The following is a 107,469-nucleotide window of genomic DNA, read 5'->3' as shown; positions in this document are numbered from 1 at the left end:
AAAAGAGTCGATCATCCTCACAGGTCCTAGACATGGGAGACACGGCCCGGCACACGAGGCCCCATGGGGAAGCACCAGGGGGTCGGGAGGCAGAATACAGGGGCGACAGGAAGACTGAGGCCAGAGCCTTTACTGGGGTTTCCACAGCAAAGGCAAGGCCAGCAGTTTAAAGAGCTTAAGGGCACAGGGCTTGTCCCTGGTTGCCTGGCGCCTGGCTCTGGGATGATGAAGGCAGAGGGAGGACGAAAGGGCCTGGGCTGCTCAGTCTGCACACCAAAGGCCTGTTAGCAGCAGGGCCCTTCCTTCTCTCTAAGAATTGGCTGGCCCTGGGAGGACAGTCTCTCCAGCCAGAAAGAGTTTTTTTGTTTTCGTTTTTGGAGTTTTTAGAAAAGATGTCTAAACATTATAATATACAGGTAATGTATGTGCACACACACACACACACACACACACACACACACAGACGCAAACACACACACACAATACACACACTGCAATGGCAACACCTGGAGCTAATGGAGCAATTCCCTCCAAATGCTGGAGGAAAATCATTTCCAACCTAGAATTCCACATGTAGCCACATCATCAACGGCATCAGTGGACAGAAGGTTGTCAGACATGCACGTTCTCAAACATTTCTCTCCCACACACTCTTTCTCAGTGCGCCAAACTCAGGGGGTAGACAAGAACAAGACGACAAGGGCTACAGGGACACCAGTGCCAACAGACAGGAGACACAAAGGAGACCCCGGGAGGAGGGTTCAGCCTGACCAGCTCCCAGGCTTGAGGGCAGCCAGCCTGGAACGGCAAAGTGTGACTTAGAGACAGAGGTGTGCAGTCTCTGGTTCCCATCCCAGCCCTGTCAGGTGCACGACTGCAGACCCCTGTTTCCCAGGAGTCGCTAACAACCTTGCCCACTGGCTTTCCCAGAAATGAACTGTCAGGGAAGCCGAGGCCAGGCCGTGACCCAGAAACTCCGTCCAGCTTCCTTCTCCTGGGAGCCTTGGCCTAGAGAAAGGGCAAGCGGTTGCCCTTTCCTTACTCACCACTTGGTTTTCTATGCATCACCTTTCTTGTGCATTTCTACAAAGCGAGACTTCCCTGTCACTCCATCTAAACTCACAACCCTCCCACTGCCTGTCATGCTAGACTCTGGGGCTAGAACACTGAAGAAATCCGCAAAGATGCCATTTCCTCCTTGACACCGATAACAAAGGCAAGAGAGGTGCAAGTGTGTTTGCGGAAGTTATTCATTCAGTGAACTGACATGTGAGTGCCGAGGATGGGCCAGGCACTTCCAGATGCTGGCTTGAGCCCTGTTCTTGGGGCACGCTCCTTTGAGCGGAGAAGACCAAAGTGAACACCTCTAGAATCTGGAACGTTCAGTAGCGATAGGTGCTTGGAAGGAAGGCAGAGCTAAGGCGGAGAGCAGGACCAGGTAGCAGTGGCAGTGGCAGCTGCTGTTCCATATGTGCTGGATGGAGAGGGTTTCTCAGTGGCCAAGGCCATTTGAGTAATTGATTCTGATTTCCTTTGCAGCATGATATATTATCCTCCTTTGTAAATTTGTCCTTGGAACTAGATAGCGCACATTCTCTGTAGTGTACACAGTTTGACACATAGTTTTAGCCAGCTTGTTTCCTTCTCTTGGTTTTGCCCCAAGAAAAAGACTGTGTCATACTTCTGCCCATTTCTTCTTCACCTACTTCCAGCAAATTGTGCTTTCTCTAATAAATGCTGCCCGGTTCATAAAGATTCATTACAGTTACCTCTTTATGGCAAAGTGGTCTCCTTATTGACATAAAATTATACTTTTTTGATACCATTTAATGTTCTTTGAGTTCTGCTTTGCCAGACACCATTACTACTTTTTTCATTAATTTACATTTATTCACCCAAACTGAAAGAGGTTGCTGAGAGCAGATGGGTCTCTGAAGAGTTCAGACAGTTGTTCAATTAACTGGCACTTCTGAGGGACAAACCAGTGACCCTTTTCTTGGAATGGCAGGGCCATAGGGCATAAGTCAGTAGCTGGTTCACAGGAAATCATCCCCATTTTCGAAATAAGTGATTATCTGGAAGGAAACATTCTGGAACCAAGTCTAGCAAACTCAGATGCGAGGAGCAACAGCGGTCTGAACAGTGGCGGTGAGCAGTTCTCCATCTACGTTGTTGTTACTGTGAGAAAGCCAAAATGTCTAAAGCTGTGGGGTAACAACAAGTGAAAAGCTGAACAAACCGAAAAATCAACAGCTTTTCTTAGACCTATAAGAAAAGCTCACTTCCACTGCCCTGGAAGTTGGAGAGACAGACAGGTGGATACAGAGAATCACGACTGGGCAGAAACATCCGTGGGAACCACTGCTGGAGGGGAGACCTGAACTGTAATTGACGAATTGCTGGAGGCTAGGTATGGACAAATTTCAGAGCGAAAAACTTCAGGGGTGGCCACTGATGGGGTGAGCACACTTTTGTGAGTTTTACCTCCAGGAGCTTGACCAGGTTCTCACAGTAAATATCAGAGAATAACTTCCTCATGCTTCTGGCAGGGGGAGGGAAAAGGAACCATTTTGAAATCATTACCTCCAACTTCTCAGAAACCCTGGAAGCAAGGAAGGAGCAGAGTGAAATGTTTTCAGTGTTGAGAGAGACTCTGCACCGACCTAGAATTCTGTACTCCCGGAAGTTATCCTTCAAGAGTGATGGAGAATAAAGACTTTCTCAGACAAATAAATATTGAGAAAATGTGTTGCCAGTAGACCTGCATTGCAGGAAATGGTAAAAGAAGTCCTTTAAAGAGAAGGACAATGACATAGGGTAGAAACTTGGATATATGTAAGGAAAGGAGAGCATCAGAGAGGGAATAAATGAAAGTAAAAGAAAAACGTTTATTTTTCTTATTCCTGATTGATCTAACAGCTAACATTTTCTTCAAAATAATAATAGCAACAATCTATTTGATTATGTAGCCTAATATACAGGTGAAATGAATGACAGCAATGGCGCAGGGATGAGAGGGAAGCATTAAGATTATTGTGTTATTATAAGGTACTCACACTACCTGGGAAGTGGTACAGTGTTATTTGGAAGTGGGCTTGGATTAGTTGTAAATGTATATGGCAAACTCTAGGGCATCTGCTAAAAAAGGTATTAAAAAAGAAGTATAGCTGATATGCTGAGAAAGGAGAGAAAATAGAATCATATGAAATGCTCAATTAAAACCACAAAAGGAAGAAAAGGAGCAGAAAACAAAAATAGAAACAAAAGCAAAAATTAGAAAACAGCACCAAATATCATTAAATGTCAATAGTTTAAGTACACCAATTAAAAGACAGAGATTGGCTGGGCATGGTGGCTCAGGCCTGTAATCCCAGCACTTTGGGAGGCCAAGGTGGGTGCATCACCTGAGGTCAGGAGTTCAAGAGCAGCCTGGCCAACATGGGGAAACCCCGTCTCTACTAAAAATACAAAAATTAGCCAGGCATGGTGGCAGGCACCTGTAATCCCAGCTACTTGGGACGCTGAGGCAGGAGAATCACTTGAACACGGGAGGCAGAGGTTGCAGTGAGTGAAGATTGCGCCATTGCACTCCAGCCTGGGTGACAGAGTGAGACTCCGTCTCAAAAAATAAATAAATAAATAAATAAAATAATAAAAGACAGAGATTGTCAGAGGAAGTCACAAAACATGACCCAATTATATGTTGTCTACAGGAAACCCATTTGACATGTAGACACCTGTAGATTAAAGGTAAGTGGATGGAGAAAGATATATCATGCTAACAGATAATCAAAAGAAAGCAAGCAGCAGCTATATTAATTTCAGACAGAGCAGACTTCAAAGCAAGGAAAGTTATCATGGATAAAAAAGGGCATTACAGGCTGGGAGCGGTGGTTCACGCCTGTAATCCCAACCCTTTGGGAGGCCGAGGAGGGTGGATCACCTGAGGTCGGGAGTTTGAGACCAGCCTGACCAATATGGAGAAACCCCGTCTCTACTAAAAATACAAAAAATTAGCCGAGCGTGGTGGTGGGTGACTGTAGTCCCAGCTACTCAGGAGGCTGAGGCAGGAGAATTGCTTGAACCCGGGAGGTGGAGGTTGCAGTGAGCCGAGATCGTGCCATTGCACTCCACCCTGGGCAACATCTCAAAAAAAAAAAAAAAAAAAAAAGGCATTACATAACAATAAAGGGGTCAATTCTCCAAGAATACACAACAATCCTCAATATGTAAGTGCCTAACAACAAAGTGTTCAAATACATGAGGCAAAAACTGGTAGAACGACAAGGAGAAATTGATGAGTCCATTGACAAAGTTAGAGACTTCAATACCCCTCTGTCAGAAATTAACAGATCCAGCAGGCAGAAAATCAGGAAGGACATAGTTGAACTCACCAACACCATCAATCAACCTAATATAATTGACATCTATAGAATACTTTATCCAACAGCAGCAGAGTACATGTTCTTCTCAAGCTCCCGTGGGACATTCACCGAGATGGACCACATTCTGGGCCATAAAGCACACCTTAACAAATGTAAAAGAATAAAATCACACAGTGTTTTCTCTCAGACCACATTGGAATTAAACAAGAAATGAATAACAGAAAGATAACTGGAAGTCCCCAAATACTTGAAGATTAAACAACATGTGTCTGAATAACACATGGGTAAAAGAAGAAATCTCAAGAGAAATTTATAAGTATTTTGAACTAAATGAAAATGAAAACACAGCTTACTAAAATGTGTGGGATGCTGTGAATGCAGTGCTTAGAGGGAAATTTATAGCATTGACTGCATATATTAGAAAAGAAGAAAGATCTAAAATGAATAATCTAAGCTTCCACCTTAGGAAACTAGAAAAAGAAGAGCAAATTAAATTCAAAGTAAGCAGAAGAAAAGGAATAATAAAAATTATGGCAGGCCAGGCACTGTGGCTCATGCCTGTAATCTCAGTGCTTTGGGAGGCTGAGGCAGAAGGATTGCTTGAGCTCAGGAGTTTGAGACCAGCCTGGGCAACATAGTGAGACCCTATCTCTACAGAAAATAAAAATAAAATAAAATTTAAAGTAAAAATTATAGCAGAAATCAATAAAATTAAAAACAGTAAATTAATAGAGAAAATCAATGAAATCAAAAGCTGGTTCTTTGAAAAGAATAATACAATTTGTATGGCTCTCGCTAACTAGGAAAAAAATAGAGAACACAAATTATTAGTATCAGAAATGAAAGAGAGAACATCACTGTGGATCCCATGGACATTAACAGGATAATAAAGAAATCCTATGAACAACTCTATGCCCACAAATTTGGAATCTACATAAAATGAATCCATTCCTTGAAAGACACAATCTGCCAAAACTCACACAAGAAGAAATAAACAATCTGAATAGGCCTATATCTTTTTTTTTTTTTTTTTTTTTTTTTTGAGACAGAGTCCCACTCTGTTGGCCAGACTGAAGTGCAGTGGTGCAATCTCCTCTCACGGCAGCCTCTGATTCCCAGGTTCAAGTGATTCTCTTGCCTCAGCCTCCTGAGTAGCTGGAATTGAAGATGCCCACCACCACAGCTGGCTAATTTTTTTTGTATTTTTAGTAGAGATGGGGTTTCGCCATGTTGGCCAGGCTGGTCTTGAACTCCTGACCTCAGATGATCTGCCCACTTTGGCCTCCCAAAGTGCTGGGATGACAGGCATGAGCCACTGCGCCCAGCCTGAATAGGCCTATACCTATTAAAGAAATTGAATCAATAATTAATAACCTTCCAAAAAAGAAAGCACCAGGCCCAGATGGGTTCATTGTTGAATTCTACCAAACATTTAAGGAAGAAATTACAGTCATGTGGCACATCAGAGCCTTCCACTCAATGACAGACCACATATATGATGGGGATTACAATGCTTAGGATATGTTTAGATACACAAATACTTACCATTGTGTCACAATTGCCAACAAAATTAGTACATGAACATGCTGTACAGGTTTGTAGACTGGGAGCAATAAGCTAATCCATATAGGCTACAATTTAAGTTTGTATAAGTACACTCTGTGATGTTCACACAATAATGAAATTGCCTAATGATGCATTTCCTGGAACATATCCCCATCATTAAGTGATGCATAACTGTATACCAGCTCTTTATGATCTCTTTCAGAAGAAGCTGAGAGAATACTTCCTAATGCATTCTATGAGGCTAGCATCACCTTGATGTCAAAACCAGAAGACATACCAAGAAAACTATAGACCAATATCCCTAATGAACATAGATGCAAAAATCTTCAACAAAGGATTAACAAATAGAATTCAACAATGTATACAGAGAATTATGACTATGACCAAGTAGGATTTATCCCAAGTAGGCAAGGCTGGCTCAACATTCAAAAATCAATTAAAGAGGCCGGGCGCGGTGGCTCACGCCTGTCATCCCAGCACTTTGGGAGGCCAAGGCGGGTGGATCACCTGAGGTCAGGAGTTTGAGACCAGCCTGACCAACCTGGTGAACCTCTACTAAAAATACAAAAATTAGCTGGCTGTGGTGGTGGGTGCCTGTAATCCCAACTACTCGGGAGGCCAAGGCAGGAGAATTGCGGAGGTTGCAGTGAGCCGAGATCACGCCATTGCACTCCAGCCTGGGCAATAAGAGCGAAACTCTGTCTCAAAAAAAAAAAAAAAAAAGAAAAGAAAAAAGAAAGAAAGAAAAATTTGTCCAAGCGTAGTGGTGTGCTCCTATAATCCCACCTACTCGGGAGGCTGAGGCAGAAGAATCGCTTGAACCTTGGAGGCAGAGGTTGCAGTGAGACGAGACTGCGCCATTGCACTCCAATCTGGGCGACAGAGTGAGACTCTGTCTCAAATCAAACAAACAAACAAAAAACAAACAAACAAGAAAATTGGGTCGAAAATCTTTAGAGAAACCTCCCCAAAGAAGATAGACAGATGGCAAATAAGCATATCAGACGATGCTCCATATCATACATTATCAGGGAAATGCAAATTAAAGCAACAATGAGACGCCAGTACACACCTACTAGAATGGCCAAAATCCAGAACACTGATAACACCAAATGCTGGTGAGGATGTGGAGCAATGGAAACTCATTCCTTGCTGGTGGGAGAGCAAAATGGTATAGCCACCCTAAAAGACAGTTTGGTGGTTTCTTATAAAACTAAACATACACTTGCCAGATGATCCAGCAATCACACTCCTTGGTATTTACCCAAAGGAGTTGATAAGTTATGTCCACACAAAAACCTGCACATGGATGTTTATAGCAGCTTTATTCATAATTGCTCAAACTTGGGAGTAATCAAGATGCCTTTCAGTAGGTGAATGGATAAATAAACGGTGGTATATCCAGTTGATGGAATATCATTCAGTGCTAAAAAGAAATGAGCTCTCAAGCCATGAAAAAACATTGAAAGAAGCTTAAATGCATATTACAAAGTGAAAGAAGGCAATCTGAAGAGGCTACAGACTGTAGGATTTCAACTCTATGACATTCTGGAAAAGATAAAACTATGGAAACAGGGAGAATATGGGAATTCTCTGTACCTTCCTCTCAATTTTGCTGTGAACCTAATAGTGCTCTAAAATATAAAGTCTTTAAAAAGAAATCTGGCCTTCCCTCTCCCTCACCCTGCAGGGGCAGGTCCTGTTGCCTGCCTGTCCCAGGATCCAGGCTCAGCTGGTTTCTGGCTGGGTTTGACCATAGGAGACCCGAGCCGGAGACTAGAGGGAAGAAGAAGTGGGGGGAGCAGCTCGGCGGCAGCTGCAGCTCCTACCAAAAGGCCCCTGTGGTTCTAGGCCTTCTCTCTGTGGCCCCCCAACCTCGGGTGGGCTGTGCTGATCCCCTATCAACCTCCAAGTAGTCCTGGGTACCCTTTCCCTGGTATTTAGTGCCCTAAGTCGAAGTGGTTTCTGTTTTCCTGGGGCGACTCTAAACTGATGAAATAGTCACTTGGAGACTGATATGATTTGGATATGTGTCCCCACCCAAATCTCATGTTGAATTGTAATCCCCACTGTTGGAGGTGGGGCCAAGTGGGAGGTGATTGGTTCACGGGGGTGGGTTTCTCATGAATGATTTAGCACCATCCTCTTGGTGCTATCCCCACAATAGTGAGTGAATTCTCACCAGATCTGGTTGTTTAAGAGTGTGTGGCACCCTGGAGCCCCAGCTACTCAGGAGGCTGAGGCAGGAGAATCACTTGAACCCGGGAGGCATAGGTTGCAGTGAGCCGAGATAGCACCATCCACTGCACTCCAGCCTGGGCAACAGAGTGAAACTCCGTCTCAAAAAGAAAAAAAAAAAAAAGTAACCCCGACAATGTAAAATTAAAGTGTAGCTGATGCAAAATGGTCAAAGATAACTTTACTAGTGAAAGCTAATGGAACAAGAGATTTAAATGTATTATTTAAACATACAAAGAACTAAAGATAACAGTGGATGGTGTTACATACATGGTCATATATCAGGTGTGGGGGTCCCCAATACCACCTGCAGGAACACCCAGGCCTGCTGGAGTTAACTCTTGCTACACAGAAAGAGGAGAGAAATGTGTCCCATCCAGCAACAAAAACCTATCCTTCCATGTTTTGTGTATAGGTTGACGCTAAAACCTGAAAAGCAAAAACAAAAATTCACATTAGAAAGTCTATGTAAATATTTTCAGTGCCAGGTCAAGAAGAGGAATGCTAGGATTATATTTCTTTCTTATACGTCTAATTCGATAGTCCCTGAGTCATTTGAAAAGAGAACTTTCCTAGCACCCAGGTCCCAATGATTCTCTTCTTACCATGAATTAGGAAAATTATGATCTATTTTACTTTACTTCTGGCTTTTTTCTTTTTTCTTTATTTTATTTTTATTTTTTGAAATGGAGCCTCGCTCTATCACCCAGGCTGGAGTGCAGTGGTGCAATCTCGGCTCACTGCAACCTCCACCTCCCAGGTTCAAGCAATTCTTGTGCCTCAGCCTCTTGAGTAGCTGGGATCACAGGTGTGCACCACCACACCCAGCTAATTTTTATATTTTTAGTAGGGACATGTTGGTTTCGCCATGTTGGCCAGGCTGGTCTTGAACTCCTGGCCTCAAGTGATCTGCCCACCTCGGACCCCCAAAGTGCTGGGATTACAGACTTGAGCCACTGTGCCCGGCCTGCTTCTTGTTTTGATCATAACTTTCTTTTTTTTTTTTTTTTTTTTGAGATGGAGTCTCACTCTGTCGCCCAGGCTGGAGTGCAGTGGCGCTATCTCGGCTCACTGCAACCTCCGCCTCCCGGGTTCACGCCATTCTCCTGCCTCAGCCCCCGAGTAGCTGGGACTACAGGCACCCGCCACCACGCCCGGCTAAATGTTTGTATTTTTTAGTAGAGATGGGATTTCACTGCGTTAGCCAGGATGGTCTCGATCTCCTGAACTCGTGATCCGCCCGCCTTGGCCTCCCAAAGTACTGGGATTACAGGCGTGAGCCACGGCTCCTTGCGGATCATAACTTTCTTGTATAGTTCTTTCCTTCTGGTATTTTTAATTGCTTTTCCTTATTTTCTTGTACTATTTGCCATCATCGTATCCAACTTCAGACTCCCAATCACACCATCTAATATGTTGAATTCACATATACACAATTTTTTTTTTTTTTTTTTTTGAGACGGAGTCTCACTCTGTCGCCCAGGCTGGAGTGCAGTGGCGCAAGCTCGGCTCACCGCAACCTCTGCCTCCCAGGTTCAAGCGATTCTCCTGCCTCAGCCTCCTGAGTAGCTGGGATTACAGGCACCCGCCACCATGCCCGGCTAATTTTTGTATTCTTAGTAGAGACGGGGTTTCGCCACGTTGGCCAGGCTGGTCTCGAGCTCCTGACTTCAGGTGATCCACCCGCCTCAGTCTCCCAAAGTGCTGGGATTACAGGCGTGAGCCACCACACCCGGCTATACATATATATTTAATTCTTGGAGTCCTCTCTCCCAGAGCCTACCATTCTCCTACTCCAACCTGGACTGATTGCCAACCAGGCTTTCTGCCCAGTTGGCATCCCTGGTATTTCCCATCACAGCTCTCCTGGATTAGATCCATTGTCTTATGGATCCCACATTTTCCTTTTTCTTGGCTTGCACCCTTGATTTGCTGCAGAGCATCCCCAAGTAGCTTCCTAAGAAAGTACATTTCAGAGGCAAATTTTCTTAGCTCTTGTGTATCTAAAAACATTTTTATTCCATTATCACACATAATGGATATTTTGGATGGTGTACTTCTATGTGGAAAATCATTTTCCCTTGGAATTTGGAAAGCATTGCCCTATTATCTTTTTCTTTTCTTGTTGTCCTGTGATCTTTTATCATTCAGTGTTGTTATGAACTCTGGTGCTACTCTGATTCCTGTTCCTTTTTCTTTATTTCATTTTTCCATAATTCTTGTTAGTTGCTTGCCAGACTTCCTAGATCACTCCTCAAAGTCCTCATATTTTCTCTCATATCTTTGTCTCTATTGTTTTGTTCTATTTTCTGGGAGACTTCTTCAGTTTTATTTTCCAATATTTCTATTGAAATTTGAATTTCAATAATTCCTTCTTGTTCTCTGATTGCTCTTTTTACATAATATTCTGTTCTTGTTTTATGAATACAGCATTTTCTTTTAGTTCTGTAGATATGTTAATTAAATTAAATTTTTTGATACATTCCCTGAATTTTCTTGAATTCCAAGTTTATATTTTTTCTACAGGTTTATCTTGACTCTTTTTCCTGTTGAAGGCTTTCATCAAATTTCTGATAATATTTACTGACTGGTTTATATTTAATAAGGAAGGACTGGATAAGTATTGTGGATTTAATCTGCTGTTGGGCAAATAGGTCTGTTTTCCTGCTGTGACTCTTCTCTGTGTAGGACAGGGAGGTGACGAACAGAGTATCCCCTAGATGCCGGAATGAGGAAACAATTGTTCAGGGGTTGTCAGCATCCATGCTGGAAGCCTTAGCTCTCCACCGACATTTCAATCAATTTCTTTACAGAACTGTCAGGTGTTTTCCCTGTAGGTCTGTGCCAGCTCCCAGCTCAGCTGTCTGGTGGGGAGAGGAGGTTCCAACTGGTACAGTCATTCTGTACTGGTGCCTTCAATTAATCCCCATGTGTTCAGTCCTATTTAATTCTATCGTTTTCTACCACATGCCTACTGATTCTGATTGTCTGGTGTTATATCTAGCAAACTCACTCCCACTTCTTCTGTGGCTCCCTTGTCAAATATTCTCACCTGGATTTTTACTGCCTATTTTATTCATCAATCAATTCCCATATGCTTTCTATAAAGTTGTTGTCCTTTGATGATAACCTCTCATCCTCACCACATTCTCTTCACTCTGGTGGGTTTATTCCTTTCCTTTTTTTTTTTTTTTCAGACGGAGTCTTGCTCTGTCACCCAGGCTGGAGTGCAATGGCACGATCTCGGCTCACTGCAACCTCTGCCTCCTGGGTTCAAGCGATTCTCCTGCCTCGGCCTCCCAAGTAGCTGGGATTACAGGTGCGTGCCACCAGGCCTGGCTAATTGTTTGTATTTTTAGCAGAGGCAGGGTTTCACCATGTTGGCCAAGCTGGTCTCGAACTCCTGACCTCAAGCAATTCACCCTCCTTGGCTTCCCAAAGTGCTGGGATTACAGGCATGAGCCACCACACCCTGCCTCCTTTCTGTTTCTTGACATTCTTCTTTTAGTGCACTTCTATGAGTAAAGAAGGAAAACTGTGTGTGTGTGTGTGTGTCTGTGTCTGTGTGTCTGTGTGTGTGTCTGTGTGTCTGTGTATGTGACTGTGTGTGTGTGTCTGTGTGTCTGGGTGTGTGTGTGTTCATGCACATCTGTGCCTGCTCATGGTGTCTTATATCAGAATTTATTCATTTCTTATCTATTTTCTAACAAATATGGTTAAGGCTATTAATTTTTCTAGGTGACCTCTGTAGCCTTATCTCCTAGGTTTTAATATGTAGGGCTCTCAATGTTGGTCATTTCTTTTGTTTTTAGAGACAGGGGCTTGCTCTTTCTCCCAGGCTGGAGTGCAGTGGCATGATCCCACCTCAGCCTGTTGAGTAGCTAGGACTACAGGTGCGCACGTGCCCAGCTAATTTATTTCATTTTTGGGAAAAACGGGGTCTCACTTTGTTGCCCAGGCTGATCTCGAACTCCTGGGCTCAAGCGATCCTCCTGCCTTGGCCTCCCAAAGTGCTGGGATTACAGGCATGAGCCAGCGCCCCTGGCCTGGATTAGCTCTTCTGAAATATATATATTCTCTATCAGTTTAAGAGATTTTTAGACAAATGGAGTAAAAGTTTGTGTTGTTTGTCATATTGATAAAATCCTTCTGGTTGTGGGCTTTCTGTCAATTACCATCTATACTAGATTTTCCTGGTTTTTATCTTCTACAGTCCTGTTTTTAAGAGGACCTTAAACTATTACAGTCCCATTTTTTAAATTACTGATTTTTAATTCTAATAGTAAATAATTTTGATTATAGTATATTTTTCTTTTTTTTCTTTTTTTTGAGATGGAGTCTTGCTCTGTTACCCGGGCTGGAGTGCAGTGGCACGATCTCGGCTCACTGCAAGCTCCGCCTCCTGGGTTCACCCCATTCTCCTGCCTCATCCTCCCAAGTAGCTGGGACTACAGGCGCCCACCACCACACCCGGCTAATTTTTTGTATTTTTAGTAGAGACGGGGTTTCACCTTGTTAGCCAGAATGGTCTCGATCTCCTGACCTCGTGATCTGCCCGCCTCGGCCTCTCAAAGTGCTGGGATTACAGACGTGAGCCACCATGCCCAGCCGATTATAGTATATTTTTCTACTTTTCAATGGCAAGTGTGAAACTGTATAACTTAAGTTCCTTCTATTCAACCTAAGGAATTTAGCAAGATTCTCTTCATTATTTTTTAATATTTCAAAAACTTCTTGAGTTCTAGTCTTGTACATTATTCTTTCCAATCTAGATTTAAGTTGTTATAGCCCATGAAACTTCTTGACTTTTGATTGAGCAAAGAATTTCCAGAGTTATTGATGAAGAATTAACATTTCTATAATGTTAATGCTTCCCCTCCAGGAATACGGTAGCGTCTGTTTTTGTTTTTGTTTTCTTCAGGTCTTCTTTTAGATTTTTCAGTAAAGTTTTATAGCTTTTTGATGCAGGTTTTGACATTTCTTATTAAGTTTATTCCCAGCTGTTTTATAATTTTTGTAGTGAGAGTGAGTTGAATCTTTTTTCCCTCATTACATTTTCCAGCTTTTTATTACTGGTCGTGTTTACATGCCTGCATCCTAACACCGGGGAACTGACTTGAAATGGGCCTTTCTCCCCGCAGAGACGCACCAAGAATGAGGTTTAAAAGAGAATGGAAGAAGGATGTATGTGGGGCTTTTTATTTTTGTTTTTTAATTGACACATATTTAGGGAGTACAATTTGATATTTCAATATATATTTATGTTGCACAATGGTCCAAGCAGGGTAGTTAATATATCCATCAGCTCATGCATGTACCATTTCTTTGTTGTGGGAACTTTCAAAAGTCTCTCTTCTAGGTATTTTGTAACATACAATATATTGCTGTCAACCATAGTCACCCTGCTGTGCAATAGAACAACATAATTTTTTTTTTTGAGACAGAATCTCGCTGTGTCACCCAGGCTGGAGTGCAGTGGTGTGATCTCAGCTCACCAGGTTGCTCTGCCTCCTGGGTTCGAGCGATTCTCCTGCCTCAGCCTCCCAAGCAGCTGGGACTATAGGCACCCGCCGCCATGCCCAGCTAATTTTTGTATTTTTAGTAGAAATGGGGTTTCACCATGTTGGCCAGGCTGCACTCAAGCTCCTGACCTCAAGTGAGTCACCCACCTCAGTCTCCCAAAGTGCTGGGATTACAAGCGTGAGCCACTGCACCTGGTCAAAACACCAGAATTTATTCATCTTATCTAATAATAACTTTGTACCTGTTGACCAACCTCTGCCCATCCTCCTCTCCCCGATCCTCTCCCCAGTCTCTGGTAACTACTGTTCTACTCTCTGCTTCTATGATATCAACTCTTTTTTGTTTTTGAGATTCCACATATGACTGAGATCATGTGGTATTTGTCTTTCTGTTTCTGGTTTATTTCCCTTAACTTTATGTCCTCCAGGTTCATTCATGTTGTCTTAAGTGACAGGATTTCATTCTTTTTTATGGCCGAATATTATTCCATTGCATATATGTACCACATTTTCTTTATCCATTCACCTGTTGGTGGACACCTAAGTTGATTCTGTATCTGGCTATTGTGAATAGTCATTCAATAAAAATGGGAGTGCAGATAACTCTTCCACATACTGATTTCATTTCCTTTGGATATATACCGGTAGTAGGATTGCTGGTAGTTCTATTTTCAATTTATTGAGAAACCTCCATACTGTTCTCCATAGTTGACTATACTAACTTACTACCCCACCAACAGTATGAAAGTATTCCCTTTTCTCCACATCTTTGCCAACTTGTCTTCTTTTGTCTTTTTGATTAAAGCCATTCTAACTGAATTGAAGGGGTATCTCATTGGGCTTTTGATTTGAATTTCCCTGATGATGAGTGATGTTGAACTTTTTTTCCCCTCCCTCCCTCCCTCCCTTCCTTCTCTTTCTTTTTTCGAGACAGGGTCTCACTCTGTCACCCAGGCCAAAGTGCAATGGCACGATCCTGGCTCATTGCAGCCTCAAACTCCTGGGCTCAAGTGATCCTCCCACCCCAGCCTCCCAAGAAGCTGAGATGACAAGTGTGCACAACCATGCCTGGCTAATTTTTTGTTTTTTTAGAGACAGTGGTCTTGCCATGTTAACCAGGCTGGCCTTGAACTCCTGGACTCAAGTGATCTTCCCACCTCGGCCTACCAAAGTGCTGGGATTACAGGTGTGAGCCAAGGTGCCTGGCGAGATTTTTCCCATATACCTGTTGGTCATTTAAATGTTTTCTTTTGAGAAATGTCTATTCAGGTTTTTTGCCCTCTCCTAACCTTTTATTTTATCTATCTATCTATCTGTCTGTCTGTCTGTCTGTCTATCTATCTATCTATCTATCTATCTATCCATCCATCCATCCATCCATCCATCCATCCATCTATTTCGAGATGGAGTCTCGCTCTGTCACCCAGGCTGTAGTGCAATGGCACGATCTCGGCTTACTGCAACCTCCACCTCCCAGGTTCAAGCGATTCTCCTGCCTCAGCCTCCAGAGTAGCTGGGACTACAGGTGCGTGCCACCACGCCCGGCTAATTTTTTTTTGTATTTTTAGTAGAGATGGGGTTTCACCATTTTAGCCAGGATCATCTCAATCCCCTGATCTCGTGATCCGCCTGCCTCGGCCTCCCAAAGTGCTGAGATTACAGGCGTGAGCCGTCGTGCCTGGTCACCTTTTTTTTTTTTTTTTTTTTTTTAAAGACAGGGTCTTGCTTTGTTGCCCAGGCTAGAGTGCAATGTGCAATCATAGCTCACTGCAGCCTCAAACTCCTGGGCTCAAGTGATCCTTCCACCTCAGCTTTCCAGGGAGCTGGGACTACAGGTGTGTGCCACCACGTCTGTCTAATTTTTAAATTTTTTTTGTAAAGACGGGGTCTTGCTTCTTGCTATGTTGCCCAGGCTTGTCTTGAACTCCAGTTCTCTGATTTTTAAAAAAAATCATAAGTAGATGTTGAATTTTATCAAATGCTTTTTCTGCATCTATTGAAATAATTATGTAGTGTTTTTCCCCTTAAGTTTGTTAAGGTTGGGTTTCTAATTTTAAACCATATTTGCATTCTTAGGATAAAACTCAACTCGGTTGTGATAGATCATATACTGCAGGATTCAGTTTATTTGTCTAGAATTTTAAAACTTATTTCCACATCTTGTGTCATACTTTTCTTGGCTCATCATAGTAGATATATTAGTCTAGTAAAATAAGTTTGGAGACATTTATTTCTTTTCTGTGTATGATTGGAATTGCCTACTCATTAAAGATTTGGTAGAAGTCATCCATAAAGCCCTCTTGGTCTGTTTCTCTCTCTCTCTCTCTCTCTCTCTCTGTGTGCGTGTGTGTCTGTGTGTGTCTGCGTGTCTGTGTCTGTGTGTAGGAGGATGGGTAGCTTTTTAAATACATAGTCAATTTCATTGTGGTTACAGGGATTTTCTGTTTCTAAAGTCGGTTTTGGTAAGCTGTACTTTCCTAGGAATGTATTCCTTTTGCTTATGTTTTCAAATTTACTGACACACAGTGCATAATAAAACCTTTTCATGAGTAACATAATTTACTTTTCTCTTTTCTCTTTATATCCAGCTTGTTAGAGGGTTGGCTTTTGTTTTTCAGCTTTTCAAAGAAGCAGGTTTAAAATTTTCTCAATCCTCTCCATCATTTGTTTCTATTTCATTAAGTTTTATTCATCCTTATTTTTCTTTCTTCTACTTTTGCAGGCTTACTCTGTCATTTCTTTATGGCTTCTTGAATTGGATGTTCAGCGTGATGACTTTTGGACTGCTTTAGCCGCATCTCTATACTTCAGCATCGCACACCCAATGGCTTACTCAACATCTCCACTTTCACACCACTGGGCACCCCAAGCTTAATACAGCCAAAGCAGAACTCTTGATCTGCACCTCTGAAAATGTACTTTTCCTGTAGTTCTCCCCACTATGGTGAAAAGCACCCTTATTTCCCCAGTTGCTCAGGCCCCAATCTCAGGAATCATCCTTGTTTCTTCCCTTGCTCTATGCCCTACATCCAATCCTTTTGTTCAGTTCTGAAAACATATCTTGAATCTCACAACTTCTCAGAGCTGCACTGCTGCCACCCTAGTTAAAGCTACCATCAACTCTTTCTCCTAGACTGTTCCAGGGCCTTGCAACTAGCCTTGTGCTGTAGTTTTGTTTCATCACGTCCAGTTCTCCACTCTACACCTGCAACATAGATCAGACAGCTCCTGGCTCAAAATCCTCTGAGGGCTTCTCATCTTAGAATAAACTCTCGGTTCTGGCCGGGTGCGGTGGCTTACGCCTGTAGTCCCAGCACTTTGGGAGTCCGAGGCGGGCGGATCACTTGAACTCAGGAGTTTGAGACCAGCCTGGGCAACATGGTGAACTCCCATCTCTATCAAAAATACAAAAACTTAGCCAGGCGTGGTGGTTCGCATCTGTGGTCCCAGCTACTTAGGACGCTGAGGAGGGAGGATCGCTTGAGCTCAGGGTGGACGTTGCAGTGAGCCAAGATTGCGCCACTGCACTGCAGCCTGGGTGACAGAATGAGACCCCATCCCCACCCCCCCCAAAAAAGAATGAACTCCCAGTTCTCATAGTGGCCCCAGCTGCCTTTCCAATCACATTCCCTACCACTCTCCAGCAACACTGACTTCCTCGTTAGTCCCCAACATGCCAGGCATAGTCTCTCCTCATGTCCTTTGAACTTGCCTGGAATGTTCTTTCCCCAGATATTCATATGAGGGAGTAAAATGAGGGTGAAAACCAGCAGATATCTAAATAGCACCCCCTTCACTTAGTTTATCTTTCTCAAAGCCCTTATCACTATGTGAAATGATATATTATACTTATTTGTATGCTAGTATGAATCTTCCCGGCAAGAATGTTAGTTTGCTGTCTGTTCAGTACCGTGCATCCAGAGCCTGGAAGAGTGCCTGGCACATAGCAGGTAGTCAATAAATGAATGGGGGCAAGCAGCCAAATCAGAATCAGGTTTTCTTGCTAAGCATAGAACTAACAGAAGGATCATTGAATGGATTGGATAATGACTGGCATCAGGGTAAGGTCCCCTTAACAAACACTCCTGTCCTGAACACCTGGTTAGCTAACAGTTTTCTCATACTCTTATTTTCCCAAAACACAATTGCTGGATCTCAGCTCCAAATCAACTCTTCTAGGAAAGTGAAAAATTGCTGGATCTCAGCTCCCAAATCATATCTTCCAGGCAGAGCTAACATTGCCCCTTATTCACACCTCCACCAAACCATCTGATCCAACAGTGACAGGTGTCACGAGGCCTTGGCATGCACTCTCTTCCCCCGCCAGAGTTCTGCGAAAGCCAGGGTTGCGATTTGTTGTCAGTTTATTCCCCGCCTCTATGAGAGTGTGAGCACTGGGCAGGCTCGGATGAAATAATGCATTGAGTAGGCCTCTGAAACCAAGGCCCCTCAGCTGGGGCAACGTCAGGCTCCAGGGTGGGCAACTTTGCTGCTTCTGCCGAAGATAGTGATATTGAGAAAATGTGGGTGCAATGAAACGCTTATTGCAGCGCACTCGGTGCATCTGTGGACAGAGGGTCAATCGCCCCTCAGAGCAGCGCAAACAGGCGTCCCAAGCCTAGGCCTTCACTTGCCCCAGCATCCGCAAGGGTCCATTAATCCTTAACATTCAAATTCCGCCCACTAAACCAGTCCCTCCGCGCCCAAGCCGCCTCTTTTCCCCAAACGACGGCCGAAAGCAGCCAATCAACAGCTGGAGGGGTCCGCCCCCTTTTCCCTGGCCGAAATGGACAGGAAATCTCGCCAATTGACGGCATCGCCGCTGAGACTCCCCCCTCCCCCGTCCTCCCCGTCCCAGCCCGGCCATCACAGCCAATGACGGGCGGGCTCGCAGCGGCGCCGAGGGCGGGGCGCGGGCGCGCAGGTGCAGCAGCGCGCGGGCCGGCCAAGAGGGCGGGGCGCGACGTCGGCCGTGCGGGGTCCCGGCGTCGGCGGCGCGCGCGCTCCCTCCTCTCGGAGAGAGGGCTGTGGTAAAAGCCGTCCGGAAAATGGCCGCCGCCGCCGCCGCCGCGCCGAGCGGAGGAGGAGGAGGAGGCGAGGAGGAGAGACTGTGAGTGGGACCGCCGTGGCCGCGGGCGGGGACCCTTGCCGGGGGGCGGGGGTCAGGGGCGGGACGTGGCGCGGGAGGGGCCCGCGGGGTCGGACGACACGGCTGGCGGATGGCGTCCCTCCTCTCTACCCTCCCCCTCCCGCCGCCGCCGGTGGCGACTCTCCCCTCGGCCCGTCACCCCTGCTCGCGGGTGACCGTCCTCGGCGCGGCCTCCCTGGAGCCGCCTTCGCCTGACGCCCCTCTTCCTCCCGCCCTCGACGCGCATCCCGGCCCCCGGCCCCGCGGGCGCCCCTGTCGCCGGGGCTTCGCCTGTCGGGGCTGCGCGCGCTCCTGCCCTTCTCGGGGCTTTGGGCCGCGGCGCCGTCGCGCGCCCGCGGCCCCGGCCTCTCCCTGGATCGCGCTCTCCCCCTCCCTCCCTCGCGCGCCCCCTCTCCCGTTACTCGGCCCCCCCACCGGCGCGCGTGCGCACTTCGCCTCCCGTCGGGAGAGTGCGCCACAAGGGCTCCTGAGCTCTCACCCCCATCTCTGGGCTTTGCCTCCCCCTCCTTCTCGCCCATTCCATGAATTTCTGCCCCCCGCTACCCCCCCGCGAGCGAGTAGGTCCACCGGCTCCTTTCCCCATCTAGCAGGAACAAGTAGGTGGGGATTATTATCCACAAAAGGGACTAGACATTGTGTTCTGGGTCCCACAACTCATCATAAAGAGGTGGTTATAGTTCCCATCAGGAGCCGTGGGTAGGGGACTGTGCGTCCAGCAGCACCCGAGGCTCTTCGGCGCCAGAGGCTCTAAGGTGCGAGCGTGTCCCCAGGGTGCTCAGAGGTTCTTTGGAGTGCTGTGGCCTCGGAATGTGAGCACCCTCCCATCCTACCCTCCCCTTCGCCGGCGATCTTCCAGTTACATAAGTGGAGTGGGACATAGTAGGTAACGGGCTCTCATCGCCCTGGAGCGCTCGGGATCACCGGTACCAGATGGGGCAAGTTCATCGCGACGCTGTGGCTCCTGTTAATTGTGCCTGAAAGGTTATCCTCTGTTCAGTTTGGTCATGACCGAATCACCCAAACTGAAACTCAGATGACTTTTATATGGCAGTGGCAATGTTTCTGTGGTTTTGCACTAAAGACTTAAGGTCATTATGAAGAGTGTAAAAGGATTGCTGTCGCAGGGGAGACCGTTTATGACATTGCTAAGTATGGACCCCGAGGGGGAAAAAGCTCATTCTGGAATTGCTCTGTGGCGGTTGCTTCTGTTGCGAGTGTGTTCGGGTGTGGGTTGGTCACAGCAGAAATGGGCTCCACCACAAAATTGATATTCCTGACTCATGGTCAGGCAGATGTGTGCTTCTGGTTATTTTTCCAGGAACAGGAATGGGCTCTGCCGAGCCTTTCACACGTTGTGTCTCTGCTGTGCGGGATCAGTACCCCAGACTGTGAGATAACAGGATCGAATTCAGGGGTTGGTTGGTGATCCAGGAACCATACCTACTTGGATGTGATACTGAGTGGCCTAGACGTTGTAGGACTCTCATAAGTTTTAGACATTTTGTTATACTGTAAAAATGAAGCATATACGGCCTCAGTAGTAACATTGCACTAATAGGTAATTATTACTCTAGAGAATTTTGGGTTCCATGGCTGGAATGTTCATCAGTATCTCAGCAATTTCAGTTAATAACCAGATTAAGCTGACCTCTTGAGTCTTTTGAAATCTGCTGGGTCCCTATAATAAGACAGGGTCTGGATTTTTTAATCTTTTGGGAATTTCCACCAAGGATTTAGGGAAATAGGCTTTTATGGGCTTTTCAGGATTTCTATTTCAAATCCCAATGAGGAAGTCTAGGAAACACTTGCTTTTATTTTCTTGCCTGAATATGTCAGAACCTTAAATCACCCAATCAATCTAGAAGTACTACAGTTGATTAAAGTAAGTCACCACAGGTCACCCATTCGTGGCAGGTCAGCTAGGTGGCTGATCACTGGAATACAGTCATATCCCCAGGCATACACACGAGCCTCACTTGACGATCCCAAAGTTTGTACATCTGAGCTTGAGACGTGACAAGTTGAGGTCTCTGCTTTGTTCTTCATAGTTGGCAGTTTGTCTCCTCGGGTGCCCCTCCGGTTAGCTGTTTATCATACGTCTAGCCCTATCAACAGTGCAGGCAGCTTCCAGAGTATAGTTTTCTCTGCAAAGTGCCTGGTGGAGGGGTACCTCCTTTTCCATTGTCCTAATGGCTCCACTGGGCTTCCATACCAGCCCTTTCCAGTGTCTTAACAGCTCAAAGAAACCCATCTGTGGCTTTCTTGTTAGCACTGGCCTATCACACCTTCCTATTGCCTGTTAACTAAAATTTTGCCTGGAATGCTTTAAGCTTAGAGTACTGGGTCTTTGTTTCACCCGATTGATAGGAGAGTGTCATGCAGTCAGCCGAACTCCGACTTCTGTGCTGTTTAAATCCTTAGGTAGGTCTGGGGCAAGGCACAAACCACTGTGTATTCAAAGGGTTATGGTGCTTGCATTCTGTGTGTATATGTTTGTAATTTCCAACCAGAGTCGTTTCCCGTGCCTGCCCTGCCTCTGTGCAATCTAGTCTAGTAGGGTAGGGAGGCAAGCTGTGGAGTTTGAAAAAAAAAAAAAAAAGCTAGATGAGTTTAATAGGCTGTTACCCCCTCCAGAACATTCCTCCCATGTGGAGATGAAACGAGAAGTTCATTTCTTTAACCTAAAATAAAGAACAACAGAGATAAAATTGTTAGTTCCTTATTGGAGCCTGGTTTCCATTGCTAATGTACCTGCTTGGGACTCTGCATGATAAATGACGTGTCCTGGAACCTGAAATCTTTTATAAAGGTTAATATCAGCAGAAATCTTTTAATTAGCTAAGAGCAGCTTGTTCTCAAGCTGCCCGAGTTATCTTGGAGGAGAGAATCACAGGAAATGTTTGATATTTCTAGTAACCAGTGTTTTCAGTGCGTGGGGTAAAGCACACTCCTAGACTGGCCAGTCCCAAAGAGTGTGGCAGGACACCTGCTTGTTTTCCCTGCCCTCTGCTATGGTGACATCCTTGCAGACCAGTCTTGCGTGGCTGGCAGACGCAATCTTTTTTTCTTGGGTAGAGCATTATCACCGCTGCGATGGAAGGACCTTGTCCTCGGTGCCTCCATACCAGCCCTTTCCAGTGAAACTACTGCTGTCCCGGCAAGCCCCTGTGCGTGTGCATCATTCCGGGTAGGACAAGATGTGAACAGGTCCCTCTTCTTTGGGCTTAAGTAGAAGTTGTGCTCTTCTGCTTTTACCTGTGTGCTCTTCTGCTTTTACCTGTTCTCTTCTGCCTTTCTCTTGCAAGAAACCTGTCGAAAGCTTGCTTTGCATGCCATTGCTTAAATACTTTGATGGTATGTATGGTATGTGGGATAACTGAGTGGGAGCCGGAATTGGGGGGTGGGCAGGGCATCCCCACCCCCACCCCCACATCAAAGGGGGAATGACCATTTCGTTAGAGAATAAAGCCTGAGTCTTATAACTTCTTCAAGCACATGTATGCTGGGTCTCCTGGCGTGTGAATGTGTTCCCGCTGTGCTGTGTGGCTGTTTTGCAGTTACTGTAGACACTGTAGTCTGGGCTCTCATTATTGCCTCTGAAGTTGACAGGACCAAGCCTTAGTAAGGATGCACTTGTCTTCCTAGCCCAAGAGCTAGGGGTGTTTTATATATATATTAACTTTCTTTTTTAGATTTCATAAACTGCTCTCATTTTCTCTTTTCTTTCTTTCTTTTTTTTTTTTTTTTTTTGAGACAGTCTCACTCTGTCACCCATGCTGGAGTGCAGTGGCACGATCTCAGCTCACTGCAACCTCTGCCTCCCGGGCTCAAGCAGTTCTCTGCCTCAGCCTCCCAAGTAGCTGGGATTACAGGCACCTGCCACCACGCCTGGCTAATTTTTGTATTTTTTTTTTTTTTTTTTTTTTTTTTTAGTCGAGACGGGGTTTCACCATCTTGGCCACGCTGGTCTTGAACTCCTGACCTCGTGATCCACCCGCTTCAGCCTCCCAAAGTGCAGGGATTACAGGCGTGAGCCACCGCACCCAGCCTCTGGCTCTTTTCTTTTTGACATGAAATCTTAAGTTAATTATCTTAAACTTTAAGAACTAGAAGGATTCTTAGTCCAGCACCATCAGTTTACAAACAAAAAAAACTTGTGTCCCTGAGAAGTTGTGACTTTTCCAGGGCCTCCTAGCCAGGATACCAGTTTGGTTTTTATTATATAGCTAGCCGAGTAATACTATTAACTTGACTTCTGGGATTTCAAAGTATTCTATGACTTGACTGTTTAAGGGAATTATGAGGCCTCACTGAACCTCAAAAGATAATTTTAGGTACCATCCTGGTAGCTGTAGAGCAGCAACAGACCAGTAAAAGACTTGGTTGGTGTTGCCCTTCTTCTGGGTTTGATTACATGAGTAATTGTGTGAATAGTCTCTAAGTTGTATGCTCTGAGCTTTCGTTTTTAGCTTATAAAAGTGCTACTCTTGGGCCAGCATAGTATCAGAAATTAGCTAATTCATATGGGGCAGTTTAGGCTTTAACTAGGAAATGATGGTTATCTTAATGACAAAAAAGGTACTGACAAAAGTCCTTTTTTGAACATGTGTTCAAAAGAAAAAGAGAAACTATCAAACTAATAACTGAGTTTGTTGAACATCGAGATTGACTGATCTGAGAGGCTTAAAACTGATTGCCCTGAAATAGACTTGCATGTTTTGGATGATGGCTTTGGGTCTCCCAGAGCACTTGGTTTCCCTTGGTGCTGATTTTTTCTCTCAGGATTAAAGCCCCTTTATGTGATGTTGTTACAGCAGCTTATTGCAACTTCATTCAGCTGCTTGAAAAAGAAGGGAGACTGCCTCTAGGTTCCATGTGTTCTTTCAGGGATGGTATTTTGATGTTGCGTATTCTCTTGAACATGTATTCTTCCCTGAGAATTTCTGTGTGCCGTGGTAGAAGAAATACTTGCCAGAAATCGCCACTCATGGTATGCTTTTGTAGTGTCGAAGTGTCCCCTAGAGGTGACAAGGCTTGTGATAGTGTTGATTCTAACAAGCATGAATCTTTCCTTTATTTTAGCACTGTGTGTTACGTGCCAGTAATTTGCAGCTTATCCTTTGTTTCTAGCTAGGTAAGCTGGGAAATAGCCTAGTACTTTGTCTATGTGTTTATCTTCAAAATGTCCCAAATAGCCCTGGGAAAAAGGTCGTGCAGCTCAATGGGGGCTTTCAACTTACAATTTTCTTTGTTTTAGGCTCCATAAAAATACAGACTCACCAGTTCCTGCTTTGATGTGACATGTGACTCCCCAGAATACACCTTGCTTCTGTAGACCAGCTCCAACAGGATTCCATGGTAGCTGGGATGTTAGGGCTCAGGTAAGTAACCTTCCTTTTTTTTTTTTTAGTATATGTCCTGGTTTGGCCATCTGTTTTTTTTTTTTTTAAAAAAAAAAAAAAAAGGAAAAGAGGAAAAAAATATACTACTCTTGGACAGTATAAAAGTACCCCAAAGACTAAAGACATAACTGTGCCAAACTGTGCCATATAATAAAAAAAAGTCACTTCCCTGAGCCCTGAAAGGTCAGTGTGTGTAGGGTTACTTGGTCGCCACAGCGTGATCTGGGGGCGGGCGTCAGATTAGAGCCGGAACTGGTGATCTGCAACTTCAGTTCACCTTGAAGCAGGTCAGCTGAGCTGAGAGCGCTTGCACTGAGCCCTTTTGCGCTGCTGCTGTTGCCTTAGCGGTCTTCAGCATGTGTTTGCTTTGGTTTGGGGTAAATGGCTTAGTGGTCAACATTAGTGAGCAGTGGTAATGCATTTTCAGATATGGGAACTGGTATGTGGTTGGTTCCCTAGAAGGACACCCTCCTGAAAGCTGTCTCAGAACACCGGGGGCCATGGCTAATGTCATGTGCTTGCTACACTCCTCCCATGGTAACTAAAGAGAGTACCCAGATATACATCTGGTTCTTGGGACTCTAGAGGAGGATGAGTACTTTGTAAAAACCTGGGGGCCCCAGTCATTCTAGGTCTGACACTCAGGTGCTGTATCAGCTGCAGTTTGAACTACTTGGCACCATTGTGTGGACTTTAGTTTTGTAAAAATGAATGGTTCCTTAATTTCTCAACCTTCAGGCTCAACATCTCAAGCTGTTTGTTGTTGTTGTTGTTGTTGTTGTTTTGTTTTGTCTTTTTGATTAGTGGTCACTCCGCATTTGATGTTTTGACATGTGGATTTCAGAACTTCTGTGTGGTAAAGCAGAATGTTCCAATTGAATTTTCCCATTTTTTTTCCCCTAAGCAAAAATGTGAGTTTTCACTTATGCGGCCATTGTGATTCCGACTGAGACCCTAAGTCGTTCTTTGTTGTCTCTCTAGTGGTTTCTGACACCTCAGTGTGAAGCTGTTGTAGACATCCATAAGAAATAGCCTGCTTAGGGATTATGTGAGGGCAAGGTTTGGCTGAAGGAGAATAGAAGGTGTGGAAGGAAGCGGAAGACCAGAAGAGCATCACACTGCCTCAAGTCCCAAATTTGATTCTGCTCCTGATCCTGTGACTCAAATTGTCATTCTCTTTTACTGCTGTGGGGTGTGCTCTGGGCCCAGCTGACAGGACATTCTTTGTACTCCACGTATTTATGCTGGTGGGAGTTGTATGGCTAGTGCTTTGTGCTTTGTCTCAGAAATTGTGTGGACTAAATGTAATATGGGCAGTGAATGGGTTTCTTCTGGAAGATGTTAGGCCTGGAGGGTGGTTTGGGTTTTTACGAGTCTTTTTCTCAGATTACAGATTACGAATGGATGTTATAAAACAGGCAGTGTTGACACCATACAGTTTCTCCTAAGAAATGTACAGAGAGTTCAACCTGAGGAAGCTAATTGAAAATAAACTTTTAAAAAGAAATGTAGAAAGAGGAAATTTAAAAAGTATCTTATGAATGGGAAAGATGTAGCCATTTGAGCTTCAAAGAACTTTTGAGGGAATTCTCAAAGGACAGTACCCGTCTTTAGTAGATAAATGCTTGATATCTATTTTTCTTCTTTTACTTTTTAAAGAATTACTAAAATAATACATGGATTTATAGAAAAATCAAACCACTTAAAAATTGATCAGGTGGCTGGGCAAGGTGGCTCATGCCTGTAATCACAGCGCTTTGGGAGGCCTAGGCGGGTGGATCACCTGAAGTCAGGAGTTCGAGACCAGCCTGGCTAACACGGCGAAACCCCATCTCTATTAAAAATACAAAAATTAGCTGGCCATGGTGGCTTGAGCGTGTAGTCCCAGCTACTCGGAAGGCTGAGGCAGGAGAATCACTTGAACCTGGGAGGCGGAGGTTGCAGTGAGCCAAGATCACACCACTGAACTCCTGCCTGGGTGACAGAGTGAGACTCGGTCTCAAAAAAAAAAAAAAAAAAAAGTATCAGGTAAAAAAATGAAAGCTCCCCGCTTAATCTCTGCTCCCACTACCCAGAATAACTGCTGTTAATAGCTTAATGTAGATCCTTCTAAGTCTTCTAAGACTAAACTGTGTACTTTTTGTGTTGTAATTAACAGGAGGGTTTTTGTTTTGTTTTGTTTTTTCTTTTTTTGAGATGGAGTCTTGCTCTGTCATCCAGGCTGGAGTACAGTGGCACAATCTTGGCTCACTGCAACCTCCACCTCCTGGGTTCAAGTGATTCTCCTGCCTCAGCCTCCTGAGTAGCTGGGATTACAGGCGCCTGCCACCACACCCAGCTAATTTTTGTATTTTTAGTAGAGATGGGTTTCACCATGTTGGCCAGGCTGGTGTCGAACTCCTGACCTCAGGCGATCCACCTGCCTTGGCCTCCCAAAGTGCTGGGATTACAGGCGTGAGCCACCGTGCCTGGCCTCAGGATGGTGTTATATATACATATTCTGCATTTTTCCATCTCATATATTCATCTCTGCCTCATTTCTTTTAAATAGCAGTGTAGTCCAGGGCTGACTTACCGTCATGCATTTCGTTGTCTCTCTATGTTATTAAAAATGCTACAGGATTGAAATTCCTCATGTGCCAGTCATTTTGAAGAATGGCTGCCTAGACTTGGAATTTCTGGTGGATACCACCACATCACTGTCCAAAATGGCTATCCCAGTTCCCACAACAGTCTGAGAAAGTGCCATTTTCCCATATCGTCCCAGAATTGGATATACATCTTTTAAATTGGTGCCGCTTGGATTATTACTGAGGCTAAACCTCAATAATCATTGTCATAGCTCTTAATGTATTAAAGATGTTAACTCTTTGTCATGCAGATATTTTCCTGTTTTGTCTTACGTCTTGATTCTTGTCTTTCTGATATATAAAATTTATGTTATGATTTATTCTTTTGCTTTCATACTTAGGAAATCCTTTTTTACTCTTTTTTTTTTTTTTTTTTTTTTTTTTGAGACGGAGTCTCGCTCTGTCGCCCAGGTTGGAGTGCAATGGCGTGATCTTGGCTCACTGCAAGCTCCATCTCCCGGGTTCATTCCATTCTCCTGCCTCAGCCTCCCGAGTAGCTGGGACTACAGGCGCCCGCCACCACGCCTGGCTAATTTTTTTGTATTTGTGAGACAGGGTTTCACCATGTTAGCCAGGCTGGTCTCGATCTCCTGACCTTGTGATCCGCCCGTCTCTGCCTCCCAAAGTGCTGGGATTACAGGCGTGAGCCACCGCGCCCCGCCAGGAAATCCTTTCCTACTCTTAACAACAGATCAATAGTCATCTATATTTTCTTCCTAAAAAACCTGATGATGTATTATATTCATACATACGTATTTAATACATACAAAAGGGCCAGATGCGGTGGCTCATGCCTGTAATCCCAGCACTTTGGGAGGCTGAGGCGGGTGGATCACCTGAGGTCAAGAGTTCAAGACCAGCCTGGCCAAGATGGTGAAATCCCGTCTCTACTAAAAATACAAAAATTAGCCAGGCGTGGTGGCGGGCACCTGTAATCTCAACTACTGGGGTGACTGAGGCAGGAGAATCGCTTGAACCCAGGAGGCAGAAGTTTCGGTGAGCCAAGATCACGCCACTGCACTCCTGCCTGGGCGATAGAGTGAGGCTCTGTCTCAAAAATAAAAAATAAAAATAATAATTTTATAGTTAAGTTGCCCTGTGTTTTTCCTGTGATTAAAAAAAAAAATACCTGTTTTGTATTTAACTTTGGGGTGGGATAAGGTATAGCCCACTTAGTCAGTTGTGTCTAAGCCACTTGATGAACCAGTCAATCCAGTCTTCACCTTTAACAAATGCTGATTTCTTCAAGTGAGCAAAATATCTCTTAAACTTTTTCCTATTTTCTCTATAAAGTTGCTTTTTTCTGAATTTTTTCTTTATGAGGCTTGATGGGCAGCCCTATCAGCAGACAATCATTCATTCACCCAACAAATATTTGAGTATCTGCTTCAAGCCAGGGGCAGTGCTAAGCCCTGGAAGTGGTATCTTCTCCTTATCCGGGAGTGGGGCTACAGTGTTCATTCCAGAAGACTCAAGAAAATAGCAGATCATCACAAAAGTAGGTTTTACATAAATGAGGAGGAATCCACAGGGTTGTGTATATGTGTGTGTATTTTAAATTCTGACATAAGTTGGAGCTTTAGGGTAGACTGTGACATAAGAGTAGTTTGTTTTCCAACTCATGTAATTGCCGGCTGATTTTTGTCTTGAATTATGATAATGGTAACTTCTGTTGAAACAATTCTGTATTCATCTTAGCTTGGTTGGGATGCAATAAAAGTTTTGTACTGGTAAAAATGATAATTTTCTTCCATGATGATTTTGAAGCTTTTCTGTAACACCTGATAAAAATAGAGGGGCCAGGCATGGTGGCTCATGCCTGTAGTCCCAGCTACTCGGGAGGATGAGGTGAGAGGATCCCATGAGCCCAGGAGTTTTAGGCTACAGTGAGCCATCATCACACCACTGTACTCCTGTACTCTAGCCTGGGCAGCCTCGTTCTTTAGAGTAAGACACTGTCTCTTTAAAAAAAAAAAAAAAGAAAAAAGAAAAAAAGAAAAGGCTTTTAGTGAATATATTTTTAGGGTAGCAAGTGTAATTTTTATAAATTGCATTATTTGAATCTAATAAATACCCTCAAAGCTGAAGTCGAATTCTGATTTTGATTGAAAATATTTTTTACTTAAAGGAAGAGGGATAGAATAAATGACACGATTAAGGAAAAGACTTCTTGTATAAGGCCGGGGTTTTTTAAATGATTTTTTGAATAGTTAGATGGACAATACGGAATTAAAAAGGTGGTGTAAAAAGTTATACGGGGCTGGGCACAGTGACTCACGCCTGCAATCCCAGTACTTTGGGAGGCCGAGGTGGGTGGATCACCTGAGGTCAGGAGTTCGAGACCAGCCTAGCCAACATGACGAAACATCATTTCTACTAAAAATACAAAAATTAGCTGGGCTTGGTGGTATGCACCTGTAATCCAGCTACTCGGGAGGCTGAGGCAGAAGAATCGTTTGAACCCAGGAGGCAGAGGTTGCAGTGAGCCAAGATCGTGCCATTGCACTCCAGCCTGGGCGACAGAGTGAGACTCCATCTCAGAAAAATAATAATAGAAAAAAGTTATATGGGGCTGGGCATGGTGGCTCATGCCTGTAATCCCAGCAGTTTGGGAGGCTGAGGCAGCTTGATCACTTGAGGTCAGGAATTCGAGACTAGCCTGGCCAACATGGTGAAACTCCGTCTCCACTAAAAATACAAAAATTAGCCAAGCGTGGTGGTGCGTGCCTGTAGTCCCAGCTACTTGGGAAGCTGAGGCAGGAGAATCGCCTGAACCTGGGAGGCAGAGGTTGCAGTGAGCCAAGATCATGCCGTTGCACTCCAGCCTGGACGACAAGAGCGGAACTCCGTCTCAAAAAAAAAAAAAAAAGAGTTATATTGTAAAGTATCTCTGCTACCCTGCCCCAAACATTCATTTCTTTCCCTGGAGGCAGCCACTATTACCTGTTTCTTTAAAAAAAAAAAAAAATTGTGGCCGGGCACGGTGGCTCACGCCTGTAATCCTAGCACTTTGGGAGGTGGAGGTGGGTGGATCATGAGGTCAAGAGATCGAGACCATCTTGGCCAACATGGTAAAACCCCATCTCTACTAAAAATACAAAAAATTAGCCGGGCATGGTGGCGGGCACCTGTAGTCCCAGCTACTCGGGAGGCTGAGGCAGGAGAATCGCTTGAACCTGGGAGGCAGAGGTTGCAGTGAACTGAGATCACGCCGCTGCACTCCAGCCTGGCAACAGAATGAGACTCCATCTCAAAAAAAAAAGCGTGTGTGTACCCGTGTGTTAAATTTTTATTATAAAATATATATAACAGGCTGGGCGTGGTGGCTCACGCCTGTAATCCCAGCACTTTGGGAGGCCGAGGCAGGCTGATCACGAGGTCAGGAGATCGAGACCATCCTGGCGAGCACGGTGAAACCTCGTCTTTACTAAAAATACAAAAAATTAGCCGGGCATGGTGGCGGGCGCCTGTAGTCCCAGCTACTCTGAGAGCCTGAGGCAGGAGAATGGCGTGAACCCAGGAGGCGGAGCTTGCAGTGAGCCGAGATCGCGTCACTGCACTCCAGCCTGGGCGACAGACCGAGACTCCGTCTCAAAAAATATATATCGATATATATAACAATTTACAGTTTTAATCATCTTAACTGTACAGTTCAGTGGCACTGAGTACATTCACATTGTTGTACAGCCATTACTACCATCCATCTCTACAACCTTTCGTCTTGCAAAACTGAAATTTCATACCTATTAAACACTAACTCCCACTTCTCCCCTTTCCCCCACCCCACCCTCTGGCAACTACTATTCTACTCTTTGTCTCTATTGGACATATTTTTGTGTGTTTAGGTTTGTGTATATATTTTACATGTGTGTATAAATACACAAGGGTATGTGGGCGTTGTGTTTTTACACATACTATAAAATATTGTGCACATTTGTTTATTTTAATGTATCCTGTAGATTATTTAGAATCGGTTCATACAGAGCCGTATCATTCCTTTTAAGGGTTGGGTTTAAATAGTCTGTTATGGATGTACCACAATTTATTTAACCAGTTTTTAAATTTTTTACTTATTTTTTTTAATGTTTTTTTAGAGACAGGATCCCACTCCATCACCCAGACTGGAGTGCAACAGCATGATCATAGCTTACTGCAGCCTTGAACTCCGGGGCTGATGTGATCCTCCCACCTCAGGCTCTCTTGTAGCTGGGACTACAGGGATGTGCCGCCATGCCTGGCTAAATTTTTTATTTTTATTTTTATTTTTATTTTTGGTAGACACGGGGTTTCACTGTGTTGCCCAGGCTGGTCTTGAACTCCTTGGGCTTGAGTAATCCTCCTGCCTTGGCCTCCCAAAGTGCCGAGATTACAACCATGAGCCATGGAGCCCGACAAGAGTAGCCTTTTATTTGCAGACCATTAGAGAAAAAGTTGCGTGTAAGTAGATAAGCATACGAATTTATCACTGCAATACTGTTTGTAGAGATCACAGAGCTGTTAGGCTAGGAAGAAGTTTTTAGCAGTTAGCACTAGAAAGCAAAACTTTGGAAACTTCCATTTCATCAAAAGTGACCTCATCTGAGTAGGGCATGTGAGGGAAGGACCTTTTTACTCGACAAGGGGAACTTGCCCAGTTCTTGTTTGTGAACCTTGAAGAAAGTGGAGCATTTTTATTTTGGGACCATTCTAGGTTGTGGTAGTTCCTTGGTACTCGGGGTTGGAGAATCTCCCTCTGCTGCTGGACCTTCTGCCTCCTCATGCTGTAATATGCATAAGAGGTGTCCTAGAAGTATTCAGGAACAGGCTGTGGTTGCTTTGTTGTTCTGTGACTGTTGAACTCTTTATATAGCAGTACTTTTTTAAGCTGTACTAATTGAGCATTTATTATGTGTCAGTTACTGTGCTAGCTGCTGGAAACTATCCTACCCTCAGCAGTCTTCTGGTCTAATGGGAGGTACAGACAGGCAAATGGGCTATGACTTTACAAGAGGCTAACTTCTGTGATGGAGAGAAGTTCCAGCCACTAAGGGAGCACATAAAAATCAGAGGAGATCCTACCAAGAATTGGGAGGTAGGTCAGGGAGGAGACTTCTTTGAAAAATGGCATCTAAGACCTGAACAGCAAGGAAACATTAGCTAGGTCAAGGACAAAGCATCAGTGGGGAGAGATGCATGAGTCTTTTGGAAGGACCAGCATGTGTAGAGGCTCTGACAGGAGAGAATCTCTCAGGCCCATTCAGAGAGTCCACTGTGTGAAGACGAGGCATGAACAACCAGCCAGGACATGTGGAGAGGAGCATTTTTCTTTTTTTCTTTTTTCTTTCTTTTTTTTTTTTTTTTTTTTTGAGACGTCTTTCTCTGTCACCCAGGCTGGAGTGCAATGGCATGATCTCGGCTCACTGCAACCCCCACTTCCAGGGTTCAAGCAATTCTTCTGCCTTAGCCTCCCAAGCAGCTAGGATTACAGGCACCCGCCACCATGCCCGGTTAATTTTTGTATTTTTAGTAGAGACGGAGTTTCACCATGTTGGCCTCAAACTCCTGACCTTAGGTGATCTACCCGTCTCGGCCTCCCAGAGTGCTGGGATTACAGGTGAGAGCCCCCACGCCCGGCCAGGCTCGGCTTTCTTTCCAGGCCCCGTCACACTCTTAGATGTTCCCTGGGCCCCAGAAGGCAGCGTGAGGTGCTCTGCCCATCTATGCTGTCCTTTTCCACCCCACCCTATCCACTGGGCCCCTGGGGCTCCCACTCCACTCCAGGTCTCTTCATGGACCCTTCTTTCCCTTCACTTCTGTCCCAGGAGACCTGGGAGACTCATGGGAACAGGCATCATCTTCTCCAGCACAGTTCATTGTCTAATGCACGAAAGTGCTGGGCTGTGAGAAGGTCAGGAGCTTACATGGAATGGGAGTCAGCTGTGGTACAAAGTACGCTGCTTAGTTCTACTGATTTTTTATTTTTTATTTTTACATAAGACTTTGATGGTAAAGGAAGCAGTGTGTGAGCAAGCTGACTCCTGTCTTGTCAAGTACCAGGTCCACTCTGATGAGCCCCTGTGGACAGCACTGCTGTAACTCCCCAAGCCTGGGCTCAGGAGGTGGGCCCTAAGCGCTGTTCCCAGCTCTTCCTCCATGCTGTCAGCTCTTCCACCATTCTTCCTGGCGTCATTCTAAGGTCCTGTCTTCCCCCGCCCTCTTCCTTCCTGGCTTCTACGCTCAGCTCAAGTAGTAGCTGTTTGGGTACTTTTCACCCAGACTTAGGAAATGTTATCAGTTGGTCGTATTCCTGTCAGCCCTCTTACTATGGAACTCAAATAGGACAGATTCAGCTGAATTCCCAGCCCTGTGGTTGCACTCTTTGTCTGCCCTGCTTCCCCAAGGTAGCCTGCTCCCTAAAGGTCACCGAGATACTCCCCATGCAAGGTTTTTGTTGTATTACACATGACAACATGGAATAAAGTGTTTTGCAAATTTACTGGATGATATCCTACTATGTGGAACATCCTACAACTTACTCTTTTCACTCAACATTTGACTTTTGAACCTGGTCTGTACTGCTCCGTGCAGACCAATGTTCATTCATTTGATATGTCTCCTTGTGCCATAGAAATAGTTTTACAATAGAAGCCTGTCCAGAGCCATGAGGGAGAAGGGGATTGTAGAGAAACAAGGATTGGCATCTGGTTTATGTTTACATCCTTTAGTCCTGTTAACCGAGAAGAAGATATTTTTATTTCCATGTTTGCGAAAGCTTTCCACAAAAAAAGCATCCATTTTCTAGACTTATTAATAGGGCAGTCCAAAGGTTTTATTTTTAGATTTGAAAGAAAGCAAAGTAGGCTTCTGAGATATGCACATTTCCCTGTGTCCCTGTCTCTTTTGCAACATTCCACATTGCTGCTAAAACTTGAACATGAGCACTTTCAAGCATGTGCTTACTTTCTATGTATGACTCATTTTTTAAAACATTAAAGCATTTTCGGCCGGGTGTGGTGGCTCACGCCTATATTCCTAGCACTTTAGAAGGCCGAGGCGGGTAGATCACTTGAGGTCAGGAGTTCAAGACCAGCCTAGCCAATATAGTGAAACCCCATCTCCACTAAAAATACAAAAATTAGCCGGGCATGGTGGCGGGCGCCTGTAATCCCAGCTACTCGGGAGGCTGAGGCAGGAGAATTGCTTGAACCCAGGAGGTGGAGGTTGCAGTGAGCAGAGATCGAGCCACTGCACTCTAGCCTAGGTGACAGAGCGAGACTCTGTCTCAAAAAAATAAAAATAAAGCATTAAAGCACTTTGTCTGGTGGTATGTAAGTTTTGGCATTACTTAGATAAGTTGTATTTTAAGTCTTTCTACACACAATAACTTATTTTTAAAATACAAGTTTCTGTGTACTTCCGGGTTTTGTGTTTTTGTAAACAGCAGAAGGTATTAGTCCATATTAAGTACTAATTTGTTCTAATATTTTCAGCTGTTTTTGGAATTACACTTGGCAAAAAAATAGACAAATGTCTGCAGTTGTGACAGTTTGTTTTTTTGTTCTTTTTAACTCCAGAATAAATAATTCTAGTGAGTTTTTTTCTTGGCTTGTAAGAACATGGGAATGATTAGAGTCATCATAACACTTAAGTAGTTATAGAAGGTTGAACATCTGTAGTCAGTTGTATAAAATTTCCTAGTCATCCTTCCAGGTTGTTTAAGACAAACAAATACATAGTATTTATTAAGCTCTTATAAATTTTAATTGTAAAACATCATTGTACAAAACTTTGAAAATGCGTATAGGTACAAAGATAAAAAATTAGGCCAGGCATGCCATGGCTCACGCCTGTAATCCCAGCACTTTGGGAGGCCAAGGTGGGAGGATCTTTTGAGCCCAGGAGTTCAAGACCAGCCTGAGCAACATATTGAGACCCTATCTCTACAAAAATATCATAAAACAAAATAGAATCACTCTGGCGATTCCACTATCCAAAAAAAAAAAAAACTGCTGTTAATATTTGGTATGTATCTTTCTAGACCAAGGCCTCCAACTTTGGTTGAGAATTCAGCCGGGTCTGTGACCTTGGATGGGAAAAACATTCACTCTTTATTTTCACTAATGTCTCTGAAAACCCAGATTTTTAGCTGGGCATGGTGGCTCGTGCCTGTAATCCCAGTGCTTTGGAAGCCCGTGGAGGGCAGATCACTTGAGCCCAGGAGTTTGAGACCAGCCTGGGCAACATAGCAAGACCCTGTCTTTTAAAAAAAAAAAAAATCCAGCCGGGTGTGGTGGCTCATGCCTGTAATCCCAGCACTTTGAGAGGCTGAGGCAGGCAGATCACCTGAGGTCAGGAGTTTGAGACCAGCCTGACCAACATGGTGAAATCCTGTCTCTACTAAAAATACAAAAATCAGCCGGGCATGGTGGTGGGCGCCTGTAATCCCAGCTACTCCGGAGGCTGAGGCAGGAGAATCACTTGAACCCGGAAGGTAGAGGTTGCAGTGAGCCAAGATCACACCATTGCACTCCAGCCTGGGCGACAGAGCGAGACTCTGTCTCAAAAAAAAAAAAAAAAATCCACATTTTCTTCAATGACAATTGTAAGCAACAGATCATGGTAGTATTAGAATAGCAGTGACTGTCACCAGTAGAGATCAAAGATACTTTCATATCATATTATAGTTGTTACAGATATTTTGAAATATATATGTCCATCACTGCTTCAAACTTAAGGTAATTATTAGACCCATCTCTAGATCTGGTTATTTAATGATTTACTGAAGAAGCACATATTATTTGAGAACGAACTCTTGAAATATGTTGTTAATTTCTGTGCATTTTACACATTTCAAAACATTCTTCTGAGGAGGGGTCCAGAAGGCCAAAAGGGTCCATGGCAGAAAAAGGTTAAGAACACCTGTTCTGTACTTTGTACCATGTGGCTACAAATATAAAAACAGACGTTAAGCCGGGTATGGTGATGCACACCTGTAGTTCCACCTACTTGGGAGGCTGAGGTGGGAAAATCACTTGAGCCCAGGAGTTTGAGGCCAGCCTGGGCAACAGAGCAAGACCCCATCTCTTAAAAACCAGTCAGCACTTGACTAGTCAGTTAGTGGGGGAAAACACAGGTACAGTAAAAGGAGTCAAAATTACACTTAAACTTAGGTCATCTTATTATATCAAACATTTATTAACATGTTTAGTGTTTTGTGTATATTATGCAAAGTGTAATGCAACTAAAACTGTTTAACACTTCTCGATATCACATAAATTTGTTGGTGCATAATAGCCTAAAAGTTACTTTTGCTGTTGGCATTTTATTTTATTACTTACTTATTTATTTATTTATTTATTTATTTTGAGACAGAGTCACACTGTCGCCAGGCTGGAGTGCAGTGGTGCGATCTCAGCTCACTGCAACCTCTGCCTCCCTGGTTCAAGCGATTCTCCCGCCTCAGCCTCCTGACTAGCTGGGACTACAGGTGCGCGCCACCATGCCCAGCTAATTTTTGTATTTTTAGTAGAGATAGGGTTTCGCCATGTTGGCCAGGATGGTCTTCATCTCTTGACCTTGTGATCTGCCCACCTCGGCCTCCCAAAGTGCTAGGATTACAGGCATGAGCCACCACGCTGGGCCTGCTGTTGGCATTTTAAACATCCTTCTAGAGTCTTTCTTATTTGCCTGTAAGCACGTACACATGTTGTTGTTGTTTTGAGACAAGGTCTGTCGCCCAAGCTGGAGCACAGTGGTGCAATCACAGCTCACTACAGCTTCGACCTCTTGGGTGCAAGTGATCCTCCCAATCAGCCTCCCAAGTAGGTGGGACTACAGGTGTCCGCTACCATGCCCAGCTAATTTTTGTATTTTTTTTGTAGAGACGGAGTTTCACCATGTTGCCCAGACTGGTCTCAAACTCCTTTGCTCAAACGATCCTTCCGCCTCGGCCTCCCAAAGTGCCGGGATTACAAGTGTGCACCTCTGTGCCTGGCCCACATGTTGTTTTAGATGAATGAGATCATATATGTACTTTTGTAACTTGCTACCTTTCCTCAACAAAATGTTGTAAATATCCATGTCCATAAAAATAGACGTATATCTTCACTTTTCCCTAAAATGAAAATAACTTAACTTGCATTTTCTTTTTTGTTTTTGTTTTTGTTTTGAGACAGGCTCTTGCTCTGTTGCTCAGGCTGGAGTGCAGTGATGTCACAGCTCACTACAGCCTCCACCTCCAGTTTCAAGTATTCCACCTACCTCAGCCTCCAAGATAGCTAAGACTACAGGCACATGTCACGACGCCTGGCTAATTTTTAAAATATTTTTTGCAGAAATGGGATTTCACTATGTTGCCCAGGCTGGCCTCAAACTGCTGGCCTCAAGTGATCTTCCTGCCTTGGCCTCCCAAAGTGCTGGGATTACAGTCGTGAGCCACTGTGCCCAGCCTGCATTTTCTTATTATAAAAGTAATACATGTTCAATGGACAAAAAATTTTCAGAAAATATGCAAAGATGAAAAGTAAAAATTGTCCATAAATCTGTCATCTACAGATAAAGATAACTTCTGGATAATGTTTTTCTACCATCATTTTTAGTAATCACATAACATTTCGTTGTATGTCTATGCCTTCATTTAATTAAGAGGCATTTCCATTATTTCTGCATGTTCATGACTCTGAATGATGATATGTCTGCCTGCTGATGGCTACAACCCTGTTTCTGCATTTCAAACCTCTCTCTTGAGCTCCAGATTTGATGGCCTCGTCAGCATTTACTTGAGTTGCTCATAAGTGTCTCAAATTTAACAAGTCCCAGTCTTGATTTTTTTCCCCCTTCAAACCTATTCCTCATGTTGTCTCTATTTCAGTAAACAATATCAACATCCACCCAGTTACTCAGTCCAAAATTCTAGGAGTCATCCTTGATTCTGCTCTTTCTTTTTTTTTTTTTTTTTGAGACGGAGTCTCGCTCTGTCGCCCAGGCCGGACTGCGGACTGCAGTGGCGCGATCTCGGCTCACTGCAAGCTCCGCTTCCCGGGTTCACGCCATTCTCCTGCCTCAGCCTCCCGAGTAGCTGGGACTACAGGCGCCCGCCACCGCGCCCGGCTAATTTTTTGTATTTTTAGTAGAGACGGGGTTTCACCTTGTTAGCCAGGATGGTCTCGATCTCCTGACCTCATGATCCACCCGCCTCGGCCTCCCAAAGTGCTGGGATTACAGGCGTGAGCCACCGCGCCCGGCCTCTTTTTTTTTTTTGATACGGAGTCTCATTCTCGTCATCCAGGCTGGAGTGCAGTGGTGCAATCTTGGCTCACTGCAACCTCCGCCTCCCGGGTTCAAGCAATTCTTCTGCCCCAACCTCCTGAGTAGCTGGGCCTGGCTAATTTTTTGTATTTTTAGTAGAGATGGGGTTTCACCATGTTGGCCAGGCTGGTCCTGAACTCCTGACCTTGTGATCCGCCCACCTCAGCCTCCCAAAGTGCTGGGATTACAGGCGTGAGCCACTGCACCCGCCCTGATTCTGCTCTTTCTCTCATCATCCCTGATCTGTCAGCAAGTCCTGTTAGGCCAACCACTTCTCAGCATCTGCACTGCCAGTATGCTAGTCCAAGCCACAAAACACCTCTCAGAGGTACGCAACAGGACTTTGTTGTTGTTGTGTGTGTGTGTGTTTTTTTTTTTTTACGGTAGAATTATTTTATAACTTGAAGTGTAGGGATGACCTTCCTTTTAAAATTTTATTTATTTTCTTAATTTTTTATTCCCATAGATTTTAGGGGAACAGGTGGTATTTGGTGACATGAGTAAGTTCTTTAATGGTGATTTCTGAGATTTTGGTGCACCCATCACCCGAGCAGTGTACACTGAACCCAATTTGTAGTCTTTTATCCCTCACCCCCTCCCACCCTTTCCCTCAAGTCCCCAAAGTCCATTGTATCATTCTGATGCCTTTGCATCCTCATAGCTTAGCTCCCACTTATGAGTGAGAACATACAGTGTTTGGTTTTCCATTCCTGAGTTACTTCACTTAGAATAATAGTCTCTAGTTCCATCCAGGTTGCTGTGAATGCCATTAAGTCATTCCTTTTTATGGCTGAGTAGTATTCCTTTGTATATATATGCCACAATTTCTCTATTCACTTTCTGATTGATGGGCATTTGGGCTGGTTCTATATTTTTGTAATTGTGAATTGTGCTGCTATAAGCATGCGTGTGCAAGTATCATTATGCAACGGGACTTCGGATGACATATTGAACAACTTCCTCACTGATATCCTTGTGAAACGCTACATATTTCATGGGTCTGTTTGTTATACCAACACTCAATTCTGAATGATGGAATTATTTCACATTTAGTCTCTTTTTCATCTAGCCATTATAGTTTAGTTTAAACACCAAGTTCCATTCCTGCTGCATGCTGAAGGATTTGCAGTACATCAGGCTATAGTCCATCAATTCATTCCACAATTGAGTAAGTAAGGTATCTATAGTACCTCAGGCCCTGTGTTAGGCAGGGATGGGGTAACCTAGACAGATTTGGTACCTGTCCTCATGGAGCTTGACTTTAGCGGCAGAGACAGATCTTAGATAATTGTACCAGTACTTAAGTGTTCAGAAGGACAAGTATGGAGGTGGGAGCCACTCCAGTCCTCTACAGTCACGTGCTGCACAACAACGTTTCAACCGACAACAGAGCACACATACAGTGGTGTTCCCATAAGATTAGAATGCCATATTTTTACTGTACCTTTTCTATGTTTAGATATACAAATACTTACCATTGTGTTCCAGTGATCTACAGTATTCAGTATAGTACCATGCTGTACAGTTTTATAGCCCAGGAGCAATAGGCTATATACCGTATAGCCTAGGTGTGTAGTATGCTACACCATCTAGATTTGTGTAAGAACACTCTCTGATGTTAGCACAAATAAATCGCCCAATGACACATTTCTCAGAACATATCCCTGTTGTTGAGCGACTCATGACTGTACAATGGGGGAACAGCTCAGCCTGCCTTCCCCAAGGAGGCAACGCCGATGCAGGGAACCGAGGGTTGAACAGAAGTGGGCAAGGTGCAGAGAGGAAAAAGGCTTTCCAGATGGAGAAGAGCATGTGTGAAGGCCCTCAGTCTGGCAAGAGCTTAGTCCTGTGTGGCAGGAGCTGAACGAGGGGTTAGGGGAGAGTGGCAAAGGGTCCGGGCCATCAGAGAGGTCAACAGGGGCTGGATCATGCAGGATTTTGAATGTTAACATCAGAGCGATAGAAAACATGAAGGGTAAGGTGGTTTGGGTTTTGAATTTTTATCAAAATATTGCAACTACTCGGCAACAAGTTAGATATAACAAAAGAGGTCATCGTAAAAACAGCAGTCTACCCCTTCCCCTTCCCTTCCCTGACTCAGACATGACAGCTTTTAACTGTTTCTGATTTTAGTTCCTTTGATGGTTACCTCCAAAATTAAATCATATGCTTATACATCTTTCTTGATTTGCCAACTTTAGGGAACTGTGTTAACTCCCTGAAATGAAAGAGAATGACTTAGCTTACGTTACCTCCCCATGTTGAAATTCATATTCACATTTCTCTGTAATTTTTTTTTTGAGATGGAGTCTCACTCTGTCGCCCAGGCTGGAGTGCAGTGATGTGATCTCGGCTCACTGAAACCTCTGCCTCCCGGGTTCAAGCAATTCTCGTGCCTCAGCCTCCTGAGTAGCTGGGACTACAGGCGCACACCAGTGCACTGGGCTAATTTTTGTATTTTTAGTAGAGGCGGGGTTTCACCATGTTGGCCAGGCTGGTCTTAAACTCCTGACCTCAGGTGATCTGCCTGCCTTGGCCTCCCAAAGTGCTGGGATTACAGGTGTGAGCTACCATGCCAAGCCCACATTTCTCTGTAAATTTTAAACAGTATTTTAGTCCATATGTCAGTTCCCCTCTGTTTAAGATAAGGATATTAATAACCCTACTTTTCCTTCCACTTTCCCTCCTTAACTTCTGCGTCTTAAAAGCTGTACTTGACCATACCCATTCTTGCATTTGTTAACATGTGTGTTCTGCCCTGCAACCACAGCCAAGTTGTAGCTTAATTCTAAAGTCGAAAATAACATTATTTACATTATTACACATGTGAGTATTGTTCTTGGCGAGACCAAATAATGAATGTGCCCAGGATTACATTTCCTTCTTTACAGATCTGGACCACTCAAAGGAGAATGACCAATCAAGGTCAAATGGATTCCCTTTTCTTAGACTCTGTCACCTGCTTAAAATCCTTGCTAGGATTTAATCTACTTCATATTCAAACCTTGGCTTGCTTATATAGCTCTTTGTTTTGCCCACCATTTCTAGTTGCCTTTTTATTTTGTTTACTATTCCTCCTTGATTATGTTGTAAAATGCTATTAGCAGTGCTGTTTATTTCGTACGATTCGGCTTTTTCCCCACTGAAGACCTTTCTCTTGGAAGGCCTCTGCCCTTCTGCAATCTGGGCAAGTATCTGCTCTTTGATTTAAGGTTGCATATACAGCTGTACCTGGACCTTCTCCTCACTGGGCTCTTGGGTTGGAGCCCGTGTCTTAAAACCCATATCTTCCTTTCACATGGTTTACTCCCTCGTTTTCTGGACTGCATCCTTAAATAATGTGCTCAGATAGAGTGCATGGGGAGTAAACTGTAGTGGATACCGTTGTCACCTACCCCATATCCATTTCTTCTTTGCCCATTCCTAACAGAATCCTGATATTATTCACCTTTCTACCTTATTCCCAACTTCAGAAAGGATCCTTAAGTCATTCCACACATTGCATTCCTTTGGCAACTGTTACTGGTCAAGGATGGACATACGATCTAAGTTGGTTCACTCAGACTGAAGGGAAGGACTTCCATGGCACGTTCAGGGAAGACTTTCTCTTTTTCTCTCACTGGAGTAAGTGAGAAAGGTGTTGCTGGGGGCTCTTCTGTAACCTCAGACTGAGGGACAAAGCCTGAGGATAAAGCCTGCTCACCAAGGAAGGCGGAGCAGAGAAACGGGAAGAACCTGGGTCTTGATGCCGTTGCTTAGCTGGTGATTGCACTGTGGCTGGGGCCTGTCCTACCTGAGCTAGGGACTCAGATAGGATGGACTTTCTTACTGAATGAGCCAGCTTCAGTTTTCTTTTCTGTTACTTGTAACCAAAAGCATTGTAACAGATAGGTCTTCTGAGTCACTGCATGCCTGAAATACCTTTCTTCTACTCTTACACTTGATTGGCTGAGTATAGGGTTCCAAGTTGAAAATCATTTTTTCTCCTAACTTTGGAGGCATCTCTTCTAGTATGCAGAGTAACAAATGCAACAAATGCCTGATGCCAATCTTATTATGGTTCTTTTGTAGGTGCCCTTCTTTTCTCTTCCTTCCCTGGAAGTTTTTAGGATTTCGTCTCCTTATTTTTAGTGTCCTGAAATCTCATGAGAATATGTCTAGAGTTGTGTCTTGTTCACTCGTTGTACTGTGGTCATTCAATCTGAATACTTTTGTCAACTCTTTTTTTTAAAAAAAAATTACTAATTTACATGCTTTCATTTTCTCTATGGGGACTACTGTTTAACTTTGGACCTCTTATATTGGTCTTCTGTCTTCTCTCATATTTTTCATTTATTGGGCGGTGGGGGGTGCTCTGAATTTTGGAAGATCTCCTGCATTTATTTTCTTTTTCCTTTTTTCTTTTTTTTTGAGGCAGAGTCTTGCTCTGTCACCCAGGCTGGAGTGCAGTAGCCTGATCTCGGCTCACTGCAACCTCTGCCTTCCAGGTTCAAGCAATTCTGCCTCTGCCTCCCACGTAGCTGGGATTACAGACCTGCACCACCACGCCCGGCTAATTTTTGTATTTTTAATAGAGATGGGGTTTCACCATGTTGCCAGGCTGGTCTCGAACTCCTGACCTCAAGTGATCCGCCCGCCTCAGCCTCCCAAAGTGGTGTGAGCCACCGCACCCAGCCTCCTGACTTTATTTTCTATCCCTTCTGTTAAATTCTTTATTTCAGCCAAACCTTTTTTTTTTTTTTTTTAACTTACTGTGAAGCCTGTGTGCCTACTGCCTAGATTAGACAATTGTTAACATTTTGGCGTATTTTCCTGGTCTGTATAGATAGGGTGCATTTTTATACCTTTTTGCTCACCATTTAAAAGGAACTCACAGATGTCACGACATTTCACCCCTAAGTACTTCAGTATACATCTCCTAAAAATAAGGACATTTTCCAATATAAGCACAATACCCCGATCACATCTTTAAAAGTTAACAATAATTCTCTAATGTTATCAGGCACCCACTTTAAATTCAGATTTCCTCCAAATGTCTCTTATCGCTGTTGAGGGGCTCCAAAGCAATTAAGATTTATACATTGCATTTGAATATGCTTCCTTTGTCTCTTATTTATTTATTTATTTTATTTTGAGACAGAGTCTCGCTGTCTCCCAGGCTGGAGTGCAGTGGTGTGATCTCAGCTCACTGCAACCTCCGCCTTCCAGGTTCAAGCGATTCTCCTGCCTCAGCCTCCCAAATAGCTGGGATTACAGGTACGCACCACCACGCCCAGCTAACTTTTTTGTATTTTTAGTAGAGACAGGGTTTCTACTAAACCATGTTGGCCAGGCTGGTTTTGAACTCCTGACCTCAAGTGATCTGCCCGCCTCGGCCTCCCAAAGTTCTAGGATTATAGGCGTGAGCCACCATGCCCAGCCCCTTTGTCTCTTTTAACAAGAACAGCCTACCCACCTCTCCTTCACTTGTGATACTGACTTTTTGAAGCAGTCAGCCCAATTGTCATCTAGAAGGGCCCACATTTTAAGATACATATTTTTAGAGATGGCGTGTCACTATGTTGCCTAGGCTGGCCTTGAACTCCTGGCCTCAAGTAATCCTCCTGCCTCAGCCTCCCAGGTAGCTGGGACTACAGGCTTGTGCCACCACGACTAGCTGGCCCACATTTTAGATGTCTCTCTTTTCTTGTGATATAATTTAACTTGTTTGTCCATATATATTACTTGTAGACAAGAAGTTAGGTCTACAGGCATGTTCAGGTTAAACATTTTGGGCAAGAATATTTCATAGGCAGTACTGTGTACTTCATATAGCATCAGCTCACCAGGCACTTAATGGTTGGTTACCCTGTGGTTTGTGATGCTACGTTTTAACACTTGATTAAAGAAGGAGGTGACTGCCAAATCTCCCCATTGTAGACATACAGTTTTCCTGTGGTAATTGATATATAATCTGTGATGTGATGCTTTGGCACCATACAAATATCCTATTGCCCAACAGCCATTTGCATAATTATTTTAGCATTCATTGATCCTTGCCTGAAACCATTATTACATTGGGGGTTGCAAAATGATAGTTTTTTTAATTGTCACCTCTTCTACATTTAGTACTGTCATTCCTCTGTAATGAATTTTCCCTCATCAAATAAGGAGGCATTATATTTCCTCCTAAAAAGACAGTATAGATGCTTAATCTTTGCCTTTATTACATTTCAGAGTAAGGAGTTGGTAGAATAATCACCTCAAATGGTGGCAAAATATTTGCTGTTGTGTTTCCTTTTCTCTTTCATGTCAATATGGACTCATAGGGATTTATTTATTAAATGTTTTACAATTCAAATTGGGTCAACAAGAGTCCCTTCATGTTGGTTCCTATATTCTCCTGGCATACCCTCATTAATTAGTCTTTGAGCAATTTCTTGTTTTCTGGCACAAGATATTCCATCCCAATATGTGCTTTTCGTGTCCTAGAACTGATTCCAAGGAGCTCTGGTTCCTTATAGTGGCAACGGTATTTAGAATCCAACATGTGGGTACTAAATGTGCTGATTCTTACTGGGGTAACATTATATCTAGGCACTTTCAGAGGACATCGCTAGAAAATATATTCAGTTTTTATTTTTTATTTTTAATTTTTTTGTAGAGACAAGGTCTCACTATGTTGCCCAAGCTGGTTTCGAACTGAGCTCAAGCGATCCTCCCACCTCAGCCTCCCAAAGTGCTGGGATTACATCTGTCAGGGCAAACTGCTGGTAAATATTTTCACAAAAGAAAAATAAAAAAACCAAAGTGCTGGGATTACAGATGTGAGCCACTGTGCCCTCCATTTTTTTTTTAAGTCATAAATACATAATGATGTCTTCTATGGCAATTTAACATTACAGGGTTCTTCCTTAACTTTTTTTTTTTTTTTTCTTTTTTTTGAGGCAGGGTCTTGCTCTATTGCCCAGGCTGGAGTGGTGCAGTGGTACAATCCTAATTCACTGCAGCTTCAAATGCCTAGGCTTCAAACAATCCTCCTCCCTCAGCCTCCCGAGTAGCTAAGACTACAGGTGCATATCACCATGCCCAGCTAATTTTTAAAAATTTTTTGTAGAGATGGGGGGTCTCGTTGCGTTGCCCAGGCTGGTCTCGAACTCCTGGCCTCAAGTGATCCTCCCATCTCGATTTCCCAAAGTGCTGGGATTACAGGTGTGAGCCACCATGCCTGGCCAACTTTTATTTGATCTGTATATATCTTTTCCTTACACTGAAAATGTTGGGTCTTACTAATGTTAACATAGTTACTTATTTGCTTTATCTTGTAATAGACATAAAATTACAAAATTATAATACCAATATTACGATAAATAGCTGGGCATGGCGGCGCTCGCCTGTAGTCCCAGCTACTCAGGAAGCTGAGGTGGAGGGACTGCTTGAACCTAAGAGTTTGAAGCTGCAGTGAGCTGTGGTTGTGCCACTGTACTCCTACCCGGACAACAGAGTGAGTGGGGGGAAAAAAAAGAAATAATGGAAGATCCAGAGAAAGCCCCAAATATTTAAAAATTAAACAATACACTTTGCAGCTTCCTCACCTCTCTCAGCCTTCATAGAATTGAAGAGAGTTAGGGCCTTGCACTAGATTAGGCTTTGCCTTAAGGAAATGTTGTGTTTGATTTGATCTTTTATCCAGACCATTAAAACTTCCTTAACGTTTATTAGTAATAAGGCTATTTCACTTTCATATCATTTGTGTGTTCACTGGAGTAGCACTTTTAGTTTCCTTCAAGAACTTTGATTCACAACTTGGCTAACTTTGGTACAAGAGGCCTAGCTTTTGGCTTCTCGGCTTTCAACATGCCTCTCACTAAGCCTGATCATTTGGTTTTTGGTTTAAAGAGAAAGACATATGACTCTTCCTTTTACTTGAATGCTTAGAGGCCATTGTAGGGTTATTAATTGGCCTAATTTCAGTACTGTCTTGTCCAAGGGAATAGGGAGGCCCAAGGAGAGAGAGAGAGATGGGGGAACAGCTGATTGGTGGAGTAGTCAGAATATACACATTTATCACTTAAGTTTTGCCATCTTTTCTTTTTCTTTTTCTTTTTTTTTTTTGAGACAGTCTTGCTCTGTCACCCAGGCTGGCATGCAGTGGCATGATCTCAGTTCACTGCAACCTCTGCCTCCTGGGCTCAAGCAATTCTCCTGCCTCAACCTCCCGAGTAGCTGGTATTACAAGCGTGCGCCACCATACCCAGCTAATTTTTATATTTTTTAGTAGAGACAGGGTTTGCCATGTTGGCCAGGCTGGTCTCGAATTCCTGACCTCAAGTGATCCACCCGCCTTGGCCTCCCAAAGTGCGGGGATTACAGGCGTAAGCCACTGCCGCCTGGCCAAGTTTGCCACCTTTTTTATTTTTTTTATTTTTTGAGATGGAGTCTCACTCCATCACCCAGGCTGGAGTGCAGTGATGCAATCTCGGCTCACTGCAGTCTCTGCCTCCTGGATTCAAGCGATTCTCCTGCCTCAGCCTCCCGAGTAGCTGGGACTACAGGCATGTGCCAGCACGCCCAGCTTGTTTTTTGTATTTTTAGTAGAGACGGGGTTTCACCATGTTGGCCAGGCTGGTCTCCAACTCCTGACCTCAGGTGATCTGCCCGGCTCAGCCTCCCAAAGTGCTGGGATTACAGGCGTGAGCCACCCCGCCCGGCCAAGTTTGCCATCTTTTATGGGTGCAGTTTGTGGTGCCGCAAAATGATGATAGTAGTAACATCAGAGAGCATTGATCACAGATCACCATAACAAATATAATAATGAGAAATTTGAAACATTGTGAAAATTACCAAAATGTGACAGAGACATGAAGTAAGCACATGCTATTGGAAAAATGGCACTGGTAAACTTGCTTGATGCAGGGTTGCCACACACCTTCAATTTGTTAAAAACTCAGTATCTGCGAAGTACAGTAAAGCAAAGCACAATCAAATGAGGTGCGCCTGCATATTACAACCAAGAGGCTTTTCGCAGAAACACGAGTGTGCTTCAACATTCAAAAATCAGTTGGTGTAATTCACCACATTAAGATAATAAAGGAGGCCGGGTGCGGTGGCTCACACCTGTAATCCCAGCACTTTCAGAAGCCGAGGTGGACAGATCACTTGAGGCCAGGAGTTTGAGAGCAGCCTGGCCAACATAGTGAAATCCTGTCTCTACTAAAAATAGAAAAATTAGCCGGGCAGGGTGGCACGCACCTTTAGTCCCAGCTATTCGGGAGGCTGAGGCAGGTGAATCCTTGAAACCAAGAGGCGGAGGTTGCAGTAAGCTGAGATCACGCCAATGCATTCTAGCCTGGGCAACAGTGAGACCCAGTATCAAAAAAAAAAAAAAAAAAAAAAAAAGATAATAAAGGAGAAAAACCATATAGTCTATTCAATAAATACAGAAAACGCATCTGACAAAATTCAGTGCCCTTTCATGATAAAAATTCAGCAGATTAGAAATAGAGGAAGTGCATGTATGAAAGAGCTACAGATAGATTGTACTTAATTGTGAAATATTGAACATGTTACCCCGAAAATCAGGAAAAAGGCAAAGATGTCCACTCTAACCACTTCTATTCAACATTATACTAGAGGTCATAGCCAGTATAATGAGGCAAGAAAAAACATAAGAGGCATTAATATTTAAAGGAAGTAAAACTGTTTCTATTTGTAGGTAATGTCGAAAATGTGAAAGAAACTATCAGAACCTGCTAGAACTAAAAAGTGAATTCAGCAAGGTCTCAGGGTACGAGATCATTCAAAAACTAATCAGAAATGAAATTTCAAATGCAATATCGTTAGGAATAATTTAATAAGAAATGTACAAGATTTACACGCTGAAACTGAAAATGTTGCTGAAAGAAATTAAAGACCTAAATAAATGGAATGTTGTACCATGTTCATCAGCTGAAAGACTAAGTGTCTTTACAGTGTCAGTTCTCCCTTCATTGAACTGTAGATTCATAACCCCAGTCATAACTGCAGGGTTTTTTTTGTAGAAATTGATTGTAAAATGTATATGGAAGCTGGGCACGGTGGCTTATGCCTGTAAACCAGCACTTTGGGAGGCTGAGGCAGACAGATGACTTGAGGTCAGGAATTTGAGACCAGCCTGGCTAACATGACGAAACCCCGTCTCTACAAAAAATACAAAAATTAGCCAGACATGGTGGCACACACCTGTAATCCCAGCTACTTGGGAGGCTGAGGCATGAGAATCACTTGAACCCGGAGGTGGAGGTTGCAGTGAGCCAAGATCATGCCACTGCACGCCCGCCTGGGCAACAGAGTGAGACTTTGCCTCAAATAAATAAATAAATAAAACGTATATGGAAATGCAAAGGACCTAGAACATCCAAAGTAAACTTGAAAGAGAACAAAATTAAGGGGCTTATGTGATGTGACTTTATAGTCATTTGATTTTTAACAGAGGCACCAGAACAGTCCGGTGCGGGAAAGGAAAGTCTTTTAGCACGTGCCGGATGATGGCAAATGACATCCATACCAGACAAAAATGAACCTTGACCTTACCCTAAATATTAGTTTCTTAGAGTTGCCACAAACTAGGTGGCTTAAAACCACAGAAATTTGGCTGGGTGCGGTGGCTGACGCCTGTAATCCCGGCCTTTGGGAGGCCGAGTCGGGCAGATCACCTGAGGTCAGGAGTGCAAGACTAGCCTGGCCAACGTGGTGAAACTTTGTCTCTACTAAAAATACAAAAAACTTAGTCAGGTGTAGTGGTGCACACATATAATCCCAGCTAGCCAGGAGGCTGAGGCAGGAGAATTGCATGAACCTGGGAGGTTGCACTGAGCCAAGATTGCACCACTGCACTCCAGCCTGGGTGACAGAGTGAGACTCCGTCTCAAAACAAAACCACAGAAATTTGCTGTCTCATAATTCCAGAGTCTAGAAGTCCAAAATCAACTGTCATCAGGGCCATGGTCTCTGTGAAACCTGTAGGGGAGTCCTTCCTTGCCTCTTCCTAGCTTCCAGTGGTTGGCAACCTTTGGCATTCTTTGATTTGCAGCTGCATTACTTCAATATCTGTCTTCCTCATCACACAGCATTCTCCATGTATGTCTCTGTCTTTACATGGCCTCCTTCTTGTAAGAACAACAGTAATATTGGATTGGGGCCTGCCCTACTCCAGTGTGACCTCACCTTAACTAATTACACCTGCAACAACGCTGTTTCCAACTAAGGTCTCAGTGTGAGGTACTGAGGGTTAGGACTTCAACATATCTTTTTTGGGGGACATAGTCCAACCCATGACACTACTTCACACCATACATAAAAATTAATTCATGAGAGATTATAGACCTAAATGTTTTAAAAGCTAAAAATATAAAGCTTCTGCAAGAAAACATAGGAGAATATCTGTGCAGTCCAAAGAATAAGGTTTTTTTTAAACACAATTTCACTCTGTTGCCCAGGCTGGAGTGCAGTGGTGCGATCTCAGCTCACTGCAACCTCTGCCTCCCGAGTTCAAGCGATTCCCATGCCTCAGCCTTCCAAGTAGCTGGGATTACAGGTGTGCGCCACCATGCCTGGCTAATTTTTGTATTTTTAGTAGAGGCAGGGTTTTGCCATGTTGGCCAGGCTGGTCTCAAACTCCTGACCTCAAGTGATCTGCCTGCCTCGGCCTCCCAAAGTGCTGGGATTACAGGTATGAGCCACCGTGCCAGGCCAAAAAAAGATTTATTAGGATACATGAAGCAATAGCTATTAAAAGAAAAAATAAATTGGACTTCATTAAAATTTAAAACTTTTGGTCCTCAAAAGATACCATTAAGAAAATGAAAAGACAGAGCTGGGCGTGGTGAGGCTTGCCTGTAGTCACTACTGGGTACTTGAGAGGCTGAGGCAGGAGGATCACTTGAGCCCAGGAGTTCTAGGCCAACATAGGCAATATAGTGAGACAGTGTCTCTTAAAAAAAAAAAGAAAAAGAAAAAACAAAAGAAAATAGGCTGAGAGCTGTGGCTCATGCTTGTAATCCCAGCACTTTGGGAGTACAAGGCAGATGGATTGCTTGAGCTCAGGAGTTCAAGACCAGCCTGGGCAACAGTGAAATCCCATCTCTACAAAAGATACAAAAAATTAGCCAACCATGGTGGCGTGCACCCGTAGTCCATAGTCCCAGCTACTCGGGAAGCAGAGGCAGGAGGATTGCTTGATCCCAAGGAGGTCAAGGCTGCAGTGAGCTGAGGTCGCGCCACCGCACCCCAGCCTGGGTGACTGAGTGAGACCCTGTCTCAAAGAAAATGAAAAGACAAGTCCACCAAGAAAACAGTTGAGACCAGTCATAGAAAAAATAGAAAGTCATATCTGACAAAGGATTTGTATTCAGAAGAATTCCTATAACTCGGTAATAAAAAGACAACCTGATTTTTAAAGGGTGAAAATATTTTAATGGATACTTTTTTTTTTTTTTTTGAGACAGAGTCTCACTGTGTCACCTAGGCTGGAGTGCAGTGGTGCCATCATACATAGCTCACTGCAGACTCGAACTCCTGGGCTCAAGTGGTCTTCCTGCCTCAGCCTCCTGCGTAGCTAGGACTACAAGCACGTGCCACTATGCCTGGCTAATTTTTAAATTTTTTGTAGACATGGGCTGGTGTGTGTCTGTGTTGTCTAGGCTGGTCTTGAACTCCTGGGCTCAAGTGATCCTCCCACCTCTGCCCCCCAAAGTGCTGGGCCACCACGCCTGGTGTGGTGTCACCAGAGATGAGCCACCATGCCCTGCCTGATACTTTTCTTTTATCATCTGTTTATTTCTTGTTTATGGGTGTTTCTGTTCTGATTTTATGACTATTCTGTATTCTAAGATTTCTCTGAGAATATTATTTGTTTCCTCTAAGGACAGACTTGGTCTCTCTTCCATGGGGCTGGTTCTTGAGCCGCCAGGGATGGGGGGAGGACCTGGGTAGCTGCTGCGCTGCCCCTTCTCTGCTGTGGTGGAGTGGCCCGTTGCCTGCGGGGTCTGTCTCTGAAGGGTGGTTTGGAGAAGTTCTGTGGAGGCGAGGCAGGGGTCAGCTCTTGCCCCATGGACCCTCAGAGACTGGGAAAAGGTAGGCATCACCTGGGCTGCTGCCAGCCACATCAAGAGCCTTTGGGGTGGGTGGGGTGGGGGCCGGGGAAGGGAAGGTTCTAGCTGTTGATTTAGAAAAGACCCATTGATTTCTTGCCTGAGGGAAGAAGTGGCACCTTGCCACTCCAAGTTTGCTCTGCTCACCAGCCCCAACAGCATCAGCCTCACCTGGGAGCTTATTGAAGGTGCCCTGCCCCAAAGCTTGTGGGTCGGGATCTGGCAGTCAGCAGCCCCCAGGTGTTGCACACATGACAGCACTGCTTGCCCCTCCTCTCGTCTGGTCTGGTCTGGTCTGGTCTGGTCTGGTCTGAGAGCTTCTTTGGGGCTCTGACAGGTATACAGGCTCTCATCTGCTCTACAGCTCTCTTGTAGTACATTCCTCTCTGTTCCATTAGTCAACATGTTCTTGCCTACTTCCAGCATCTAGAAATTTGCTGAGTGTATCTTATCCGTTCAGAGGTCCTCTCCTGCTATTGCCTCTGTTAGAAATTTCTTCCCTTTCATATGTCTGTACTTCGGTTTCTTTGAGGTTTGAAGGGTCAAGTGGCAATTACATGTAGGCAGTTGGCCATCCTCTGGTGAAGGCTTTAAAGCCCAGGAATAACAAGATCCATTATGTCTAAAACTAGCAAAAACCCTACCTGTCACATGGTGAACTGAATTAGAGGTGATGGGGACAGAAGCCAGATTGGAGTGAGTGGAAGGTGAGGGAGTGGAGATTGGGTATAGACAACTCTCTTTAAGAAGTTTTGTTGTGATGGTGACCAGAAAAATAGGAGTGGGGTAGAGGGGGATGAGGGTGTTTTTCACGTGGGTGAATATGAGAGCATGTTTACATCCTTCTGGGAATGGCCCAGGAGAGAGGGGAGCGTGAGAAGGAGGAAATGGGGACCTGGAGGAGCAGACTCCTTGTGTGGAGGGGGGAAGCGGCATCTAGAGCTGTTGCAGGAGGTGGGCTTTGAGTAAATGCTTCCTCTTTGGTAAAGACGGGGAACGGGAACGGTAGAAGTTGCACGGACCCTTTGTTAAAGCTCAGAAGCTGAGCGAGAATTAGAGCTTAAGTTTATGGAGTAGTCAGAATAAAGTACCCCTAACTGTATTCTTGCACAGTGCAGGAAGCCAGGGGTCTGAAATCAAGATGTTGCAGGGCTCCATTCCCCCCAGAGCCTCTAGCATGGATCCTTCCTTGCCTCTTCCAGCTTTTGGTGGCTGCCTGGCAGTCCTAGACTTTCCTTGGCTTGCAGTTGCATTGCTCCATTCTCTGCTTGTGTCTTCACATGGCCTTCTCTGTGTCCCCGTATTCTTCTCTGGATGCTTGTCACTGTATTAGGCCCACCCTAAATCCAGGATGATCTCATATCAAGATCCTTCACTTAATTACAGAAGCAAAGACCTTCCAAATAAGGTCAGAGCCACAGGGTCTGGGGGTTAAGACATACACCTAACTATTCGGGGCTACCATCGAACCCCTGTAGAAGCCTGTCCATTTCCAGGATAGCAGAGCCCAAGGAAGGGCCAGAAGTCCCCCCAAAACAGTTGTTTGCATTCACCAGATTCTAAGCTATAAGCAGATGGGCAGTGGCAGTCGGTCCTAATCCATATACCATTGGCAACAATAGTTTAGTTCACTGTAGACATAATGAGATGCTTATCTTCTGCTAAGTAGTCCTCATGGTAACAGCCATATTACTCCTGGCTTTGAGTGACAGCGCTGTGCTCTTGTCTGGTGCCCATATACTTCAGCAGCTGGAAACAAGACAGTGCTCATGATTCACCGGAAAGTTTCTGTAGTTAAAATCAAGTGATCCCTTGAGTCTATTCTAATATTTGTCTGTACCATGTTCTGTGACGAGACATGGAAACAAAACATTAAGAAGTGAAAGTATCTTTGATTATGCTCTTGAAGACAACTTTTTGTTTGTTTGTTTTGTTTGAGACGGAGTTTCACTCTTGTTGCCCAGGCTGGAGTGCAATGGTGTGATCTCGGCTCACTGCAACCTCCGCATTCCCGGGTTCAAGCGATTCTCCTGCCTCAGCCTCCCAAGTAGCCAGGATTACAGGCATGCACCACCACGCCTGGCTAATTTTTTTTATTTTAGTAGAGACGGGGTTTCACCATGCTAGTCAGACTGGTCTCAAACTCCTGACCTCAGGTGATCCGCCTGCCTCTGCCTCCCAAAGTGCCGGGATTACAGGTGTGAGCCACCGTGCCTGGCCGAAGACAACTTTTTAAAGATGCATATGCTCTGGGCTGGGTGTGGTGGCTCACACCTGTAATCCCAGCACTTTGGGAGGCCAAGGCGGGCAGATCACCTGAGGTCAGGGGTTCAAGACCAGCCTGGCCAACATGGTGAAACACCGTCTCTACTAAAAGTATAAAAATTAGCCGGGTGTGGTGGCGGGTGCCTGTAATCACAGCTACTCAGGAGGCTGAGGCAGGAGAATCGCTTGAACCCCAGAGGCGGAGGTTGCAGTGAATTGAGACTGTGCCACTGCACTCCAGCCTGGGCGACAGAGTGAGACTTGGTCTCAATAAATAAAATAAAATAAAGATGCATATATGCTCTGAAGGCTGGCTACATTTTATTTTTTCTCAAACAACTTTTACAGTGGATAGTGCTGTAAAAGTTGTTTAGCTCTGGTCATTTTATCTTTTTTGTGATCTGCAAAAGGAGATCCTTTTCCTTTTCACTGCCTCTAATACCCAACTCCAATACTCCTTTGACCTCACAGGCACTTAGAATCCATCAGTGGCTCCATCTTTTCTCAGACTTCACCTCCTTCGTATCCTTATTCCTCTCCTTTGTAGCTTCAGTGCCAGTCAGACGTCGTTACTCCCTGGCACACTACCTCAGCCCTTCGGCACTTTCTTGCTTTGTTATATTCAGTCGACAAAGCCCCAGCCTCATGAAATTCAGTCATGTCTGCCCCATGCCTGCTCCGTCCTGAAGCTGAATGTGACTCCTTCATTGATTCCCCCTTTAAGTTCATGTCTACCCCAGGTAAACTTCTTGCCGCCAAGCCCACCTGCATACTGCAGTTCCCCGGTCTCTCCTAGCCCCTCCCACCCTCCTCATCAGCTGTCACACCTCCTTGCAGCTGATATCTTAGTTCCCAGAGAGCACAGAAGCAAGCTCAAGAGAGTGTCTACAGGCCAGCGTCTACTCCTTCGCTCTGCCTCCCTCATGCTGTCACGGAGCGCCTGTCCCAGGCCCTCACTCCTGTTCTAAGGCATCTCTCCAGTCCTCTACTGCACTCTCCCCCATCAGAGATTCCTCCCTCGCCTGCCCTAGAAACTTGTTGCTACTTCTCCCACCTTGACAAAAGCTGCTCCCAACCCCCCACCTGTCTAGCATCTCTGTTTTCCTTTACCAGCAAGACTCCAGTCCCTGTCTCCACACCCTCTTCAACCTTCTCCAGTTGTTCCTTTGCTGCCACAGCTCTGCCAAGCTGCTCCATGAGGTCTCCAGTGATGACCTTCATGTTGTTAAATCTGGGAGCTGCTTGTCACTTCTTTTCCCAGAGCTGTCGTCGTCAGTTAACCCCAATACCCATACGAGACAATCCTTTCCCTCCCTTGAGTCTCTGCACTGATGTGCACCTTCTCAGTGCAAACCACAGCTTTTGTCTCTTTCTAGCTGAATACATGACTGACTGTGCTTATCTTAGCTGTCACCCCTGCTGGAGCAGAAGCTCCACAGGACAGGATTGTCTCCTTGATTCACAGATGTAGCTCAAGCTCCTAGAACAGTGCCTGGTGTCTGTGGGTCCTCAGGAAGTCCTAGGTGAGTGTGTGAATGTCTGTCCTCCTCGGTCTTTTCTGTTTCGCATGTGATGTTGGAAGGCCTCAGGTTCAGGCTTTTCTTCTCCACCCTCACTCCCGAAGTGATTCCGTCCAGCCTCATGGCTCCCAAATTTATGTCTCCAGGCTGACTGGGTCACGGGAACTCCTTATCCTCCCTAGACCTTCTCTTTCCCTGGTCTTCTCCTTTCCAGTAAACAGCAACTCCAACTCCTGCTCCTCAGGCCAGAAACCTGGCGCTGGTTACCTCATTTGTTCACAAATACTGTTACTCCACCTGCAAGATGGATACAAAATCTCATGAGTTCCCCTGCCTCCATGGCCCCCACCCTGGTCCAGGTGTCCAGCTTCCCTGCCTCTGCCCTTGCCCCCTGGTTCTTTGTTTAGTCCTGCAATATTGTGCTCTTCTGTTCAGAACCCTCCAGTGGGTCCCTGCTTGCTCAGAGTCACAGCCCAACAGGATCACCTCTCTTGCCACTCTCCCACCACTCATGCACTGCGGCCTCACTGGCCTCCTGGCTCCTCCCTGGACCCTCCAAGTATGCCCCTGCCTCAAGGCCTTGACCTCTCCTCTGCCCTCTGTCCCAGGTATCACACATGTCTGCTCAAGTGTCACCTTCCCAATGTGGCCTTCCCCGAGCACACCCATGTCTGTAAGTCAGGCAGCCTGCCTCTGCCCCACCAGTTCCCCCTGCCTAGCATAGGACTTGTCACCATCTGCCACAAGCTGTGTTACTGCTTGGTTTTGTTTGTGCTCTCCCACTCCCTTCCCCTCCCTCCCTCTCCCCACCCCTATAGAATCTGAGTCCCATGAGGACAGAGATTTTTTTTTTTGCCTCTTCCTCAATATATCCCCAGTGCCTAGAATCATGCATATTTTAATTTATTGAGTGAATTAACAAATAAATTCTGCAGTGGGACATTGCTCTAAGGTTTTGTCTTATAAGAGGGACAGAAGAACATGCAGCCTGCTCTGCTGTTGGCTCCTTAGCTTCTCCATGGCTAACAGGAACAATATTGTTTATGAGATAATCAAAGCCATAGTCATGAGTTAGAAGGTACATATAAAGGCAAATATGTGGAGATTGAGTTACTTTGGCGGGGGCGGAGGGGTGTGTAGTTATCTGAAAACATGGAACAAATCAATGAGAGTCTAAATAGCACCCACATATTTGCCCCTCTTTTAAAACATACCTCCTTTATGAGTGTAGAATTTAACAGCACAGTTTCCCAGTGCAGCTTTGCGAAACAAGAGAAATGAATTTTAAAGGCTGTCAGGTGCCTTTGCAATCTGTGGCTTAGTATTTGTGTAACAACATTTGTGTTTTGCCAACAGATGTACTGCTTAAAGTACCCATGAGAATGGCCTCTGTGGTTTTCTACTTTCTCGGATGGAACCTTAGGAACTGATTATTGAGAAGAGGCTGATACTGCCCACCTCAGCTCCCAGGCAGGCTTCAGGGCCTTGGTTACTACTCCTTTGGGCCCTCACTGACCCTTGCAGACGTCTTTTGCAACCTCTGTAGCCAGAAGAGACAACTGCTTTCTGGCATGTTGCTCTTTCCCTAATGGCTTTATGAGCTTCTTGAACACCAAAGCATGTGTGACTTCCTCACGCCTTCCCCTGTATAGTATAGCACCCCTAACTGTATGTGTAAGGAGAAGGAGTGAGCAATTGATGGCGTCCCCCTGGATCTCCAAGGGAATGGGAAGGGGCAGGGTTTCTGGATTCAGTCATGTGGAATCTGGTCGTTGGTGTCTAAATGTGCCTGTTACTTGTGCCCAATGTCCAGGTTCACCAGGAGGCTTAGCCTGCTCATTTCCCTGCTAGTAGCTATATTTTGGGAGAGCATTTTTTATGCTCTAATTGAACTTTGTGGGTCTCAGCAATTTGAACAATGTTTTGTTTTTCTTCTGGTCAGGTTACAAAGGAAAGAAAAGGAATCTGGTGTTGTAGGAGGTGGTGTGTTGTGTAATTACTTGTTTTTTTTTTTTAAGTTTTTTTATATTTTTGCAACAAGGCAAGTTTTCTTTGAATAAATAATGCTGGGAGCTTATCACATAGAAGGCATATGTGTTGTACTCAGTACATTCTGAATTATCTGGGTTTATTTTTATCTCTTGAATTCACTTATAAACAATTCAAAGGCTGCTTTTTTAGCTAACAGAAATAGGAAGAGAATCTCAGAATCTGTTTTGTCATTTTTTCAATGGGTTGAGTTATAGTGATTATGCTAACTCGGTGGAAAAGCAGTGTAGTGAGTAAACCCCACATACGGCATATCATGAACATTTTGTTGCTTTTTTGGCTTCTGACCATCTTCATACCTTTTTTTGTGTTAAAAGTCTCCCCATTGTGTATATCTTAGTAAGAGGCAGGTGGACCCTAGTTTCTACCTAAGAAAACCTGAAGATGGGGTTGGGGGCCTGTGGTGTACTTCCTTCTCATGCTGTCCATGACCACTGCAGTGGCTTTGTAAGGATCCAGGACCCAGGGCCCCTCAGTGGGTGTCTTCCATTTCTCAAGATTGCCTCTTGGTTGTGAGATGACGGTTGCTGCTCTAGTCATTGCATCCACTCCTCCAGGTAGGAAGAAAGAGGTCATAGGGGAAAGGCAAAATGGCACTTGACATCTTAACTTCTAGGCCCATTCAATATTTCCATTTCCATCTTCACACCCATCATCTTGTCCTAGGGAACAAACAGCACCAGCAGCTCAGTAGCTATAACAGCAATTATTATTTCTCACACATGGGTCTGGGTCAGCTGCAAGATGGGATTCAGATCTGTTCTCAAGCCTGTCGTTCCAGGACCCAGGAGGGAGAAGCAGCTGCCAGGGGAAGTCTCTTCGTAGGCGGAGGTCAGGAGTCCAAGAGGAGTGAGCAGAGTCACAGAAGCCTCTTAAAGCCTCTTCTTCCCCCATCCCATCAACACGTGAGCAAGCCCAGAGTCAGTGGGTGGGAGGTGTGCTCCGCCCATAGTCAGTAGAACAAGAGCAAGCTTGAAAGAGAACGATGAACAGGAGTGCACTCGGCCACTGTCTCCTTAGCCATAACGTAGTCCCATGGTCTGCTGGGAAGCGGGGAATAACTCTCCTTAGCTGAGCGCAGGGTCTCATTAGTAAGGCAGATGGAGAACATGGATGTTGGGGGACAACTGGCAGTGCCTGCCACAGGGGAATGGATATATTCCCTCCCCTTGCTCTCTGGAAACTAGGGGATGGCGATGAAGCCTAGGTTTGGCCAAACCCATTCTGCCTTCAGGGACTTTGACTCTTGAGGGACAGTGAGGGATTAGTCATGGTGGTGGCAGTTGAGTCACAAAACCAGCAGTGGTGGCTAATGTCCAGTGATGACATGCAACAGTGCCCAGGGTGGGTGTCCCAACCAGCAGGTCCCTGCAGTATAACCTTGGCTGTGTTTGCAGTGGTGCAGCCTCTATTCCTGCTGCTTTTCTGAGCCTAGTTCTCTAGTTCTCTCTCCATTTCCAGATCTGCTGCCCAAGAACTCCTTTGTGATTGAATTTAACCAGAGTTGATTTCTGTTGCTTGAAACTCAGGACCTTGATGCAGTGTGCAGGGTCTGGGCAAGGTAAAAACACACTTTCATGATTTCGCCTCAAGTATAGTAGATGAGCTTAGGCTTTTTGAGCCAGGTAGCCTTGGGATTAATTCTCAGCTCTTGCACCTAGCAGGTGACCTCAGCAATCAAGTCACTTGCCCTCCTTGAGCCTCAGTGTTGCCCTCAGTTAAACATTGCTCTCGTGTGTTGCTGAGCATTCAGTGAGATTGTATATAAAGTGATCATTGTGAAGGTATTGGGACATAATTTGGGAAAGCGTCCTGGTCTAAGCTTTTGATTGGCTCTCCATCATTTGGGTAATGGGATAGTGATTTAGGAGTATCATAGCAGCTCAAGGGGCCCTTCTGGAAAGGGTATGAGGAAGGTCAGGGACAAGTCTGAAATGAATCATCCTAGGCTTAATGCCTGTGACTGGGCAGTGGGTACAATTATCTCAGGCTAGTCAGTAGTCATTTATTGTGAGAATACATGGGCAGATTTTTTAATTTCCTTCTCAGTCTAGACTTGAATGCAAACAGTTCTTATTGCTAACTTACCACTAGTCACCACTAATGAACAAAGACTATGAACAGGAAATTCATAAAAGAAGAGATACAGATGGCCAATGAAGATAGGAAAAGAGTTCTGCCTGCTGGTAATCAAAGAGATGCAAACGAGAACAAAAATGATGCCTTTTCACCTACCAAATTTGTCAAGATTAAAAAGAAAGCAAAGAGCCAGCGTCAGCTGATGTTCATACCTGCACCTGCTCGGTAGCTTGCTAATGTTCTGCCTGCTCCACACGCCAGGCCAGCCTCCACGGCGCAGCCAGGTGAGGCCTTTCCTTGTATACAGGCACGTTTGGATTCACTGTTGCATAAGTGAGACATGTGCATGCTTCACAATTCAGGAAGTGCAAACTCCAGAGTGATGCAAGGTCTGAGTGTCCCTGCTGCCCTGGTCTCCCAGCTGCCTAGGCCTCTCTTCAGGGAACGGCTGCATCCAGGGTCTTGTCTGTGTCTTTTGAGGTGTTCTATGTACACGCAGACACATCTAAACCTATTTTTATTTTCCCTGCACCTGCTTGGGCTACTGTAAGCTGTTAAATTTTTTTTTCTAGGAATTTGTCCATTTTGTCTGACTAGCATAAAGTTGTTCATGTTATAGTTTATACATTTGCAACATCTGTAATTATGTCTGCTTTTTCATTCCTAGTGTTTGTTGTTTACTTGTACCTTCTCCCGTTTTTCCTTGTCTTGGTAAAAGCTCATTAGGTTCATTGGTCTTACAAGAAGCAGACATGTAGGCATTATTGCCCTGTATTACTCTGTGTCTCTTTTCTAGTTCATTAAATTCTGCTTTTGCTTTTATCTTTATTATTTTTTCTATGGTCTTAGAGTACATTCTCTGTGTTTTGTTGTTGTTGTTGTTGTTGTTTGTTTTTTGTTTTGAGAGAGAGAGTCTTGCTCTGTCGCCCAGGCTGGAGTGCAGTAGTGCAATCTCAGCTCACTGCAACCTCCACCTCCTGGGTTCAAGTGATTCTCGTGCCTCAACCTCCCGAGTAGCTGAGATTTACAGGCATTTGCCCCACACCCGGCAAATTTTTTGTATTTTTAGTAGAGATGGGGTTTTGGCATGTTGACCAGGCGGGTCTCGAACTGCTGACGCCAGGTGCTCCACCCGCCTTGGCCTCCCAAAGTGCTGGGATTACAGGCATGAGCCACCACGCCTGGCCCTAACTTCTTAAGTTATAAATTTGGTTCATTGATTTTTCTACCCTTTTTTCAAATGTAAACATTTAAGGCTAACCCTCTGGAACTACTTCAACTGTATCTAGCAAGTTCTGATAGTATTGTCACTTTAAGTTAGCCCAAAGATATTTTAAATTTTCTTTGTTTCTTCCTTTGACTCACATATTATTTTAAAATGTGTTTTTCAATTTCCAAGCACATGGCTTTGGGTTTGTTTTTTTTTTTTCCTAGTTGCTCTAGAAAAAAAAATTGACTGCATGAGGTGGCTCATGCCTGTAATCCCAGCACTTTGGGAGGCCGAGGCGGGCAGATCACCTGAGGTCAGGAGTTCGAGACCAGCCTGGCCAACATGCCAAAACCTCGTCTCTACTAAAAATACAAAATTAGCCGGGCATGGTGGCACACACCTGTAGTTCCAGCTACTCGGGAGGCTGAGGCAGGAGAATCACTTGAACCGGGAGGCAGTGGTCACAGTGAGCCAAGATTGTGCCAGTGTACTCCAGCCTGGGCAACAAGAGCAATACTCCGTCTCAAAAAAAAAAAAGAAAAAAAGAAAAAATCAACTTCTAACTAAATGGCACTGTGATCAAAGAACTTGGTCTGTGTGACACCAGTTCTTGCAGTTGGTTGAGAAGTGCTCCATGACACATTATCCACAACCAGTGGACAGAATATGTCACCACCAAGCATGGGTGCAGGATTCTACATATATTCATTACCTCTGTCTTATCCGTTTGTTGTGAAAGTATTTTCTCTTCTTACTGTCATTTTGTTTACTTGATTTATCAACTGATGGAATACGTGTTAAAACCTACTGTGGTGATGGACACATCAGTTTCTCCACAGAGTTTGGTCATTTTCATTTTATTATTTATTTTGAGGCCACATTTTCAGTTTTAGATACAGTTTCACATTCCTGGTGTATTGAACCCTTTGGTATTATGAAGCGACCATACTAATATGTTATTTTTTTTTAAATTATTATTTATTTTATTTATTTTTCTTTCTTTTTTTTTTTTTTGAGACAGGGTCTCCCTCTGTCACCCAGTCTGGAGTGCAGTGGTGCAATCTCAGCTCACTGCAACCTCCGCCTCCTGGGCTCAAGTGGTCCTCCCACCTCAGCCTCCTGAGTAGCTGGGATTACAGGCTTGCACCAGCGCGCCTGGCTAAGTTTTTGTATTTTTAGTAGAGACAGGGTTTTGCCATGTTGCCCAGACTGGTCTCAAACTCCTGGGCTCAAGCAGTTCACCAGCCTTGGCCTCTAAAAGTGTTGGGATTACAGGTGTGAGCCACCACGCCCGGCCATCCCAGTTTTTTATTTTCCTCCTTTCTGTGTCTTTATGCATCAGTGAGGTGGAGCTTTTGAAAATGTCAGATAGCTAGATTTTTTTTTTTTGAGACGGAGTTTTGCTCTTGTTGCCCAGGCTGGAGTGCAATGGCGTGATCTCGGCTCACTGCAACCTCCACCTCCCAGGTTCAAAACAATTCTCCTGCCGCAGCCTCCTGAGTAGCTGGGACTACAGGCACGTGCCACCACACCCGGCTAATTTTGTATTTTTAGTAGAGATGTGGTTTCACCATGTTGGCCAGGCTGGTCTCAAACTCCTCACCTCAGCTGATCACCCGCCTCAGCCTCCCAAAGTGTTGGAATTACAGACGTGAGCCACCATGCCCAGCTGATAGCTAGATTTTTTTTTTTTTTTTTTTTTTGAGACGGAGTCTTGCTCTGTCGCCCAGGCTGGAGTGCGGTGGCGCGATCTCGGCTCACTGCAAGCTCCGCCCCCCGGGTTCATGCCATTCTCCTGCTTCAGCCTCCAGAGTAGCTGGGACTACAGGTGCCCGCCACCACGCGTGGCTGATTTTTTTTTTTTTTTTTTTTTTGTATTTTTAGTAGAGACGGGGTTTCACCGTGTCAGCCAGGATGGTCTCGATCTCCTGACCTCGTGATCCGCCCGCCTCAGCCTCCCAAAGTGCTGGGATTACAGGCGTGAGCCACCGCACCCGGCCTCGAGATTTTTTAAAAAATCCATTGTCTGTTTCGTCCTTTAACATCTATTTGATTTCTGATGTATTTAGATTCATTTATAGCATATTTGTGCATTCTATTTTTCCATATTTTCTGTTCTTTTAAATTTTCCTTCTCCTTTCTTGCCTTCTCTTAGACTTTTAAAAAAATTGTAGTAAAATACACATCACCTAAAATTTACCATTTTTAAATGTACAGTTCAGTGGCATTAAATACAAATTGGAGGCCAGGCATGGTGGCTCATGCCTGGAATCCCAGCACTTTGAGAGGCTGAGGTGGGAGGATTGCTTGAACCTGGAGGTCGAGGTTGCAGTGAGGTGTGATCACACTACTGCTATAGCCCAGGCAACAGAGTGAGAACCTATCTAAAAAAACAAACAAACAAACAAACAAACAGATTGGCATCACACAGTGTGTGTGCTGCTGTGCTGTGCTGTTATCATTTAACATTAAAACATAAACATCAGCACTGTTATGGACTGAATGTTTGTGTCCCCCAAAATTCCAGTGTTGAAGCTCAAACCTCCAATGTGATGTTATTTGGAGATGGGGTATTTGAGAGGTGGTTAGGTTTAGATGAAATCAGGAGGGAGGGTGGGTTTCGCATGATGAGATTAGTGTCCTTATAACAAGAGACAGCAGAGAGCTTGCTTTCTCCACCATGTGAGTATGCAATGAGAAGGCAGCCATCTCCAAGTCAGAAAGAGAGCCCTCACCAGGGGCTGAATGTGCTGACACCTTGATCTTGGACTTCTAGCCTCCAGAACTGTGAGAAATTTCAGTTGAATAGGCCCCCCAGTCTGTACTATTTTGTTATAGCTTGAGCAGACTAATACACCCATGTTATGAAAAGCTATAAACATCCCTTTAAAGGCCACCTAACGCGTCGTATTACCTCATGCATCTTCTCTGCTGAGCTTTCCAAAAGAGTGGCTTAGGCTGGGCCTGGTGGCTCATGCCTGTAATCCCAGCACTTTGGGAGGCCAAGGCAGGTGGATCACCTGAGGTCAGGAGTTCAAGACCAGCCTGACCAACATGGAGAAATCCCGTCCCTACTAAAAATACAAAATTAGCTGGGCGTGGTGGCGCATGCCTGTAATCCCAGCTACTTGGGAGGCTGAGCCAGGAGAATCACTTGAACCTGGGAGATGGAGGGTGCAGTGAGCCGAGATCGTGCCATTGCATTCCAGCCCGGCCAACAAGAGCGAAACTCCATCTCAAAAAAAAAGAGTGGCTGGCCGGGCGCAGTGGCTCACGCCTGTAATCCCCGCACTGTGGGAGGCCGAGGTGGGTGGATCACGAGGTCAGGAGTTCAAAACCAGCCTGGCCGAGATGGTGAAACCCCGTCTCTACTAAAAATAGAAAAACTAGCCAGGCGCAGTGGCAGGCGCCTGTAATCCCAGCTACTTGGGTGGCTGAGGCAGGAGAATCGCTTGAACCTGGGGGGCGGAGGTTGCAGTGAGCCAAGATGGTGCCACTGCACTCCAGCCTGGGTGACACAGTGAGACCCCGTCTCAAAAAAAAAAAAAAAAAAAAAAAAAGTGGCGTATGTTCCCGGTCTCCACCTCTCATTCGCCAGCCCCTGTGACCAAACCCCTGGGATTAGATCTCCATCGGGTCCCTCCCCTCACCCTAACCTCACATGCAGTGGTTCCTGAGAAGCTGCTGTTTATCTGATCACGGGATCCAGCAGGATCTGAGGGCTCATTCACTGAATCTGTACTACCCAACAAGGCAGGCTTGTCCTTACCCACACTTTTCAGGTGAAAACTTAATCAGATTCAAGCGTTTATCTTAGTGGCCTCTTCGTGGTGTGTGATTTCCTTCTTGCAGCTCTTTACTGGCTAAAACTCTTCACTGGGAGTTAAACCAGGTGTGGTCCTTGACCCTCATCATTTTGTCCCATCTCCTATGCTGGGCTCTGTATCCTTGTCTCCAAGCAGTCTCGTGTGACAGGGAAGTTACCTATTATTGTATGGTCCCCTCTTCTTGTCACCTCTGGTGTGGCACTTGTTCCATTTCTTGTTCAATGAATGTGATTTGTGAATGTGCCACATCTGTGGGAGGAAGGCAGTTCGCAGCAAGAGTTGTAGTTCCCTTGCTTTGCCCTGAGGGCCAGGACTTTACACTAGATTTTTTTGTTGCATTCCTGCACTCATAAAGTACACGTAAACTTAGAGGTGGTGTGTTAAATGCTAGAACTTAAAACTGAGTTCAGCTAGGCTCAAGTGCCCCACAATTTTTGTCCCACCAGACAATTTCATGAATATCTACAGATTGTTCCCTCAATATGCCTCAATATTGAGGCATATTGATTTGGGGAGCACAGACAAGTCAAGGTTGATGTGCATCCGCTGAACATGATCTTAAGTTGTTGAAGTAGGTATTATTAATGAACGAACGTCTATTTTAGCTCCAAGAGCCCCTGGTCTTCCAGAAGAGACTCCCAATGATCTTCCAGAAGCAGCTGGGCTTCTTTTGGTCCTCCCCCACCCAGGTGCAGTCCCGTTCTCCCTGCCTGGGTGAGTTTGATTCCTCTGCCGTGGAATAGGCTAGGCTGCTACCTCTTGAGCCTCTTCCACCAGGCCATCCATTAGGTGGCGACAGAGAGCACTAAAAGGAACTACTATGGAAATAAAACTTGTTTTGCTTCTTGGGGGGAAAAAAAAAGAAAAAGGCTTGTGGGGCGTGTGTGCATTTTAGTCAGATTTTACTGTGCAAAACATTTGAGAGATTTCTGCCCTCTTTCTCCCTTCCATTCTTCTCAACCCACTGGGCGCCCTACCACCCCTGTCTCCTTCAAGATAAGGTAGATCAGAAGACCAAATAGACAAATGCCATGTCCACTGTTTTCTGTCACAGTTGATAGCCATACCAGTCACCCAAGCTGGAAACCCAACAGGCCCCTGCCCTTCACTGCCCACATCCAAGGGAGCCACCAAGTCCCACAAATTGTTCCTTTAACTGTTTGTCCCTCTTTTGTCTTCTGTCATCCCTTCTACCGCTGTCCTGGTTCAATCCCTCATCTTGCTCTGGGACTCCCATGATAACTTATGATCTTTCCTCCACCTCTCTATCTTCCACACAATCCCTATCATCAATCTCATTCCCCTGCTTTAAACCCAAGAGTGGCACCCTGTGTTTGAGTGACATCAGGGCCCCTCATGTGGCTCCTGCTTCTCTTTGTGGCCCCTTCTGTTGCTGCTGCTTTTCTTATGGACATAGCCCTCAGCAGTCCAGGACTGCTTGTAGTTCCTCCCAGGTACCATGTTTCTTGCACTCCTGGCCTTTGTCATTGGCTCCCCTGCCCAAGTCCCCTTCTCTTCTCCTTTCCTTCCCCTGTGGCCTTGCCTTGTCGTGCTTATCCTTGAAGACCCTGTCAGGTATCTCTTCCCCAAAGAGCCCTGCCTAACCACCGCCCCCCTCCCCCCCGCGACACACACACCTGGGTTAGGCCCTGCCTCTCCACGCCTGTGCCTCCTGCCAAGTCCTCAGAGGTCTCTGATCCCATGTGCCTCCAGGCATGGCATAGGGGGACTGTGACACAGCCTCTCGGCCCACAGACCCCTGATTGTGGGCTTGCTCACTGCCCCAGTCAGTCCTCTTATTGAGGATTCCGTGCCAGTTCCTGACTCCAGCACACACACGCATGTAGGCCGCCCTCCTAGTGCCTGGCTCCTTCCCTGTCTCTTCTGCCACTCATTCCCATGGTCGTATCCTGGAGTTGGTCATCTCTGGAACTCCACCCACGGAGTTCTAACTTAGCTCTGCCTATGATGAGGACTTACTGTCTTCCCAGCTTGCAGTGTCAACCACTGTTTGATGCCCCTGGGACTCCATTGGTCTTCCCTCCTCTTGTGAACTGTGCCCATCACCAGACGAACTTGTTTTAGAATTTACCATCGTAACTGAGCTCCCTTCAGCGCATACCTCCTTGGCTCCTGCTCAGTCTCTGTTTCTCCTTTTAGCCAAACTCTCTAAGAGTTCTCTCCACTCATGGGCCCTCTTCCTTGCCTGCTGCTCCTTGCTCAGCTTGCTCCATGAACACTTGCTTTTCCACATTCCATGAAATAATCTTAACAGTCATCAGTGGCTGTCACTCCTTCTCAGCCCTTTCCTTGTGTCTCTTCTGGTACCTCATACTCTCCAGGTGGCCATCTCACCTCACATCTTGAACCCTCTGGGTTTGGGAGAATTCTCACCTCACGAGTTGATGGGAGGCCTGGCGACCTCTGATTGTAGTCACTGCAAATGCCAGATGCTTATTTGCCTAGCTTCCCTTTCGGTCAGGGCAGCAGTTGGCAAACGGTATCTCAAGGGCCAAGTCCGGCCCACTGCCTGTTTTCGTAAATGAAGCTTTACCAGGACCCAGTTCCACCCCGTCCTTTGTGCATTGTCCAAGACTGCTCTCCTGTACAACAGCAGGTGGGCTGGTTGTGACAGATACTGTCTGGCCCACAAGGTGGAAAATACTATCTGGCCCCTTACAGAAAGAAATTACCTGAGTTCTACACGAGGGTGTAGGTATGTACCCTGGCCTCTGCCAGTCAGACTCACATGCTAGGAGGAGCAGGGCCAGGCAGGAGAGCCGTGTCTCCTGGCATTGGGGCTGCAGGAAAGACGAGCTCCTAGGCCACAGTGCCAGTGGCCAGTGCTGCTGCCTTGCAGGGTCGCACAGGCAGTGCTGGCTGTTTGGACTGGCTTGGCAGAAGGATTTGAAGTATTGTTCCTAGCCAACTGGACTCAAACCTGTTCCTCCAACCCTCTAGGGATTCTCTTATCACCCAGTAGCCTTTTCCCCCTAGTTTTAAAAATTGCAGTAAAATACACAAAAGATAAAATGTACTGCCTTAACCATTTTTAAGTGTACAATTCTGTGGTATTGAGCACATTTATATTGTGCAACCATCACCACATGCATCTTCAATAGCTTTTCATCAGTCCTTGTCTGCATAAATCAGCTAGAGTTGGTTTCTATTGATTGCCACCAATAATCTTGACAGATATGTCTGATCTTCCTTCTCTGCACTGACTCCTCTTTCTCTGTCTCCTCTGCTGATTCTTTCTCCTCATCACAACTCCAAATAGCAGGGGGAGGGTTGTTTACACTTATATTCAGCACGCCCTCACGCACTCGCCTGGCTCTTCAGACCTCTCCCCTGAACTCCAGATTCATACATCCAGCTGCCCTTTAGGCCTCTAGAAAGCTAAATACCTCAGTATCAAAAACATGAGAAACGGAAGCCAGAGTCCTGGATCTCTCGCCCTTTCGCTGTCCCGGTGCCCATGCCCTTCAGGGATGGCACCTAGACCAGCTCCCTGCATCCCTGCCTAGACTCTGCAGTAGTCTCACGTGGCAGACCCGGAGGTCACTCTCCTCTCTGGATGCCCTGCGGACACTCCGGTTAGCCTCAGCTGCAAGAGCCTCCTCACCCAAGGTCACGCCATTTCCAGGACAGCACCCTGGTGACTGAGCGAGGTAAGGGTACAAGGCCCTTATAGGGCCTTCTCTTTGACTTCTTCCCACCTCCCTTTATGGATGTCAGTTCCTGATGAACATCTTACACCTCAAACCGTGACCCAACATCTGCTTCTGCAGAGCCCCCCTGTGGCATCTTGTGCCCTCCTGCCCCACTCCCTCTACTCTATATCTTCCCATAGTTAGAATGGGCTTTTTTTTTTTTTTTTTGAGATAAGGTCTCCCTTTGTCACCCAGGCTGGAATGCAATGGCACAGTCACGACTCACTGCAGCCTCAACCTCCTGGGCTCAAGCAGTCCTCCCACCTCAGCCTCCCAAGTAGCTGAGACTACAGGTATGCACCACCACACCTGGCTAATTTTTATATTTTTTGTAGAGACTGGGGTCTCCCTATGTTGCCCGGGCTGGTCTCGAACTCCCAGGCTCAAGCAATCCTCCCGCCTTGGCCTCCCAAAATGCAGGATTACAGGCGTGTACCAGTGTGCCCAGCCTCAGATGGGCTCTTTGAAAAATGTTTATTAGATCAGGTTACTCCCTTGAGAAAAACCCTCTCAGAATAAAACCCGAAGTCCATTACTTGAAAGCAGAGCCAGCTTCATGGGCCTTTGTAACTGCCCATGGGCTTGCTGGAACCCAGGCTTGGTTTAATACTCTACTCTCACCATCTCAAAATTCTTAATTTTTGAACAAGAGGCCCTGCATTTTCATTTTGCACCAGGCTCCACAAATTGTGTAACTGGGCCTGCCTCAGCAGCCACATGGAACATGATCCCTCCTTGCCTATTTGAGCTCATTCTCTACCATTCTCTCCCTTGCTCACCTGGCTCCCACTGCTCTTGCTCTTCCTGGAACTTGCCATAATGTTGCTAGAGTCAGAGCCTTGGCTCTTGCTGCTCCTCATTGGCTGGACCCCTCTTTACTTGACCTGCTCCCTCACCACTCACTTCCTTCAGATCTGTGTTCAGATTTCGTCTTCTCAGAGAGGCTTTTGGCCCCTGTCCATCTCTCTGAATTTACCTCTGACCTCTCCCCCACCACCACTGCGCTAAGCTGCCTCAGAACTTTGTAGACATTCTGTCTGGTCTTCTGATGTTTCCCCCTTGGAAGAATCCCAAGGTGCCTGAAGAATGCTTTCTTTATCCTTGAAGTTGAGTAGGTTGACTAGAGTCTGGCTTGCTATTGAGCATTCTTTATCAAATTGTCCTGGGAACATGGTGTATTCTTTCAGTCTGCAGATGTAGTCGTTGCTGTTTCAGGTCAGCTCTCTTATGGATCTTTGACAGCATCTTCTGTTCCATTTGTTGAGTTCTGTACTTCAGGGACACAAATTCCTCATGTTGGATTGTCTTTGTCTCTCTTCCAATGCTATTAGCTTTGCCGTAATTGGTTTAGCTTTTGTCTTTTTCATCTGCATTCACTTTGTCTAATTTGATTTTCAGCTATGTATATTCTGTTTCTGGCTGTTTTTCAATGTATTTATTAGTTTCATAATGATGTGTTTTGGTCTGCAGTTTGTTTCTCTAGGTTGGAAATTTGTCTTTTCATCTTATTCTGTTTTATCATCCCATCTTTGAACTCTTTTATTGGGAACATGTTCTTATGAAGTTGTGGGGAATTTTTTTCCCTTCCTTGTGTATTCTCTTCTTGGTGGGAGACTTTGCCTTTCTCGTGCCATCTCCCTCCCTGGGCCTCTTTTTTTTCTTCTGGCCATAATATGTTTGCCTAGTTACCATGTCACTTCTTTTCGTCTTGGCTCAGGCTTGGATGGCTCTGCATAGTCGTTCTGTTTGCTTTGAGACAGTGGAGGAATTCTTGGCTCTCTCTTCCCAGTTTCTTGGCATCTTCTCTTGCTGTTTTCCCCTCTGAGCTATCGCGTGCAGGCTTGTTATCTTGTATCCGGAGAGAATTTGCACGCTGGAGGGAGCTGCAGCCATGTAGTCTTCAGCCCTATCTGGATTCTTCTCTTTGTTCTAAGAACTGTGTTGGATGTCTTACTAAGGCTCACTCTAGCTGCACGAGGGATGTGTGTGCCATTTCCATGGGGATAGGGGGCACCTCAGTCTCTGGGTGGTTCCATAATCTGTGTATACCTAAGAGCAGTTGCTTCCCACAGAGCTGGGCTGGCTCACTGGGCACTTTGCCATTTCTCCTGCACCTCCCAGCTGGAGTTTCTGGGTCTAAAAGGAAAAAGTGAAGGACTCCCACTTGGTTGCTTCTCTCCAGCTTACTGACTGCAAATTCCCAGGGCGTTGCCCGCTCCCTAGGGTGGTTTCTGGGGGACGGGGCAGGAGCCTGGCTTTGCTGCTGCTTTGTCCTCTGGAGTCTTTTCTCAGACTGCTTTGAATTACACCCCTTTCCTTTGTGTGCTGAAATCTTCCCTTCACACTCTCCTTCCCTGCCTTTCTTTTGTGTCTTATCTTACTAGGACTGGAAGAGGGCAGTTGTGCAGGAGGTCTGCATCTAATTCCCTAATCCATGTGAGAGTGCTCCTGTTGTGTGCTTTGTGACATGATGGTGAGAAATACTCCCTAGAGCAGTGGCTACCAGAAGGAAGCCATCCCCCCCCCTGCACACACACACACACACACACACACACACACACACACACACACACACTCCTTCTGGCTGTCCTCAGATGCCTATTCTAGGTAAATGTCAGATTCCAAAGAAAATCCAGTTGAGATCTTTTTTCTTTTTTTGAGACGAGAGTCTTGCTGTGTTGCCCAGGCTGGAGTGCAGTGGCACAATCTCGGCTCACTGTAACCTCCGCCTCCTGGGTTCAAGCGATTCTCCTGCCTCAGCCTCCCAAGTAGCTGGGACTACAGGCGCGCACCACCACACCAGGCTAAAATTTTTTTGTATTTTTAGTAGAGACAGGGTTTCACTGTGTTGGCCAGGCTGGTCTCGAACTCCTGACCTCGTGTTCTGCCCGCCTCAGCCTCCCAGAGTGCTGGGATTACAGGCTTGAGCCATCGCGCCCGGCCTCCAGTTGGGATCTTGACTGGAATGACTGGTGTTCAATCATTATAGTTTCCACCTAATTTGTATTTGTACACAGGACAGTTACTAATTTGTTGGTACTTGTTTGATCCCCAGTCCCTAGAGTTGTTTATGGGGTGGAGCTTCAGTCCCTGCTGCTTCCCCTGTGGCAGCAGCTGGAGTCAGGGTGGGGACCCAGGGTGCTGCTGGCAGATTCTTGAGACAGGTAGAATCTCCTCTATATTGGTGTCTCTCTCTGTCCCAGCAGTGCCCAGGAAAACCTGGCCAGCCTGTCACTGACCTCTCCACCTAGGGCACTGGTGGTTCAGGTCCTTCTATTTGCCACCGGCAAACCGTACTTCTGCCAGTCTGGCTCTTAGGCCCAGTTTCTCTGATCTTGCAGATTTTCTTGGGCTCTGCTACGGAATCCTCATACCTCCGGCAGGTCCCTCCTTTGCCCATGTGTTTAACTGTGGTGGAATCGTGTGAGAGCTGCTTCTCTCGCATGGATCCCAGCCACACCACATTCTACAGCGGTTCCTCTGAAGGCATTGATAGAGATATTTCCTCCTGTTTTGCATTTCGTTGGTCATTTCAGTAGAATCAGGGTGAAATAAACATGGGGGCTCAGATGTCAGCATTACGAACCAAGTACGTCAGGCAGGCTGATGTGGACTGACCTACACTAGTGAGACGCAAGATGACGAAAACAAGGGCACTCACTCCAAGTTACTGATGAGATGTTTGGATCAAATGAGCCAGTCCTTAAGCAGAGTTCTCTAGTAAAAGAGATCTCCTTTCTGCCCTTTCTTGTTCCCCAAAATGTGTTGCCTTCATGGTGAAAATTTATTTTGGCAGATTTTCTCTTCTTTGATAAAAGCAGCCAACACTTTGTTAAAAGTCTGTGAAACTTATTTACATGAAGTATGTAAAGGTAAGAAAAAAACATTATCAACAAGAAATGGAGAAAGCCAGCAGCTGAGGACAGAAAAGTCATGCACAGTGTCAGTGTCTATGGAAACAGGCCACTTGGACCTTGAGGACTAGGTATTTGGAATTGGAGGTGAGCTTGGCCTGGTGAGTCTCTAACCACTTGTGTGTAGGATCAGTGTGAGAACCCTGCTAGAATATAGTGGCAGAGATGCAAGGGGAAATCATTGGAGAAGTTACCAGGGAATGATGAGCTAATCTGAAAAAAATACATGTTTCTAAGTTGGGCGTGGTAGCTCATCTGTAGTCCCAGCTACTTGAGAGCCTGAGGCAGGAGGATCGCTTGAGCCCAGCCTGGGCAGCACAGCGAGACCCTATCTCCCTAAAAAAAACTTTTTCGTTGTTTAGTTTTGGGATTTTTTTTTTTCCTGGTCTTTTTTCCCCCTTTTTGTGAATAACGGGATCTCACTATGTTGCCCAGGCAGATCTCGAACTCCTGGGCCCAAGCAATCCTCCTGCCTCTGCCTTCCTAAGATTACAGGTATGAGCCACTGTGTTAAGCAAAAAAACTTTTTTAAATGAAAATCATTTTTTAAAAGACAGGCTTTCCAGGGGAGGGTATTATTCCACTTATATGAAGTGTCAACAGTAGGCAGATTTGTGGAGACAAATAGATTAGTGGTTACCAGGGGCTGAGAGGAGTGGGAGTGGGGAGCAACTGCTTAATGGGTAAAGGGTTGTCTTTGGAACTAGAGAGTAGTGATGGTCGCATGACATTGTGAATGTACTAAATGCTATTAATGATAAATTTTATGTTATGTGTATTTTACCACAATTAAAAAAAAAAGATCAAATGTCCTCAGAATAGCCAACAACCTTCCACTTGGCTAAATGCCTACTCATTAAACTTCTTGAACTAAATTCCTTTCTGATTGTCATGGTTATTGTGTCCTGGGCTTCAGAGTTTCACATTCAGGTTGGCTTGGTCCAGTCTGTCATGTATCACTATAGGTCCCCACATTGGCCTCTTCCTCAGACGGACAGCCCATCTATCTGCCGGGGCTCTGTGCCACAGCCAGATAGACTTGCTCTGAGACAGCTGTGTGGGCTCTGAGCACTGGCCAGGCATCACAAAACCTATCTTTATGATTTAGAATAATTGGTGGTCAGCTGCTGTTTTAATGTTGTTGTTTTTTTTAATTTAGATATAATTCACATACCATGAAATTTACTCATTTAAAGTGTACAATTCATTCTTCAGTATAATTCATAGGCTCACAGAAAAAATTGTTTAAAAATAAAATGTGCAATTCAGTGTCTTTTAGTACATTCACAGAGTTGTGCAACCATCGCCTCTGTGTCATTCCAGAACACTTTCAGCACCCAAAAGAAACCCCAGACACAGGAGCAGTCACCTCTTATTACCCGCAGCCCCTGGCAACAACTCATCCACTTCCTGTCTCTATGGATTTGCCTATTCTGGACATTTCCTATAAATGGAATTATGCACTATTTGGCCTTTTGTGTCTGGCCTCTTTCACTGAGCGTAATGTCCTCAAGGTTCATCTGCATTGTAGCATGTGTCAGAATTTCTTTCCTTTTTGAGGCTGAATGATATTATATCCTATAGATAATGAGGTTTTGATTATCCACCCATCCCTTGGGAATGCATATTTGGGTTGCCCCCACCATTTGGCTGTTGTAAACTGTGCTGCCATGAACACTGGTGTACGGATATCTGTTTGGTTACTGGTTTTGGTTTTTTGTTTGTTTGTTTTGGTTTTTTGAGACAAGGTCTTGCTCTGTCGCCCAGGCTGGATTACAGTGGCACGATCTCTGCTCACTGCAACCTCCACCTCCCAGGTTCAAGCAATTCTCCTGCCTCAGTCTCCTGAGTAGCTGGGACTACAGGTAGCACTCACCACCATGCCCGGCTAAATTTTTTTGTATTTTTAGTAGAGACAAGGTTTCGCCATATTGGCCAGGCTGGTCTCAAACTCCTGACCTCAGGTGATCCACCCACCTCAGCCTCCCAAAGTGCTGGGATTACAGACGTGAGCCACCGCACCCGGCATAGTTGTGGCTTTTTGAGAGTGTATGGCTAGGAGTAAAATTGCCAGGTCATATGGTAACTCCATGTTTAACATTTGAGAAACTGCCAAACTGTTCTCCACAGCAGGAATTTTTTAACCTGTATGTGGTGGGCTTGTGTTTCGGTTTTCATTTTACACATCTATAAAGATGAGATTTGCTGTATGGCACTGGTTGCCTGTATTTGGGGAGGGTTCTGCTTTTGGTTGGCAAGAACTGCATTTTATTTAAGCTTAGCAAAACATAACTGGTTTCTCGCATCTTCTCAAAAGTGGAGGATTAAGAAATGGACTGCGAATTCAGAGCAGGGCAGCTGAACCTCAGGCTCCACCCTTGTAGCCTTCAAGCTGAACCTCATTCTCTCTTGCTCCCTGGAGACCACTGAGACACTCTGCCTGTGCCAGTTTGATTTCTCACATTTTTAAAGGGCCAAAGCTTGTGTCTCAAAGTGCTATAGCCTTTATTGATTCATGCAGAGAAGCCTCCTTGATTCCGTAATTCTGCAGCTAATACTGGAAGTAGAAAGAATTGGAAACACCATCTGGATGACACTTTAGGGTGGAAGCAGCCAGTACAAGGGGGGGCTCATTATTTCCTCTGGTCCCAGACTGTTCACCTGGAGCTGTAGCCACCACCCTGCCCTTAGGTTAACTGCCTCGAGTGGTAGTTTAGCTCTTTGTGCTGTGCCGAGGGATAACTGGAAGTGAAAGGTGCTGAGAAATGCCATCTCCTGAAAGTGGCGAGCATGAGTGAATTTACGAAAGGTTGGGATATTGCTGGGGCTCTGGAAGTTTCTCTGGAGCTCACTCCAGGGGACAGGGAGGGGGCTGGATTCCAATTCAAGTGAAAAATACCTTTCATCTGCCTTGTTCACCTGGCTTTTTTGCCTTTTTGTAAAATCTGAAAACCTCAGGGATTGAGTAGTCTTTCCTTAACTGCAGTTGCCTGTCTGGCCACACCTGCCAGCTGTTGCTTGTACCCCTGTAATTTGCACGGCCTTCCGGGCCTTTCTCACAAGATCACTGCAGGTCACATTCATGAGGAAAATGCAGGCAGTTCCTGCCATCAGACCCCTCAGGATGTCATGGTTTGGCCTGAAAACAAGATTCCTGCAACTCTAATTTTCCTTTGCTAGATCAAATGAAGGATTTGATCTAATGTTTGCATTCTAGCAGCAAAATCATTGAATATTTTATTTCTTAAGAGCCTTACTTCATATTTTGTAGGTATTTTAAGATTTTGTAAAGGCCTTTCTGCTTCAACGTGTGATGTGTGCATTCTTAGAAAAAGATCTTGTGTTCTGTAAATCACACAATAAAAACATGAGTTCGTGCAGGAAAAACTGGGGCGGGGTGGATCACTCCAAACTTGTGTGGTGTGGTAACTGGAGCTCACTGATGAAACCATGAACAGTTCTGGCTGAAAGAACCCCACAGTACACTGAGGTCTGTTGGCATCGCCGCCAGCACCGCCCCGGTCCCTTTGTGCGCGCCACCACACCTGGCTAATTTTTTATTTTTAGTAGAGAGGGGGTTTCACCATGTTGGTCAGGATGGCCTCGAACTGACCTCGTGATCCGCCCACCTCAGCCTCCCAAAGTGCTGGGATTACAGGTGTGAGCCTCCGTGCCCAGCCTTCAGCTTTTTTTCTTAATGTCTTTGTGTAATATGAAGGCATTCTCTTTAATTGTTAAAAAGCTTGCCTACCACTGCTTCAAAATATTACTGTCAGTTGGCATAGCTTCTGATTATATTGATGTCATCTCCCTTCTTTTAAACATGTTACCATATTGGCACTGTATTTCCCCTAGCCCATTGATCACTTGAGAGTTAGTCATAGTCCTCGTGCTGTTTCACTCCTAAACGTTTAAGCATGCCTTTCCTAAGAGCAGACAGTACAGTTAAGACACTCAGGAAGTTTAGCAATGAGCTAACACAGAACCTTACATTTCTCCACATACCCCATAAATGCCTTTTTTAGAGCCTTTGAGCCTGGAATGCAGAGTCCAGGACTGTGTGTTGTATTCGATTGTGTCATCCCTTCAGTCTCCTTTATCAGAAATGTTCCCCCACCCCCTTGTTTTCTCTCATCATCTTGAGTCCAGACCGTGGTTGCATGGCACGCCCTCTCTGGACTCTTCCTGCTGTCTCCTCACGGTAAGCTTCAGTCTCCTACTCGTGATGCTGGTTCATCTCAGCAGCACTGAGGGGCCTGAGCTCAGTTTGGTCGTGTGTTAAGGTGGTGCCTGCCAGATTTCTCCACAGAAAAGGGCCCCGTACTTTTATTTGCTCTTCAGCCTGTGTATTCCTTCCTTTCTTGCCAGCTTGTGGGTGGCTTCTCTAGCAGCTTCTGTAAGATACTCAGTTTGGCAGTTGTAGTTGTTTCAGCAGGAGAGGTGTCTGCATACCTGACCACCACATGGCTAGAAGTCGATCCATCCTCTGGCGTAACCATCCTCCATGCTACTGTCCCTGGGGCACTGAGGCCCTCCTCAGTGACTTCCTCCACCTCATCTTCCGCCATCTCCAAGCCACCAGTGTCCAACGGACTACTGATATGTCCCAAACTCATCATTTGTTTATTCACCAATTCAGAGCCCACCTTTTTTTCAGCACTGAGCTAGCCTCTCCTTGCTAGAAGCTTACGGTCGAAGGTCTCCAGCCATCAGAAGAAGCACGTGGAGCGCTGCGTCCGTGTTGTGGTTATTCATCCAGCATGTGTTGAGTAAGGGTTGCACCTGTGCCTGGCATTATGCATTGAGCGGGGAGATGGGGGTTGGCACGCACAGTGGGGTGTTCTAAGTACACTGAGGGCTCGGGTGCCCTGGCTCATAGAGCAGGGAGGGAGGCAGGAGCAGGGAAGGTGTCTCAGAAGTGCCATCTTTTTTTTTTTTTTTTTGGGAAGTGGAATCTTGTTCTATCGCCTGGTCTGGAGTGCAATGGCACTATCTCAACTCACTGCAGCCTCCGCCTCCCAGGTTCAAGCGATTCTCATGCCTCAGTCCCCGAGTAGCTGGGACCACAGGCGCACACCACCACACCCGGCAAATATTTTGTATTTTTAGTAGAGGCGGAGTTTTGCCATGTTGGCCAGGCTGGTCTTAAACTCCTGGCCTCAAGTGATCTGCTCACCTCGGCCTCCTAAGGTGTTGGGATTACAGGCATGAGCCACTGCGCCCGGTCTAGAAGTGCCATCCTAACTGAACCTGAAAGATGAAAGTTCTCCAGATGAACCTGAAAGTTCTCCAAATGAAAAGGTGGGAGGGGGTGACAGGGTTAGGCCCAGAGCCTCTGGTGACACAGGGTGGGCATCATTGGTCACTTTTTCCTCGAGGGAGGGGCGTCACACGGGTGATAGGGTGGGAGCTATAACCATGTTGATAGTGCCGCCTCTGCCCATCTGGCCTGGCATGCCCTGAGCCCTCTGTCCCACCTGTGGAACTCATAAGCCCTGACAGCCCACTCACTCCTGATTCATTATCCACACCCCTGTGCTTCCGCTGTGCCTGGAGCAAGCTTTCTTCAGGGGGAAGGGAGGCTGGAACTATGTTGTAGTTACCTATTTGTCCTCCCTTCCAAACTGTGAGTTCTTGGAGGTGGAAGGATGCTGCAGGATCTGGCTCAGGACGAAGGCAGTTGGTGAACAGACACGTGTGTTTTTGACTCACGGTGATCTCAGACAAGTTCCTCTGTCTAGTCGAACTTCTTTTTTTCCATCTGTAACACTCAGGAGTTGAATAGGTGGTTTTTCTGAGGATACTTCAACTGTAAAATGTATGAACTTGTGAACTAGCTATTTAGTTCTCCTCATAATCAAGATTGTGTGTGTGTGGGGGGTTCTGATTAGAGGGAGGATGAAGAGAGGTGTATGGGGTTTTTTTTGTTTTGTTTTCTGTTTGTTTGTTTGTTTTTGAGATGGAGTCTCACTCTGTCACCCAGGCTGGAGTGCAGTGGCACGATTTCGGTTCACTGCAACCTCTGCCTCCTGGGTTCAAGTGATTCTCCTGCCTCAGCCTCCTGAGTAACTGGGATTACAGGCATGCACCACCATGCCCAGCTAATTTTTGTATTTTTAATAGAGATGGGGTTTTCGCCATGTTGGCCAGGCTGGTCTCGAACTCCTGACCTCAGGTGATCCACCTGCCTCGGCCTCCCAAAGTGCTGGGATTATAGGCATGAGCCACCACACCTGGCAGGTTTCTTTGAAAAAGTTTGTGTTTCGGCAAACACCATAAACCCCCTGGGGGACAGCCTTGGGGAGTCACCTGGCACCCTAGCCCAGCCTCCCTCCCTTGGGTCCTGCAGTGAAGGCTTAGTGAGGGTGTGCAAATGCCCAGGTCACCCTGGGACTGGGCAGGCCCTCTGGGCTAAGGGTAAACTCATTTGGAATACCTGTTTTCTATCATTGTTTTTTATTTGTTAAATTTAAAGGGTACAAGTGCAGTTTTGTTGCGTGGATATATTGTATAGTAGTGAAGTCTGAGCTTTCAGTGTAACCATCACCTGAATAGTGGACATTGTACCCGTTAAGTAATGTCTCATCCCTCACCCCCTCCCACCCTTCCCAGTCTCTCCAGTGTCTGCCATTCCTCACTCTGTCCATGTGCACATGCTATTCAGCTCCTGCTTCTAAGTGAGAACGTACGGTATTTGACTTTCTGTGTCTGAGCTGTGTCACTGAAGACAATGGACTCCAGCTCCATCCACGTTTTTTATCATTTTTACCTGCACTCCACACCCAGCACAATCCAGGCTTCTTTGTGGGTTTTTTGAAATTTGTCTTTAATTATAAAAGTAGCAGCCAGCAAATTAACAAACACCCATGTGCCTTTCATTGCACAGAATTGAAAATCATCATACTATATTTGCTTCAAGTAATTTCCATTAGAAAGAACTAGAATATTACAGTAGAGTTAAAGACCCTTTATTTCCCATCTTCAGTGCTCTTAAAAGTTCATTTAGGGCCAGGCATGGTGGCTCACACCTATAATCCCAGCACTTTGAGAGGCCCAGGTGGGTGGATCACCTGAGGTCAGGAGTTCAAGACCAGCCTGGCCAACATGGCGAAACCCCATCTCTACTAAAAATACAAAAATTAGCTGGGCGTGGTGGTGCGCATCTGTAATCTCAGCTACTCGGGAGGCTGAGGCAGGAGAATCGCTTGAACTCAGGAGGGAGGCAGAGCCTGTATGCAGTAAGCCGAGATTGCGCCACCACACCCCAGCATGGGTGACAGAGCAAGACTCCGTCTCAAAAAAAAAAAAAAAAAAGTTCATTCATTGTACACTTAGAAATAGTTAAAAAGGTAAACTTTGTTTTGTGTGTGTGTGTATATATATATATATATATATATATATATATATATATATATATGTATTTTTTTTTGAGACATATATGTGTCTGGTTTGTTCGCCCAGGCAGGAGTGCAGTGGCATGATCAACGGCTCACTGCAGCCTCAACTTCCTAGGCTCAAGTGATCCTCCTGCCTCAGCCTCCCGAGTAGCTAGGATTACAGGCACACACCACCATGCCCAGCTAATTTTTTTTTTTTTTTTTTTTTTTTGTAGAGACAGGGTTTTGCTATGTTGCCCAGGCTGGTCTCAAACTCCTGAGCTCAAGCGATCCACCTGCCTCACCTCCCAAAGTGCTGGGATTACAAGTGTAAGCCACCACACCTGACCTGTTTTGTATATTTTACCACAATAAAAAGCCTTTAAAACCCCAAGCAGACAGTTCATTTTCATTCAGGCCCAACTCAGAATCTGATCACAGCGGGGTTTCCCCCCTTTCTAGCGAGTAGCTGAAGAACTGTTTTCTCTCCTTGATGGTATAACTGTCTCTGTGGGTGTTGCTCCCCTGCCGCTCCAGTGGTTTTGTTTTTGTTTTTGTTTTTTTGAGACGGAGTCTTGCGATCTCAGCTCACTGCGACCTCTGCCTCCTGGGTTCAGGCGATTCTTCTCCCTCAGCCTTCCATGTAGCTGGGACTTACAGGCACCTGCCACCACGCCCGGCTCATTTTTGTATTTTTAGTAGAGACGGAGTTTCACCATGTTGGCCAGGTTGGGCTCGAACTCCAGACCTCAGGTGATCCACCTGCCTCAGCCTCCCACAGTGCTGGGATTACAGGTGAGAGCCACTGCACCCAGCCGGCCCCTCAGTCTTTTCCTTCTCAATCAGTGGCACCACCATCTTCCCAGGCTTTGGACATGGTCCCTGACTCACCCTTGCCCCTCACCCCCACACTAATCCACCTGCGAGCTCTGTTGCTTCACCACCTAGACCAGCCCCAAATCCTCAACTGCCCCCACCCTGGGCCACACCTGGACCACTGCTAGAGGCCTCTCATGGGCCCTCCCTGTTTTTCTCTTGCACTCCCCGGGCTTTCTGGCACAAGATGCCCCAGAAGCAGAATCACATATCTCTCCTGGGAGCCAATCTAGTGTGTTTACTGCCCCTGGAGTGTTATTGTTGGCCTTAGAATATGTCCCACTACAGGTTTGCAGAGCACTGTAGTCAAAAGTCATTTGAAATAAATCTTTTCTCTGTGGTATATTGTCAATTTGATATAGAATTAAATTTGTTTCTTTTCTTTTTTCTTTTCTTTTTTTTTTTTTTTAAGAGACAGGGTCTTGGCCAGGCGTGGTGTCTCATGCCTGTAATCCCGGCACTTTGGGAAGCCAAGGTGGGTGGATCGCCTGAGGTCAGGAATTCAAGACCAACCTGGCCAGCATGGTGAAACCCCGTCTCTGCTAAAAATACAAAAATTAGCCGGGCGTGATGGCAGGTACCTGTAATCCCAGCTACTCGGGAAGCTGAGGCAGGAGAAGGCTTGAACTCAGGAGTCGGAGGTTGCAGTGAGCCAAGATCACGCCATGGCACTCTAGCAAGACTCTGTCTCAAAAAAAAAAAAAGAGAGAGAGAGAGACAGGGTCTTGCTCTGTCACTCAGGCTGGAGTGCAGTGATGTAGTCATGGCTCACTGCAGCCTCATACTCCTGACCTCAGGTGATCGACCCGCCTCGGCCTCCCAAAGTGCTGGGATCGTAGGCTGAAGCCACCATGCCTGGCCCGAACTCATTTGTTTTTATTTGCATTAAGTGTAATAAGGTTTTGTTACTTTTAGTTTGAATTTTATTTTGGGTAATATAAACATTTACATGATTCAGAAGTCAGAATTACACTGAGGCATGTTCAGCTAGGCCTCACTCCTGTGCCTGTACCCTTACCTTTTTCCCCCTACCCCATGCAGGGAATCAATTTCATTAGTTCCTGGTGTGTCCTTCCTTAATACCCCCCCTTCTTTCTTTGGTAGAATGCAGTAGATATGTTTGCGCTTTGCTCCCTTTGCTTCACAGTGGATCCTGGAAATGACTCCATCGCAGTTCTTAGAGCTCTTGTTTAGTCCCTTTGGATCTGCACAGTACTCCAGTGTGTGGGCGCACCATAAGTTTATTCAGCAAGTGCCCTGGTGATAGGGATCGGGGGTATTGGAAGCCTTTGGCTGGTAAAAATAATGTTGTAGCAAATAACATCATGCATATGTTCTTTGAGATTTCTGGAGGTGTCTCTTTAGCATAGATTTCTAGAAGGCATTCCTTACGTCACGTTTAGGTTTATAGTTTGACCTCATGGTGATTAAGGTATTTGGGAAATGCAAATGAGAGTTTCGAAGAAGCCAGATCTTTCCCATTAGTTCACTGTTTTTCTCTGACATTAGGACCGTCCGGGTTCTAGGGAGCAGCCCTGGCGTTAGGCAGTGCCATGATGGATTGTGTAGAAGTAGCGATTCCCATCTGTCTGCTTTCTTGGCCCACTCTGCTGGTGGCTCCCCTTCCCTCCCTCCTTTATGGGGAGCTGGGGAGCTGCCTAGGGGTCCATTCTCAAAGGCTGATCTCTGGTGGGCAACAGGCCACACCTAGCTTTCCAGGGTTCTTCGTCATTTCCCATTGAGAGCTGTAAGACTCAGAGACATGAAAAGGAAGCTCTGGCTGGGCACGGTGGCTCACGCCTGTAATCCCAGCACTTTGGGAGGCTGAGGCGGGTCGATCACCTGAGGTCAGGAGTTCGAGACCAGCCTGCCCAACATGGTGAAACCCCGTCTCCACTAAACATACAAAAATTAGCCTGGCGTGGTAGCACACGCCTGTGATCCCAGCTACTCCGGAGGCTGAGGCAGGAGAATAACTTGAACCCGGCAGGCGGAGGTTGCGATGAGCCGATATTATGCCATCGGCAACAGAGCGAGACTCCATCTCAAAAAAAAAACAAAAAACAAAACAAGGCGAGCTCTGTGCTGGGACAGATTAGGGACCCCTCTTTACAGCAAGAAAGACTGCTCTGTGGGTTGTAGGATGCCTTTGTGTATGCAGTGGCTCTAGGTGACTCTGGCAGCCACACTCTGGGCCCTAAACTTCTGGAGGAAGATACAGGATAGGGAGGAACTCAGGGGTGAGTCATGGTGGGGACAAGACATTCCCTCACTCTAAGACCTTGTCACTAGATTGGAACATCTCTTGCCTCCCTACACCTGACCTGATGGTTCTGGAGAGATACGTCCTTGCAGCTTCTGAGTCCCAGCACTAAGCAGCCTTTGGTAACTTCCCTACATCATTTGAGTTCTGGTTTCCTAAGGATGCTTGCCAGTGAGTGCCATGGTGCCCTCATTGCACAGTCTGTGCAGTGTAGACAAGAGGGGAAGTCTCTTGGGGTAGACCAGCCGCAAGGCGGTGACTAGCACTGATGTGAACCACATGGGACAGGGGAGTTGTGGGGCTGAGAACACGGAGGGTGGGAGTAGTCATGCTCTTTTCCAGAATGAACTGCTAACGAAGGGACTCGCAGGTGGCTGCTGCTTCTTTCCAAGCTGCCCCTGTTGTTGCAGAGGCTCTGGAGTCCTAGGAGGTTTCACGGTGGCATACTCGACAGAGTACTAGAGCATCATGGCCAGATAGTGATGCTGGGGTGTGGGGCCTCACGGTGGCCATTTCTGACGAGACCCCACCGGGCCAAAGTGATGTGTAGAGAAGGAGCTGCTTCGGTCACCAGAAAAGAACGGGGAAGCCTCCCACACTAGAATAGGTAGGGTGCTCTTCTCCACCGGCAGGAAGGGGATGTATGGCTCTGCCTGGACCACACCTTTTTCCTTGCTCTTCCCTCCGCATCTGCTGTGGCCGAGGCCATTCCTCATCAGGGAACATGTGTTAGAGGCTCACGCCACCTGGGACCACTTGTCTTATCACCCCCAGGACCCTAGGCGGTAGTTTCCTGTGGCCTGAGTTAGCTGATATTTATATAGTGCCATTGTGCCTTTTCTCCTGTGATGCTCACAGTAAGGATGCCTAGATGGGGTTACCTGTTGTCAAGATAAGGAAACTGAAGCACAGAATGCTGAGGTCATTTGCTGGGTTCATGTTTGGAAAGCGGCAAAGGATTTCAGTGCAGGTTGGCTGGCTCCAAACCTGTGTGTGCTTTCCATGACACTGTACTGTGTGCCTCATTGAGCCTCATTCTAGAAAACCAAAAACACACCCAAGGCCCGGCCTTCACAAAGGAGACCCCTCCCCCATTTGGCTCCCTTTCCAGCAGTCGACGGCCTCTTGTCAGCCATCGAGCCCAGAGTCCCTTGAAGTGCGACTCATGCTGGGGTGGTATGCTCAGGAGCCGCAGTGTTTCCGCTCAGAGGAAAGGGCTCTGATTCTCCTGCAGTGCTAGGAGACTTGTGGGTGGCCACAGTGCAGGTCAGGCACACCGGCCAGCACCACCCACAGCCCAAATTCCTAAAGAAATATTTGGGTCCCAGCTTGGCCCGAGTCTCTGTTGTCCTGGGGAAGGACATCAAGATCTGAGTGTATGATGGCCTGGGGCCTTGCATGTGGTGGGGGTCCAAGCCTGCCTCTGCTCACTTGTTCTGCAGACTGGCATGTTCTCTGTGATACTTACATACTTGTTTAACACTTCAGGGAAGAAAAGTCAGAAGACCAGGACCTCCAGGGCCTCAAGGACAAACCCCTCAAGTTTAAAAAGGTGAAGAAAGATAAGAAAGAAGAGAAAGAGGGCAAGCATGAGCCCGTGCAGCCATCAGCCCACCACTCTGCTGAGCCCGCAGAGGCAGGCAAAGCAGAGACATCAGAAGGGTCAGGCTCCGCCCCGGCTGTGCCGGAAGCTTCTGCCTCCCCCAAACAGCGGCGCTCCATCATCCGTGACCGGGGACCCATGTATGATGACCCCACCCTGCCTGAAGGCTGGACACGGAAGCTTAAGCAAAGGAAATCTGGCCGCTCTGCTGGGAAGTATGATGTGTATTTGATCAAGTAAGTAAGAGCAACTCCTATCTCTACAGGGCAGGGAGGGCAGGGACAAGGATCCCTCATGGAGCAGGAAAATGTATGTGCCCAGGGTGGGGTCGGGGGGAACATAAACAATGAACACTGAGACCAGGTGTGCTTGAAATGACCGTGTACAGAGGTCGCTGCCCTGAGTGGGAAGTTCTCAAGGTAGCAGGCCCTCTATCCTCTCCACACCTCAAGTCTTTATCTGGGGATGGAATAGCTGCGGAAGCAGAGGAACTTGCAGAGCTAGGGGTTCAGAGGGGTGAAGAAGCATGTTTCAGTTCTGCCTTTTAAATGATCCCAAAAAGGTTAGCAGTTTTCAAATGACATTTGCAGACAGCCTCATTTAATTCCATGAGAAGGGTGAGCAAAGGATTATCTTGTTGAAACTGATTCCTGGAGAGACTGAGCACCGTACCTGAGTTCAAACTTGGGAATGTTCTAGATGGTGACTCAGGCCCAGGCACCAACCAGCAGAATGGGCCTCAGCCTGACAACCCTTCTGTACCAGGCCTGACTCTTTGGTTGCTGAACTTTGGAGAGGCCTGGGGGGGTCAGCGGCAGGCAGACGAGTGAGTGGCTTTGGTGACAGGTCCTCAGGGGCAGCCAGGCAGTGTGACTCTCGTTCAATAGTAACGTTTGTCAGAGCGTTGTCACCACCATCCGCTCTGCCCTATCTCTGACATTGCTATGGAGAGCCTCTAATTGTTCCTTGTGTCTTTCTGTTTGTCCCCACAGTCCCCAGGGAAAAGCCTTTCGCTCTAAAGTGGAGTTGATTGCGTACTTCGAAAAGGTAGGCGACACATCCCTGGACCCTAATGATTTTGACTTCACGGTAACTGGGAGAGGGAGCCCCTCCCGGCGAGAGCAGAAACCACCTAAGAAGCCCAAATCTCCCAAAGCTCCAGGAACTGGCAGAGGCCGGGGACGCCCCAAAGGGAGCGGCACCACGAGACCCAAGGCGGCCACGTCAGAGGGTGTGCAGGTGAAAAGGGTCCTGGAGAAAAGTCCTGGGAAGCTCCTTGTCAAGATGCCTTTTCAAACTTCGCCAGGGGGCAAGGCTGAGGGGGGTGGGGCCACCACATCCACCCAGGTCATGGTGATCAAACGCCCCGGCAGGAAGCGAAAAGCTGAGGCCGACCCTCAGGCCATTCCCAAGAAACGGGGCCGAAAGCCGGGGAGTGTGGTGGCAGCCGCTGCCGCCGAGGCCAAAAAGAAAGCCGTGAAGGAGTCTTCTATCCGATCTGTGCAGGAGACCGTACTCCCCATCAAGAAGCGCAAGACCCGGGAGACGGTCAGCATCGAGGTCAAGGAAGTGGTGAAGCCCCTGCTGGTGTCCACCCTCGGTGAGAAGAGCGGGAAAGGACTGAAGACCTGTAAGAGCCCTGGGCGGAAAAGCAAGGAGAGCAGCCCCAAGGGGCGCAGCAGCAGCGCCTCCTCACCCCCCAAGAAGGAGCACCACCACCATCACCACCACTCAGAGTCCCCAAAGGCCCCCGTGCCACTGCTCCCACCCCTGCCCCCACCTCCACCTGAGCCCGAGAGCTCCGAGGACCCCACCAGCCCCCCTGAGCCCCAGGACTTGAGCAGCAGCGTCTGCAAAGAGGAGAAGATGCCCAGAGGAGGCTCACTGGAGAGCGACGGCTGCCCCAAGGAGCCAGCTAAGACTCAGCCCGCGGTTGCCACCGCCGCCACGGCCGCAGAAAAGTACAAACACCGAGGGGAGGGAGAGCGCAAAGACATTGTTTCATCCTCCATGCCAAGGCCAAACAGAGAGGAGCCTGTGGACAGCCGGACGCCCGTGACCGAGAGAGTTAGCTGACTTTACACGGAGCGGATTGCAAAGCAAACCAACAAGAATAAAGGCAGCTGTTGTCTCTTCTCCTTATGGGTAGGGCTCTGACAAAGCTTCCCGATTAACTGAAATAAAAAATATTTTTTTTTCTTTCAGTAAACTTAGAGTTTCGTGGCTTCAGGGTGGGAGTAGTTGGAGCATTGGGGATGTTTTTCTTACCGACAAGCACAGTCAGGTTGAAGACCTAACCAGGGCCAGAAGTAGCTTTGCACTTTTCTAAACTAGGCTCCTTCAACAAGGCTTGCTGCAGATACTACTGACCAGACAAGCTGTTGACCAGGCACCTCCCCTCCCGCCCAAACCTTTCCCCCATGTGGTCGTTAGAGACAGAGCGACAGAGCAGTTGAGAGGACACTCCCGTTTTCGGTGCCATCAGTGCCCCGTCTACAGCTCCCCCAGCTCCCCCCACCTCCCCCACTCCCAACCACGTTGGGACAGGGAGGTGTGAGGCAGGAGAGACAGTTGGATTCTTTAGAGAAGATGGATATGACCAGTGGCTATGGCCTGTGCGATCCCACCCGTGGTGGCTCAAGTCTGGCCCCACACCAGCCCCAATCCAAAACTGGCAAGGACGCTTCACAGGACAGGAAAGTGGCACCTGTCTGCTCCAGCTCTGGCATGGCTAGGAGGGGGGAGTCCCTTGAACTACTGGGTGTAGACTGGCCTGAACCACAGGAGAGGATGGCCCAGGGTGAGGTGGCATGGTCCATTCTCAAGGGACGTCCTCCAACGGGTGGCGCTAGAGGCCATGGAGGCAGTAGGACAAGGTGCAGGCAGGCTGGCCTGGGGTCAGGCCGGGCAGAGCACAGCGGGGTGAGAGGGATTCCTAATCACTCAGAGCAGTCTGTGACTTAGTGGACAGGGGAGGGGGCAAAGGGGGAGGAGAAGAAAATGTTCTTCCAGTTACTTTCCAATTCTCCTTTAGGGACAGCTTAGAATTATTTGCACTATTGAGTCTTCATGTTCCCACTTCAAAACAAACAGATGCTCTGAGAGCAAACTGGCTTGAATTGGTGACATTTAGTCCCTCAAGCCACCAGATGTGACAGTGTTGAGAACTACCTGGATTTGTATATATACCTGCGCTTGTTTTAAAGTGGGCTCAGCACATAGGGTTCCCACGAAGCTCCGAAACTCTAAGTGTTTGCTGCAATTTTATAAGGACTTCCTGATTGGTTTCTCTTCTCCCCTTCCATTTCTGCCTTTTGTTCATTTCATCCTTTCACTTCTTTCCCTTCCTCCATCCTCCTCCTTCCTAGTTCATCCCTTCTCTTCCAGGCAGCCGCGGTGCCCAACCACACTTGTCGGCTCCAGTCCCCAGAACTCTGCCTGCCCTTTGTCCTCCTGCTGCCAGTACCAGCCCCACCCTGTTTTGAGCCCTGAGGAGGCCTTGGGCTCTGCTGAGTCCGACCTGGCCTGTCTGTGAAGAGCAAGAGAGCAGCAAGGTCTTGCTCTCCTAGGTAGCCCCCTCTTCCCTGGTAAGAAAAAGCAAAAGGCATTTCCCACCCTGAACAACGAGCCTTTTCACCCTTCTACTCTAGAGAAGTGGACTGGAGGAGCTGGGCCCGATTTGGTAGTTGAGGAAAGCACAGAGGCCTCCTGTGGCCTGCCAGTCATCGAGTGGCCCAACAGGGGCTCCATGCCAGCCGACCTTGACCTCACTCAGAAGTCCAGAGTCTAGCGTAGTGCAGCAGGGCAGTAGCGGTACCAATGCAGAACTCCCAAGACCCGAGCTGGGACCAGTACCTGGGTCCCCAGCCCTTCCTCTGCTCCCCCTTTTCCCTCGGAGTTCTTCTTGAATGGCAATGTTTTGCTTTTGCTCGATGCAGACAGGGGGCCAGAACACCACACATTTCACTGTCTGTCTGGTCCATAGCTGTGGTGTAGGGGCTTAGAGGCATGGGCTTGCTGTGGGTTTTTAATTGATCAGTTTTCATGTGGGATCCCATCTTTTTAACCTCTGTTCAGGAAGTCCTTATCTAGCTGCATATCTTCATCATATTGGTATATCCTTTTCTGTGTTTACAGAGATGTCTCTTATATCTAAATCTGTCCAACTGAGAAGTACCTTATCAAAGTAGCAAATGAGACAGCAGTCTTATGCTTCCAGAAACACCCACAGGCATGTCCCATGTGAGCTGCTGCCATGAACTGTCAAGTGTGTGTTGTCTTGTGTATTTCAGTTATTGTCCCTGGCTTCCTTACTATGGTGTAATCATGAAGGAGTGAAACATCATAGAAACTGTCTAGCACTTCCTTGCCAGTCTTTAGTGATCAGGAACCATAGTTGACAGTTCCAATCAGTAGCTTAAGAAAAAACCGTGTTTGTCTCTTCTGGAATGGTTAGAAGTGAGGGAGTTTGCCCCGTTCTGTTTGTAGAGTCTCATAGTTGGACTTTCTAGCATATATGTGTCCATTTCCTTATGCTGTAAAAGCAAGTCCTGCAACCAAACTCCCATCAGCCCAATCCCTGATCCCTGATCCCTTCCACCTGCTCTGCTGATGACCCCCCCAGCTTCACTTCTGACTCTTCCCCAGGAAGGGAAGGGGGGTCAGAAGAGAGGGTGAGTCCTCCAGAACTCTTCCTCCAAGGACAGAAGGCTCCTGCCCCCATAGTGGCCTCGAACTCCTGGCACTACCAAAGGACACTTATCCACGAGAGCGCAGCATCCGACCAGGTTGTCACTGAGAAGATGTTTATTTTGGTCAGTTGGGTTTTTATGTATTATACTTAGTCAAATGTAATGTGGCTTCTGGAATCATTGTCCAGAGCTGCTTCCCCGTCACCTGGGCGTCATCTGGTCCTGGTAAGAGGAGTGCGTGGCCCACCAGGCCCCCCTGTCACCCATGACAGTTCATTCAGGGCCGATGGGGCAGTCGTGGTTGGGAACACAGCATTTCAAGCGTCACTTTATTTCATTCGGGCCCCACCTGCAGCTCCCTCAAAGAGGCAGTTGCCCAGCCTCTTTCCCTTCCAGTTTATTCCAGAGCTGCCAGTGGGGCCTGAGGCTCCTTAGGGTTTTCTCTCTATTTCCCCCTTTCTTCCTCATTCCCTCGTCTTTCCCAAAGGCATCACGAGTCAGTCGCCTTTCAGCAGGCAGCCTTGGCGGTTTATCGCCCTGGCAGGCAGGGGCCCTGCAGCTCTCATGCTGCCCCTGCCTTGGGGTCAGGTTGACAGGAGGTTGGAGGGAAAGCCTTAAGCTGCAGGATTCTCACCAGCTGTGTCCGGCCCAGTTTTGGGGTGTGACCTCAATTTCAATTTTGTCTGTACTTGAACATTATGAAGATGGGGGCCTCTTTCAGTGAATTTGTGAACAGCAGAATTGACCGACAGCTTTCCAGTACCCATGGGGCTAGGTCATTAAGGCCACATCCACAGTCTCCCCCACCCTTGTTCCAGTTGTTAGTTACTACCTCCTCTCCTGACAATACTGTATGTCGTCGAGCTCCCCCCAGGTCTACCCCTCCCGGCCCTGCCTGCTGGTGGGCTTGTCATAGCCAGTGGGATTGCCGGTCTTGACAGCTCAGTGAGCTGGAGATACTTGGTCACAGCCAGGCGCTAGCACAGCTCCCTTCTGTTGATGCTGTATTCCCATATCAAAAGACACAGGGGACACCCAGAAACGCCACATCCCCCAATCCATCAGTGCCAAACTAGCCAACGGCCCCAGCTTCTCAGCTCGCTGGATGGCGGAAGCTGCTACTCGTGAGCGCCAGTGCGGGTGCAGACAATCTTCTGTTGGGTGGCATCATTCCAGGCCCGAAGCATGAACAGTGCACCTGGGACAGGGAGCAGCCCCAAATTGTCACCTGCTTCTCTGCCCAGCTTTTCATTGCTGTGACAGTGATGGCGAAAGAGGGTAATAACCAGACACAAACTGCCAAGTTGGGTGGAGAAAGGAGTTTCTTTAGCTGACAGAATCTCTGAATTTTAAATCACTTAGTAAGCGGCTCAAGCCCAGGAGGGAGCAGAGGGATACGAGCGGAGTCCCCTGCGCGGGACCATCTGGAATTGGTTTAGCCCAAGTGGAGCCTGACAGCCAGAACTCTGTGTCCCCCGTCTAACCACAGCTCCTTTTCCAGAGCATTCCAGTCAGGCTCTCTGGGCTGACTGGGCCAGGGGAGGTTACAGGTACCAGTTCTTTAAGAAGATCTTTGGGCATATACATTTTTAGCCTGTGTCATTGCCCCAAATGGATTCCTGTTTCAAGTTCACACCTGCAGATTCTAGGACCTGTGTCCTAGACTTCAGGGAGTCAGCTGTTTCTAGAGTTCCTACCATGGAGTGGGTCTGGAGGACCTGCCCGGTGGGGGGGCAGAGCCCTGCTCCCTCCGGGTCTTCCTACTCTTCTCTCTGCTCTGACGGGATTTGTTGATTCTCTCCATTTTGGTGTCTTTCTCTTTTAGATATTGTATCAATCTTTAGAAAAGGCATAGTCTACTTGTTATAAATCGTTAGGATACTGCCTCCCCCAGGGTCTAAAATTACATATTAGAGGGGAAAAGCTGAACACTGAAGTCAGTTCTCAACAATTTAGAAGGAAAACCTAGAAAACATTTGGCAGAAAATTACATTTCGATGTTTTTGAATGAATACGAGCAAGCTTTTACAACAGTGCTGATCTAAAAATACTTAGCACTTGGCCTGAGATGCCTGGTGAGCATTACAGGCAAGGGGAATCTGGAGGTAGCCGACCTGAGGACATGGCTTCTGAACCTGTCTTTTGGGAGTGGTATGGAAGGTGGAGCGTTCACCAGTGACCTGGAAGGCCCAGCACCACCCTCCTTCCCACTCTTCTCATCTTGACAGAGCCTGCCCCAGCGCTGACGTGTCAGGAAAACACCCAGGGAACTAGGAAGGCACTTCTGCCTGAGGGGCAGCCTGCCTTGCCCACTCCTGCTCTGCTCGCCTCGGATCAGCTGAGCCTTCTGAGCTGGCCTCTCACTGCCTCCCCAAGGCCCCCTGCCTGCCCTGTCAGGAGGCAGAAGGAAGCAGGTGTGAGGGCAGTGCAAGGAGGGAGCACAACCCCCAGCTCCCGCTCCGGGCTCCGACTTGTGCACAGGCAGAGCCCAGACCCTGGAGGAAATCCTACCTTTGAATTCAAGAACATTTGGGGAATTTGGAAATCTCTTTGCCCCCAAACCCCCATTCTGTCCTACCTTTAATCAGGTCCTGCTCAGCAGTGAGAGCAGATGAGGTGAAAAGGCCAAGAGGTTTGGCTCCTGCCCACTGATAGCCCCTCTCCCCGCAGTGTTTGTGTGTCAAGTGGCAAAGCTGTTCTTCCTGGTGACCCTGATTATATCCAGTAACACATAGACTGTGCGCATAGGCCTGCTTTGTCTCCTCTATCCTGGGCTTTTGTTTTGCTTTTTAGTTTTGCTTTTAGTTTTTCTGTCCCTTTTATTTAACGCACCGACTAGACACACAAAGCAGTTGAATTTTTATATATATATCTGTATATTGCACAATTATAAACTCATTTTGCTTGTGGCTCCACACACACAAAAAAAGACCTGTTAAAATTATACCTGTTGCTTAATTACAATATTTCTGATAACCATAGCATAGGACAAGGGAAAATAAAAAAAGAAAAAAAAGAAAAAAAAACGACAAATCTGTCTGCTGGTCACTTCTTCTGTCCAAGCAGATTCGTGGTCTTTTCCTCGCTTCTTTCAAGGGCTTTCCTGTGCCAGGTGAAGGAGGCTCCAGGCAGCACCCAGGTTTTGCACTCTTGTTTCTCCCGTGCTTGTGAAAGAGGTCCCAAGGTTCTGGGTGCAGGAGCGCTCCCTTGACCTGCTGAAGTCCGGAACGTAGTCGGCACAGCCTGGTCGCCTTCCACCTCTGGGAGCTGGAGTCCACTGGGGTGGCCTGACTCCCCCAGTCCCCTTCCCGTGACCTGGTCAGGGTGAGCCCATGTGGAGTCAGCCTCGCAGGCCTCCCTGCCAGTAGGGTCCGAGTGTGTTTCATCCTTCCCACTCTGTCGAGCCTGGGGGCTGGAGCGGAGACGGGAGGCCTGGCCTGTCTCGGAACCTGTGAGCTGCACCAGGTAGAACGCCAGGGACCCCAGAATCATGTGCGTCAGTCCAAGGGGTCCCCTCCAGGAGTAGTGAAGACTCCAGAAATGTCCCTTTCTTCTCCCCCATCCTACGAGTAATTGCATTTGCTTTTGTAATTCTTAATGAGCAATATCTGCTAGAGAGTTTAGCTGTAACAGTTCTTTTTGATCATCTTTTTTTAATAATTAGAAACACCAAAAAAATCCAGAAACTTGTTCTTCCAAAGCAGAGAGCATTATAATCACCAGGGCCAAAAGCTTCCCTCCCTGCTGTCATTGCTTCTTCTGAGGCCTGAATCCAAAAGAAAAACAGCCATAGGCCCTTTCAGTGGCCGGGCTACCCGTGAGCCCTTCGGAGGACCAGGGCTGGGGCAGCCTCTGGGCCCACATCCGGGGCCAGCTCCGGCGTGTGTTCAGTGTTAGCAGTGGGTCATGATGCTCTTTCCCACCCAGCCTGGGATAGGGGCAGAGGAGGCGAGGAGGCCGTTGCCGCTGATGTTTGGCCGTGAACAGGTGGGTGTCTGCGTGCGTCCACGTGCGTGTTTTCTGACTGACATGAAATCGACGCCCGAGTTAGCCTCACCCGGTGACCTCTAGCCCTGCCCGGATGGAGCGGGGCCCACCCGGTTCAGTGTTTCTGGGGAGCTGGACAGTGGAGTGCAAAAGGCTTGCAGAACTTGAAGCCTGCTCCTTCCCTTGCTACCACGGCCTCCTTTCCGTTTGATTTGTCACTGCTTCAATCAATAACAGCCGCTCCAGAGTCAGTAGTCAATGAATATATGACCAAATATCACCAGGACTGTTACTCAATGTGTGCCGAGCCCTTGCCCATGCTGGGCTCCCGTGTATCTGGACACTGTAACGTGTGCTGTGTTTGCTCCCCTTCCCCTTCCTTCTTTGCCCTTTACTTGTCTTTCTGGGGTTTTTCTGTTTGGGTTTGGTTTGGTTTTTATTTCTCCTTTTGTGTTCCAAACATGAGGTTCTCTCTACTGGTCCTCTTAACTGTGGTGTTGAGGCTTATATTTGTGTAATTTTTGGTGGGTGAAAGGAATTTTGCTAAGTAAATCTCTTCTGTGTTTGAACTGAAGTCTGTATTGTAACTATGTTTAAAGTAATTGTTCCAGAGACAAATATTTCTAGACACTTTTTCTTTACAAACAAAAGCATTCGGAGGGAGGGGGATGGTGACTGAGATGAGAGGGGAGAGCTGAACAGATGACCCCTGCCCAGATCAGCCAGAAGCCACCCAAAGCAGTGGAGCCCAGGAGTCCCACTCCAAGCCAGCAAGCCGAATAGCTGATGTGTTGCCACTTTCCAAGTCACTGCAAAACCAGGTTTTGTTCCGCCCAGTGGATTCTTGTTTTGCTTCCCCTCCCCCCGAGATTATTACCACCATCCCGTGCTTTTAAGGAAAGGCAAGATTGATGTTTCCTTGAGGGGAGCCAGGAGGGGATGTGTGTGTGCAGAGCTGAAGAGCTGGGGAGAATGGGGCTGGGCCCACCCAAGCAGGAGGCTGGGACGCTCTGCTGTGGGCACAGGTCAGGCTAATGTTGGCAGATGCAGCTCTTCCTGGACAGGCCAGGTGGTGGGCATTCTCTCTCCAAGGTGTGCCCCGTGGGCATTACTGTTTAAGACACTTCCGTCACATCCCACCCCATCCTCCAGGGCTCAACACTGTGACATCTCTATTCCCCACCCTCCCCTTCCCAGGGCAATAAAATGACCATGGAGGGGGCTTGCACTCTCTTGGCTGTCACCCGATCGCCAGCAAAACTTAGATGTGAGAAAACCCCTTCCCATTCCATGGCGAAAACATCTCCTTAGAAAAGCCATTACCCTCATTAGGCATGGTTTTGGGCTCCCAAAACACCTGACAGCCCCTCCCTCCTCTGAGAGGCGGAGAGTGCTGACTGTAGTGACCATTGCATGCCGGGTGCAGCATCTGGAAGAGCTAGGCAGGGTGTCTGCCCCCTCCTGAGTTGAAGTCATGCTCCCCTGTGCCAGCCCAGAGGCCGAGAGCTATGGACAGCATTGCCAGTAACACAGGCCACCCTGTGCAGAAGGGAGCTGGCTCCAGCCTGGAAACCTGTCTGAGGTTGGGAGAGGTGCACTTGGGGCACAGGGAGAGGCCGGGACACACTTAGCTGGAGATGTCTCTAAAAGCCCTGTATCGTATTCACCTTCAGTTTTTGTGTTTTGGGACAATTACTTTAGAAAATAAGTAGGTCGTTTTAAAAACAAAAATTATTGATTGCTTTTTTGTAGTGTTCAGAAAAAAGGTTCTTTGTGTATAGCCAAATGACTGAAAGCACTGATATATTTAAAAACAAAAGGCAATTTATTAAGGAAATTTGTACCATTTCAGTAAACCTGTCTGAATGTACCTGTATACGTTTCAAAAACACCCCCCCCCCACTGAATCCCTGTAACCTATTTATTATATAAAGAGTTTGCCTTATAAATTTACATAAAAATGTCCGTTTGTGTCTTTTGTTGTAAAAATCAAGTGATTTTTTCATAAGGTTCTTTTACTATTGGAAAAGATGGGCAGCACGCAGTTTTATTTTATTTTTGTAAGTTTTTTAATACATGTGAAAGCAAAGAATACTCAGCATGCCTTTCTAAGTGACGCGTTTGCACCTTTTGTTGGGAAGTACTGTATCCTGTGCTGTTAGCATTCTCGATAAATCTCTCTGTGAAAGTGACTCAAGGTCTGGGCTTTCATTATAAGACAGAAGTCCCCCTCCAGCTCACATGACAGCATGGTGCTGCGTTTCCTCATTGGATCTGGCTGTCCCTGGACACAGGTAGCTGCCTTCAGGCCTGCCACGAGCGGCCAAGGGAAGCCTCCTCCATATGCTGGCCTCGCTGGCCCCTCAGCTTCTTCCAAGCCAGTGCTCTCCAGGCACACTGCTCCAGCGTGTGACGGGAAGGGCCTGGCATGAGTCAGCCTGCAGCACAACCTCCCTGCTCCAGACCCGTATGGTAGGGGCACCCCCTAGGTCTGGATGTGCTGTGGTGCTTTTGGACACCCCCACCCCCGCAGGCTGTGGCTCCTCCTGTGTCTCATTCTGGCCAGGACCCTCACGTGCCCTCTGTTGACTGCTAACGTGGTTCTCTGACCAGGCAAGGGCAGGCTGAGGGGTTTGCCCAAAGGGGGCCCCCTTGTTACTGGCTTCCTTGGCTCTCAGGAGCAGCCTCACCAGGTTGGTAAGGGGCTGGAGGAGACAACTGCTCAAAGGAGTCCAGCTTCACATGCACATGCTAGAAGGTACCCTCGGAAGGCCTGGCCTTCAAAGGTAGATCCCAGGGTTGAAAAGTCAACTTGTATGCATTGAGCATCTCGTATGCCAGCCCTGTTCCGTGAGCTGATGGGCCTTTGTGTGTAAGTAGGACCAAGTGCCCCCGTGGAGGTTAGCATGGGTGTGCAGTCATTTCAGATACTTGAGTTGGTACATCTCAGTAAAGTCTGTCCCGTGAGAAGCCATGGGTTTCATGGTATGGTTGGCATCTTCCTTGGGAGTGGCCACAGTGGTGGTGGCTTCAGGAAAGAGACTCCAACAGGGGCCAGCTGTGGGCCTTGGGCACTTCTCGTTTCTAGGAAAAGTCCTAAGTCTGTAGGGCTAGGGGTGGGGAACCCCTTCGCTGTCAGGATCAAGAGGGCAAGGGGAACTGTCGCTGGAGGAGACATCCAGCTGGAGAAACAAAAGAGTAAGTCTGCGTTGCTGCTTGTGGGGTCTTCCCCATCTCAGGGCGGGGACCGGGGGTGGCGGTCCAGACAAGTAATCAAGGACGATGCCCAGGAGGGGACAGGTACGGGGTGGCAGGAGCTCTGCCGGCGGGCTCAGGAAGCCTTCACCACAGCTGCCTGAGCTCACCCTTGCCAAATGAGGGCTGGGGCAGCAGCAACGCATACACTCACGGCTGTGGCGGGCAGCGTTCTCGGCATATTTCAGGACACCTAAGGAGACTGAATGGCTCAAGGCTGCTGCCGTGTGCAGGGGGCTAGACGTGGGGCGGGCAGGCAGGGCTCCTGGTAACAGCCCTGCAGGCCGCAGTGGAGAGCAGGGTTCCGGCAGGGCCGCCCAGGAGCTTTCGGAAGGCCCGGCCCCGGCCCCTTTCCGAGCAGCCCGGGCCTCCGCCCTGCCCTCTGTCCCCAACGCCGGGAGCCGCCGTTCGTCCTCCAGAGCCCCGCCCGGGCGAGCCCGGGAGGCCGATCGCCGCTCGCGGAACCCGCCGGGACCCGGGCCCTCCCCGGCGCGGGGCGCCCCCGTGTGACCCAGCGCGCGGCCGCGGCGCGCAAGATGGCGGCGGGCCCGGGCACCGCCCCTTCCGCCCCGCCGGGCGTCGCACGAGGCCGGCTCGAAGGGGAAGTGAGTCAGTGTCCGCGGACCCGGCCGGCCCAGGCCCGCGCCCGCCGCGGCCCTGAGAGGCCCCGGCAGGTCCCGGCCCGGCGGCGGCAGCCATGGCCGGGGGGCCGGGCCCGGGGGAGCCCGCAGCCCCCGGCGCCCAGCACTTCTTGTACGAGGTGCCGCCCTGGGTCATGTGCCGCTTCTACAAAGTGATGGACGCCCTGGAGCCCGCCGACTGGTGCCAGTTCGGTGGGTGGCGGCGGGCTGCCGGGGGGCGGGAGGCGCGCGGGCTCCTGGCGCCGACGCCTGACGCCCCCCGCCCCGCAGCCGCCCTGATCGTGCGCGACCAGACCGAGCTGCGGCTGTGCGAGCGCTCCGGGCAGCGCACGGCCAGCGTCCTGTGGCCCTGGATCAACCGCAACGCCCGTGTGGCCGACCTCGTGCACATCCTCACGCACCTGCAGCTGCTCCGTGCGCGGGACATCATCACAGCCTGTGAGCGCGGGACTCCGGGCACCCCACGGCTGGGAGGCCGGCGGGCCCCACGGGGCTCCCCCACCCGGGCCTCAACCTTCCTTTCCTTCCTTGGCGTCCCAGGGCACCCTCCCGCCCCGCTTCCGTCCCCAGGCACCACTGCCCCGAGGCCCAGCAGCATCCCTGCACCCGCCGAGGCCGAGGCCTGGAGCCCCCGGAAGTTGCCATCCTCAGCCTCCACCTTCCTCTCCCCAGGTAAGAGGGCCCGGTTGTTAGGCTCGGTGGACCCAAAGAAGAGCCCACCTTGACCACGGCCACGGCTGTAGACCCTGCTGCTGGTCTCTGCCTGCCTCTCACTGGTGTCTTTATGAAGCTTTTCCAGGCTCCCAGACCCATTCAGGGCCTGAGCTCGGCCTGGTCCCAAGCCCTGCTTCCCTGTGGCCTCCACCGCCATCTCCAGCCCCTTCTTCTACCAAGGTAGGTGTCCCCTGCCCCCCAGGGAAGATTCGAGACAAGGAGGAAGGAATTCAGCCTTTGATGTAGCGCAGAGCCCCAGTCAGCCAAGCTGGGTCAGCTGGGAGGCAGCTGTGGTGGGGAGAGCCTGGAGCCTTGGGCAGAAGGGAAGAGACAGGGACCCCACCTGATCCAGGCTCTCTTCCCACAGCCAGGCCCAGAGAGCTCAGTGTCCCTCCTGCAGGGAGCCCGCCCCTTTCCGTTTTGCTGGCCCCTCTGTGAGATTTCCCGGGGCACCCACAACTTCTCGGAGGAGCTCAAGATCGGGGAGGGTGGCTTTGGGTGCGTGTACCGGGCGGTGATGAGGAACACGGTGTATGCTGTGAAGAGGCTGAAGGAGGTGAGTGTCGCACCCTGGCAGGGACCCTGGAAGGCCATCAGATAACCCTCACCACTTCTCCAGCCTTTCCCCCTCGCTTCCCCACACAACTCCTTCAGCCCTCATTCTGGCGTAGGGTCCCTGGCCCCTTGGTGGTTCTGGGCCTCGGGTAGGTGGCACTGGTGGCCCGAAGGCCTTCGCTTCGAGAGCCTCACGCTGCCCGTCTTCCCTGCCCCTTCCCCCACCGCACCCTGGGGGCTGCAGAACGCTGACCTGGAGTGGACTGCAGTGAAGCAGAGCTTCCTGACCGAGGTGGAGCAGCTGTCCAGGTGAGGCCAGAGGGGGAGCCACACCAGGTCCCGTGGGGCTTCAGACCGCACACCACAGGACCTGGCTCCCTTGGGCACCTGAGGCCTGGCAGGCCCGGGCGAGCTGAGGCCCCAGCCAGGGCTGCCCACCCAGTCTGGCCTGATGGAAAGTGCTCCCCTTTTTCAAACAGGTTTCGTCACCCAAACATTGTGGACTTTGCTGGCTACTGTGCTCAGAACGGCTTCTACTGCCTGGTGTACGGCTTCCTGCCCAACGGCTCCCTGGAGGACCGTCTCCACTGCCAGGTAGGCTCACCTGGCCCGGCACGCTTCCCAGGACCCAAAGCACTCCTGACACCTGGCTGGAGCCGGGCGCGGGGCCTAGGGCTTTCAGCCTGTGTGAGTGGGTCCTGCCAGCAGGCCAGGCCTGCACTTCCAGCTCCCCAGCAGCACCCGGCTCAGGATTTGGCCCACGGTGGGGTCAATTTTTTTTTTTTTTTTTTTTTTTTTTTTTTTGAGGTGGAGTCTTGCTCTGTCATCCAGGCTGGAGTGCAGTGGTGTGATCTCAGCTCACCACAACCTCCACCTCCCGGGTTCAGGCGATCCTCCTGCCGCAGCCTCCCGAGTAGCTGGGACTACAGGCATGCACCACCACACCTGCCTAATTTTTGTATTTTTAGTAGAGATGAGGTTTTGCCACATTGGCCAGGCTAGTCTCGAACTCCTGACCCCAGGTGGTCTGCGCGCCTCAGCCTCCCAAAGTGCTGGGATTACAGGCGTGAGCCACCACGCCTGGCCCGACCCAATGTTTTCTATAGAGCTCTTTCCCAGGCCTCTCCCCTTTGCAAGCAGCGTAGCTGGAGGGTCTCATCAGCAAGCCCCGGAGGCGAGGGGGTCTGGGGCTACCAGCTGGACCACCTACAGCTGAGGGAGGGCCCCCTTGCCTCCTCCTGCATGCTGCGTTTGGGGAGAGCGGGAAGAATGCCTTCAAGGACTTCCCGACCACCAGGGACAAAGGGATGAGCCCTGGGAGCCGAAGCCCAGCAGATTCTATTGAACGTGTCCCCAGCCATTGCTTAAGAAGTGCAGGTCACGGAGACTTTGCTCCTCGTTTTCCAGAAGGGGGAAACTGAGGCCTAGAGAGTGAAGTGGCTGTTCCAGGCTGCACGGTGACAGGTAGAAGGATGGTTGGGATCAAGGAACGGCCATCCAGCAACCTCCCCTGTCCCCCTTTGCCACCCCAGACCCAGGCCTGCCCACCTCTCTCCTGGCCTCAGCGACTGGACATCCTTCTGGGTACAGCCCGGGCAATTCAGTTTCTACATCAGGACAGCCCCAGCCTCATCCATGGAGACATCAAGAGGTGAGGAGGGGCCCTTGAGAACTGCCGGGGCAGGGCCTGCAGCAAGGGGGGCCCCGCGTCCTATCAATGTGGGGATCAGGCATGGCCTGGGACCTCAACACCCCGGCATCGCACAGGTGTGGGAACGGGCCAAGGATGGGCCCTACTGATGAGCAGAGGCCCCCAGGCAGCTGGAGCGCTCAGGGCAGTGCCAGCGCTTTCTGTGGGCAAGGCACCGGGCTGGCAGCCTCGAGTCCAGCCTTATCTAAGCCGGGCAGGTGTAGGAGCTAGGACCGGGCTGACGCCACTGTCTTCTCTCCCCAAGTTCCAACGTCCTTCTGGATGAGAGGCTGACACCCAAGCTGGGAGACTTTGGCCTGGCCCGGTTCAGCCGCTTTGCCGGGTCCAGCCCCAGCCAGAGCAGCATGGTGGCCCGGACACAGACAGTGCGGGGCACCCTGGCCTACCTGCCCGAGGAGTACATCAAGACGGGAAGGCTGGCTGTGGACACGGACACCTTCAGCTTTGGGGTGGTGAGCCACTGACCCCTCTGCTGGCTCAGAGGAGGAGAAGCCACAGGCAGGCAGAGGTGGGGGCTGCAGAGTGCACTGCGGGCCAGGGGCCATCTGCCAAGACCCCAGGAGGCTGCAGCTCCAGGGTCCCCCTCCCTCCGAGGCCCTCCTCCTCACCCTGCACCTAACTGTGTGTTTGTAATTTGTCTTCAAGTGGGCTCTCCGAGTTGCCCGAGCTTCAGTCCCATAACATCTGGCTCTGCCTTTGTCCACACCCTTGTCAGGCCCAATCCATGTCCACACCAGAGGCCTCTTCCCTGCCAAGGCCACTGCCATGCTCTCCCTCTTCCCTCTCTCCAGGTAGTGCTAGAGACCTTGGCTGGTCAGAGGGCTGTGAAGACGCACGGTGCCAGGACCAAGTATCTGGTGAGCCCCTTGAGGCAGGGCCAGGAGGGACACACAGCTGCTGGCAGCCAGCAGGCACAGCCCCAGTGGCGGGGATAACTGGGGCGCAGTGCCCATGGATGCCTCTGCTGCCACAGTGGCCTCATTTTTGAAAGTAGGCAGGGCTCCAAACAACTTCGTTTACCTTGCCGAGGACAAACCTGTCTGTCCTGCAGACACTATGGGCCTTGTACAGACCCCACCTGGGCTGGGGGCAGGGGGAAGGGCGGTCCCAGGGCACTGAGACCCAAGCTGCAGTGGAACTCAGAGGACTCTGGCCGGAGAAAGGCGGTGGTAGAGAAGAAGCAGGCCCCGAGGAACCTCCTGGGCCCCAGCAGGCTGCAGCTGAGCTCTCCGCACCGTGCAGGGCAGCCTGAGCTGCCTCACGGTCTTACTCCACTCAGTCTGCCTCACCGTGGACTGTGGTGGGGCCAGGAGACTAGAGACCTGGGTTTTAGCCCCAGCCTGACAGTGGCCTTCCAGCAAATTCCTGCTCCCCTGTGGGCCTGTTTTCCCATATGCAAAACAGACTTCACAGAATGTGCTCAGCCAGTAATTGCTTCACTGCTTCTCCTCTTGTTTGGGGCGGTTCCTGTGTGCTGTGGGGTCTCCGTCAGGATTCAGCCCCGCTGAGAACCCAGGAGCCGGGCTTGAGCCCTCCTTCCTTTCCCTTCCCCGTCCGTCCATCCATGCATCCTGCTGAAGAAGCGCACCAGGCTCCTTGGGGGTCCTTGGACTTCCCCACTTGCTCCCCACCCTGCAGCCAAAGTGCTCTTTTCAAAGGCCCCTTTGCCTTTTCTCTGCTCTTGGGGTGAAGGCCCAGTCCCTTATGTGGTTGACCCCCCAACGCCCCAGGTCCCTGGGACTCGGGGCGCTCCCTGCTGCCTGCTTCACAGCCTTAGTATGTGCCGTTCGCTCTGCGAGAAAAGCCACCGCCCACCCAGGTGGTTCCTCCTGGTCTGTCTGATTTCAGAACTGGAGATGGCCTCCGGTCCTGTTTCCACCCTGGGGGCGCCTCTCTGCGGGGCGCCTCTCTCTCTGGGGTACCTCTTTGTCTGTGGGGCACCTCTCTGTGGGGCGCTTTCCTTCTCGGCTCTGCCCTCTCAGGCTACTTCCTGCCTTCAGACCCCAGCTCCATGGGGCTCTCCCCCACCAGGAAGTCAGCTCTGTCAAACCGGGTCCCAGGGTTCTGTTTGTTCCTGTATCCCTAGGGCCCAGAGCACCACTGGCCCACAGTAGGTGTTTAATAAATCTCTAGAAGCTACTCGGGAATCTGAGGCAGGAGGATCGCTTGAGCCTGGGAGTTGGAGACCAGCCTGGGCAACATAGCAAGATAGGCATGGTGGTACACACCTGTAATCCCAGCTGCTCGGGAGGCCGAGGTGGGAGGATCACGAGCCTGGGAGGTTGAGGCTGCACTGAGCCATGATTGCACCACTGCACTCCAGCCTGGGTGACAGAATGAGTCCCTGTCTCAGAAAAAAAGTAAGTTGTAGAAAGACCAAGAGCTGTGGCACAGTGTCTCACACCTGTAACACCAGCACTTTGGGAGGCTGAGGCGGGAGGATCACTTGAGCCTACTTGGAGACCAGCCAGGCCAACAAAGCGAGACCCCATCTCTTTTTTTTTTTTTTTTTTTTTTATCAAAACCCATACGATTGAGTGACAAGGACCTGAGGACTGCAGCTGCAGGTGTGGCCACCTGGTAGCCATACTGACAGTATTTATCCCACAGAAAGACCTGGTGGAAGAGGAGGCTGAGGAGGCTGGAGTGGCTTTGAGAAGCACCCAGAGCACACTGCAAGCAGGTCTGGCTGCAGATGCCTGGGCTGCTCCCATCGCCATGCAGATCTACAAGAAGCACCTGGACCCCAGGCCCGGGCCCTGCCCACCTGAGCTGGGCCTGGGCCTGGGCCAGCTGGCCTGCTGCTGCCTGCACCGCCGGGCCAAAAGGAGGCCTCCTATGACCCAGGTAGCCAGCTGCGCACTGGGACGGGGTGGCCAGATAGAAAGCCCGCATTCCAGGCCTTGCTCTGTAGTGACCCCATCTCAGCACCTGCTAGGTCTCTCTGGAGTCTCCACACATTTCTTGCTTGCCCTTTGGTTCTGTTTGGGGCAGCGCCCCTCTGAACTGAGGGGCCCCGGGCAGTCCTGCTTTGCGGAGCCCAGCTCCGACCCCCTTCACATAGAGAGAAGGAAAGAGCTGCTGCCGCGCCCCCTGCTGGGCGCACTGCACTACTGCATCTGCCTTTTTCTGTCCCCTCCCTAGTACCCCACCTCTTCTCCTCTGGTGACAGTTGAAAATGGAGAGGCCCCGTTTGAGGGCAGCGGGGCAGTGAGATTCATTTTGTAGAAAAGAACGAGGCCATTCTCAGTCCTTGCTTTTGGCAGCCGCGCTTCTCAGCACTCCCTGTGATGGGAACAGAGGGGCGAGGGGCAGAGCGTTCCCAGCTGCAGGGTATGTCATTTTAGAGCCCTGGGGCAGGTCACGGACGGCCTGGAGCAGCCCTGTGGTTTGCCCACGGGGTGACCGGCCAGGGCTGCCATCTCACCCTGAGAGTCCCTCTTTTCCACTTGCAGGTGTACGAGAGGCTAGAGAAGCTGCAGGCAGTGGTGGCGGGGGTGCCCGGGCATTCGGAGGCCGCCAGCTGCATCCCCCCTTCCCCGCAGGAGAACTCCTACGTGTCCAGCACTGGCAGAGCCCACAGTGGGGCTGCTCCATGGCAGCCCCTGGCAGCGCCATCAGGAGCCAGTGCCCAGGCAGCAGAGCAGCTGCAGAGAGGCCCCAACCAGCCCGTGGAGAGTGACGAGAGCCTAGGCGGCCTCTCTGCTGCCCTGCGCTCCTGGCACTTGACTCCAAGCTGCCCTCTGGACCCAGCACCCCTCAGGGAGGCCGGCTGTCCTCAGGGGGACACGGCAGGAGAATCGAGCTGGGGGAGTGGCCCAGGATCCCGGCCCACAGCCGTGGAAGGTAGCTGGGGAGACGGGTTCCCAGGAGAGGGACCAAGGCCTCTTTGGGCCAAAGCCCCTGTAAGTCCCCACCCCAGCCTTCTAGAAGAGAACCAGGGCCAAATGTTCAGCTCACTGTGACCTTAGCAACCCTGGTTTCCCCTCCCCAGGCCACATCCTTCCCAGGTGGAGCTTGCTCTCCAGCCCTCCCCCCACCCCATTCCTGAAGGCTGGGAACAAGGAGGGCTCTGTCTGGTAGCCTGAGAGCTGGGCCCTGCCCTTGGACTTCTCTGAGGAATTCAGGCCTGAGGCCAGGGAGGCAGGGTGCTAGGCTGCGGGCTGGGGAGCCACAGCATGAGGCTAAGGGAGTGCCATCTCCACCCCAGGACTGGCCCTTGGCAGCTCTGCATCATCGTCGTCAGAGCCACCGCAGATTATCATCAACCCTGCCCGACAGAAGATGGTCCAGAAGCTGGCCCTGTACGAGGATGGGGCCCTGGACAGCCTGCAGCTGCTGTCGTCCAGCTCCCTCCCAGGTGCTGCCGCCCAGGCTGGCCTCTGGGGTGCTCAGGCGCATCCGTGTCAGCCCCAAAGAGCAGAGTGTCTGTCCCGACTGCGCTGAGGGCGTGGGGCAGCCGGGCAGGCCACTGGCTCTGGCGACCTCTAGAAGCCCAGCCGGCCCCACATGCCTCCCTTAGCAAGACCCTGGCCCACTCCTTCCCTCGCCTCCTGACAGTAGCACCTCCTTTAGCCCGAGGGTGCCTGCCCCACTCTGTGCTTTCAGGAAATAGGAAGCCCCAGCAGGAATTTTCCATCCCAGGTACTATTTGAAGAACCACTGCTTAGGAACCCTCAGCTGGGCGAGGTGGCTCATGCCTATAATACCAGCACTTTTGGAGGCCAAGATGGGAGGATCACTTGAGCCCAGGAGGTGGAGGCTACAGTGAGCTGTGATCAAGCCACTGCACTCCAGCCTGGGAGACAGTTAGACCCTGTCTCAAAAACAAATGAACAAACAAACAAAAACCCTCAATTCCCACGAACGCCCCAGGAGATAAGGGAGCATGGCCCAGGCCTTGAGCCAGGGCTTCTGGCAGTAGGGGAGCCTCCCCCATTTGCTAAGCGGACTTTCCTCTTCCTTCTGTAGGCTTGGGCCTGGAACAGGACAGGCAGGGGCCCGAAGAAAGTGATGAATTTCAGAGCTGATGTGTTCACCTGGGCAGATCCCCCAAATCCGGAAGTCAAAGTTCTCATGGTCAGAAGTTCTCATGGTGCACGAGTCCTCAGCACTCTGCCGGCAGTGGGGGTGGGGGCCCATGCCCGCGGGGGAGAGAAGGAGGTGGCCCTGCTGTTCTAGGCTCTGTGGGCATAGGCAGGCAGAGTGGAACCCTGCCTCCATGCCAGCATCTGGGGGCAAGGAAGGCTGGCATCATCCAGTGAGGAGGCTGGCGCATGTTGGGAGGCTGCTGGCTGCACAGACCCGTGAGGGGAGGAGAGGGGCTGCTGTGCAGGGGTGTGGAGTAGGGAGCTGGCTCCCCTGAGAGCCATGCAGGGCGTCTGCAGCCCAGGCCTCTGGCAGCAGCTCTTTGCCCATCTCTTTGGACAGTGGCCACCCTGCACAATGGGGCCGACGAGGCCTAGGGCCCTCCTACCTGCTTACAATTTGGAAAAGTGTGGCCGGGTGCGGTGGCTCACGCCTGTAATCCCAGCACTTTGGGAGGCCAAGGCAGGAGGATCGCTGGAGCCCAGTAGGTCAAGACCAGCCAGGGCAACATGATGAGACCCTGTCTCTGCCAAAAAATTTTTTAAACTATTAGCCTGGCGTGGTAGCGCACGCCTGTGGTCCCAGCTGCTGGGGAGGCTGAAGTAGGAGGATCATTTATGCTTGGGAGGTCGAGGCTGCAGTGAGTCATGATTGTATGACTGCACTCCAGCCTGGGTGACAGAGCAAGACCCTGTTTCAAAAAGAAAAACCCTGGGAAAAGTGAAGTATGGCTGTAAGTCTCATGGTTCAGTCCTAGCAAGAAGCGAGAATTCTGAGATCCTCCAGAAAGTCGAGCAGCACCCACCTCCAACCTCGGGCCAGTGTCTTCAGGCTTTACTGGGGACCTGCGAGCTGGCCTAATGTGGTGGCCTGCAAGCCAGGCCATCCCTGGGCGCCACAGACGAGCTCCGAGCCAGGTCAGGCTTCGGAGGCCACAAGCTCAGCCTCAGGCCCAGGCACTGATTGTGGCAGAGGGGCCACTACCCAAGGTCTAGCTAGGCCCAAGACCTAGTTACCCAGACAGTGAGAAGCCCCTGGAAGGCAGAAAAGTTGGGAGCATGGCAGACAGGGAAGGGAAACATTTTCAGGGAAAAGACATGTATCACATGTCTTCAGAAGCAAGTCAGGTTTCATGTAACCGAGTGTCCTCTTGCGTGTCCAAAAGTAGCCCAGGGCTGTAGCACAGGCTTCACAGTGATTTTGTGTTCAGCCGTGAGTCACACTACATGCCCCCGTGAAGCTGGGCATTGGTGACGTCCAGGTTGTCCTTGAGTAATAAAAACGTATGTTGCAATCTCGGGCTCTACTTGTGGACTTTGTTGCACCGAAAGCCTTGAGCTTTCCTGATGCCTTACACTTCAGGGTTCTTGAGCGTCCAGGGTCTTGTTACTACTCTGGGCTGGCCACACCCAGCACTTCCCGTGTCAGGTTTTTCCTGATGTAGTCCATGTTTTTTATGCTATTCTAAATGGTATCTTTGATTTTCTAGTTCATCATGATATTATACAGAAATGCAATTGATGCTGGGCACGGTGGCTCACGCCTGTGATTCCAGCGCTTTGGGAAGCTAAGGCGGGCAGATCACTTGAGGCCAGGAGTTTGAGACCAGCCTGGGCAACATGGCGAAACCCCGTCTCTACAAAAAGTACAAAAATTAGCCAGGCATGGTGGTGCATGCCTGTAGTTTGAGCTACTCAGGAGGCTGACCCAGGAGGATAGTTTGAGCCCAGGACGTTGAGGCTGCAGTGAGCCATGATTCCACCACTGCACTCCAGCCCGGGCAACAGAGGGAGACCTTGCCTCAAAAAAAAAAAAAAAAAAAAAAAAAGCGGTTGAGTTTTGCATATGAACCGTATATTCTGTGACCTTGTTTAAATTCTTTTTTTTTTTTCTTTTTTTGAGATGGAGTTTTGCTCTTGTTGCCCAGGCTGCAGTGCAATGGCGCTATCTCAGCTCACTGCAACCTCTGCCTCCTAGGTTCAAGTGATTCTCCTGCCTCAGCCTCCCGAGTAGCTGGGATTACAGGTGCCCACCACCACACCCGGCTAATTTTTTTGTATTTTTAATAGAGACAGGGTTTCCACATGTTGACCAGGCTGGTCTCGAACTCCTGACCTCCAGTGATCCGCCCGCCTCGGCCTCCCAAAGTGCTAGATTACAGGTGTGAGCCACTGCACCTGTCCCTGGCTGTCTGTATATTTACTTTTTTTTTTGAGATGGAGTTTCGCTCTTGTCACCCAGGCTGCAGTGCAATGGTGCGATCTCGGCTCATTGTAACCTCTGCCTCCCAGGTTCAGGTGATTCTCCTGCCTCAGTCTCCCGAGTAGCTGGGATTACAGGCGTCCGCTACCACGCCCGACTGATTTTTCTATTTTTAGTAGAGACGGGGTTTCAACATGTTGGCCAGTCTGATCTCGAACTCCTGACCTCAGGTGATTCACCCACCTCAGCCTCCCAAAGTGCTGGGATTACAGGTATGAGGCACTGTGCCCGGCTTTTTTTTTTTTTTTTTTTTTCTTCAGACAAGAGTCTTACTCTGTCACCCAGGCTGAAGTGCAGTGGTGCAATCTTGGCTCACTGCAACCTCCGCCTCCCAGGTTCAAGCGATTCTTCTGCCTCAGCCTCCATAGTAGCTGGGACTACAGGTGTGTGCCACCACGCCCAGCTAATTTTTATATTTTTATTTAGTAGAGACAAGGTTTCACCATGTTGGCCAAGCTGGTCTCGAACTCCTGACCTCAAGTGATCTGCCCGCCTCAGCCTCCCAAAGTGCTGGGATTACAGGTGTGAGCCGTGGCACCCAGCCCAGCCTTATTCTTTTAAACAATCTGACAATCTCTGCCTT

The 107,469-nt window shown here is 47.9% G+C and overlaps 2 protein-coding genes and 1 non-coding gene across 26 annotated transcripts, besides 19 other annotated features; all 3 read left to right on the top strand.

Moving 5' to 3' along the window:
- Positions 18,423-18,782: a silencer, noted in NCBI's record as "silent region_21085". NCBI's record gives its function as "represses an Ori minimal core promoter by ATAC-STARR-seq in GM12878 lymphoblastoid cells {active_cell/tissue: GM12878}" and the evidence as "EXISTENCE:reporter gene assay evidence [ECO:0000049][PMID:35858748]".
- Positions 18,708-94,852, top strand: MECP2 (methyl-CpG binding protein 2). 19 transcript variants are annotated; one of them, NM_001369391.2, is made up of 7 exons: positions 18,708-18,821; positions 24,118-24,241; positions 57,903-58,026; positions 58,583-58,682; positions 59,246-59,484; positions 83,868-84,218; positions 84,975-94,852. In NM_001369391.2, exons 6-7 carry the CDS (start codon positions 84,121-84,123, stop codon positions 86,056-86,058), a joined length of 1,182 nt encoding a protein of 393 aa, NP_001356320.1. In that variant the 5' UTR covers positions 18,708-18,821; positions 24,118-24,241; positions 57,903-58,026; positions 58,583-58,682; positions 59,246-59,484; positions 83,868-84,120; the 3' UTR covers positions 86,059-94,852. The 19 variants fall into 19 exon arrangements, with proteins under 19 accessions (NP_001356320.1, NP_001373066.1, NP_001373067.1 ...); NM_001386137.1 differs by lacking the exons at positions 57,903-58,026; positions 58,583-58,682; positions 59,246-59,484 and adding an exon at positions 76,522-76,633 and having other exon boundaries at positions 84,975-85,029; positions 85,139-94,852; XM_047442118.1 differs by lacking the exon at positions 18,708-18,821 and having other exon boundaries at positions 22,877-24,241; positions 59,216-59,484.
- Positions 18,868-19,106: a silencer, noted in NCBI's record as "fragment chrX:153362776-153363014 (GRCh37/hg19 assembly coordinates)". NCBI's record gives its function as "represses an EF-1alpha promoter that drives an FKBP-Casp9 reporter gene in an ReSE screen in K562 erythroleukemia cells {active_cell/tissue: K562}" and the evidence as "EXISTENCE:reporter gene assay evidence [ECO:0000049][PMID:32094911]".
- Positions 18,868-19,142: a biological region, named in NCBI's record as "ReSE screen-validated silencer GRCh37_chrX:153362776-153363014".
- Positions 19,083-19,142: a silencer, noted in NCBI's record as "silent region_21084". NCBI's record gives its function as "represses an Ori minimal core promoter by ATAC-STARR-seq in GM12878 lymphoblastoid cells {active_cell/tissue: GM12878}" and the evidence as "EXISTENCE:reporter gene assay evidence [ECO:0000049][PMID:35858748]".
- Positions 19,203-19,282: a silencer, noted in NCBI's record as "silent region_21083". NCBI's record gives its function as "represses an Ori minimal core promoter by ATAC-STARR-seq in GM12878 lymphoblastoid cells {active_cell/tissue: GM12878}" and the evidence as "EXISTENCE:reporter gene assay evidence [ECO:0000049][PMID:35858748]".
- Positions 19,603-19,692: an enhancer, noted in NCBI's record as "active region_30053". NCBI's record gives its function as "activates an Ori minimal core promoter by ATAC-STARR-seq in GM12878 lymphoblastoid cells {active_cell/tissue: GM12878}" and the evidence as "EXISTENCE:reporter gene assay evidence [ECO:0000049][PMID:35858748]".
- Positions 74,877-75,377: an enhancer, noted in NCBI's record as "H3K4me1 hESC enhancer chrX:153306499-153306999 (GRCh37/hg19 assembly coordinates)". NCBI's record gives its function as "activates a minimal SCP1, AML or CMV promoter by ChIP-STARR-seq in primed H9 embryonic stem cells {active_cell/tissue: H9 hESC(primed)}" and the evidence as "EXISTENCE:reporter gene assay evidence [ECO:0000049][PMID:30033119]".
- Positions 79,956-80,521: an enhancer, noted in NCBI's record as "NANOG-H3K4me1 hESC enhancer chrX:153301355-153301920 (GRCh37/hg19 assembly coordinates)". NCBI's record gives its function as "activates a minimal SCP1, AML or CMV promoter by ChIP-STARR-seq in primed H9 embryonic stem cells {active_cell/tissue: H9 hESC(primed)}" and the evidence as "EXISTENCE:reporter gene assay evidence [ECO:0000049][PMID:30033119]".
- Positions 82,358-82,900: an enhancer, noted in NCBI's record as "H3K4me1 hESC enhancer chrX:153298976-153299518 (GRCh37/hg19 assembly coordinates)". NCBI's record gives its function as "activates a minimal SCP1, AML or CMV promoter by ChIP-STARR-seq in naive H9 embryonic stem cells {active_cell/tissue: H9 hESC(naive)}" and the evidence as "EXISTENCE:reporter gene assay evidence [ECO:0000049][PMID:30033119]".
- Positions 82,901-83,444: an enhancer, noted in NCBI's record as "H3K4me1 hESC enhancer chrX:153298432-153298975 (GRCh37/hg19 assembly coordinates)". NCBI's record gives its function as "activates a minimal SCP1, AML or CMV promoter by ChIP-STARR-seq in naive and primed H9 embryonic stem cells {active_cell/tissue: H9 hESC(naive and primed)}" and the evidence as "EXISTENCE:reporter gene assay evidence [ECO:0000049][PMID:30033119]".
- Positions 83,445-83,987: an enhancer, noted in NCBI's record as "H3K27ac-H3K4me1 hESC enhancer chrX:153297889-153298431 (GRCh37/hg19 assembly coordinates)". NCBI's record gives its function as "activates a minimal SCP1, AML or CMV promoter by ChIP-STARR-seq in primed H9 embryonic stem cells {active_cell/tissue: H9 hESC(primed)}" and the evidence as "EXISTENCE:reporter gene assay evidence [ECO:0000049][PMID:30033119]".
- Positions 95,404-95,473: an enhancer, noted in NCBI's record as "active region_30052". NCBI's record gives its function as "activates an Ori minimal core promoter by ATAC-STARR-seq in GM12878 lymphoblastoid cells {active_cell/tissue: GM12878}" and the evidence as "EXISTENCE:reporter gene assay evidence [ECO:0000049][PMID:35858748]".
- Positions 95,589-96,558: an enhancer, noted in NCBI's record as "H3K27ac-H3K4me1 hESC enhancer chrX:153285318-153286287 (GRCh37/hg19 assembly coordinates)". NCBI's record gives its function as "activates a minimal SCP1, AML or CMV promoter by ChIP-STARR-seq in naive H9 embryonic stem cells {active_cell/tissue: H9 hESC(naive)}" and the evidence as "EXISTENCE:reporter gene assay evidence [ECO:0000049][PMID:30033119]".
- Positions 95,589-96,623: a biological region, named in NCBI's record as "H3K27ac-H3K4me1 hESC enhancer GRCh37_chrX:153285318-153286287".
- Positions 96,244-96,623: a silencer, noted in NCBI's record as "silent region_21082". NCBI's record gives its function as "represses an Ori minimal core promoter by ATAC-STARR-seq in GM12878 lymphoblastoid cells {active_cell/tissue: GM12878}" and the evidence as "EXISTENCE:reporter gene assay evidence [ECO:0000049][PMID:35858748]".
- MIR718 (microRNA 718) lies at positions 96,436-96,505 on the top strand. The gene has a single exon (NR_031757.1). It is a non-coding gene; the product is annotated as a microRNA 718 (primary transcript).
- Positions 96,523-105,918, top strand: IRAK1 (interleukin 1 receptor associated kinase 1). Of its 6 annotated transcripts, none has more exons than XM_047442098.1 (15): positions 96,523-96,748; positions 96,827-96,994; positions 97,097-97,228; positions 97,347-97,450; positions 97,638-97,826; positions 98,070-98,134; positions 98,305-98,419; positions 99,358-99,476; positions 99,781-99,988; positions 100,328-100,393; positions 102,147-102,274; positions 102,320-102,383; positions 103,082-103,382; positions 103,747-103,896; positions 104,508-105,918. In XM_047442098.1, exons 1-15 carry the CDS (start codon positions 96,613-96,615, stop codon positions 104,564-104,566), a joined length of 2,004 nt encoding a protein of 667 aa, XP_047298054.1. In that variant the 5' UTR covers positions 96,523-96,612; the 3' UTR covers positions 104,567-105,918. The 6 variants fall into 6 exon arrangements, with proteins under 6 accessions (XP_047298054.1, XP_047298053.1, NP_001020413.1 ...); XM_047442097.1 differs by having other exon boundaries at positions 102,992-103,382; NM_001025242.2 differs by having other exon boundaries at positions 102,147-102,383.
- Positions 96,974-97,073: a silencer, noted in NCBI's record as "silent region_21081". NCBI's record gives its function as "represses an Ori minimal core promoter by ATAC-STARR-seq in GM12878 lymphoblastoid cells {active_cell/tissue: GM12878}" and the evidence as "EXISTENCE:reporter gene assay evidence [ECO:0000049][PMID:35858748]".
- Positions 97,084-97,153: a silencer, noted in NCBI's record as "silent region_21080". NCBI's record gives its function as "represses an Ori minimal core promoter by ATAC-STARR-seq in GM12878 lymphoblastoid cells {active_cell/tissue: GM12878}" and the evidence as "EXISTENCE:reporter gene assay evidence [ECO:0000049][PMID:35858748]".
- Positions 102,498-103,481: an enhancer, noted in NCBI's record as "H3K27ac-H3K4me1 hESC enhancer chrX:153278395-153279378 (GRCh37/hg19 assembly coordinates)". NCBI's record gives its function as "activates a minimal SCP1, AML or CMV promoter by ChIP-STARR-seq in naive and primed H9 embryonic stem cells {active_cell/tissue: H9 hESC(naive and primed)}" and the evidence as "EXISTENCE:reporter gene assay evidence [ECO:0000049][PMID:30033119]".
- Positions 103,482-104,466: an enhancer, noted in NCBI's record as "H3K27ac-H3K4me1 hESC enhancer chrX:153277410-153278394 (GRCh37/hg19 assembly coordinates)". NCBI's record gives its function as "activates a minimal SCP1, AML or CMV promoter by ChIP-STARR-seq in primed H9 embryonic stem cells {active_cell/tissue: H9 hESC(primed)}" and the evidence as "EXISTENCE:reporter gene assay evidence [ECO:0000049][PMID:30033119]".

Source organism: Homo sapiens, chromosome X, assembly GCF_000001405.40.
Source record: "Homo sapiens chromosome X, GRCh38.p14 Primary Assembly".
Lineage (NCBI taxonomy): Eukaryota > Metazoa > Chordata > Mammalia > Primates > Hominidae > Homo > Homo sapiens.
Note: the sequence above shows the minus strand (reverse complement) of the source record. Positions and strands in the feature narration are given on the sequence as shown.

Excerpts from the sequence above, each read along its gene's own strand:
- IRAK1 (NM_001569.4), top strand. The coding sequence starts at position 96,613 with ATGGCCGGGGGGCCGGGCCCGGGGGAGCCCGCAGCCCCCGGCGCCCAG. Across the intron at positions 99,477-99,780 it reads ATCCATGGAGACATCAAGAG|TTCCAACGTCCTTCTGGATG; the intron begins GTGAGGAGGGGC and ends TCTCTCCCCAAG. Across the intron at positions 99,989-100,327 it reads ACACCTTCAGCTTTGGGGTG|GTAGTGCTAGAGACCTTGGC; the intron begins GTGAGCCACTGA and ends CCCTCTCTCCAG.
- MECP2 (NM_001110792.2), top strand. The coding sequence starts at position 18,760 with ATGGCCGCCGCCGCCGCCGCCGCGCCGAGCGGAGGAGGAGGAGGAGGC. Across the intron at positions 18,822-83,867 it reads GGAGGCGAGGAGGAGAGACT|GGAAGAAAAGTCAGAAGACC; the intron begins GTGAGTGGGACC and ends TTAACACTTCAG. Across the intron at positions 84,219-84,974 it reads TATGATGTGTATTTGATCAA|TCCCCAGGGAAAAGCCTTTC; the intron begins GTAAGTAAGAGC and ends TTGTCCCCACAG.